Source organism: Megalobrama amblycephala, linkage group LG5 (assembly GCF_018812025.1).
Source record: "Megalobrama amblycephala isolate DHTTF-2021 linkage group LG5, ASM1881202v1, whole genome shotgun sequence".
NCBI lineage: Eukaryota > Metazoa > Chordata > Actinopteri > Cypriniformes > Xenocyprididae > Megalobrama > Megalobrama amblycephala.
Genome location: NC_063048.1, coordinates 23,745,873 through 23,867,768, shown reverse-complemented (window position 1 = coordinate 23,867,768; position 121,896 = coordinate 23,745,873). Strand labels below are relative to the sequence as shown.

At 37.0% G+C, this 121,896-nt stretch overlaps 2 protein-coding genes and 2 long non-coding RNA genes across 13 annotated transcripts; 3 read left to right on the top strand and 1 right to left on the bottom strand.

Annotated features, from left to right (window-relative positions):
• Positions 1-1,487: 1,487 nt before the first annotated feature.
• On the bottom strand, positions 1,488-13,273 carry sparcl2 (SPARC-like 2). Of its 5 annotated transcripts, none has more exons than XM_048191340.1 (9): positions 13,214-13,243; positions 9,292-9,376; positions 6,385-6,457; positions 6,163-6,274; positions 5,013-5,131; positions 4,767-4,921; positions 2,368-2,480; positions 1,860-1,954; positions 1,488-1,755 (listed from the first exon to the last, which is right to left on the bottom strand). In XM_048191340.1, the coding sequence occupies exons 2-9, from the start codon at positions 9,349-9,351 to the stop codon at positions 1,703-1,705; spliced, it is 780 nt and encodes a 259-aa protein (XP_048047297.1). In that variant the 5' UTR covers positions 9,352-9,376; positions 13,214-13,243; the 3' UTR covers positions 1,488-1,702. The 5 variants fall into 5 exon arrangements, with proteins under 5 accessions (XP_048047297.1, XP_048047296.1, XP_048047294.1 ...); XM_048191339.1 differs by lacking the exon at positions 13,214-13,243 and adding an exon at positions 10,204-10,338; XM_048191337.1 differs by lacking the exon at positions 13,214-13,243 and adding an exon at positions 9,991-10,108.
• Positions 13,274-13,473: 200 nt separating this feature from the next.
• On the top strand, positions 13,474-62,296 carry ccser2a (coiled-coil serine-rich protein 2a). 6 transcript variants are annotated; one of them, XM_048191333.1, is made up of 13 exons: positions 13,474-14,179; positions 28,536-29,676; positions 30,285-30,567; positions 30,689-30,897; positions 38,997-39,096; positions 42,254-42,359; positions 43,942-44,110; positions 44,372-44,437; positions 45,060-45,158; positions 48,522-48,632; positions 51,609-51,738; positions 54,359-54,398; positions 58,338-58,540. In XM_048191333.1, the coding sequence occupies exons 2-13, from the start codon at positions 28,576-28,578 to the stop codon at positions 58,396-58,398; spliced, it is 2,475 nt and encodes an 824-aa protein (XP_048047290.1). In that variant the 5' UTR covers positions 13,474-14,179; positions 28,536-28,575; the 3' UTR covers positions 58,399-58,540. The 6 variants fall into 6 exon arrangements, with proteins under 6 accessions (XP_048047290.1, XP_048047292.1, XP_048047291.1 ...); XM_048191335.1 differs by having other exon boundaries at positions 13,477-14,179; positions 51,657-51,738; XM_048191334.1 differs by lacking the exon at positions 54,359-54,398 and having other exon boundaries at positions 13,477-14,179; positions 58,338-58,580.
• Positions 62,297-67,794: 5,498 nt separating this feature from the next.
• LOC125268224 lies at positions 67,795-71,594 on the top strand. The gene is made up of 3 exons (XR_007184841.1): positions 67,795-67,952; positions 69,832-69,884; positions 69,969-71,594. It is a non-coding gene; the product is annotated as an uncharacterized LOC125268224 (long non-coding RNA).
• A 2,482-nt stretch (positions 71,595-74,076) lies between these two features.
• On the top strand, positions 74,077-75,826 carry LOC125268222. The gene is made up of 3 exons (XR_007184840.1): positions 74,077-74,430; positions 74,512-74,541; positions 75,302-75,826. It is a non-coding gene; the product is annotated as an uncharacterized LOC125268222 (long non-coding RNA).
• The last annotated feature ends 46,070 nt before the right edge of the window (positions 75,827-121,896 follow it).

Here is a 121,896-nt window from a genome sequence, read left to right as displayed (position 1 = left end):
TGCCTGCTGTCCCTCAAAAAGCAGTTTTTGTTGACTAGATTGCAGCATTGTGTCACAACACAGACAAATACATGCGCAAAGAAACAAAAATGTAACATGTTTAGACTTTTATTATGTTCCAGCTTCATCAGACTTTAAATATAAAGGGGTAAAGCAGCTATTATACCCATAAATATTTTTGCATGCATATATATGCACACTACCTTTCAAAAGTTCTGAAAAAAAAAAAAAAAATCCTCAAAATTATTTAATATTATTCATTAATATTCAACATTCATAATAATAATAAATGTTTCTTGGACACCAAATCAGCATATTAGAATGATTTCTGAAGGATCATGTGACACTGAAGACTGGAGTAATGGTGCTGAAAATTCAGCTTTGCATCACATGTATAAATTAAATTTTAAAATATATTCAAATAGAAAATTATTTATATTTTTACTGTATTTTTCACCAAATAAATGCAGCCTTGGAGAACATAAGAATGATAATAGATAGCTGTTCACAGATGAACGTTATGTCACCCAATTAATTAATATTCATGAGTCAATCTGATAAGGTATCCGTAATATGTTTCCCCATATAACATAAATGAGTACATTTGAATAATACTGTATTAAAGGTACCGTAGAACGTCTTTTTAAAAGATGTAATATAAGTCTAAGGTGTCCCCTGAATGTGTCTGTGAAGTTTCAGCTCAAAATACCCCATAGATTTTTTTTATTAATTTTTTTTAACTGCCTATTTTGGGGCATCATTAAATATGAGCCGATTTAGGCTGCGGCCCCTTTAAATGCTCATGTTCCCCGCCCACGAAACTCGCGCTTGCCTTTAACAGCATAAACAAAGTTCACACAGCTAATATAACCCTCAAAATTGTTCTTTACAAAGTGTTCGTCATGCAACATGTCTAATCGCGTAAGTATGGCATTTATTTGAATGTTTACATTTGATTCTGAATGAGTTTGATAATGCTCCGTGGCTAAAGCTAACATTACACACTGTTGGAGAGATTTATAAAGAATGAAGTTGTGTTTATGAATTATACAGACTGCAAGTGTTTAAAAAATGAAAATAACGACAGTCTTGTCTCCGTGAATACAGTAAGAAACGATGGTAACTGTAACCACATTTAACAGTACATTAGCAACATGCTAACGAAACATTTAGAAAGAATATCACTAAAAATATCATGATATCATGGATCATGTCAGTTATTATCACTCCATCTGCCATTTTTCGCTGTTGTTCTTGCTTGCTTACCTAGTCTGATGATTCAGCTCTGCACAGATCCAGACGTTAATACTGGCTGCCCTTGTCTAATGCTTGAACATGAGCTGGCATATGCAAATATTGGGGGCATACACCCCGACTGTTACGTAACATCAGTGTTATGTTGAGATTCGCCTATTCTTCGGAGGTCTTTTAAACAAATGAGATTTATATAAGAAGGAGGAAACAATGGAGTTTGAGACTCACTGTATGTCATTTCCATGTACTGAACACTTGTTATTTAACTATGCCAAGATAAATTCAATTTTTAATTCTAGGGCACCTTTAAGGATTTATAATAATTTATATATATATATATATATATATATAAACAGTTACAGATTTTGATAATCAATAATGGACCAGATCAGGATTCTGTTCCATCAGTACTTTAAAATACAATTCCACACAGATAAAACATCTAAATTTAAAGGTTGTTGTCTGGGACAGGACACAGCTTTGGTGACCCCATCTTCACGGCTGCAGTTGAGAGAGGAAGAACGGACACATTAATGTTTGTGTAAGTGTTCGCACATGCTTACACATGAGAATCTCATATTCAGATGAAACGAATATAGACTTACACATGAAATCCTGAAACCAGCGTTCTGACCGGTTAACCAGACAGGATGTCCACTCCCTCAGGGTCACCTTCTTATTCTTGTTCTTGTCACATGACCTGCACACACACATACCGTATTGTTGAATTCTACAAGTGGACCTTGTAGGTTTGCCTCTAGCTATCTCGTTTTTGATTTCTCCATCCCTCTACGTCTCTCTCCGCAGCTATCAGCCGTAAAGGACACCACTCACATTAGAACAGTAGGAAGGCAATAAGCATTCACAGCTCTGAATAAGAGAGAGACAGATCAAGTGGATGAGTGAGAGAAGAGAGAGATTGAAAGAGGATGGGAGAGAGAGGGGTGGGTGACATCCTGAAGGCATGTGTACTATAATCAGAGGAATGCTGGGGAGGGTTTGCAGTAATATTATGCAAATACAGAGAAGGTCAGACAGGAGAAAACACCACAAAATCACAGTGGAGAGATGATTGTCTATAGGCACTGGTGTCATTTTCTTTGTGTGTGTTACTGGAAGAATCTTTGAGCGCAGTGCTCCAGTGGCATCCGCTTATAGTGAAGCTTTCTCAGATCTCTCCTGCTTAACTTCCCATCCCTGTTACGATCCAACAGAACAAACCTCCTCTGAAAGAGAAAGGGAGAGAAGAAGAGAACATGTGAGACAAAAGAAAAAAGATCAGGACTTTATTCTTTTATCACAAATTCACAACTGAATTTAAAAGAAGGTCACCTATTCCACTGGCTGGGATTTTTTGTGCCTGATTACAAATAGTAGAAAATCACATTGAATTTTATTTATTCTCAATTAATATTTTATTTAAATCCTCATTTATTTACCTCATTATATTACTGAAGCTAAATAAGCATTAAGCCTTTGATTAGCAAGCTGGCTTAGAATAATGCTAAGTGGTTCAGAAAAGAGCTGCATCCCAAATGATGTACAGTAGGCTACTATAGACTGCTTACTAACACTAACACTGTGTGGAATTGTATTTGAAAGTACAGGGCTTCTCTATCGTTTGCTTGATTTCCAGGATATTGTGAATAATTTGCGGGTGTTAGGGAGCCGTGGAATTCCGGGAGAGCTGGAATGTCTGGTACTTTGTCATAAAGTGAACAGACTTCTCCCATGGCTAAGCATATCTATGGTGGCCTGAAAGAGCTTAAGGCTCCAACTGAAGAAAACATTGTAAGTATTTGCAGCACATAAGTTGTCAAACTGATAAAGATATTTTTGCTGGTGTTTCTTCTATTTGCATGTGTTTTCTTTAGTTGCAGCGCGTTGAGCTCTCTGGGCCACTGTACGTATGCCATCTTGCATCATGTTCAGAAACTCACATCTCATGCCCCGAAACCGGTAGATGTCGAGGAAAACATTCCACTGTAAATTAATATGACCAGTGGTTTGAGTATGGTGGTCTCAGCACTTTCAGATCGAGTGGTCCCGAGTCCGGTGGTCTTGAGTTTGGTGGTCTCAGTTTTTCCAAATCCGGTGGTCCCGGAGGTCCTACCACCATCGGCTGCACTTCCTCTAATGGCAGTCGCCATCTTATGTGTTTGGGCCACACATACCACTATCTGGCAACAGCCAAGGAAACTGTCTCTGAACTCTCAGCCTGCTCTAACACGGCCAAGGAGGCTGCCTTCAAATGCTCTACCTGCTCTGACCCGACCACCAAGGTAATCCCTGAACCCCCTGCCTACTCTGACACGACCTCAGAGGTCAACCATGAACTTTCTGTCTGCCCTTACACGACCACGGAGGTCGCGCATGAACTCTCTGTAATCTCTGACATGAACACAGAGGTCATCCCTGAACATTCTGTCTCGAGCATGGAAGTCATCTATGAACTCTCTGCTTGTCCTGTATTGGCCAAGGAGGTGCTCTAAGCACTCTGCCACAGCCACAGAGGCCGTTTGTAACCTCTCTGTGCTCTCTATTACATTTCCGCCTGCTCCATTGTGGTGGTTGTTTGATCCACCGTAGTGGTCTCTAGCTCCTCCTGATCCGCCGTAGTGGTCTTCTGCTCCACCGTGGGGATCTTCAGCCCCGCCTACTCTGCCGTGGTGGTCTTCTGCTCTACCATGGTGGTCTCTAGCTCTGCCTGATCTGCCGTGGTGGTCTTCTGCTCCACCGTGGGGATCTTCAGACCTGTCTGTTTTGCTGTGGTGGTCATTTGCTCCGGTGTGGGGATCTTCAGACCCTTCTACTCTGCTGTTGTGGTCTTTTGCTCTGCTCCGTTCGGCCACCCTGCTGGCTCCGCCCTGGCCATCTGCTTTGCGGCTACACCCAGGCTCTCTGACTCTCCTCAGTCTCCAGTTCCACCACACTGGCCTGGCCCTCCGTCACTCCCCCTGTTCCACCTTCATCTTTGCCTTCCTAGCCTGTGTCTGGATTTATCAGTTTTGCCTAGATTTTCATTTATGTTTGTTTGAATAAATATCTGCTGCATCTGGATCCTACTCTCATTCCTCTGAAACAGCCACCGTTATGTTTTCCATTTGAGGGGTTTTAAAGTCACATTATATGTTGCTGTTAGCTTTAGCATGATAAACCCCTCTCTTTCCACTGCTTAGGGAAACCTTGAATTGATCTTTCTTTTGGAACTCAATACAGCATAGTTTTAGGGTTCCCATTTAATCATTTAAAGATAATCAAAGAGCAAATGATCATTATTGTCTATTTATAGGAGTTCTTTCTATCATTAAAGCTATCAATTTTCAGTCTTTGTTTTCTCTGGAGACCTGCATAGATGGGGACGGTTAGTGCGGATCTACAAGAACCAAGACACTTTTGACTCTTGACACATTTTTAAAGCATCACACATACACACAATATTTACCACAACTGCAGCATTATTTGAGTAGTGTGTATGGTAAGCAAAAAGCATGCATTTTTGTGTGTGTAACCTGTGCGAGCTGGGTTCGCTCTGTGTGTGTGAGGCAGCTTTGCGAGGGTGCCGCTGGTGTGTATCTCTCGCCCATTCTGCTGAGGAGTAAGAACCAGTCCAGCAGACGGTACGGGAACTGACCGAACTCTTCTTGAGAACACTCTGCCCTGCTCACTGACAGAGAAACCACATCACGATTCATAAATGTGCATTTAAGTATAATGAAACTGAAATGAAAGAAGTTTTTGCGTGTGTGATTTTCTACCCAGACAAACTCCACTATGTGCCTTGCCAATGCGCCGTTTTTTGCGGCAGGCCTCCTTGTGAAGCAGACACTCGCTGCTGTACGTCTTCCCTAAAACGCTGCACACTGGTGCCCCCTGCCTGTAGCAAACAACACATAAAAACACAAGTGCCCAGCAAGTAACAATGTTAAATGCAAATAATAAAATGCTACTAACTAAAATTGTGCAAAAAAGCAGCTTATTTTGTAAAAGGAACGAGAAAGTGCTCTTCATATCTTTTTGTTGTTGACATCACAGGCTGTGCGTCATTTCAAACTGCAGTATTTTGGCATTACTTCATCTGTCACTTACATGAAGCAGCCAAATTAGACAGATGCCAACATGGACATGCTGTGTGTCATTAAAAAGTTGAATAAAACTACACAAGATAAAAGAAAATACAGACTGCATTAAATTCACTTGCATTGAGGATAAAAATAGTTTGTGCCTAGACTACCTCAATGTTTTTTTGAGCAGTGAATTACTGGCATGAAACCAAGAGACATTTAGAAACCAAAACTTGATTTTAGCATGTTAATAATTTTGGATTTTGCTGGAGTCATGCAATTCAAGGTACAGTAATATGAATTTCAACATTTGCATTTAAGGACATTTTGATTACTTTTGTATGATAACTAATTTTGTTATTTTGTTGGATTACCACTTGATATAGAAAGAAGTAAAGCTAGTTATAATCAATTTATCTTAAAACTGTTTATTTGGTTATTATAAGATGTTAATCAACTGTCTATCAACCTGTGAAAAACTATGTTTTAATATAATGTTATAATATTTTTTGAACTGCATCAGCATCTTTTTTAAGTTTAAAGCAATATTTGTGGTGTGTTACAGCCCTTAAGCACATCTTTTCTTTTTCTGCATGTGGCCTTTATCTGCATTATAGACTAAGTGCACAGAGTGAATATTCCAGTAGTTAAATGTCTGGGCTGCTGGTTTGATTCCAAGGAGTCTGTGAGCCGTAAGGAGTGTCTTACGTCATTATTCTGTTCTTAATCATGACACTCTGAGCCTCACTGTTCATGCCGCTGGCTCACTGTAAGTAGCTTGGCATTGAAATCAGCTCAGGTGTCTTGGAAAATTGTTATTAATTTGTCGGTGTGTGTGTCTTACCGTGGGCAGGTCTTTGGACACACACATTTAGGGGCGAGAACTCCCCCCTCCTTTACTACTTGGCACCAGGAACCAATAGGACTGTGACATTTCAACAACTGGCACAGTGATTCTGGGGAGAAAAAAAAGAGAGATGAAAAGAGAATGAGTTTAATAGTAAAAAAGAGGAAGCAATAATGAACAAAAACCAGTGCCAAGAGTGCCATTAAATTACTGTCTCACCCGGATCCACTCTGCCCAAATACGGCCTCAACTTTTCTTCAGCCTGCCTTTGTTTACGCTGAGCTCTTCCACCCTTACACACACACACAAATAAGGTCATTCACATGGGACGCGTTCTGTGATATTGTTACATTTCTAGTGTAAAAATGTGCTAGAAGGACATTTTTGATACACTAAACCATTTTCAATTTTTAAAAGAAGTCATGCTGCCAAGACTGCATGTATTTGATCAAAAATAAAGTAATATTGTGAAATATTACAACTATTATAGCTGTTTTCTATTTTAAAGGGATAGTTCACCCAAAAATGAAAATTTGATGTTTATCTGCTTACCCCCAGAGCATCCAAGATGTAGGTGAGTTTGTTTCTTCAGTAGAACACAAATGATGATTTTTAACTGCAACCGCTGCCGTCTGTCAGTGGTATAATGCAAGTCAGTGGGAACTTGGACTATAAGAGTAAATAAAACACGACAGACAAATCCAAATTAAACCCTGCGGCTCATGACGACACATTGATGTCCTAAGACACGAAAAGATCGGTTTGTGCGAGAAACCGAACAGTATTTATATAATTTTTTACCTCTAATACACCACTATGTCCAACTGGGTTCATCACTCGATTCGTTTGGTCTGATCGCGCTCTGACAGCGGCAGTGATGTCTCGCTCTCATTGAAGTATATGCGCAAGACATCACTGCCGCTGTCAGAACGCGATCAGACCAAACGAATCGAGTGATGAATGCAGTTGGACATAGTGGTTTATTAGAGGTAAAAAATTATATAAATACTGTTCGGTTTCTCGCACAAACCGATCGTTTCGTGTCTTAGGACATCAATGTGTCGTCACGAGCCGCAGGGTTTAATTTGGATTTGTCTGTCGTGTTTTATTTACTCTTATAGTCCAAGTTCCCGCTGACTTGCATTATACCACTGACAAAATCATCATTTGTGTTTTACTAAAGAAACAAAGACACCTACATCTTGGATGCTCTGGGGGTAAGCAGATAAACATCAAATTTTCATTTTTGGGTGAACTATTACTTTAATATATTTTAAAACATAATTTATTCCTGTGATGGCAAAGCTGAATTTTCAACATCATTACACCAGTCTTCAGTGTCGCATGATCATTCAGAAATCATTCTAATATTCTGATTTGCTGCTCAAGAATCATTCTTTTTTATTATCAATGTTGAAAACAGTTGTACTGCTTAATATTTTTGTGGAAACCTAAATACTTTTTTTTTCCAGAATTCTTTGATGAACAGAAAGTTCAAAAGACCAGCACTAATTGAAACAGATTTTATTGAATAAATTCAAAAGTCTTTATCAAACTTATAATCAATTTAAAGAGTATTGCTGACCTTAAACTTTTAAACGATATAGATGTATCTCGGTGTTAGCGTGTTACACTCTGAGCATTTTTAGGCCGCACATTTTAAGACTCTGTGTCAAGTTAAAAAAGTTCAATTTTTCAAACCTCCTCAAATCTTGAAAACATGTGAATGGCCCCTAAAGATATAAACTGTAAAACAATGAATGTCAACCACAAATAGTTACCCAATACAATACAATACCCCTCTACAGGGGGGCTGGACCACCCAATCATGGTCTTGGTCCAAAAAAAAAAAAAAAATCTATTACATTCACTGCCTTTGTAGTAAACAAAAATGAGCTGTAATTTATTTTTCAATTATGTTAAGTGCTTTTCTTGATCTTTGAGTTTCAAATATATGAGAGAATTACTGAGCATGTTTAGGACTCGGACTTGATGGATGAGTGTCATATTGCAAAAGCATGTGTGCAGAAATACTCTTTAAAGAGAGAGAGAGAGAGATGTAAAGAAGAACGAGAGAGGAAGAGTGGAACGTGTACATTTACAGCAGTCTGTTAACCATTACAGCACAGTAAGTGTGAAAGCTTTTAGATTTTTTACAGACTTAGGCTGCGCCGTTCACTCACTTTTAAACTCTATAGCCTACCTTTATCTCTTCCACATTTAACTCTTCAAACTTTAACTCTTTCAAAATTACCTCTTTTGTATACAGATAGTATCCTATAATAAACTTTATATAAACTTTCATAATAAAACAAATCCTAGAAAAATTAATACCTTTTGTTTGCTTGTTCCAGTGTTGGGGAAAGTTACTTTTAAAAGTAATGCATTACAATATTCCGTTACTCCCTAAAAAAGTAACAAATTGCATTAATATAGTTTAATATAGTTAATTATTACAAGTTTGTGTAAAATTCTGAGTTTGCATTTCACTGTTTTTACATTTTGAGGAATACTGAATGTTTTCGTGCAAGTGAGATGAGTAAATGCATGTTAATATATAGTCTAGAACTACAATAACCATCATGTTCACACAGCACACACAACACCTCTGCACTTTATTTCTGTCAACATGCATGACAGGAGAGCTGTCAGTCAATAAATGTGAAAATGTAACTTAAATATTTTGTTGTAAATTGAAAAAGTAATGTGTTACTTTACTAGTTACTTGAAAAAGTAATCTGATTACGTAACTCAAGTTACTAGTAATGCGTTACCCTCAACACTGCTTATATATACTAGTAGGTGATGACAATTGACTGTCTTTATGAGTGAATGATTGAATCATTCACAATAACGGCACTCTTTTTTGTGTGACACTGCACAACATATGTAGGACTACAATATAATTTTACATTAATTTGACAATTTGAACATAAAAATCTTAAGTGACTTTTTAAGTTGACTTCTACACCTACAAATGATGTTGTTAAATAGAACAATAAAATGATCATTTTAATAAATGTCAATTTTAAATCGCATTTCAAAAAATGCATTTGCCAGTTGCTTATCATATTTAAAATATGAGCGCATTAGCAACATGTTCCATATCAACTATAAACCACTTACCATGACAACACCAAGGTGAAAGGCCATTGTCAAGAACAACAGATGACAGAGCAGGTGCATGGCTCACAGAAGGATGTTTATGGATCTGAAACATGTGTTCAACAGGTAACTTTTAAAGTTCAAGATCTCAAAATCTCACCCAGAATGCACTCAGACGTATAAAGTGTGTTTCTCCGAACTAAAACTTCTCCGAATGAGTACAGGGGAATGAGGATTGTGTTTAAAAATTAATCATTCTCTCCCAGAGATTTGAATCTTCTTGAGGACATCCTGAGAGACATCATTTCATCAAGAAAACACAGGACTAATGAACACTGCACACAATACATACAGTAAAAACAATATCCACGTATAAAGATCTCTCCTATCAACCTGATATGTAAAAAAACAAAAAACAAAAGCAAGATCATACTTATAAATGTTGAGACAACAGTCCTCGAAGCACTACTCTTGATCAAAGCTTATTCCGTCTGATCGCTCTTCTCTTTAAACAACTCACAGTATTGTGTATAAGCCCCGGAGTGCTCATTAGAAGTGTGTGTGTGTGTGTGTGTAGAATGTAGTAGCCCCATCACTGGGAAGTCATTAGTGTATGTTACGGCTCAGAGCAGATAGAGTTACGCTAACAGAGCAGTCGTACTGACAGAATCACTGTTTCATTTCTTTACTATTTCTTTTAATTGGTGTTGAAATTCTTACCAGCCTCTCCTCTCTTATGATCTTTCTTTCAGTGCCTTTTTAATCTCTTTGCCTTCTTCCTCTTCTCTTCTCTCTCCATATTCCCTCTCACACTATCAAACAGACAAATACCTTTCTTTTCCCTCTGCCCCTCCTTCAGGTTGCCCCATCCCCCCCCCCCCCCCCATTTTCTCTCTTCATTTGATAATCTATTTCTATACCGTCTCATCTTACCTGGCCCTCCACTCCATTTCCTCTCCTGCTTTTTCTGGCTTCACCTGAGAAGTCCTTAATTAGCAATCCATTAGCAGCATGGATGCGCACACACAATCCCACTCACCTCCACTTACACATTGCCTGTGAAAAAACATCTAAAGACACCATGAAAACCTGAACTCTCTCTATTTTCTCTCCTCCTACTCTGTACTGCATTCTTCCATCTGTTTTTTTGGCCTGTAAATCTTTTTGTCTGTGGAGTAATGCCAAGCTCAATGAGAACCAGAGCTCTCTTACTCTCTCTTTATCTCTTTCTCTCTCTCACACACACACATGTAAACATACGAAATCGAGGGCATTGGGTCTAAAACTATGCTTTGATTTTTTTTTTTTTTAAATGGTTGTGTATGTACTGTCATAATAATCTACAAATCTTCACACTAAAACAAACTAAAGAGTCACAGAAAACTTCATATGATCATGTTTTTCCCTGCGTAAAGCTTTTGCAGGTGCTGATGTGTCTATTTCAAAGACGTTTGATTATAGTCACAGGCAAATACATAAATAATGTCCTCTGTGGTGTCCTGCAGCCTTAAATATCTGACCTCTGTGCCCTTTGACCTCAACATGAATCACTTCGGCAGGACAGTTTGTTTTCCATTCATCACTTTTGCTTTTGTTTTTGTCACATTGGTGAGAGATCTGCCACATGTTGATTCATATGTTATTCATTTAGCATAAACAGGAAACAAGCACACCCATTATGCACTGCACTAGAGCACAAGCAGTTGTTTGATGGCGCCATCTGGTGTTCACAGTATAAAGTGTTAGTAAAACTGAGACGTCAAGTCAAGTCACAGTTATTTATATAGCACTTTATACAATGCATATTATTTCAAAGCAATAAACAGGAAAATAACAGTGTTGATGTTTTTTCCCCTTGGAGAAACTAGTAATATTTTTTATATTTTGGTAATTTTTTGCAAATAATGTTTTGAATCAGTATATGCTGTGAATATAAAACTACAAAGGGCAGGGATTGAAATGACTTATGACATATTTAATATATAAAAGTATATTTAATATTCTAAAAAATATGAACATATTATATCAGTATGTTTCATAACCTTATCTGCAAATAGGTGCGCACTGCACAGGCATCCACCGAAGCTCGAGTGTAGGTTTTTGGCAGGACAAATGCTGTAGTGCTTTCTGTTGCTAAAGATGTTGGCAGCAATTCTCTTTTATACTTTCACAATCTCAGGCTGTTTGAAAGGCTGAAATCTCTAAGGTTTTTGAGCAGATTAAATTTTAATAGCTGGAGCTGAGAGTTTTTCCCAGTCTATCAAGGAGAAAGAAAAACGTGCTGAACCATGTGTGTAGTAGTGGAGACGAGAGTACCTTGTTGCAATATGCACAAGTACAATGGAGTTGTTAAACATGCTAATCCTTAGTGGCACAAAAATCACCAGACACCACTACCATACTGTGTACAAGCAGTATGGCAGACAGACAACATGATGCATGAAGTATTAAAGTGGTGATGTAACTGAAGTAGTGACATCTTTGCTTCGTATTGTGACTCCAAGTGAAACTTTATGGTGAGGACTTGGTTCTATCCATCAGTTGTTGATTAGATGGAGGCTGATTTGAATGAGAGCTTGTAGTTGATTGGGCCGGTGTTTATGCAGACTAATGGTATATTTACATTACAACAATGTACAAAAAATGGAAAAGTTTTTTTTTTTGTGCAGATGACAACATTGTCACACCGATCCCCATTCACACGGATCTGTGAAAACGACTAAAATCGCTGTATTATGCATGCCAGGCCAGTAGTTGGTGATGTCACTTTGTAAAGAAAGCATCTACGCACATCGGCCTATGCTTTATTTCACAGAGCACTCACACCAAAAGCACATGCCCATAGACTAAACGCATAAAGCGCATGTGTATAACGCCACCGTTTTCACAGATTCGCGTTTTTGTAGTTTACCACAGAAACAATGAAAATTGCACTTTGAAACCAGTTTTTAAAAGCTTGCATTTTCAGGCCCCTAAACGGTGTCGTGTAAACGGCCCCTAAGGGTACATTTACACGAGAATTATGTACTATAACAACGGAAAAGTTTTCCTTTGCATTTTTTGCCTTCAAACGACAGCGTTACCAAATGATCCAGTTCACACGGATCTGCGAAAACAATTAAAAACGCTGTATTATGCATGCCAGGCCAGTAGTTGGCGATGTCACTTTGTAAAGAAAAACTAAGTGCCTATTTCTAAGCGCCTAGACTGAATACATAATATGCGCATGACATCACCATTTTCAGAAATTCGTTTTTTTTTTTTGTCATTTACACATCAGTGACAATAATGGTATCATTTTCAGAAACTTGCACTTTGAAACCAGATTTCAAAAGATTGCGTTTTCATGCCCCAAAAATGAACGGCCAAAACGCATAAAAAGTTTTTCATTTTTAGCTAAAAATGGTGTCGTGTAAACGGCCCCTAAATGAGAAGTCTGGCATATGTCACCAGTTTCACCAGAAGATCCAGTTATGTTATTTTGATTAAGAATTTACGTGGTCAAATCATTTTTTTAAAATGAAACCATTTTTGGATGAATCGCTTAGGCTACAATAAAACCAATAACATGAATTTATAAAAATTTCCATTTCATGTTGACTTTGCATCTCTTTCTCTCTCTCTCTCTCTCTCTCTCTCTCTCTCTCTGAGTGAGTTAAAGAAATGGGATTTAGTTTGGGAAACATTGTCCCAGTACCTAATATTGGGCCCACAGGAGAGGCGGCACACCCTTAAACATGTTGACTCAGGCCCTATGAATTTTATCTACTATCTGCTTAACTACTATGATTTCTGTTTTAATAGTTGTGTGTGTGTGTCTGTGTTTGTGCTGTAAATATAGCCTAGTATATACATTATGGTACTTTGTCAAAAAAAAACAACATCACAGAAATCTACCCAAAAAACAAAACAAAACAACAACAACAACAAAACAGGGCCATACCTGCAATACCTGACTGGGTTGCTTACTTGTTTTTAAATATAACATTCAGGAAATTGTTGCGGTCCCCTAGCAGAGGTGGGCCCCTCAAACCTACATTTTGCCCTTCTAGCCATAGGCTAGCCAACAGATATATCACACACGTTTGTAATTATACGTAAACTGCAGATCATGTCTTTAGTATACATAAAAAGATCCCCATGTCACATGTAAACGTCGCCATTCAACAGTCTCGCGCGCGTTCCCGGCCACAGAGCCAGCGTGCAGCTCGTGCCGTTCCGAGCTCGTGCACTGTGAATCACGTCCTACGTCAGAGTCACACTTGCAACGCGCGTGAGAGTACGCTCGGTGGGGTTGAGAGGTTGTTTGTAGCTGAGCGCACGCTTTTTCAATACATCAGCTCAAGGTAGAGGAAGACCGCCAAGCTTGCTTTAGCGTTATAATCAAACTGCGCTTTGACATCGTACGCGACGCGTTTAATTCGGAAGTTCAAGTAAATCGCTGTAAGCAAGGTGCAGATGAAGAGGATGCTGGGATGAATGACGAAACATCACGATGGACTCTCACTTCAGTACAGCATCACTGTTAACGTTACTCCGTTTAGCGCTGACACCGTTTACACTGTTCAGCGCTTAAAACCGCGCCAAAGGCCATTTATAATTCTGGATATCGATCCTGAAACAGGAATACGAGCATTTGTGTTTGTTGTAGGCTAAACCGTTTTAATCGATGGTCTGGAAAAAGCGCGCTGGTTAAGAGGAAGCTTTTTGATTATTTAAGTAACGTTGTTGCTTTGTAGGAGTATAACTTCGCTGTTTTATTGTGTAATTGGCTATATGATGTAATATACATTATAATAAACAGCTGAGTACCCAATACTGAGCTGTGTTAGGAGTTTAAAGTTGACCATGAACTCTTGAACATTGACTTTGACATCATGGATAGACGCGGATGATTTTCATCGAACAGGTGAGTCACATCTAACTCTAATCTGATATTTATCTGCGTACATACGGTGATGAGAATCGATTCTGATTCTGATTCGTATTCATTAACGATTCATTTTGAGCAAGAACATTTGGAAAATATTGCATTTACTGTTACCAAATTTAGTATAAATTAAGTATAACATATTGCATTTAACCAAATTTAGTATAACATTATTAAAAACCTTAAACAAACAAACAAACAAAAAGTGTAATTCATTCAGTGAGTCAGTGACTGCTGTCTGACTAAATTGTGACTAAAAAGTCACTGAAAGGAACCTTATGAGTCATTTGTTCAGCTTAAGGCATGGTTTGGCCATACTTAACATGTATTTAAAATGAAAAGAAAAAAAAAAAACCCCTGCACTATCAACAAGTAATTATACCACAAAAATACAATAAAGAACAAATAACCAATTCATTTAAAATTGTGAATATTGGCAAAAAAAAATCGTCAACCTGATTATAGTGTTCTGTCCACACCTGCCAAAGAAATCATGTTACATAAAAGTTTGGTATTGTTTAAAATGTCCCCATGACTTTTGCTATTTGTTGTATTGGTATCTGATATAGTTTGCTTCCCAACCCTTACACAAACTATATTTACAGATCTGACTTGTTAGAGCATATTTGTTCAAAGACTGTTTTAAATGCAGAATATTAGAACAAATGGTAATATCTGTTGTTATGCTTATTTCTGTGCATTAATTTAGTTTGATGGATATAGAACCTTGTACAGTGTATGACTACATAATGTGCTGTGCATAACCATTAAATGTTCTTAATGGTTCCTAAAGTTTATATGATTGAAAAGCCTAGCTCAGTTTGTATGGTTTTCCACGTTCACTCAGTTCAGACATTGTTCATGCTAATATTGAACACGACTGCTATTTTCAGAACAGATGAACTTTGCCCCCCAGACTGCAACTGCTCTTTCCACTTGAGTCCATCCAAGCAGCAGACAGAACATGCTTTACACACAACATTGCCTTTAGGATAGTGTATAACCTAATAGATTTTCACATTCACTGAACCATATCAAATATGTGTATTCAGAGCTACTTATGTAATTCATAAAAAACACTATCGAGTTATGTAGTACATCACAAACGCACGTTGCATTCATGTTAACTGAACAGTGCATTTACTATGACTGTCTGGATCTGGTATTTTAAAGGAAAAATTCATGGTGTTTCTAGACTTAAGAGAATTTTCACTTCTTGAAAGGCAATTGTGTGTGTTTTGCTTTCATTTTCTAGAAGTGTGTTATTTATTATTCCACACATGCTCATTATCGATTTCAGCAAACACATGACCCTGTCACCTGCTTATTTCTAGTTCCATGTGATGAAATATATAGGGCATCATGGGAAAATGTACTGTGGGTGAGGCCTAGAAAGACTTTGATCTCTGACATAATGACTTCCACTGTGGTCTTGTCTTTCAGTAACCAGCCCTGGAAACAACCAGAGATTATAGTAATGCTTTCAGAAGTAACATCACCCTTCTTAATTAGACATGCCTATTAGATGTCTACTTGGGTTAAGCCTTTATTAAAAATGCTTTACTGTATATTTCAATGCATGCTAGCATACTAATCTAGAAACAATATAATGAATATGGCTTAATTTGCACATTTGAATCATGTTAGTAAAAAACATGTACCTGTCATCTTGTCATTTGGCACCAGGGTGGGGACACACACCACCCACTACACTTGTCATTCTTTCTGTTTATAAAGATTGCATAGCTGTCAGTCTGTGCTGATGTTAATGGCCATGAACTGTCAGAGATGCAGACGAGACGGTGTTAAGCCAAAGCATCAACACGCCCCCTCCCAAAATTAAAACTCCTCACTTAGCACTTGTGTTGACAGGCTATGTGTGTGTCCTTGACAGGTGCAAGGATCTTTTGTTTATTGCTCTGGTTTGCATGTGTGTTGAATGTCCCAGCAGCTGTCAGGCATGTGTCTGTTTGTGTGTGTGTGTCTGTTCACCAGTTGAATGCCTCTATCAAACTAGTACCTGATAAAATTCTTCCCATAGCTGCTTTGTCCTCGTGACTATCCTAGCGTCAAATATCTCTGAGGGGTGTTTATTAACAGCAGTGGCTGTTAGGTGATCATACTGAGGCCTGTCAGGGAGCTCTGTGCCATGAGCTAGATTCCCGTATTGCGTTACAGTCAGTGTAATGCAGTATAATTTGAAGTATCCAGGCAGCTAAATGTCTGTCCTCAGCGCCAGACAGCTGTTCTGCATGGTAACTAGCTGTGTTGAGTTCAGCTTGAATTGCTGTACAATTACATCATTAATATGGGATATTAACATTCAGACCTGATAAGCCGATAATTATTTTCATGTTATGGCTTATATTTCTTAGGTGGCAGATATAAAAATTCTATAGCCTACTATTTTGTCAAAAAAATAAATAAATAAATAAAACACTAAGTGAATTTGGGCATCACAGCATTATAATGTACAGTATGAAAATGGATATAAATTTTGAGATTTGATAAATATTATAATTAATGCTGTTATTCAATTATTATTGTTTTTAAAGAATAACTTTACCAGAGCGTCAGACGACAGTTAATGAAATCTAAATTTAATAGGAAAGTTATTTAACAATTTAATTATACTTATTAATCAATTAATCCAATACTGACAAATGCAATAAATTAAAAATTGGTATGGTACCAATGTGATGTTTGTTTTTTTTAGCCTTGATACAATTTATACCTTTATTCAGCAAGGATACATTAAATTGATCAAAAGACAGTAAAGATATTTCTAATGTTACAAATGATATCTATTTCAAACAAATGCTATTCTTTTGAACTTTTTATCCAAAGATACTTAAGACGTTTTCACTAAAATATTACACCGATAAATAAGAAATGTTTTTTGAGCACCAAATCAAAAATCAAAACAGATCATAGGCATGTTAAATTGTTAATATTTCACAATATTACTGTTTTTACTGTATATTTGATTAAATAAACGCACAGCCTTGTTGAGCATAAGGGACTTCCTTTAAAAAAAAATAAAAAGAAAAAATCTTTCCAACCCCAAACCTTTAAATGGTAGTGTATGCTTAGTACATTTGTTCATTGGTGGCTGTTATGAGAGCAGTTTTGCCACCCATAGTCTCATTACATCGTAGACACTCTTATCAATATCAGCTTTCTTCTGTATTGTCTGTGTATGTCTGGCCTTCCTGTAAAGCTCATTCATATCTTTCACTTCTTTTTTTTTTGGGAGGGGTGTCAGTGGAGTGTCAGCCCATCATGTTTATTTTGTGTCTTACTGACCCCCATACCATACATATTGTTTGTGTGTTTGCATTATATTTTTGCGGCTGTGTCCATCTGTGTAAACACATGCGTCTCTCTCTGAAGTGCATCTAGCATACACCTCTCTAAATGAACAAGACTATCTGTGAACAAACATTATCATTTCATGCTCCTGTGTCCTGGATCCTCCAAATGCCGGATGAGTATAATAATCACTCACAATATAATAAACTGATAACGGAGAACTTCACTTAGTGCCTGCTGTTAACATTAACTGGCATTAGACTCATTATAGAGTTCCCGTATAAAACGGAAATGAGCCTGTGATGATTCGACTCGTTTTAATGTGCTGTCTCTATTTGCTATATTTGCTTGTGTGACATCCTGGTTGGAGAGGCATATTAAAATTTAATTCACCATGAAGCCAAAGTCAACACAGACAGGAAGTCACAGTAGCTCTGAAAAGCTTGTAGTTTTTGTTCGTTACTATCACAATCTAAGTATTAGAACTTTGTGTGTGTTTTTATGTGTGTCAAGACAGAGAAAGTGACAGAAAGCTCTCTAAGGATTTTGAGAAAGATGCTTAAAGTGTCAAACAGTCATAGTGAGCTAGCTGCTAGCAGGATAGCGGCTAATCACAGCAGCTTTACATGTGTATGTGTTTGGATTTTAAAAATCTGTTTCTGTTTTTTTTTTTTTTTTTTTTTAAAGCTGTGGATGAGTAATGCTTATTTGGGCTCTCTGTTATACAATAACTACATCAGCGCAGCCTCTGTTCTTTTGTTTAGTCAAGGGTGATGTCATGTTCACCCTGCCTGAAATTCAAATGGACTGTTTGCATATTAGGTTTGGCCGTCTGGCGTTTCCACACAAAACAAACTGAAAGACCTTCACAGAAGAGAAATTACTATTGTTTGAAACAAAATTGTTCACTCACTGATCCTAGACACCACCTGACATGATTTAGTTTATCATAATCTTAATACATTAAGTTTGATCACACAGCCATAAGTTGTCACTAACACTTGTGAATTTATAGGAAATCACATTCATTATTATTATTATTATTATTATTAGTTTTTTTTTTTTTTTTTTTTTTGTGTAGAGTTGAGTCATTGAACATGGCTGCCATGAATAATGTACTTCTCTCTGTCATTATTGTGTGTCTTTTTAAGCAGCTCCTTGTCCCTATGGACCAGGTCATGGGGACTAAAACACAGAACTTCCTGTGAATATTGAATGGCTTGGAAAGAAAAAGACCTGCCAAGTCATCTGACTGAAAACGCTTTATTTTGTTGCTTGCGTTAACAGAAAGGACATTTTGCATTACCGTAAGTGGATTAGGTTTGTTAGGCTGAAAGATGAGATTGAGAAACAATAAAAGGAGGTTCAGTTCAGAATTGTTCCATGAGAGGTTGTAGATCTGTTTTCACAAAGCCTTGTATTTAGTCTCTTTTGTCTCTCTTATTCTCCTCTAAATCTTTTCTGTGTGCATTAAAGTGCATTATAAATCTTGTAGGTTCAAGCTGATCAAATGGCTTTACTAAGCAGGATAAGGTTTTGCTGCTGAACGTTTTTTTTTTTTTGCTAGTAATCACAGTTAATCACAACGTGCTCATTGTAATAGCTCGTGTTACTGTCATTCTTTTCAGGGATCAGCTGTCTGATCCTTTTCTTTGTTGTGTTTAATAAGAAGGTTGAGACTAGAGTCTATTATAGTTTTGTCTGCTTATTTCTGATCTGATACTATGATGTCAGATTTTGGGGGTAAATCTTGTTGGATGAAGGTTATTTGAGGTTGAAAGTTTTGAGGTGCTGTTTTGGAAAACTCAGAATTGCATATTTTCCAATCTACCTTCAAAATCCATCGTCATTAAAGCAGTTTCTCATGTTTCATAACTGTTTACCCTGGCCAGTATATTGCTAAGAGCTCCGTGTCATTTCATGTACCATCAGGCTTATGATCACTGTCAATCAGTTTTCTATATGTGGGGTGTTAGCGCTGCTAACCCCAGGCTTAATGCAGCTGTAGTCTGTTGTAGGGCTGCACGATATATCGCATGAGATTGTCATGCGCATTTCGTCAGTAAAGCCGGTTCCCTGATTACCGCTAAATCGCCATCACCTGCTTTCAAATGGAGCGGCATTTAATAGACAGAACCGTAGATCACTGAAAAGCCACGCAATATCGCGTTCATATCGCAGATGAATCGCCTTCGATAATGAACGCGATATTGCGTGGCTTTTCAGTGATCTACGGCTCCGTCTATTAAATGCCGCTCCATTTGAAAGCAGGTGATGGCGATTTAGCGGTAATCAGGGAACCGGCTTTACTGACGAAATGCGCGTGACAATCTCATGCGATATATGCGAATCTCATGTGATTTCTTGTTAACTGCCTGTTCAAAAACAACATTGATTTATATGAAGAACATTGCTGAAGGCCACTGCAACTAGCATCACCATATTCTCTATTAAGAGAGTCTGGTTAAAGAGTTGCTAGCACACATTAAACTAGAAGATGTGAGGTGGAGTGCTAATAAACTAACAAACCTTTACTGTATGGAGAAAGACCATTTTATATGCAATTCCGGGCAGTCAGCAGACTCTTCAAAGATTAACCCCTTTTGCACTTGAGTAAACTTTCCTGGTCTTATTGTGAATGATTTATCAGTTCATTATAGTCCAAAGAAAAAAATAGTTTGTCTTCGTGATCTTTAATCAAATGCAATATCAGATTTCCAGTGTGAACAGATCATGGTTTTGAACTGACCTGCATGCGCAAAAGAATGATACAAATGGGTTGCCAGGTTTTTAACACAAAATCTACTCAATTGCTTCTCAAAACTAGCCCAATTGTCTTCAGTAGGGTATCCCGGTAAAAATCGTTAAATATCACATTAGTACGGTTGCTTCAACCCATGGAATTGCAAAACAAACCGCGGCAGTGGACAGTGAAAAAGTAACCCAATTCTGAGGGAAAATCGCGGACTTGGCAACACACACAGCGCGTTGTCATACGGAAGTAAACATGGAGGGCATTAAAGTCAGTGATTACACATTTATTTATAGTGTGATCTGCCATATAAGTCAGCAAAATATTTTTTTTAATGATACGAACCCTGTGTCATGTTTTGCTTGTATTATGGAGCAATCTCTGTAATACTTACGAGTACTGACACATCACTGTCCTTCTACTGACTACCTTTCACAACTGTCTTGATGATGGTAGGTATGTAAAATCTTTGAATAGACTCCCATGAGTGCAGAATCTCAAGTGACGTAAAAATCACTGCGGTTGCATTATAAAACATCTGACTTGTATCAGAATTAGTACCACATATGGAAGTGGCACAGATCAGAATTGAAAAGATCAGATTCCTTGTGGTTTGTACTGTTCACACTGTCATGGGGAAAACGGATATGAGTAAAAAACAAAACAAAACAAAACAAAAAAACACTTATAACTGCAGTGTGAACATAGACTTAGGCTGTCTGGACTATTGAATAATGTTAACCAAAAGCCAAATGTATCTTATTTATGAGTTGCTTTAGCAAACTGTAATTTGGTCTGGATAAATTCCTGAATCTATACTTTTACTTTTTTTTTTTTTTTTTTTTATATTTTGTTTTAAATTGACATTTTTAGGAGTACATTAACTTTGGCCTCAAAGCTAACAGACATTGAAGATACAAAACTCCAATTTGGTGTCATGGTGTCTTTAATGTCGGCAGGCCCTGTTTGTTGTGGTAGAAATGTATTTCATGTTCACATTTGTTTTGTGAGTTTGTGGTGGATGGGGGTTTTCCTAATTAGTTTAGTTCCTTAGTGCCGTATAAATGAGAAACATGCTTCCGTTTTATTCCATTTTACTAGTGCCAACTTTAAAATGAAACAATCTTCTTCTGTAGATCACTCTGGCTTGAAGAATAAACACAGGCCTGGTAAAATTTGAGATATTTCCTTCGACATAAAAATCTAATAGATGGTTATATATGTATGATAAAGATCCTGACTGTGATTCTGTTTTAGATCTTTTACTTTGGTCCCATCTTCCGCCTTCATTTTGCATCTATCAATTATTAACAGACTCTGAGAGCCCTCTACTCTTCTCCAGACATATAACTGTGTGCATTTTTCTATGTGTCTGGCCTGAATATGTCTGGGTCTGGAATAAATGCTTAGTGTGTAGGAGAAAATTGGCTTTATTCTGTTTTGATGTTGCAGTTACCCAATAGAAAAGAAATACTGCTGAGAAATAATGTCAAATAGAGAACGCACTTGGACACACCACAAAGACTGTTATCGGTGTTAAAGTGGACTGTAATGCATTTAATCCAGCCCTCAAGCAGATCTGCCTTATTCCAGTAAGCTGCTCTTTGTGACAAATCTCTACCTGTGCACACCTGAGGCCAGCTCAGCTGAAGATAGAAACGAACCAATGTCAAACACCAGCTTACATAATACAATGTGTTGGAGGACTTTTTGCATAACCTCCCCATCAGTAAGTGCAAGCAGATTCAGAACGGAGCCATAGTCAGACACAACAATGACCGTGTCTAATTGATTTTAGTGTCGCTCCGTCACATGTTGTAAACACATTATGTTGGCTCTCTAGCCGACTAGGATATATCAGAAAAGTGGTTAGAAGTTGTCTCTTGCCCCAATAAACACACATATACACTGAAAACAAATCAGGTGTAAACAATTCACACTCAGAAATTACAAATAAGTTTCACAATTAATTAAAAAGAAACAGAACAGCAAGTAACACATTGAATTAAACATGAAGTTTAGCATAAAGACTGAAATAGTATTTTTTTTGTAAAACCACACTCCAGTAATCTTTGTATTTTTGATTTTAAAAGATATTTAAGATATTTTTTACAGTGTAATCTAGTGTGTAAGTTTGGACTGCAACAGACACAAACAATGTCCTCTTGATCTTGCTGGCATTGGTGGTGGAAATGTGATTAAAGGCAATAGTTTATCTGCTGAGACCTGAGGTCCATTTAAAATCACATTTAGACATCACATCACATTCTGCTGTGTTTGATCTGAAGTGACTCGCCTTGTTTCCTTGGTTCTAGTTACCCATAATTCTCATCTGAATGTCTTTTGGAGTCAGAATGATGTTTGCTGGTGTGTGTATATATGTGTGGGTGGTAGAGCTGCACGATTAATCATATCGCAATCGCAATCGCGATGTCAAGCTTGTGCGATTATATGACGCAAAATGCTGCGATTTTATGAAATAAAATAATAATAAGTTAATAAATAAATAAAAAAATACATGTGTGGACACAACAACCCATTATCTGAGAGCTGTTTGCCCATTTTATACACCACTAATAAAAAGAAGACCAGTCAGTTTCAGTTTAGGCAGTGGCATGTGTGGCGCGCATGGTCATGACTTTTCCGGTGTGCAGCGCAGAGAACGGGTAAAGATGGAAGCGCAGCAAACGGTCACTGAACTGGTGGCAAGAAAAAACGCTACCTCTGTTATATGGCGATATTTTGGCTATAAGATTATAAACCCAGATTAGTAGTGGTTGAAGAGGAAAGAGGATTTAATTCGGTATCACTCGCAGCGCTGTTATCGGTGCGCAAATGACGCACATACATACAAGGCTCGCGCGCACAGAGAGAGAGAGAAGCGCGTTATAGCTCGCGAACTCCAAATTGATTTCTCTTTCGCGTCCTCAGTGCACTTGGATGGTCACATACACGCATTATGTCAGTCAAAATACCCCTCTCAGCAAGTATTCATGTAAACACATTCAGTTATGTCTTAACTGAACGAGGTGAGAATTCGGATGTATATCTGTCCGATGTGTGCGTGCATGTCTTACTCTTAAAGTGACAGCAACCTATAAATACCTGCTGTTGTCTGTCATGTAAATCAAACAACAAAACACAGCTTTAACAAAGATTAATCTATATTAAATGTATACAATGAACAGTGTCATTTTACATTTAATTATTACATTTCTGTGCATGAAAATTAATACTACAGTTAGACCTTATACTTTATTTGTAACTTTATGTAGTATTTATCTATGCTTGTTGTAATTGGTGTACAGTATTTGTTCTTTTTACAGTCTGTTCACTTGCCTTTAATAATGTATTATTTAGGCTAGCAGTTTATGCTATGGTATCAGAATAGTTTAAGTGGGCTAAGTAATAAATGCAAAGTTAAGTTACCCCCATCCAATTTTTTTTTTTTTTTTTTGTGCTGATCTGAAAAATGATCCGATCTGTGACGTCATAACCATGATGTGATCCGAACCGTGAGTTTTGTGATCCGTTGAACCACTACAGATTAGTAAAGAAACAAATATCTTAAATGGGATTATAACAAGTTTGCAGTAATGCAAAGATGTTATTTAATTTCATAAAAATATTTTAATTTGAAAACGCTGTGCATTTGTTTGCTGTTGTTGCTAGTTTGAGTTGAGAAATACACATTTCAGCATTATCAGTAATCTGTGTGTGTATTTTCATTGAGAACCAAGCAAGATGACTCATGATACTATTTGTTTATTATATCGCTATCGCAAATCGCAATCGCAATATTGACCTCAATAATCGCAATATGACATTTTCCCCAAATCGTGCAGCCCTAGTGGGTGGGTTTGCATGTGTTTTGAGATGCAGGTATCCTCACTGTCATTTCAAGGACTGTTTTAGAGTCTTATTTGCTCTAGTTGAGTGAGTTTTGTGTGGGAAGGAGCCAGTTGACAGATGGTCTAAAGTGTTGCCATAGTAACCCCATCTATGACATCATCTGACCCCAGGCTTCAGTGATTACCCTTTTTTCCCCTCTAGATGTGTGCTATATGTTTATGCAGATTTATGCAGTTGTTTATTTAGTACAGTAGCTGATCCCTGACAAGGTCTTTCAGTAAAGAGTTCAAAGCCTTGAACCAAAACAGCCAGCTCTGAAATGACTCACAACATTGCATTTTTTATTTTTTTAAGTAAGGAAATGTTTAAAAATGTATAAAAAGAGAAAAGTATTAGACTGTGTACTCACAGGAAGCATTGCAGTTGATGTTAAGAAATAACAGAACATCATAACACTATACACATTGAAGTTAAAGGGATAGTTCACCCAAAAATGAAAATTTTATATTTATTTAATGTCTAGCACTCATTGAAGTATAAGCGTGAGACATCATTGCCGTTGTCAGAGCGTGATCAGACCTCACTAAACGAGCGCTGAACGCAGTTGGAAATAGTGGTGTATTAGAGGTAAAAAATGATATAAATACTGTTCGGTTTCTCGCACAAACCGATCGTTTCGTGTCTTAGGACATCAATGTGTCGTCATGAGCCGCAGGGTTTAATTTGGATTTGTCTAAGCAAGTTTTATTTACTCTTATAAAAGAAGTTCCCATTGACCCACATTATACGGTTGACAGACCGCAACGGTTGGAGTTAAAAATCATCATTTGTGTTCTACTGAAGAAACAAAGTCACCTACATCTTGGATGAGCTGGGGGTAAGCAGATAAACATCAAATTTTCATTTCTGGGTGAACTATCCCTTTAAGTCATTAAATTTAAGCATAAAATATCAATATTTTAACATTCTACAATATTCAGACATAGACTGCCATTCAAATGTCTTGGTCGGTAAGTTTTTTTTGTTTTTGAAAAACAGCAATATTGTAAATTACAGAAATATATATTTTTACATTTTAAAATGACTTTTTTTATTCCTGTGATGACAAAGCTGAATTTTCAGCAGCCATTAAACCAGTCCTCAGTTTCACATTCAAAAATCATCTACATGTTGTGTTGCATAATATTTTAGTGGAAACACTTTTTTCATGATGAATGCCATTTCACTTCTGAACATGAATGCCATTTCACTTCTGAACAAGAAAGATCTGGAATCTGTGTATTTTGACAGTTGAAAACCTGAAATGTAGCGGCCTCACTAGTGGTGTTGTTGGGTACTAAAGAGGCTTTGGCAGGATGTGTTGTGGATGACCTGGTTTGGTAGAATGAAGAGGATTATAAAGCCTGGCAATCTCTCTCTCTCTCTCTGTCCATTCGTTTGTGTCGTGTGACTGCTAGTATAATCTCTCATCACAGAATGTGGGTCAGTGTGTGAATAAAGGTCACTGTATTCACCCCCTTTTTTTATCCCTTGCTTTCACGCACACTTCCCGTTATATTGTCATAAACTCGTAAACCAAAAACTTGATCCGCAGATACTCAAATATGGATTGGTGCTATGATGGACCAAAATATGATGTTGTGTATGAATTACTGTTTTATCTATATACTTAATAAATTATCTTTTAGAATTGTACTTGTGTGAAACTATGAATGTTTTGTGAATAAAACTGGATTAGCATAAACTGAAGTTAGACATTATAGACTAGGGGCTCCATTCATCTGGCTATAGGTTTTGGCTTTTAGCCCAGAACCTCTCTCTCACTCTTGAATGTAATTGTTTTGGTTTGCTTTGAGCCTTTGACATAATTTTCTGAAAAAGAAATCAATATGGAGGAGTGACAAGTATACACTTTTACAGTTCCATATTTAATAAATACTTTTACTTTTTTAACCAGTCATGAAACTGTATTTCTCAACTTATTTATTAAAAAAAATTAAATTAGATTGAGTAGATATTTAAGGTTGTGTTAGGTAATTTAATTTAAACCATACATTTGTTGCCGTTCCTAAAAAAAGAAAAAGCAGCCAACTGCAAGTAACAATAAGGCACTTAATAAAGGTAATATTGTTCCCTGCTTCTCAGTCTGCACTCTGCAGAGCAGACGTATGAATTATGAACTTCAGTCTCCAAACATGCTTTGAAACATCCAGTGTGATTTCTGCAGTATCATCACATGCCGTCTATTACGCACACACGCGCACATAAGCTCCAGCACCAGGAGGACAGTGTACATTGTTTTATGAGCTTCAGTTCTGCTCATCCCTTTAAACAGATCCTGTATCCTCACCCTGATTTAACTGTGCTGTCACGTGCCTTGAAACTTTCCAGCCAGATCACTTAATGATGATTAAAAAACTGTAGACGTGGTTTATTCCATTCAGAAGTTTCAAAAAAACCCTGCCACCTATTTTAATGCCCTAAGTGTTGTAAAACAGGAAGTGGGTTTTGATGTACATTCAAATGTGTTTCATGCCTATTTTGTATAAGATTTAAAGGAGGGGTTATAATATAGGAAATAAAACACTGTAAGAAAAAAAAAGAAAAGAGAAGGTACTGGAATTTTTTTTTTGCCAGGACATTATCCGTTAAGTTTACAGACATTTCCTTTAACCATAAAACAGAAACCCAATGCACTGTGTAATTCCAAATACGAGTAAGAAAGTGAAGGAAAATTCCTTCATTTTAACACTGGGCCCTATTTTTACAGACTTTTCTTAGAGTTGGTTACTAAGATGCTGACTACAAAAAAATAAATAAATAAAAAAAAATAAAAATAAAAATTTCATAGACAATACTTATATACAGTGCCCTCCATAAGTATTGGGGCAGTAAAGACAAAATTGGTCTGTTTGCTGTGGAGTCAAGAAATCTGTAAATATGAAATATGATAAAAAGATGAATATGAGATATGTTCAGACATTAAAAGCAGGGAATGTGTCATCCATTATGTTCATTGTTTCTGCATTCTGAGTCTTGTTTGGTGATGACACACACAAGCCAGGATGAAGATGAGGGAGGTGACTTTGAGAGAAAACCAAGCAAATTGGATGCTAAAAGAAAAGAGGAACTCTATTAGAGATATGGCTCAAACATTGGGCATAACCACATCAGCAGTTTGGAATGTTCTGAAAAAGAAAGAAACCACCAGTGACTTCAGCAACCAACAATGACAGACAAATCATAAAAGCTGTAAAAAAGGACCCTGAAATAAGTGTCAGTAAAATAACTAACAACCTCCAGAAAGCTGAGGTGATGGTCTCACAATCTACTGTTCGCAGGAGACAGCAGAATTACAGAGGCTACACAGCAAAGTGCAAACCTCTGATCAGCATGATAAATAGAAATGTCAGATTAGAGTTTGCAAAAAAGCACAGAGATGAGCCAGTTGAGTTATGGAACAAAGTTTTATGGAGAGATGAGACAAAGAATAATCAAAGTGATGCAAAAACAAAAGTGTGGAGGACGAAAAGGAACTGCTGTTGATTCTAAGCATACAACCTCATCTGGAAAGCATGGTGGAGGTAGTGTCATGGCATGGACATGAATGGCTGCTTCTGGAACAAGCTTACTCATCTTTATTGATGACTTAATGTATGATGGCAGCAGCAGAATGAATTTGGAAGTGTACAAAACCATATTGGCTACCAATGTTCAAGAAAATGCCACCAGACTCTTGATATTGCAACAGGACAGTGACCCATAACACACTGCCAGCTCAAACATGGAGTTTATCAGGGGAATGAAATGGAAAGTCTTAGATTGGCCAAGTCAATCTCCAGATTTAAATCCTATTGCACAAGCAGTTCATCCGCTGAAGAGGAGACTAAAGACAGAAACTCCCCAAAACCTGCAACCATTGGAAATGGCTGCATTAAAGGCTTGGAAAAGCATTTCAAAAGATGAAACCAAGAGTTTGGTCATGTCCATGGGTCGCAGACTCACTGCTGTGATTGCATGCAAGGGATTTGAAGCTAAATACGAGCTTTTAAACTTGTACATTTGCTTTAATTTAAATTGTCCCAAGATAGAGGGATGAAATTGTAAAAGTTCTGTTGGTCTTAGTTGGTAAAACATTTATATGTTGAAACAGCTGATTATAAAACGGTACTTTCTGTATTTTTGTCTCATATTCATCTTTAATCATATTTCCAGATTTCTGGACTCCACAGCAAGGAGAGCAATTTTGTCTTTACTGTCCCAATACTTATGGAGGGCACTGTATATATGTCACACCACAGGACAAAAGGATCTAAGTTAGTGTGTTAATAGATATTTTGGGTTAAGTAAGGACAGGTGTAGCTGATTACCAATTTTCACTAAAGATTTGTTCTTCTCTGTTTGTCCCTCTCTCTTTAGGTGTCTCTTTCATGTTCATCCATGACTCTGCTGTTTGCTGATGGAACAGAAGGTCCTCAGTAAGTCCTCCATGGTTTCCAGACTGCCTAAATTTGGTGCCCGTCCTGTCAATGGTACCAGCTCACCCCTTCCCAATGGTACCCAGACTACGCTCACCCAAGAGAGCAAAAATCCTCCTGCTAGGCCAAATGGAGTGGTCAGAGCCTCCTCCTTTTCCATGAAATGGAGGAAGGACAGTGGTGGGTTAGTGGACCCTTCAAACCCAGTCGAGGGCGGTATACCAGAGGAGAAGAAAGAAGTTCGCTCCCAACATTCTCCAGGAAATAGGGAGTTAAAAAGCCCTTCTACTTCTGCAACTAAAGTGCGCAGGTCTGCCTCCTCATTGTCCACTGGAAGCCCCAAACCTGTAGCCAAATCCCCTAAATCCATCCCGAGTCCTAAACCAAAGCCCCAAAACACTCAGATCACGACGACTTCCAAAAGTCAGGACATATCCCAAAAAGGCTCAAGCTCCAAGCCAACTCAAAATGGAACGTCATCTCTGGGGCCTTCAACAGGCCAAGCAGCCTTTTTGGGGCTACAGCGACCAAGGGCGAACTCTAGCTCTACTCGAAGCACCTCTAAAGACAGCTTGTCCCAGTCCAACGACAGCCTCTCACGACAGTCGGTCGTGCCTGACTACATGGTGCGTTCTCAGAGCTTCACCCACTTTAAGCAACTGCCCTCACCAACATCTTCACCCATGACCCGGTCCTTTTCTTTCAACAAGGCTGTGGAGCTAGCCAAACCGCTAGCTAATACACAGTTGCGTCCTCCGCGAACACTTGGACTCAAATCTCCCCTGACCCTCAGCAAGGGCCGGCTAGTGCTTGGTTTGGGGGGCCTGGGGTTTGGAAAGGGGTCAACAGATAGATTACCTGCTGGGACTCCACCTTCAGAGAGCTTAACGCCTCCTAATTCCATAAAAAGGCCACTTCTGCTTAATTCAGTGCTGACAAAGCACTCGTTACAGGCCTACAGGCTAAATCGACCAACTGCTGCCAAACCACAGTGCCCTCTAGTGGTTGGGAGGAGCCCTGTGGAGAGTGACGGTATAACCCCACCTCTCACTCCAGAGCTGCCCCACTGTGCCACAAAGAGTGTGAGTGTCTGACTCTATAATTTTTTATTAACATGCATCATTTAATATTTTTGATTACAGTCTTGGTATTTCTTTTTGGATGGTTCAAGAAATGGTTCCCTTATGACTTTTCCTTTTGTGAAACAGTTCAAGAGACGATTAGCAATGTTTCTAATTTCTTTTCTAATATTTCAATCTTTAAATTTGTAAACAAATTTAGCCTTTCTGTATTAAATACTTAACCTGTATTTATTTATTTATTTATTTTTCAAAATTTTGTTAGTGTTATTTAATTTTGGCACCAACTATATGCATTATAAATGCATTATATATGCATATATATAATATTATACAGCAATATTTAAAACATTTATATAATAGTTATTATAGTTATTAATGCTGTCATCTTTATAATGCGTTTAGTTTTTATTATCTAGTGATTTATTAGTTATTGAGTTTCAAACTTCAATCTTATTATTTTGTAGTCAGTTAATGTTCCTGTTCCAATTGTAATGATATTTGCATAACTATTAGTAGTTTTACTGGAGCAAAAAGGGTTTTATTGCATATTGGTGCCACAGGCTTTCGAAACATGGCTGAATTTTCCTATTTTGTGTCTGTAAAAAAAGACATCAGCTTCCATAGATTCCCCAGAGGAGCCTGTGACAGAGCCGGGGTCGGATGGGAACCTCCGTTACACTGGGGATGGAACAGAGGACATGTCTCTCTCCTCTGCATCTTCTCTTGAGAGAAATGACACCAGTGAGGAGTTCCTAGATGACTTTGATAACCTAGGGGACCAATCGCAGAATGGCATCCTGCATAACAAAAATCCTTTGGCCATACCCACCCAGATGCGCATGCAGAGCTTCTTGAATGAGACCATGGACTGGACTGGGATTGGGCTGGCAGGTAAAGCTGAATGTTATGCCTGGAATTCTTGCATTTATGTGACAAACAATACAGGGCTGATAATTTTGTCCTAGTTGTGGCAAGCCTGCACTTCATGCTATTGTATCATGTCTGCTCTCAGTTGGCAAGGCAGATTTAAGGGGTGGTGTGCTCCGTGGGCCGCCGCTCATGTCCCCTGATGTGGATCGTCATGCGACCTCCTCTCTGGAGCTCTCTCCCTCTAACAGCTCTGGAGGAACGTACATGTGGGATGAGGAGGGCATGGAGCCACTGGGACAAAATACTCACATACACCGTTGCAGCAGTTATGAGTCAGACCTCAACAGTATAGTGAGTACTCACATATCCTCCCAAAATGAGTTTGTGCTCCCCTTAGAGTGCATGTCGAAGTCTTGGATTTATTTGTCAAATATGCATCAACATAGCAAAGAGCAGTGATATAAAAATAAATAATATAACGAATTAGTATATAAAGAATAAGTACAGTTGTTAGTATTTTTTTTGTTACTCATAATGATGATTATAATTTATAAATTTTTGTTTCTGATAATACATTTATTTTTGTTGTTGCTTATAATAATAAAAATAAAATTAATTTTAATTATTGCTGATAATTTGTTGTTTCTATTATTATTATTATTATTATTATTATTATTATTATAAAATAATATTTTATACCATGTTTTTGGGCCTTTTATTTATTAGACATACATGGATTGCATTTTTGTGATTTGGATCTACAATTTTTGCATTGCTAGCCCAAAAATTTAACCACACCCATTCTCGCAACTGTAATGCCTTTGTATTAAGGGGGTTGTTGATTATGATTTCACTTTTTTAACTTTAGCTAGTGTGTAATGTTGCTATTAGAACATAAACAACATCTGCAAAGATGCTCAAAGTTCAATGCAAATGGAGATATTTTCTTTTAAAGAATTCGCTGTTTAAGGACTACAACAAAAGGCTGGTAGGGACTACAATGAGCTTCTTTCCGGGGTTAGTGGTCCTCTTTGTTGTCCAGTTTGAACAATGTAAGGCTGAAAACTGTTACTGCCAATCATCATTTTGGCTGCGTGAGATTGTCCAACTTTGTTGTTGTTGAGCGACCGAATCGCAAGCTGTTAAAGCTCCGCCCCATTTTGGAAAGCAGGCCAGGAGCAGTAGCTCATTTGCATTTAAAGGGACACACAAAATAGCATGTTTTTGCTCACACCAAGGCAAATTTGACAAGCTATATTGTGTGTGATTGTGTGTGACAGGATCTCTCTGTCCCTATCCTGCTAATTATCTCCTTGCTAATTAGGGATTAGCCTGTGTGTCTCTTACTCGTGACTCTGCAGGAGTCTGACTCCGGGTCCCGCTGTTCTGAACAGAGTTCCTGTTCTATCTTAGCTGTTTTTCAAAGCCCATGATTGAGTGGGAATGCGGAACGGTGCCGCTTAACATTCCAGCTTTTGATCCCATTGAAGCAGGCTGTGACATCGTTCTTAATTTTCTTATTTTTTTGTGTTCTGATTCACTCTGTCAGATTGGCTCTGTGGAATACAGAACGAGTTAGTCTGGATTTAAAACAGTAATCAGATGTAAAATACCAGCCTTTCCCTGTATTATATACACAAATGCACCCCCACACACAGACATGCTGACTTGACTGTGACTTCAGACATTATGTAATAGCAGCATGTATACATTTGAGCACGACTGAGTCATTGTTCATCGTACTTGAGTGGGTTGTTCTGATGTAGTTATATGGAGAGGAGGAGGAGTTCAGTTCAGTGACTGTGCTTCAGGTTGAGCTGGGCTTTGAGTGACATCTGGTGGTCTACTGTAGGTACTGAATATTTTGCCTGTCTTTGCAATGCTTGCTACAAGCAGCATCATAGTTATTGCTCATACTTAGGGTGAAGGATTTTATCAAACCCCTTATCCGAAATATTCTAGTTCAGTTATTTCCCCGGATCTTAATGGAAGTGTTTTTGCTAAACCCAGTTTTATCCTGTTACATGTAAATCATTGGCTTACCTCCCACATGCACAGTAATTGAATGATTAACTCCGACTCCTGACGGCCATGAATCTCCTCTAGATCCCTGTATTGTTTCTATCTTTAGTTTAAGACTCCTGTGCTCTCAAGGATAATGAAATAGAGGCTGGGCTTTATTTAAATATCATCTGATCTTACCTTCAGTGAGTGATGTAACGCCAACCTTTATTTGAAGCTTGAAATGTATAGACACGAGGTCAAACAAGATTTTGCAAAACTGTAATTACAAAAAAAAAAAAATGTTTAAATTCAATTTAATGCTCTGTGTTGTTATCATTAAGGGTTAGTATACCCAAAAATGAAAGTTGACCCAAAAATGTCATCATTTACTCACCTTCATGTCCTTCTAAACACATAAGACTTTCGTTCATCACAAATATATCTTATATTGGTTGTACTTTATTTTACACTGTGTGCACTTACATGTAATTACAGTGTATTTACCTAAGAAAGTTCCCAGTTGTATAAGGTAACTACATTAATGTTAATGTTACATTTAGGGGTAGGTTCAGGCTGAGTACTTATTTTTTAACCAGTTAAAAATAATTATAATGAGTACATAGTATATACATGTGGAACAGGACTGTAAAAAAAAAAGTGCTGCTTATACTTTTAATGAAAACTAAGAGATTTCTGTCCCTCCATTGACAGTCCACGCAGCTACCAATTTAACACTTCAAAAAGTTCATAAAGAGATTGTTAAACCAATCCATATGAATTGAGCAGATTAGTCTAAATTTTCTGAAAAGACACAATTGCTTTACATGATGAGCTGATTGAATTTAGGCTTTTATTCACTTAAACATTGATCAGCGGACATAAACAGAAGTTCAACCGAACCTGCTTGCTGCACAATATCAAACTTCATTGGTTATTGCTGAATCTCTGAAACGTCAAAAGTAGTAGTTGCATAGACTTTCAATGGAGGGACGGATATCTCTCAGATTTCATTAAAAATATCTTAATTTGTGTTCCAAAGATGAATGAAAGTATTACAGGTTTGGAACGACATGAGGGCAATGAGGACAGTACATTTTGGCATTTTTAAAACGCGTACTGTACTTAAGACCACAAGGGGGCAGTATGGATTCAAGAGACAAAAGAAATGTCTTCAATATATCCCCTTCACTCTTTCCTTACATTGTATACTTGTGTGTTTAATCCCTCGGATGACTTCTGCAATTCCCTGTTAGGCTCGTTTAAGAGTTGTTTATTTGTTCTAAATATAGTCTGTCTTGCAGGAGGCATTTACAGGCCAATTCATTAGCTGTTAAATGATCTAGGTGCATAAGCCTTTGTTTTCAACACAGTAAGTGATTCTGAGACATGCTTTTATCTGCTGCTGTTTCAGTATTAATTAGCTGTGCGTTATAGAGCATTGTTTATGCTTTATCATTTGCTGACATTACTAAGACTGTAAACAGGATTTGTATAATTTTTTATAAATATTTAAACTCTCTAAACAGTTCTCAATTTATTAAGCTAACTGGTTTATTGACTCTTTCTTATTTTGCTTAATCTCTTTGAGACCTACAATTCCTAATGGCATTCGAGAGCCTTTTCACACGTACACAACCACACACAGTCTCAGAGCGCTTGGCAGAGCTCTGTGTGACACTAGTATGTGAAATTGAATCTAAAGCACATATTCAGGGTGACTGGAACACAAACTGAAAGATGAAAAGCTGGTTACTATATGATGATAACATACTTGCTAAATAAAAGTGTTTACTTTTTTCCAAAAAATAGTGTATATGTGTATATGTGTACATGTCTGACAAATGGAGCAGCATTTAATAGCCAGAGCCGTAGATCACTGAAAAGCCACGCAATATCGTGTTCATTATCGCAGATGAATCGCCTTCGATTGAAGGCGATTCTATTAAATCTACGGCTCTGGCTATTAAATGCTGCTCCATTTGAAAGCAGGTGATGCTGATTTAGCGGTAATCAGGGAACCGGCTTTACTGACGAAATGCGCGTGACAATAGCATGCGATATATTGCCCAGCCCTACACAGCACCCCATATTGACAGAAAAACATATCACATGATCATAAGTATTCAGATCCTTTCCTCCGTATTTAGTAGAAGCACCCTTCTGATCTAATACAGCCATGAGTCTTTTTGGGAAAGATGCAACAAGTTTTAAACACCTGATTTGGGGATCTTCTGCCATTCCTCCTTGCAGATCCTCTCCAGTTCTGTCAGGTTGGATGGTAAACATTGGTGGACAGCCATTTTTAGGTCTCTCCAGAGATGCTCAATTGGGTTTAAGTCAGGGCTCTGGCTGGGCCTTTCAAGAACAGTCACGGAGTTGTTGTGAAGCCACTCCTTCGTTATTTTAGCTGTGTGCTTAGGGTCATTGTCTTGTTGGAAGGTAAAACTTCGGCCCAGTCTGAGGTCCTGAGCACTCTGGAGAAGGTTTTCATCCATGATATCCCTGTACTTGGCCGCATTCATCTTTCCCTCGATTGCAACCAGTCGTCCTGTCCCTGCAGCTGAAAAACACCCCCACAGCATGATGCTGCCACCACCATGCTTCACTGTTGGGACTGTATTGGACAGGTGATGAGCAGTGCCTGGTTTTCTCCACACATACTGCTTAGAATTAAGGCCAAAAAGTTCTATCTTGATCTCATCAGACCAGAGAATCTTATTTCTCACCATCTTGGAGTCCTTGAGGTGTTTTTTTTTAGCAAACTCCATGTGGGCTTTCATGTGTCTTGCACTGAGGAGAGGCTTCCGTCGGGCCACTCTGCCATAAAGCCCCGATTGGTGGAGGGCTGCAGTGATGGTTGACTTTCTGCAACTTTCTCCCATCTCCCGACTGCATCTCTGGAGCTCAGCCACTGTGATCTTTGGGTTCTTCTTTACCTCTCTCACCAAGGCTCTTCTCCCCCGATAGCTCAGTTTGGCCGGACGGCCAGCTCTAGGAAGGGTTCTGGTCGTCCCAAACATCTTCCATTTAAGGATTATGGAGGCCACTGTGCTCTTAGGAACCTTAAGTGCAGCAGAATTTTTTTTGTAATCTTGGCCAGATCTGTGCCTTGCCACAATTCTGTCTCTGAGCTCTTCAGGCAGTTCCTTTGACCTCATGATTCTCATTTGCTCTGACATGCACTGTGAGCTGTAAGGTCTTATATAGACAGGTGTGTGGCTTTCCTAATCAAGTCCAATCAGTATAATCAAACACAGCTGGACTCACATGAAGGTGTAGAACCATCTCAAGGATGATCAGAAGAAATGGACAGCACCTGAGTTAAATATATGAGTGTCACAGCAAAGGGTCTGAATACTTAGGATATGTGATATTTCAGTTTTTCTTTTTTAATAAATCTGCAAAAATGTCCACAATTGTGTGTTTTTCTGTCAATAATGGGGTGCTGTGTGCACATTAATGAGGGAAAAAAAATGAACTTAAATGATTTTAGCAAATGGCTGCAATATAACAAAGAGTGAAACATTTAAGGGGTCTGAATACTTTCCGTACCCACTGTGTGTGTGTGTGTGTGTGTGTATGTGTATATATATATATATATATATATATATATATATATATATATATATATATATATATATATATATATATATATATATATATATATATATATATATATATATATATATATATATATATATATATATATATATATATACATTCACTAAAGTTTACTAATACTTTTAGAATTACAGAATCAAAATATTTGAACTCAATGCATATTGGCCTCTTTTCTAATTCACCATTGCAAGTTTGGCTCTGTTCAAAGTATATCTGTAGGTGTCTGAGTAATTTTGTCCTGGATGTAATGTGATTCAGGAATTCAAACACATTCCTTTTGATCCCACAAATATGATGTTTCACTCCTGAGCGCACCGCTCCGATTGTGTGAAATGTGATCAGGATTCTGGGCTTGTCCGATAGGACCTTTCTTAAATGTTATCTGAGGTCTTGTCTGTATCGGTCCGGCTCTGAAGGGACCTTTAATCCGATCTTCCCGGCTGATTCGCGCAGGCCTATGTGAAATGGGCTGCGTTATTCCAGCTCTTTCAGCGCAGGAGGAGAGTGCTGATGGGGCTTGGGCTGCGTGTCTAAGCTGCCGCCCGGCGCAGTGAAATGTCATTTCCTCTGAAGCAACCTGCCGTGACTAAGCCCCTTTATACATGGAGAGAGTTGGAGAGAGTCAGTGAGAGAGGAACCTGAGCGACTGTGTGTGTACTAGGTGAAGTGTATAAACTCTACCTGCTTTGAATAGACTTTGTATACACTTGTAAGACAAAGCTATGGTGTGTATGTGTAGTAATGTCCAGGAGAGGGGCCTGTCTCTGTTAAGTGCATATTTATGTGATGGATGGGATTGGAGAAATTTTGTTAGCTTCAATGGCTTGAAGAGATGTTTTTGTTCTGTGAATATATCAGTTGCATGATTGATAATGTTTTCTAAAGTATGCTGAGAGCATATTTGTACTGTGGTTCTTTCCCCAGCTCCCTGCTGTATATGAAACATTGAACATTATGCAGAAACGTTCATATTGTACTGTTATTTTTGCAAGAACATCCCCCATTTAGAAAAGCCAATGTATTTAACATAGCTTTAAGGGAGAGCTATTTAACATAGCTTTAAATGAAAATTCTGTCATCATTTACTCCAAACATCATTTCTTCCGTGGATCTAAAGCAATAAGGAAAATTAATGATGACATAAAAATACCCCCCCCTCCCAAAAAAAGCAGTACATTCAAGGTCTACCTGTAATAAACAGGCAGAAATGTAAGTTTTACTACACTAAAAAAATTATTTTTCGAAGAAAATACTATTTCAGTTTTTCTACTTCAGAATTTCATGTTTAATTCAATGTTACTTGCTCTTTCTTTGTAATTGTTTGTGAATTTTACCATTCTCTAGGCTCTAGTCTACACAGAGTGTTCACCTACTCAATTGCTTGCTCATGGCACAAAGCAACACAGCTATAAGTATTCCTAATATGTTGGACCTTTTATTGAAAGTAGCCTACTTTGACCTGTTGAGACATGCTGAATTTATTTAATAAAAAATTCAGTAGTATACACTATAAAAATGTCAACGCAATGTAACATACTTGCTCTGGCATTAGTTTTGAATGAAGAGATGTGCTTATTGTTGTCTTTTGTTGTCGTTGTAAAAGCAGAATGTGAAGGATAGTAGATAGGGTATTTGTCCCACCCGTCCTCCATTTTGATTTTATCCAAAGTTGAACATTATTCAACTCTCGGCGACTAATAAAAAAAGTCTCGTCCCGCTGCTGTCGTTTTAAAACAATTAAAAAAAGAATATGCTAGCCTTAGGAAAAAACGCTTTTGTGGACAAGTGATATTTTAGAATTTTTTATTATGAAAGTTGAAAAAGTGGATTTAAATATGACATAATGGTTAATCGCTGGGCTGGCAACCCAAAGGGCACAGGTTTGAACCAAAGTGGGGCATGAACCGTTTAACTGAAGTGTTTCAGAGATTCATTACCAGAATTGTGCCCTTGAATGAGACACTTAAACCCGTATTGGTTTATAGTAAATGTCCCTGCAATTAATGCAACGTTAAGCATTTGTTGAAAAGAGTTGTTTTTAAGATGTCCTTCTTCCAGAAGAGTAAGTTTAATTTATGTAAGTTTATCATTCTCCATGTACACAAGTGATTAAATGACCATAGACAAATGCCAGTAATATGCAGTATTAAGTAGTATGCTTTGGAAATGATGATTGATAAATTAAATAAGTGAAATATCCCTTCAATTGGTTCTATTGCTGTAAGACTCACCCATGCTCCCAAATTTTGTTCTCAACCTTGAAATCAATTCAGCCCCCCTAACCTTCTTGAGTCACATCAGAGTAATTTCTTTGCTTGGAACAAATCAAGGCTAAGCCGTAAGGCCTTGTTTTCTGGTATTTCTTGCCAATATTTTAACACGCACATAGAAATGTGGAGAATATTTTTCTTCAAAGAGCTTATTTTCTTTTGAACTTTTCTTGCCAGACTCAATGTTCAGAATCGCTTTAAAATGCATTAAAAAGCACCCCAATAGCTGATAACTGCCCCTTGTGCGCCTGCCACACAGCTTGAAACGCCCTCTTTCATTTTCTGTCCGAGGACAAATTGAGGTGTCTCGATTTTCACCTTGGCATTCTTTTGCATTTTCAAATAATCAGGTGGCCGTTCTTCATGTTACTCGAAAAAAAAAAAACTAAAAAAAAAAAAAAAAAAGAGTTTTCTGTTCATGTTGCTTCCTGTGACTGTGTATCCCCTCAACTTTATGTGGTCGTCCTTACATAAACAGTGTGAATGAATTACCACAAAAAATGTAATGTAGTTTTCCATCTCTCTTTCTCTCTATTGGTCTTTTCTCATGCACAGGACGTTCTGAACCACTTGGATAACACTGGCTCATGTGACCTGGAAGATGATGACCTAATGCTTGATGTTGATCTGCCAGAGGACGGGGCCTTACACAATGGTTAGCGGGCACACACACTCATAATGTAATTGAGCACTGTAGCATGACCAGCTATCATTCACTAAGCCAAAATTGCCTTCTATTTGATGTCTAAAGTGATTACAGAAATAAAAAAGAGTTTAATAGAATCACGTCTGCATTCACTGTTCTCAAAATTTGTAGATCTGGCTAATGAATGACCAAATAAATGAAAGTCTCTCTCATTGTTTTCAACCCCAAGGAATGAAATAACCAACATCTATTTACCTTTATAACCTCTGTAGTCATTTTGAATTGTATTTGTAATATGTGCCTTGGATTTCTCTTTGATCTATTAATTCATCTAATATTTGCATAGATAATGATAGCTGATCAGATGTAATCATTGTGATGATTGATCACAGCCAAGTGCAAGTGATAGTCACTACTTTGAATGTGAATTACTTTTATAAGAATGAGTTTTCTGCAGCTCATTGTTTTTTTTTTTTATCAATTCAAATTGATGAAGGGATTCTTGAGGGTTGAATAATATTGTATTTTAATTATTTGTTTTGTAGTATGTAAATTGTTATAGTGATCTGACAACAGGACTTATTTTTCAGCAGCTTGTATTTCTTTTTCTTTTTTAAGACAGTGAGGAAAGGGTTTTTTCTGAATTATTTATTACACAACTGCTAGCTGTTGTTTGGAGCTTTCTACATGTTTTTTTGTATGTTTGTTAGATGAATTATCAGTTAAAGCTTTAGTAAATATGGTTACTTTCCCCCCAACAAATCCTTAGGTTAAAATAACCTATACTAAAAGGTTAATATAACAATTTCATATAAATGTTCAAGTATTTTAAGTGTTTCTCCATTTTTATTCACCTTTTGTGCAATTGGTTTAATAGTGCCGTGCTGTGACATGAATTTTTAAATGTATAAATATTTCATGTAGTCTCTCAATTAATTTGAGGTCATAAAATGCATGTATAACAATTATCAAAACTAGAAAATGTTAAAAATGTCTAAAATAGTTTTTCACTGAAGGACATTGCTGTCACTGCTTGACTAGTCATTTCAACTGCCAAACAGAGTCAAAATAAAGAATTTATTACATTTGCTAAATAGTTATTAGTGCAACATATTTTTAAATGCTGAATGCTTTAATTCATCAAGGATATGGGCATTAAATTGTTCACAAGTGACACTAAAGACATTTATAAAGTTACAAAAGATTAAGAAATAATTTAATATTAAAAAATATAAAGCAGCACAACTGTTTACAGCATTGGTAATAATAAATGTTTCTTGAGCACCAAATCAGCAAATTAGAATAATTCCTGTAATATCATGTGACACTAAAGACTGAAGTAATGACTGCTGAAAATTCAGCTTTGCCATCACAAAAATACATTACATTTTCAAATATTTTGAAACAGAAAATAGTTATTTTAAATTGTAATAATATTACTGTTGAGCTTTTTTTTATTTTAATTTTTTAAATTTTTATAGTGTATATAACTTTAAATACTTGTATATTACATAGCCTATCATGAATTAGCTAGCTATTATTAGCTATTGAAGACAACCCCTGCCAAAAATACTGAATGAATGTTATCTCAATCATCCGAGTAACTCTCAGATAAACTTAGTTTTGGAAGAGAACGTACTTTTGTTGAGCTCACTTCCTGTTTTCTTCAGTCTCAGAGTGTGATTTAAGTGTGTTAGTGAAGTCACAGGGTGGTTACGGGTTCTGCAGATTCCAGTCTTGTGTACGTAGACAAATTCCACACTAGAAGAGGTGGCAAACAAAAGACTTCATACATACACTTTACAAATGACAATTTAATTGCATCCTCTGTGTACAGGAATGACATGCAGAAGCCCTTCCTGTACAGCACCATTTTGTCAGCTGTTTGTCTCATGTTAAAAAGATATTTCTTTTGAGTATCTGTGTGTTTTTACTTGTTTTTGTGTGTGTGTGTTTTGTCAGGTTTACATTCAGTATTTTGACCTCCGCCATCAGCAGGAATCAGTCAGTTTTACGCCGCTGTGAATGTGTGTGGTATGTGTGTGTGTTGTATTTATAGCCTCGGGCATCATGCCCTGCAGTCATGTGAGTGGGGTTACAGATCCAGAGGAGGGAATAGATGACTTCAGGCCCCCTCCCCCTTTCTCTGCCCTCCCCGTCGGTCTGTCTCTTCCCTCCTTCATTCCTTCCATGGTTGATCTGTCCGCTTGGCAGGCAGGAAGGCCTGCTGTTTTGACGCTGGTTCCCTTGACCAGATCCCTCTGGCCGAGTGCTGTGTCGACCCAGCTGACAGCAGTTCCTCTTCTCTTCAGAAAGCCCCGTGGCTCCGGGAATTACAGTTGTGTGTCTCTGTGTGCGTCTGGTTCTGGTCAAAGCTCCAGGGAGTTCCCAGAACTCACAAACTCATATACACAACCTAGTTCCAACAGGGCGGAAAAGTTATTGGATTTGCAGATGCTCGGGTGGTCAGTGAGAAAGTCTTAGGAAGTTTGACAAAAGTTTTCTACATATTCTAGTTTTCTACAGTATTACACTGACAACTTTTGGATTTTTTTAACCTTGGGATTTTTGTCCAACTCTATTTCAACCTTTTTTTTCTTCTTTTGGACGTGTCAGTCAAAACAGACTCTCTGTGCTCTTAGTTCTAAGGTTATTTGTATTCGTGTGAGTGAGTTTTGGACTTTTTTGAGTCTGTTTTTGAGGCTCTGGCAGTGAACCGGACAGCAAGGACAAGAGGAATGTAGCAGGTCTGTTTTGGAGCTTAGTTTACTGTCTGCCCTGCTTGCTGTCTTACTCTGTGCTGTGTGAGATGTGTATAGAAAGATTGACTTGTGTGTGTGTGTGTGTGTGTGTGTGTGTGTGTGTGAGAGACAGAGAGATTTCATATGCCTCGGAGTGTTTTAGTGTGAGTTTGCCCTGATATCTCGCCTCAGGCGCTGTGAGTGCTGTGTATCGAAACTCTAAGACCTCTGCGTTTGAAAGGACCCTGCTCAACCTCCCAAAGAAAGGCGACCTTCTCTTTCCATGAAGTGTCTGTTTGTTTCTGAGCATGTCTAGGAGTGTTACCGAGTACTGAATGTGTAAAAGTGTGTTTTAAAAGTGAGTTGGGTTTGTTCAATGCGTTTGTTTGTTTGTCATTGACTGCTATTGACCCCTCTGCATGCAGATGGGATGGCCCACTTTGAGCGCTCTGACAGGGGGGGGCGGCCGACTCAATGGAGGAGGAGACAACAAAGATGGAGTGGAATGGATCATGCTCATAATGACAATAGGTGAGTGCCTCAGAACACACATTTCCTAATTAAACGTAATATTCAACTACAAAATGTAGGGCAGGAGTTGATTGGATTATGCATAGTGGGTGTTACATACCAGAATGAAGAGCAGGTGTTTCACCTCAGTGGCTGTTATACAAATATATGCTCTATAAAGGTATTATTATTATCTATTATTATATAATTTTGTTATAAATTATATTTTAGCATAGCTGGAATAATTTATTCAGCATCAAGGAATAGAACTATAAATTTTAAAATACGGGGGTTTAATTTTTTTTGTTTTTTTGTTTCTGCCTTGAGGTCCATAATATAGTTTATTTTCGCCCAGAAAAATCATTATTCAGTTAATGTAATTCATTTAATTTTTTCATGATCATTTTTCACTTTCTCTCTGAGCCTTAGAATGAAATTATCTTTTTATTATTTTCAGTATTTTTTTGCTGCCATGCCTTTATATCTGTGTATACTGTGCTGCTTATTTTTGTTGAAATTCGAGAGGTTTTTTTTATCCTCCATAGAAAGCAACCTAATTACCACATTCAAGGTCCAGAAAAGTGGTAAAGTACTGTATATGTAATACTGAGTTGGCATTCTGATGTAGAACATGGAACCCTGCATGAAATTGTTGAATAAAGTTGTTATTTTTGTTTTGTTTTTGGTCACAAAAAGTATTCCCATCGCTTCATAACATTAAGGTTGAACCACTGTAGTCACATGGACTATTTTAACAATATCTTAACTACTGTTCTGGACCTGGAATGTGGTAATTATGTTGCTTTCTATGGGGATAAAAGAACCTAAACAAAAAAACGTGTGAACTTGCACCTCTACTTTTGTCATTTATAATGTGATATGACTTTAGTTTTATGTCATCATCTTTGATATTATTTTTAGTCACTGTCACTATGGTTACAGTTGATACTGTAGATCCCGTTGCACTTTCATACAGACAGTATTCAATACGTTACTGTAAGCGGTGGTGTGAACATCATATATCCACTCATATTCTCAAATCATTCTTAAAACTGGCCCTTGTAAAAATAAATAAATAAACAAATAAATGTCTATCGAGAGTGTTGTTCACTAAAAATTGAATTTAAATGATGTTATCAAGAACTTTTCAGTTAGAAAAAAACAAGGAAAAAAAGTTTCTAAAGTTATGCCAGTTGAATTTATACATGAGCACAAATCGAAAGGTCTAAATATTGATTAATGCCTAGTAACATTTTTATTTGATGTAGGGATCCTACTGTAATCCTGTAGCCCAGGAACCTCTGGTTATCTAAAGGAGCCCCTGAATATAGGTGGTCAAGTAGTCAGTGTACATTGGTTAATAGTATAATGGTAGTATAATAATATAATGGTAATATTGGTAGAAGCTGTTTTTTTTTTTTTTTGCATTCTTTTTGGACTGGGGAAAAAGTTTTGACTTAAAGGTGCCATCAGTTTTCATCACTTTCGATTTCAAAGATCAAGAGAAATATGATTTTTTTTTTTCTTTATATAACTGCTTTAATACTGATGTTGTGTTTCTTTCTATAAATTATATTAAATCTGAACTCTCTCTTTCTTTTAGGCTAGCCGGTTTTCATTACGATGCCTGTCGTACAGGCCATCGGCCTCTCCAACCCACAGTTCAGCACGACAGTCACACGGTGGTGCTAGATGAGCTCACTCTCAAACACGTGGCAGAAGACTGCTCATCTGTGAAATCACAGCTGCTCAAACTCAAGAGTCTGCTGCAGGTACCACACACACACACACACACACACACACACACACACACACACACACACACACACACACACACACACACACACACACACACACACACACACACACACACACAGCTGGATGAGTCAAATTTGCACTTACATATGCAAACTGTTAGCCTCTGAGTAGCTTTTAGTATGTGTGTAGGTGTAAAACAAAGAAAAAGGGATGAGTTGTAAACATGAGAGACGTATCCTCTGAATAAATTTATAAAATAAATCATTTTTATGTAGATGGATGATGGTGAGATTACTCCAGAGGGTTTGGATTCCAGCGAAGATGACAGCAGAGCCAAGCAGGTCCGTTACTTACCATAAACACCCACCTGAATAGAGCTGTTCAACTTGCAATCCTAAAACCTGAAAAAGAAAATTAGCATTTTCAAGTCATGGGGCTCCCTCAGGAATTTCTAATGTGTTTTTAGAAAAGTGTTTTTCAAATGCTAAATGCTTATTCTGGAAGAGACTTTTGTGGTTTGTTCTACTGCATAAATAATACAGTCATGTCTTAAAATATGTTGTTTGAAGCCGTTGTTAAGCAAGTTGTTACATAAAGACTAAAATTTCAAGGTACATGAGAATCCTCATATAGCAGCTTGTGTTTTTAAAACGCACAACAGTTTAAAAAAATCACATTTAAGCTGTTATGTAGTAGAATGAAACATTAATATATTTCAAGGAATGTTTACCACAGAACTTATTATTATACTCATAAACTCCACACTGCTATTCTAAAAAGCCATTAGTAATTCCTAAGGGAACATGTGGTGAATTAATCTTCTGCTTTGGTCTACAAATTGACGTCAACAGCTCTATGCCCCCTTTTTCCATTTCATACACATGTATTATTTATGCGTAGACAATATAGTTTCATTTTATTTGTGTATAAATTTAATATTTGTTTTGTATTTGTGTGCGTCAGATGGAGGAACTGATGAAGGAGGTGGCACATCTCAGGGAAGAGCTGAAAAATAAAGATAAAATCATCACACGGCTCACTCATCAGCAGCATCAAGAATCTGTGAGCCATCAACATTCCTGACACCTTCACACTCACGCTCATTTTGAACATTTTGTATTGATTGAATATACATAATACATGAGTGGCCAATCAGAGCCTGCAGCGTCTGCTGGAAGATGCTGTACTAAAGCCATTCTAACTCCATGTCTGCGTGAATGAGATGAAATCAGAACAGGATGTTCTCAGAACAAACCCACATCTCATACTGTTCATTAACTTTACTACTCCAAGCAACAACAAAAAAAAACAAACACACAGATAATGCTGCATCAACACATGCACTTTAACCTTTAATCCCAATTACTATCACCTTTGCTGAGCAATTATATCATAGCGCAATTATATAGCACTAATAAACTCACTCACCTCTTTTGCATTACACTGTTTGCAAAACAAAGATGAAAGCAAATGAGATTTCTTTACATTAGAACAAGAGTATGTTATTAGTGGTGCTTAAGGCAAGCTTCAGTATTACTTATTGGTTAGGGAATTCAGTAAACTCTTCCTCACTTCTTATGCTACTGGCATGAATGATACCTCGAATTGTGAGGGTTGTTGAAAAGAGGTGCTGTTACTAGCAACGTGATTTTTCACATAGTGAGCAATAAAACAGTCAATCAATCTTGATAATCAAAATATCATACAGCCTTGAGGGTGGACTCTTTTTTTCAGAGTTTTAAATGTTTTTAAAGGTGCCCTTGAATGAAAAATTGAATTTATCTAGGCATAGTTAAATAACAAGAGTTCAGTACATGGAAATGACATACAGTGAGTCTCAAACTCCATTGTTTCCTCCTCCTTATATAAATCTCATTTGTTTAAAAGACCTCCGAAGAACAGGCGAATCTCAACATAACACCGACTCTTACGTAACAGTCGGGGTATGCGCCCCCAATATTTGCATATGCCAGCCCACGTTCCCAACATTATCATTATGAAAGGGATTAGACAAGGGCAGAACGTCTGGATGTGCATAGCTGAATCAACAGACTAGGTAAGCAAGCAAGGACAATAGCGAAAAATTGCAGATGAAGCAATAATAACTGACATGATCCATGATAACATGATATTTTTAGTGATATTTGTAAACTGTCTTTCTAAATGTTTCGTTAGCATGTTGCTAATGTACTGTTAAATGTGGTTAAAGTTACCATTGTTTTTTACTGTATTCACGGAGACAAGAGCCGTCGCTATTTTCATTTTTAAACACTTGCAGTCTGTATAATGCATAAAATCAACTTCATTCTTTAAATCTCTCCAACAGTGTGTAATGTTAGCTTTAGCCACGCAGCATAGCCTCAAACTCATTAAGAATCAATGTAAACAATATAACAGTATACAATACTCACATAATCCGACGCATGCATGCCGCATGCATGACGAACATCTTGTAAAGATCCATTTTGAGGGTTATATTAGCTGTGTAAACTTTGTTAAGGCACTGTTCAAGGCAAGCACGAGCTCCGTGGGTGGAGACCACGGGATTTAAAGGGGCCACAGCATAAATCGGCGCGTTTATAATGATGCCCCAAAATAGGCAGTAAAAAAAAAAAAAAAAAAAAAAAAATCTATGGGGTATTTTGAGCTGAAACTTCAGACACATTCAGGGGACTTATATTACATCTTTTAAAAACATGTTCTAGGGCACCTTTAAAATGGTTCTAGAAAATCAGTTCTACAAAAAATTTGATTACAAAACTACTTGGCATAAATGTAACAAAGATAATAATTTTGTATGTATAATGTATTAAATAATAATAATAATAATTATTATTATTATTATTATTATCATTAACAATTTGGAATATTTATTGGTCATAAATATTTTTGATCTCCTAGCAGTGCCCTTGAAAATACAACATTCTAGCTTTGGAAGTTTTCTTTTTAAATGTTTTTTAAAATGGTTATCGGTTCTAAGAAAATTTAGATTGCATAAATATGACATAAAATCATTTTTAAAAATAAAACAATAATCATCAGTTCGTAATATTGGTTATCCGAACACTAATGGCTTGTTTCAACAGAGCGGCATGGTACAGTACAGTATGGTACGCAAATATTTCTGTTTCATTGTCAGAAGTTGTGAATGGTACCATACTGATCGGAACCACTTTTTTGGGACCCTTCCATTGGGGTACCTAGCACAGTAGTCCGGTGTGGTGAGAAATGAGTCCCCCCAGGAATCGGATCTCCTTTAGGACCCCGAGTGATCCCATTGGTTCAACTGACTTTTAAAGGGTAGTATTTTTAGCGTCTGATTACATTTCCTGCAAAATCACGTATGATTTATATTGTTTAAAATGTGTTATAATGACCATTAATATCTTTTAAATTACATGGTTCATATACTAGTATATAACTGAAGCAATAGGTTAACTGTGAAATCAAGCATTTCTGTTTCTTACTGTTTTTTTTGTTTTTGTTTTTTTTTAGTTAGCTTATGTACTAGCATAGCATACATCTACCCTATTAGCCTGCTAGCTTAGCTTATATTATATTAGGTATGTTTTTTTGCTTCCAATATAATTCCCAATTTCGTTTCAATTTAATGATGTTTGTGTGTACTTAGGATGACAATTAATTTATTAAAAATGTATTCTATTATTATTATATACTATACCACATTGCTATTATTGTGTAAAATGACCTATAAATTACTTTTGCAGACCATAGTATGTTCCAACAATCCTTATACTAAAAAAGTACATTTTTAGGCATGGTTGTGTTTCCAGTTTGTTTTATTTTATGCAATACATAGACATTCATTTCATATTTCAAGCATGTTGATTGTGCACAATGTAATAAACATCATACAAATAGGTTACAATTAGTCAAAACATCACAATAACGACTTTTGATCAGTCATTACTGCCTGGGTCCTAAAGGAGACCTTATTCCTGGAGGGGGACTCCATTTCGCATGACACCGGTACCTAAAGGGTGCGTCGCAACACAATGTCAGCACGCAGCAAACAAACAACCACATGCAGCGGGTCGCTTTCTTTTTTGTGTGAGAATTACGCCGATCGCTATTTTCCGGCAAACACCAAACCTATCAAGTAAGGGTACTGTTGGTGGTGGAAACGCAGGCCAGATCAGGGTTTACCATCCTGAATCATACTGTACTGTACTGCTTGGTGGAAACGAGCCATTAAAATATGAGCTAACATAATTTGGTATAGTTGTTGGTCATTACAAAACAGTAATTATCAATTTCTCTCTACTAGCAAGGCCCTGGAAACTACTCACACCACTTTAGCATTGTGGGAGCAAGTTTTGAATGGCCAAGACACTCAAACTACTCATATTTTCTTTAGAAAGTGTACAGATTTTGTTATTATTGCTTTAATTCTCTCTCTTTCAGCCGGTGAGATGTCAGTGTCATCAGCTGAAGTCAGGGGCCAAAGGTGAGAGAAGAACGCATCACGATAAATCCACTCAGACGGTGTGGCGACCGCCCCATCATCACCCCGCTGTGAGTCATTTCTCACTCTCTGGCTAGCAACATGCATGGCGACATGATCGCATCATTGAGACACCCCAAACTCTCCAAAATGTCAGTGTGGTGTGACTGGTGTATCTGTGTGTGTCCTTGGTGAGCCATCTGCCTTGTTTTTATTTCCTGTTTCCCCTTAAAACTCTCTAGGCTTTGTAGGTGGCTAGTTGTTTACAAAAAGGGGAAGCAAATGTGTTGTCAGGGTGAAAAATCAGACAACATTCGTTCTGTTCTTTTCCTCTCCTCCATCCTTTCCTCCCTCGCGTTTGTTTTTCGTGGTGAAATAGCCAGACATTCTCACGGGATGCCCTGAGCTGAGGCTCGTTTGCTGAGGTGCCGATTTGGCCAATTTGCAGCTGCTAGGGGAAAACGGGCATCTACTACAGAGTGCAGAATGATTGTCATCTCCTATTTAAGTGAAGCCGTGCAGCACCCACTCCAGTGGTTTAGCTTTCACAGCCCAGCCAGGGACGTTCACCAGGGGACGTTTTGTTATTGAAGACCGGCACACAATCAGTAAAGCTAACGGAACACTGCGAAAGACTGGAGTCAGGAGAGATTAGAGGGAGGAGAGGGAGATGAGGGAGGTAACAAGAGATGGATGAGAATTTGAAAGTAGAAATTAGGAAGCGAGAGAAACATAGTTATTTGGGATCGAGAACAATTGGACCGGTGTTCAGTTTGCATATATGTTAGTGTTTGAAAAATAAAGGGATACTTTGTTTTCCTTACCTGTATGAATTCCTATGATATTTAGCAGAATGTCCTGCTGCTCTTTTCCATATAATGAAAGTGAATAGTGACCACTGCTTTCAATCAAGATTATCCATCATTAACAGTTGAAATTTCAGTCTGTTCCTCACACTGAGCAGTCATGTTGCTTTAGAAGACCTGGTATGTAGTGCATGAGTCACTATTTATTGTCATTATGTGAACCTTCAGCTTAGACATTCTGAAAGTTATACTGGTTTGGAATGAGATGAGGGTGAATAAATGATGACACAATTTTCATTTTTAGGCTAACCATCCCTGTAAGGTTTATAACTGGATGTTAAAAGTTAAACTTTGCATGACTTCATCATAAAAGAAGTTATCAGTGATCAGTTAATAATAATGTCACAAAGCTGCAAACAATGTAAAGAAATCCAAAGCATGTTTATCTTAACACTTAAATATTTGTTCTGTTTAAAGGATTGTTTCACTTTCAAATGAAAATTACCCCAAGCTTTACTCACCCTCAAGCCATCCTAGGTTTATGACTTTCTTCTTTCTGATGAACACAATCGGATATTTTAATAAATATCCTGACGCATAATGGCAGTGAGCGATACCAATGAGTATGAGTGCTTCCATCCACATCCATCCATCATAAACGTGTACTCCACACAGCTCCGTGGGGTTAATAAAGGACTTCTGAAGCAAAGCGATGTGTTTGCGTAAAAGAAAATATCCATATTTAACAAGTTATGAAGTAAAATATCTAGCTTCCACCAGACCAGAACGCCTTCCGTATTCAACTTGCGAATAAACTCATACTCGTTGGTCCCGTTCACTGCCATTATAAAGTTCAGATGTGTCAGGATATTTATTAAAATATCTCCGATTGTGTCATCTACACCTAGGATGGCTTGAGGGTGAGTAAAGCTTGGGGTAATTTTCATTTGAAAGTAAAATAATCCTTTAACACAAGTGTGATATGTTCTTGGATGAACTTTCCTTGTTGTTCTTGGAACAACATTCCTCTTATCCAATCATAGACCTAACTCTTAACCTAATGCTAAACAGATACTTAAAATTAGCAGGCAATGACTGGTTCCTGTACCAGGAACGGCAAAGCAGGGTGAATCTGAAATCAATCATACTGGAATAAATTGTAAATTCAAATAATGTCAGTTTATATGAATGGTTCTATCAGTCCAAAAGTACAAATAATTTCATAACATACAGACATAAGTAAATAAACATCCCATTTAACTTGCTGCTAAAATCGTCAAACCCGTATGGTTCCATCAGGTTTTTGCGATGTCAGACTAACAGACCTAATGCGAATATACATGTGGCTTGATTTTGGCTTGCATGCCATGTACAGTACTCTACAGCTAAGATTTGTTAATATTTGTTGTTTTTTAATTTTCTGTTTCATTATATTTTAAAATGCAGTTTATTCCCTTGATGGCAAAGCTGATTTACTAACCCCAAACCTTTGAACGGTAGTTTCCATATTAATTGGACTGCAATTGGTCTTAGTGTTTGTGCACTTACTTCAATATGATCCTTCATATATTATGCATTTTCGTAGCTCGACAAGGCGGGAAAAAAAGAGAGAAATAGCTGTAGCTCGATTATAACTGTGCACGTAAATGCACTCGCTGAGTAATAAAAGTAAATAAACAAGTCTTGTTTCTGTCCATAATAAAATACTGAGAGACTTAGTCTTAGATTTTCTATATACTGTATGTAATATCACAGGGCAGTAAGACCATGCTTACTTTCTGGGCATCAGGTTTGTGTTATACAGCAATGATTTGTTTTGTTTGCCTTTACAGTATATCTTAAATTCCCTTAAAGGTGCCTTTAAATGGTATGAAATCAATTTTCAAGATAAGGTTTGTATGTTAACGAACATTGCGGATGAGCGCGACAAAATATTAGAGGTAAAGATACATATCTGTTTAAAAACAGATCTGATTTCCTTATCTCAGAAATGTACCCAGTGCATGTGCAGTTCAGACAGAAATATAAAATATGACCTGTGACATTCATATGCGTTTGCTAGGAATATTGCATGCATGAATTATGTTGTGGCTCTTGCATTCAAGGCTTGTTCCTCGCTGGTATTTTAGTCCGATGTTCAGATATTGATGGTAGTTTGTCTTCTCAGAGGAAATGTGCACCAGTTTTCCTTTCTAAACTGTGCGTTTGTCCTGATTCACTGGGGTTTGTCTCTCTCCGCAGCTGTGCGGGTGTCGTGTGTGCGTCACAGTTTTTCTGTGTGTGTTGCAGGCTGTACCCACTCCTCTCCTCTCTCCCTGGCAGTGCCAGTACCAGGCTGCACCTCGTGCCAGCATGCCTCAACGCCGACAAAGTGAGTCATTAACCCCTGACCCCTGACCCAGTTCCTTTTGCCAGTATTTTCAGCTTTCTTTCCACCCCCTGACTCATTTCTCTGCTTTTTCCTTTCTTTCTCTTTCATATGCTGTCTCCCTGTTGGATTCTAAATATAAATACACAGTATAGTTACATCAGGGAGTGAGTCAGGGATGTGTAAGTAGGATATCAGTTTGATATGAGAGAGAAGGTGGAGAAGTGATGTGAGAGAGATGAAAGTGAAAGCGGTTTAAGAGGTTAGACAAAGGCAGCAGTTCCCCGCTGGGCAGTTTTGAAGTGTCTCTGTCAGGTCTAGGTGGGTCACTGCTTTTTTGGTTTGACCACATTGGCTGTTTCACTCTGTGTTTTTTATGTAGATGGCCATGCCTTCAAGTGTTTTTGTGCACAAATTTTGGAATTTTTTGAAATTTTTACACTTTGGCAAAATAACATTTTCTGAATATTGTTCTAAATATAATTAATAATGAACAAACGTGTAGCCCTGCCACAATCTCATCCCATTGACTGAGTTAGAAGATAACATGTTAGACTAAACAAACAGCTGCAAAAACCAGAGGAAATCAACCTTTTTAGGGAGTGTCAACCTACAAATGGCATTCTTTATAGTTGTCTCTGCGCATTAACCTGGGATGGGCATGGAAGCCTGTTTTAGTCTTGAAGTAAACAATAAAATGGGTAATTGTGAGTAGGGATGTCCCGATCAGGTTTTTTTGCCCTCGAGTCCGAGTCCGAGTCATTTGATTTTGAGTATCTGCCGATACCGAGTCCCGATCCGATACTTCTATAATACATCAAAAAAAGAATAAAGAAGAGCGAAAAAAAAAAAACAGATCCAGGACGTTCCTTATTTTTTATTTAATTACAAACAGAGCTTGAACAATCAAGTAATAAATAACATAAATTGTTCACTTCACTTCACTTTAGTGCAACAGTAAATATAAAAAAGGCTAATATAAAAACAAATATATTTGGTTTGATTTGGGTATGCTGCAGTCTGTGTAATAACTAAAATAATGTTTATATATATCATATTTTCTGGCTAGTTTACTTTAGTTTTTTATAATACACCATACTTTAACCCAAACTGAATAATAAAAAACAAGTTTAAATGGGTAAATCTTCTATTATTATTTTTGATTCTTAATTTTCTTTTCTGTCATACTCAAATTCTTGTTAAAACACATTAGACATGTGTATTGTGTGCATTTTGAACACTTTTTGTGTGAAATTATATTTATTTTGTCCATCAAAAGTGTGCTTTCACTTTAATTACGCGTCAGCAGCGCAGCGTGTGTCTCAATCAGATCCCTAGTTCAGTAGTAATTGTGAGATTAAATTTTAAAATAAGATAATAAAATAATAAATCGGATGTTGTGAGAAATTAAATTAATTTCTGACAATGTCAAAATAATCAAATAAATATAAGATATATACTCCTGTTCAAAAGTTTTTTAAAAGAAATGAATACTTTTAAATTACGCATTAAATTGATCAAAAGTGACGGTAAAGACATTTACAATGTTAGAAAATATTTCTAATAACAAATGCATGCTTCAAAGAATCTTGAAAAATTCATCATGGTTTCTAAAAAATATTAAGCAGCACAACTGCTTTAAACATTGATAATAATTGGAAATGTTTTTTGAACAGCAAATCAGCATATTTCAATGATTTCTGAAGGATCATGTGACACTGAAGACTGGAGTAATGATGCTGAAAATTCAGCTTTGCCATCACAGGAATATATTACATTTTAAAATGGTACATTATATATTACAAAATATTTTTCAAATTGTAATAATATTTCACAATATTACTGTTTTTACTGTATTTTCGATCAAATAAATGCAGCCTTGGTGGGCTTCTTACCCAAACTTTTGAAAAGTTGTGCAAATAAAAATACAGTTTTGAATTTCAGTAAAATTCAATTTGCTGTTGTAACATCAGACAGGTAGGAGGGCAGGCAGTAATCAGTGGCTCGAAATGCAAGAGGTTCTGATAAATAAAAAGAACAAAACAAGAAATCAAAAAAACTCAAAAGGCAAACAGAAACACAGGATACATCCAAACAGAGTTTCATGAAATGTAATAATCAGATAGTATAAAAAATATGCGTATTTTGTATGCTGTCTGAGGGGAGAGCTCTGAGCTCGGAATTTTGGCCCGAACCCAGAGTACCCCCTCCGTAACTCTGGTCAGGATAGCAACCAGGCGAGTGTGAGGAGACGGGGTGGTGGAGGGATGCAGAAAACTGTTGAGGAACGCAGATGAGTCGGCTAAATGAGGACACTTAATTTTGAGGTCATTTAATTTTGTGAGAATAGAGCTGTGATCATTTGAGAGAATGTGTTTTCCATTGTAAACATGTCTGCAGTTATAGAGCAGATGTTAGATTGTGTCCAGTCTTTTCCTCAACAAACATGACCCTCTTAATTTCTTCTCTTCTGGTTTTACTCCACTGCTTTGTCTGTCTTCTTTTCTCCATGTGCTCCTTCTGACGGTTCCCTTTCTCTTTCCTCTTCCTGTTTCCTGATTGGATGAATTTGTGCTCTTTGTTATTTCTCCCCCTCTGCCTACCCCATAATACCCTTGGAAAGGGGTGGAGCATCTTGTACATTACTTCCGTGACACAGCGTGGTACAGTAACCTCTACTAAAAGCTTCACCCTTTGCACGGTTACGTGACGTGAACGACCAATGCATGCTTGTTTGAGTTTCATTTTTAAAGCACTGATCAAATTTTTTCACACATATACAGTACATGAGACTTGGCATGAGACTTTTTATTCCGACTCTTTTTTTTGTCCTAATGTTTCTGCTCATCTATTCCTCTGTGGGCTGTGATTGCTGTGGTTGTGTTAGATCTGTCTTTGCACCGATGGAGCTACAGTATTTACTGGTGTGTTCTGGGAGACCCTCCACTTCTCTCAGCCTGCTCCCAGAGACTTTATCCAAACAGACATCAGTCTGCACAGGTGGAGCAGGGTTTAAACATCTCAAACACACACACACACACACAAGCAGCAAATTTGCCCATGGTGCATTTGGCCTTGTGACTGCACAGGGAGCGCTGAATAGTTTTAGAGGACAATTAAAATAAAATGATCCGATAACTCCTTCGGGATTCACATTTATAACCTCCACTTCTACAAACCCAGGATATTAAAAACCTTCTCTATTATCAAAATGGCCACATTTCATCAGCCAAATCTTATAGTAAGATGAATGACTGAATTAGAGCCAGACTTTATTACAGCTTTTGCTGTTGTAATATCTAGCAATCGTGTTACGAAGGTTATCTTGTGAAATGTTTCAGGCAGTTGATTCTCCCTGCTCTTCTTTAAAATCTAGGTGCTTTTAATAAGGATTTTTTTTCTTCTAGGCTAAAAGTTCAGGGTTTTTTTTTTTTTTTGTGCCCCACCACAAAAGATTATACATTTTTCTTTAAAATCCTTTTTAGTTAATAAAAATATTTCCCCATGTTTCTTTTAAATTAGTAAAGTTTTATTTACAAGAAAAAGCTATTATTGCAATAATAGCTGGAAATTATGCAACTATAATGAATTCCATAACAAAATCTATAAATTCACATTCTTTTTCTAGAAAACAGTGGCATACAGTGCAAAGCATTACTCATTTATCATAGTCATAAAAGCATTCTAAAGACCATTTTTACAGTTTTGACTTTATTTACGGATTAACAATAAGGATTTTTTTCTAGGTCTGTAGGGCAACGAGTTAATGCACCACACACACTAAAAAAAAGCATTTTACTTGCCTCAATACATTTATATTTTTCATTCCATTTAACAATTTAAATATATTATATACATTTACTGTTTAATAATTTATTAGGATTTATGATAGCATCCTACAATTTTGCAATTTTGACACATCATCTGTAGCGGTGTTATAAAACCCCTTTAAAAGTTGTAGATTTCACAAAGATTTTGAATCCATCCACAGTGACAGAGCAGCATAGAATCTGTTCGTTTTCATTTTACTGTCTTGTTGCTGTTGTTTGTTTAGTGTTGCATGCCCCTTTGTTTTCATGATGTTAATATTGTATTGGAAAACAGATATTTTCAACTCTAAATTGTAATTAGATAAGCCTTGTTCAAAGCCGATAAAAACACAAATGTGTTCAATTCTGTATTAATTTCTATGTTGCCTGGCAACCCCAAAACTGCCTAGAGTCAGTATAATGAACTATATCACTTGGCAGAAGAATTGTTTACCGTGTGCAAATTGTTTATTGAACATTGGTGTCATTTATCATAGTGCTGTTGCTGCGGTTTAATAAAAGCAAAAAGGCTGTGAGACTGTACATTACAGTAATTTTACCACAGTTAAGGAGGCTTTAGGTTACTCATCTTTGCATGAGTCTGCTTAAGAACATGCCTTAATCATAGTAAAATGACTGTAAATGTGGCCCTGGGGGGCTTATTACTTTTATAACATTGCAGAAACCGCATTGACATCACTGTAAGATAACAATACACCACTGTTCAATAAATATTTTATACACTATAAAGAATTAATCTGCCAAGTAATATTGTTATTTTTTTATGGGAGAGTCATCCTCTGGAACTGGGGGTGTCAACATTAAAGCAAGACATTAAAATTAATTGGATGTGTAACTGTTGACTGAGACAAATCAATTATTATTATAAACAGCTCAATAATATCTGTTTTTAATCATTTAATTCCTTTCTGAAAGCATGAAAGAGTAATGGAGTTATCAGTCGTGTCAAGTCGTGTGGTTTTCTCTCTCTCACGTAGGGGGTGCTCTTTGCATCTGCTCTCATTCTTTAGCTCCTTTCACACTGGCAGCGTCCAAAGTTACTGGATGTCATTTTCAATGAGAGTTACTGATTTCTGGTGACTGGGCGCAATTCGGCCAACAACTGGACAAAATTGAGAATGAGCAGGGATGTGATGTGACAATTACCAAAAGGAGTGAAGACTGTGAAGCTCTCTTGTCTGTAAAATTTCGGTGTGAACAGGGCTTTATGTCGTCTCAGGGTTTAAAAGTTTACAGTCTCTGAGACTCGTCTGTTCTCACTAAGAGACAGAGATTAATGTATTATGGATGTTATCTGCAGGTGTCCGCAGACGTCTCTCCACCCCAGAGATTTTGTGACGTCACGTAGAGGATGTGACTGTCTGTACTGTCTCACGCTACTGAATTCACTGACGACTCTCCTGCACACATACACAAACCCTCTCACGCTCTTTTACTCCCTTGTTCCTACACTGCACTCTTGTTCTGTATTCTTAAAGTGAGGAATGATCATTTTGTTGTTTTTCAGCTGTTGTTTTTTTTGCAATCTCCTGTGGTGTTTTAAATTGTAATGCTTTACCTCTCTTCATTCTGACATTTTCTCAACCTCTTGTGGTCGAGTATGCGATAAAATTGTTTTGTGATGGTATCTGGAGATAATACACACCTTACAAATGGTCTCTGGCTGAACAGAAATGTGGCAGGCTGCATGAAACCACAGTTCGCCAGTAGAAGGTGCTGTGGTTTCAGTAGAGCTGTGCTTTTCAGCAAAAACAGGCCATGAGGGACAAACACAGTGAATGCGAAGGAAACAAGGACTTATGCCTCTGTCACGGTGCACAGTTGCGTTTACTGAAACTCACCTGCGTACATGCTCATTCATTCAAATCCACCCTATTACAGTTGCACTCGGTTTGGAACTGAACAGCTGACAGCACAGCCACTCGCATCTTATCAAAACCTGGCAATGTTCACAGAGCAACAGAATACAGTTGTCAGTGCTTTTTTCACATTACACAGTTTTGTTCACACCAGGCTTGTGCAGATTTCAGAATTAAAGAATCTGCCACACCCCACAGGAAGTTGATTACAGGAAGAGGAATTTACTGAATTGTGATAAAGTGCAATAATCGGGATCCGCAAGTAAAAATCTCATTCACTTTCTCCATATGAGAATATTTTTGGGAATTAATGATTTGTTGAAGCCGCCAGCCTGCATTATTTCAATGTTTAACATTTGAATTCCTGGTGGATGAGCTACATTACCCATTATTCTGCAAAGAAATCTACACTAATCAGAGAATCGCTACAAGTAAACTATGCCAAAAGAACTCTCAGCGACTGCTCACTCCTGTGAAGCACTGCGAATGATGTAAAGTCAGTCTCCCTACGCTCTTTAACAAGAGCTAGGGAGACTCTTAGACTGGCAACCAAGAGTGAATTTGACGTATTTTTGCTGTGTGAATGAAACTAGTTGAACATCAGTATCTGTCAGTTAAAAATAAAACAGTGATACCGCTGTCGGTTAATTAAGATGTGGAGTTTTCTCATCTCAAATTTGTGAACACTTTCTGATGTTATGGAATTCACTGTCTTTGACATTTACTTTAGTCACTTTGGTTATTCACAGCTATTATATTAATTATCCCTTCATACAAAATTGCTCTAACTGCTCTCATAAGCTGTTTTATGAATGGGACAATTTGAGAGTCACGCCTGTTTTCAATCTCAAACACAATGTGTTTTTTGTTCTGGTGTATTGTGTTAAATACTGTTCTATTTTGTCTTCCGCAGCCTCGAATACTTCAGCCCATCAGTCACTTCCCCAACGAGCCCCTCATGCAGGGAAAACTAGCAAGAACAGTCCCCACCGGGGGCCACAATGATGCCTGCACGGAAGGGGAACAGACTCCTACGTCTTGTCCTCCAGTCCCCTGCACCGATCCAATTCTTCCTCCTTTTGGAGACCCACATGTGGAGTCGAAATCTCTTCCTGACCCAGAGGAGCTGAGTTGGTTGCTCAGCACTCATCTTCGCATACAAGACAACGAGAGTAACTCACAAGAGGCTGGGGAACAGATTGCGAGACCAACCCCAGAAAGCCGTCAAAAGAAACTCCTGCAAACACCTCACACCCTGTCCTTCAGCCCACGTTTCCTGCAGCCTCCACGTCTACACAAACGGGTAACTCTCCCTGCTCTGCATATAGGGGGCAGTAGTGGGTCAAACCCAAAACCAGGACCCTCAGTGAACCACATGTCCCATCAGCTTCTTCCTCCTCCGTCCAGAGGTTTACCATGCTATAGTGCAGGGAACCACGTCGTGACTCGCGGCCGGCTATCCCAGCCTTGGCCAGCAGTGGTCAGGAGAGAGGCTGACCCAGAACACAACGCTTCGGTACCGCTCGGTATCTCCACAAGACTTGCAAAGCCAAAGAACCACTGAGCGTCAGCTGCAGCCATAGACACTGATAAGGCTACCTCCCTGAACGCATGATCACATGCGCCTTGCACTAGATGGTGTTGTTAGTGGCTAGAAAACCTTTTAAGCTAAATAAAGCAGCTAAGCTATCGCATCTAACTATGCAACAAAAAAGTAGTGTCACAATCAGCGCTTCTGTCGCACAAATCCGCTCGTTTGGTTCGGACTAAAAGTCATTGATCGTCATTCCAAAGCCACTGAGAAACATTTACCACTCACTATTATATTATCCATAAATAACCATATTAATCTGGAGAAAAGGATGACTGACAGAAATTCAGACTGAAAGAGAGCGAAACAAGCATTGGAATGCACTAGAGAGCTTTTTTTTTTTTTTTTACCATTACTCGAACGTCAAAGACGACATGAGTGCGGTGCCATAGACTGCCTGCGGGGCTTTTTCAAAGCCCTCAGTCTCTGGATATTTTCCCATGTGGCGTGCCCTCTGGATGCCCACTCATTTAGTGGGCGAATCTGACATTTACATCACCAACCTCCCGAGGCTTAACTGCGAAAACGCATATTATTCTCTACGCAACCTCCCAGAGCTTGTCGTAAAGACAGAGAGAAGTCAGTATGTCACGTGACCCAAGTCTCATCTTCAGTTTCCACAGGAAAACCTGTCAGTCTGCTGTGATTTGATCTGTTTGTATATTACTTCATGCCTCATTTCACATCCTTGTCTGTATTCACCACATAGACATGAGGAAAACCGGTCCAAGCTACAAAATTTCTTTCTTTCTTTTTTCTTTTTTTTTTTTTCATCATTCTTGTTCCTATGTCTTGTTTTTCAGTGCTAAAGAGTTGCTTTGACATACAGACACAGTGTTTTGGCAGGAGGGCGCTCATGCCGCTGTCAGTGCTTCCTTTATTTTCACCTTGACTTAAGTCATGATCAGCAGTTTTTCATTTTAATTAGGCTCATGCCTCCTGTATTAACAAGGCTCTTTTTCTTGATTATGGATTATGGCATGCTCAAAGCATAAACTTGCCTTTTCACCCCATTAGTTGCACACAAAATTGTTATCATGCTTTTTAATTATTTATACATTATAAAGATGTTTACAGTTAAAATGCCTTTATTAAGCTGTTCAGTCAGCTCCAGTGCTGCGGGAATAACATTTTTTGCCTTATCTTTGGCACACAAATTCTATTGCAGAGATTTGAGAGAGTTGTTAACTTTTGGAAAAGATTTTCATCTTGATTTTGCACTAACTTATTTTTGGCTTTGCAAGCAATGTTAAAAACAAAACAAAGTACCATTTATGGTAAAATGGTGAAGACAGAGATAAATCGGTTTTTCTAGTGCTGTAAGTTGCTTTTGACCACAGTAGGTGTTTTGTAGGACATTCAGGATGTTTTTTTTTCCCTTAAAGAAAGGTTTTCTGTTCTTAAGATGGTGTTTTCTGTTCTTAAGATTACATAAGTGTGTCTTAGAAGGTTGATAAGATTTAGTAATTTGAGTTTTTGTGCTTTTGGCATGCCTTGATGCATAATACACACTGTAATACACAAATATACAGTAAGATCCATTGCATGAAAGCACATGGACTTATCTGTACCATAATTTTAACACACCTCTGTGTGTTTATGTGCAATATATGTAGAGTGTATCCTTACTAGTATATACAGATACTTTACCCTAAACTTTTTCAGTGGATGTTTAATCCAATGCAAAAAAAAATATTTTATTGCCATTTTCCTAGAATACGAGGGGCTTTGAGTGTTACAACATGCTCTCTTGTGGGCTGCATACTTCTAGAGTCTAGACACACCCTAAGCAGTGATAGGCAGCCATGTCTAAAACCAACTAAAGAAAATCAATAGGAGGATATTTGTGTGTATGCGTTTCTCTCTCACCCAACTCTGTGGTTATACTAAGCAGAAAATCAATAGAGAGCTTGTTTTGTAATGCTCTGGAGACACTTTGTTTGTATTTCTTTCTCTCTTTCTGTCTCTTGTTGTGTCTGTATACGTGTACAGGAGGAGAGGTCCCGCTTTAGTCTTGATAATGCAAAGTCACAAGAGAAATTTGATTCAGTCTGCTGTGGTCAGAGGTGAATTGCTTGTGTCAGTGAGGTGCCTGTTTATAGCTAGGAGGATCTTGCCTGTTAACAAGGCAAACAATTATGATCCATATTTAAAGGGACAGTTCAATCAAAATGACAAATTTTGTCATTTGTTCACCCTCATGTTGTTCCAAAGAATGAGTTCCTTTTTTTCTGTGGAACTTAAAAGATATTTTGCTGAATGTCTTAGTCCGTACATTTAAAGTCAATGGGGTCCAAAAAGTCTTCTCAAAAGTTCAACAACGTGTCTTGGACCATTTTTCACAGAATGGACAAAAACAGTTTCTTTTGTGTTCCAGAGAAGAAAAAGTCAGGTTTGGAGTGACAAGGGGTGACAACATTTCCATTTTTGGATGAACTATGCCTTTAAACTGAGATAAAGCAGTAAAGCAGCAAAAAGTTTTGTTTGAGAATTATTATAAACCATGCATCCTGGCATTTCTTGAACATAATAGTATAATGGATGCTTTAAATGTGAGGCTTTCTACATCTCTGTTCATGCAGTAAAACACTCTCAGCCCACTTTATGAGTATCTAAAAAAACTCAAAGATGCTGTTTCCTTTAACAAATCACCATTGAGGTGCTGCATTGATTAAAAAAAAAAAGATCAGTTAAATACACAGTTAAAACACTAGTTTTTAGATTTCCAAATTCCTAAAAAAAAAAAAAAAATGCACTCAAACAAAGACCTCTTACTGTTGTGTAAAATGCATTTATGACTTGCTGCCCATGTGTGTATGCTGCCTTCTGGGCTTTTTTTCACCTGGATGATACTTTGATAGCATGAAATGTCTGAATCGATAAACACTTGCCATGAATTCCTTTTCAAAAAATCTTCAATTTTTCCTTCCATATATAGTTCATGTCTTAACATGTTTTTCACCTGTTGTGACCCAAGAGTATGTGGCATTGTCAGAACGCTATACCATCGCTCCATTATAGCTTCATGAAAACAACAGCTGCCAACCTGTTGGTCTGGACAGAAGAGATGTTTACTAACAGGAATGAATTCAAGCACTTTAAATGATCCGTTTCAACCTCCACGATGGAGAGACTGTGGTCTTTTTGACCTGATCTGTTTGATTTGCTGTCATTTTATTGTGTGCAACTTCTTTTATTTGGCTGTTGTGTTTTGATGTTCTGCCCCTGTATGCCCTGTTCCAGTGGAAGGTGTGAGACTTCAATAAAGTGAAGGAATAAGATTCACTCTCTTTGTTGCATTTTCTCTGTGTCGGAGGCATTCATTCATATAGCTTGCTGCAGCTGTTCCTAGCAATATTTTACACTCCGCAGTGTTGCACTGCAGATCCTAGTGCATCATGTTCATTATCCACACATTCTGGAAGAATTGTCTGGTATTCTCAGTCTACCTCCAAAAACACTGTGTATAAACAGCACTGACAATGTGAAGATGAAGAACTGAACTTTAGTACTTTCTAAAGAAAAGTTTTAGTTTTTTTTTTTTCTTTATTTTTCCCAAACATTAGGTGTACTGTATACATAGAAATGAAATGATATTCCTCCAGGTCCATGGTGCAATTGCATACAAGACACTGAAAACAGTCTAATTAATATTTGGATGGATGGATTGGTACAGTATATAGTAAATAATACATGCTATAGATAGATGCTACAGGTAGATAAGATTTGACAGAAAGACATGATACATGTAGATAGAGGTAGGTAATATACAGTAAATATAAAAGCATTAAAAATGCAATTATATTGAATTAAAGGTTTAATTTTGAAGTAGTAAGACTGAAATAGTTTTGTCTTGTAAACCATAGTCAAATAATCTTTCTTTTATTTACAACTTTGAGATAGATAGATGGATAGATTAGATAGCATTTTTACATTTATTCCCAAATAGGCTAACTAAAGGCAGTAACAATTTAAACAATATTATTTGTGAACTAATGTTCATCTTTTCTTTTTAATAGTCAATTTATTTTCAGCAGTCATCAAGCTTGTTCACACTGGACACAGACACGAAGATGTACCTTTAATTTCCCCAAGTTGATTGCTCAATAAAACCCCCGCAGTCATCATGTTTCTGCCATTTCAAGTTTGACGTGACACAATGCGGTAAGGGGGTGAGTTGTTCACTTACTTTTTAATTACTCTTCCCATTAACGCCATCATTGTCTTCATTCAGGCCACTTTTTAATGTCAAATATTTTAATATTTGCATTGTTTTATTTTTGTAATCGCGATTATTTTCTTATCCAGTTTTTTTTTGAGGAGGCACTGCCTCCCTTGCATCATCAGAGGAAACGCCTCTGATAGATAGATAGATAGATAGATAGATAGATAGATAGATAGATAGATAGATAGATAGATAGATAGATAGATAGATAGATAGATAGATAGATAGATAGAAGACATCTGCGTCTGTCTTTCTCAAATGTCTTGTTGTTGTCAGCCTATATCCTATCTCAGGGTGTTGATGATTTTGTGAAGATTGGTTGAAGGGCAGAGATCCAGGGACACCACGCTGCTGCCAATGAGTCATTCTCGTTTCTCAGTGCACTGAACTGAAGATGCTGTGTCCTCCAGTTCCCTGCAGCAGTTCAGGGCTCAATGCAAGTGGTTTTGACGTACAGCCTAAATGAGTGTTTTGCAGGGAACTGACTCTGCATTCCCTGCTTAGAAAGTTAGAGGCTTTTATTTTATTTATTTTTTATTTTTTGTCTTTTTTTTTCAGTTACTTTTTCACAGAGTCAAGTTTTTTTCTTTTGATCTACTGGGAAGTGTCAGAGGGGACTGCTCAGGTGAGATTGAGCTGCTCAGTCAGCCAATAGGTGCGTGTATATGTGCGTTTGAAGTGTATGTGTCTTTGAAGTGTAGGAGTGTTAACTCCAACCAGAACAGTGATTGCACAAAGAGAGAATTGAATGTATGCCTTATCTGGACTCTTGCTAACCAAAGTGTTGACCTTCTGACCACATCTGCTCCACCACTCATGTTTTCAAACTGTAATCTGGAGGTCAAAAAAGTAGATGGGTACCTTTGCAGTCAGTGCTGAGTGTGTCTAATGGCCTCTTGACTGGGTAAATTGTGTGTGTGAGAGAGGAAGACAAAGAAAGAGATTGGAGAATGCAGTGTGAAAGAAATTAATTACATAATTGTTGTCTGATTATTCAGACCTCCAGAGCGTGTTTGTTTTTCTGCTCTTCATTTGTTTATTTCAGTCCCAAACAAAGGCACTGACAGTATTTTATTCTTCTGTAATAAAACTCGACAGAAAGGGTGGCTTGGAAAATGGAGTAGAGAAAAGAAAAAGAAACTTAATAATGACTTAACATCTCATAATAACGAGAAACTTTCTCGTAATAATGACTTAGTTTCTCACAATAATGAGAAACTTTCTCGTAATAATGACTTAGTATCTCATAATAATGAAATGCTTTCTTGTAATAAAGACTTAGTATCTCATAATAATGAAAAACTTTATCGTAATAATGACTTAGTAGTTCTCATAATAACGAGAAACTTTCTCTTAATAACTAAACGAGAAACGTACGCATGCGCAGAGCAGCGGAGCAGAAGGGCGTGGCACGCTAGCGACATCTGCTGGTCAAAGTCTCATAAATGCGAGAACAGCAAACATGGCACGTTCTGCATTCATGCACTTGTTTTCTTTAAATTCAGTGTAATATACAAAGTGCAGTCTATAGTATCATCAAATAACATCAGTTATAAATTATCAGTATATCTTCAATACTTTTCCACGCGCACGAACGCAAAGTGGTTTCCGTGGTAACGGTGGAAACTGCTGCATGAATGCGACGGCTTACAAAACTATCAGATTAACGAAGGAATATGACATTTATTCGTTAAGTTTAAGTGTAACGTCTTCATAAAATGTGTGGGTTTATGCGTTAACTTTAACACGTAACGTATTTTCGCGGATGAGTCTAGGCTATTTGATGTGCAGGTTTGCCTAGACATAGCGCTGGAAAGCTTTTCTAATATAAACCCGGTCCTAAAGCACTTGCCCAGTCATAAACCTTCATTACAGCGATATTCCTACAGGAAACATCTTTTAAGATATTTATGACTCATAGAATGTACGCAAAAGACAGATTTCCAGGTGAAGCGTTCTTTAACAGAGTTGGATATGTAGGTGTGTGCTCAGTGGTGTAGTCTAGTTTTTTGTAGTGAGTATACTGTGATTTTTCCCTCACAGCCTCACACCCGTCCCAGATCGACACCCCATAAGCACTGCCACACTCTCTAATGAATATAGTATTGAATTTAGAGCATTCTGAAAGACTTAAATCTGGGCAAAACAAGACTTTAACATCCAATGACATTTACAGCTGAAGAGACCTGATGATTTTCTACTGTTTAGTGTCAGTCACCATCTAACTCAGCCAGTTGAGATAGCCTTCGATGTTATATGAATATGATCCCTGGATCATAGGTTTTATCAGCTGGCAAGTTTAAAAGCACATTTAAGAGTGCAAATTGCAACTATTATTACAAAATGCTGGGTTAAAAACAACCCAAGTTGGATTGAAAATGGACAAACCCAGCAATTGGGTTGTTTTAACCCAACTATTGTGTAAAAATTGCTGTATTGCTTGCTTAAAATGAACCCCAAATAGGTTGGAAATTTACATTTATGAATATTAAATATAATAATTGAACAATAAACACTTAAATAGTTTATTAATAAATGATCACCTTTTGATTATTATTGTTGCCTCTATAATTGTGTCTGATTTTTAATTTCCAATCTATTTTGGGTTCATTTCAAGCCAGCCATATAGTAATTTTTAAACAATAGCTGAGTTAAATAAAACTACCCAGCAAGTTGGGCAAACATTTAACCCAACTGCTGGGTTAAAACAACCCAATCCATTTTCAACCCAACTTTGGTTGTTTTTAACCCAGCATTCTTTCCATTATTGTAACAATAATGGAAAGATGAGGCTTATCAGCATGTCACAATATAACCCCGTTTGGACTTTATTTTCTGTTTTTCTGTAGTTTTTCTGTGATTTCCTGCCAATCTGTCATTATATTTATGCATTTAAATCACTAACTTGAAATTCGATTCAATATCAGTTATTTTGGATATAGCTACATAACAAATTTGCTCAAGGAAAAAAAAAAAAAAAACTCAACTAATGCTGTAAATGGGAATCATTTGGTACTACATTAATATTGAAGGTTAAAATGAAGTGATTTGTATACAAATTTAAACTACACTTGAGGAAATTTTTTTGTAAAAATAAAGTAGGCCTACTAACTTTAAAATTATCCAATTCGTTTTTTGAAATATAAATGGTGGCTGTCAACTTGATGGATTTTATTCAAACATTCATTAGGCTATTGAAGAACATTAAAAATTATAATTAGGCCTAATATGTAATGTGCATATATTTAGCTGAATGCTCCTCTCTAGAGTTCACTTTTCTAGCTGATTAATGAGTTTATGGTCACTGAATATGTTTGTTCTGAGGTAAATGTGACGTTACGTGACATTGTTTACAAGCTGTTATAATGTCTTTCCGCGGTTAAAACACTGATTACGCGAATACACGAGACATGATATAGATTTAGTTAAGTTGTTCTGTATATTTTAACATAACGTTACCTTCGGAGGTTCATTCATGTTTATTTCGCGCTGTAACTGGTATTAAAGCAGAGAAGAGGATCAGTTCACGGGCGCTTCATGCTGCCGCTTCTCTTGAACTGAAGAGGTGCTACAGCGGTCACGACACATTGAAGAGCGCCAAAACGGTATTTGTGTTTTTTTATTTCGTAGTAAAATGGCCAGAATTTGAAATATGATACTATGTTTCATGTCAAAAGCAACAAACCACAAATCTTATTGTGATTTATTGGATGGTTACGTATCCTCGCGCTTTTTAAGTGGGTATACGGAAATCCTTGACCTTTCCTAGTGGGTATACGGCGTATACCTGCGTATCACGTAGACTACACCACTGTGTGTGCTGTCTTATCATTCCTCTATCTGTTTGAAATCCATGGATCACCACTCTGTGTTTCTGCTTGTTCATACACAAAAATACAAATGAATGTTACAAATGAATAAACGACTATATCCCGTCTCATATAGGCTACTGACAATTTATCAATAATGTCATTATTACGATTATTACAAGAAACCTTCTCATTATTTTGAGATGTTAAGTCATTATTGCGAGAATTTTTCTCATTATTATGAGATACTAAGTCATTATTACGAGAAAATAAGTCATAATTACGAGAAATTTTCTCATTATTCTGACATACTAAGTCATTATTATGAGAAACTTTCTCAATATAATGAGATACTAAGTCATAATTATGAGAAAGTCTCATTATTATGACTTACAGAATTATATTTTTTACTCAACTGTGGCGGAAACGGGCTTCCATACTTTAGTACCGCTCTATGGTAGAAAATGAAGTTGTGCTTCTGATTAAATGAGGCACTGGTTTTTCATGTTTGATACTGTAAAGCTGCTTGTTTTTAAAGGGGTCATATAATGCCACTTTTACAAGATGTAAAATAAGTCTCTGATATCCCCAGAGTGTGTATTTGAAGTTTTAGCTCAAAATACCCCACAGATAATTTTTTAGAGCATGTTAAATTTGTCACTTTTTGAGGGTGAGCAAAACCGCTCCGATTTCGTGTGTCCCTTTAAATGCAAATGAGCTGCTGCTTCGAAGAAGAGGGCGGAGTTTCAGGAGCTCATGTTAGCAGCACCGATTATCTCACGCAGACTCACTGAAAATGTAAGAAACTATTCAGCCTTTTATGTTCAAAACGGATTCGGACAATGATGGAGAGACTCAAGAAGAAGTGACAACATGTAGAATGCAACAGGACGTTTCTGAATGGTTAGTTGATGAATTTATGTAACTGATGTGAAGTTAACTATCTTAATGTCATTGATTAGCATGTTCTGTCATGATAATCTATAAATCGCTCATGTGGGAACTGTTGTAAGATGCCTACAGATAGAACAGGTAACGTTAGAGTTTAGTTTAATTACGGTTATAACTTGTCATGTTGGCATCTTGCTTTTATGACATGCTATTGCATTTGTGTTATATACTGTATTGCAATAGAGTGCCTCAGGGATGACGCATTTTTGTAGGCAAAATCCGGAAGCGAGTTAGCATTTTAGGACTTCCGGTTCCAACGCCGTCAAGTCTATGGGTTTTTTGAATGGGTTTTTGCTAAATCGCCTGAAATAAGGTCTGTGGTTAACAAAGCCTCTAAATACTTTCACGTTTTGATCTATGACATAAAACACACCAGTTATAACCCACTTGTGATTTTTTAAAAAAATTTTACTGTCTTAAAATCGGCGGTTGCTAACAAATTGCTAAAAGGGACTACTTCCTTTGGCGGGGACTTTAGACGTCATCATTAAAAATGGGACATTTGGACAGCATTTCTCATGAAAAATTTGGATAAGTATTAATAACAGCGCAGATCATAATCAGCGAGCATGTTTTTAAATAAAGTTGTTTTCTAAATAAAGTTTGAGGAAGCTTGGTGGTGACGACGTTGATCCGCGACCATGGTGTGCTGTAGTCCGTTTATAGCCTACTGTTAGCCTTTTATATCTGACGACTTTATTTAGGCTTCAGAATTTATAAATGTTGTGTTAACTTGTAAAGATTATCTTGATAGACAAAACGTATAAGTGTCATAACCCTTTGTTAAACACAGAGCTTATTTTCTGCGATTTTCCAAAAGTCTATGGGAAAAATGCATAGGCTTTCAACCGAGGGAACCCGTGCGCCGCTAACTTCTGGGTTGGCCTACAAAAACGCATCATCCCCGGGGCACTCTATCACATGGCCTCACCCCTTTGTTGCGTGTTCTCGGGGGCAGGGTTCATGTAAACTTTAGGGTTAGTGATGCCACCAACCCAGGAAGAAGCTTGTTGTAGTCCCTACCAGTCGTTTGTTGTAGTCCTTAAACAGAGAATTCTTTAAAAGAAAATATCTCCCTTTGCATTGAACTTGAGCATCCTAAATTTGCAGATGTTGTTTGTGCTCTAACAGCAACATTACACACAAACTAAAGTTAAAAAAGTGAAATCATAATCAACCACCACTTTAAGCAATCTACTGAAGTAAATGCCATATAACGTGACTTTACTGTAGTGCTAATTTGGAGTGCTACTGGAGCTCATGTTATGATCAGATGCTTTTCTTATGCTTTCAAAAAAAAAAAAAATGCTTTCTGTTTTCTCATTGTTGTAGCAGTGAGGGTGGCGTCAGATGTTCGATAACACTAACAGTATATCGCTGCTCATGTATTTCGAACTTCATTTTACCCCTAAACCCCTGAACCCCTTCGCCATGAGTATATCGGGGCCTTAACCCTCTGGGGTTGACGAACGCGTTCACATTTTTTCTAAATAACAGTGGAAAGAACTTAAAAGTACTCCATTGTTTTTGGTCATACAGATAAAAACTTGCATCTACAGTACAAGCAGCATTTGAAAAACTAACTGAAGTAAAATAATAATTAACAAAAATAAATATTTTATTTATTTGCATCCAGCAAAATCACATAGATGAATAATCTGACCTGTGGGGAAGACATCCCACTTGCAGATGGTGTGTGATAAAACAAATAAAATTGCAATGACTATTCAGTAACATTAAGCTGACTGCTTTGGGCCCCTGGCTGACTGCGGCCCTGGAGCATGTAACCTGTCCTGCCCTGCTTGAATTCATTGTCACTCATTGTCCACAGAAGCTGCAGAGCTGTTCACAGGGATGCAAAAATGAAAAGTTGTTTGTGTCAGGGTAATGTAATTTGCTTTCTCTGGGTTTTTAAGATGAAGCAAGTTAATCTTTACCTGAATGCAGATGTTTTTTTTTCCCCAGCAGTGATAAATGTACAACTTGTATCAGCTTGGTTGAATAGGCTATCCTGTCTTGGAGAAGAGGAAAGAAAGAACAGTATCAAGCACTCATACATGCCCCACTTGAACTTTTGCTCTTCATCACCACGCAATCAGTAAGCACTTAAACCCATGTAAATAGCAAAATTTGTTGGCTGTTATTAAATAAATTGCTCACTGCAGTATCCTAGATATCACAGCTCTAATGCTGTCTGCATGAAAGCACAACACAAGCCTTCTGTAGCAGGTACAACACAGTGCTACAGATGCAAGATGTGTGAAACAGGCCAAACTGGACACTACTGGTACATATAAAACCAGTGTTCATCTCTGAGATCACTAACAATCCTATTATAACATTTTGTTTATCCAAATACACTGTTCAACTAAGAGATTCCCTGTATGGATCAGACTAAATAAGCAATCCTATGTTTACAAGTCATGAGCTTTAACAAATAGTTAAAGTCCAAATCTGTCTCTTTGATCCCACCTCTAAACCTGCTGTATGTATTCAGTGAAGTGCAATGCCATCCTTTAAGCAGTACATACACACTGTCTGTATTTCTTACAGGATGGCAGTTTGCCAGATGCCTTTGTTTTGTAGATTAGTAACCTGTGAAATTCTAGACAGACCAGCATACTTGATGTCATACAGAGAACACTGAGTGCTTTTGTTCATTATGAATGCAGTGTTTTTAGGAATTCATGACTGCTGAATTTTTCAATAGTTCTCAACGGGTGGGTCGCAACCCAAAAAATGGGACACAAGAAAAAAACACAAATATGCAAATGCAAATGATAATATTCCAATTATTTCTAACCAAGGAATCATGCATAGGAAGGCAAAATAAATAACGGAAAAAAATAAGATTCAAATGAAATATGTGTAGTTAAATAAAATATGTGTTTTGAGCAGTTCGTTTTTGGTAGCCAAGAGCATGAATCCATCAAAACAATTTAGAAATGAAAGTTCGGCTTTTCAGTTATGTCATGTTAATTGTTTGGTATGTTGTAAGTTTTGGCTCCTTTGTTGAGCCACTTGATGTTCAGTGTAAAACCTGTCTTGAAGCAAAAACAGTTGAGAAATACTTATCTAGAACACTGAACAGTCAGAAATCTGCTAGCCATAGACCATCCAACTTCACTTACGCTTGAAAAATACATATTTGAATGAGTTAAACATTTATATAGCAAATTAATGTTTGAAATAGACACAAACAGCCTCCTCTGCCATATCTCATACTTTATTGATAATTCATTATTAATGATTATCTCTGTATTTCTATCGCATGATCAATTTTTAATGGCTGTTTTGTCAGATTAATCCTTGATGAATCATTCGTCATTGTTAAAGCATATGTTTGCATCAGTGTTTGATGAAAGATTAATGCGCTTTTGTCCATCAGTAACCACTGAATAAATATTTTAGTGGTTGTAAGCTCAAATCAAAATTTTGGATGAATAATAATGATTGATGATTGTCTGTTACACACTTTTTTCCTATACAAAGACTTGTTTGGGATTTATTTTTTCATAAATAAACTAGCTTCTCTATCAGATGGGATGTGTAATATCCACTAGGAATGCATATATAAATAATATTTAAGTCTGATCAGGGTGTTTTTTTGTTTGTTTGTTTGTTTGTTTGTTTTTTTTAAACAAAGTGTTCTATGAAAACCTTTAAGACAAACAGTTTTGCACAATACAATATCAGTCATGCACAGCTTGTCCAATCAGACAGGCTTTCAACCTCTCTGCACGAAAAACAGGTTTTCCCTTCAAAAAGAATATGGTGTAATATTTATACTGCTCCAGGCATTGGTTGGGTTTAAAATGACCTGCAGAAATCTAGTGAGAGGTGAAATGATACAAGCACAACTGCGCAACCATAACAAATAAATTTAAGAATAGATCAATCTGATTCAGTGACACCATAATAACATACACAAAGGTTATGTGAGACATAATTTACCATTCATCACCTAAACGCATAGTTATAAAGAAGAAAAAGAGGATAATCTTATTATTCTTGCTGGAATGAGATTATTGGCTCCACAGATGAAGTTTATCCGTGCTCCCTTCGATTGAGGGCTCTGTCACTTTAAGAGACAGACAGTCTCCCTCCGGCAGTTTGCTAGGGGACGGATTCTGCTGTAGGCAAAATGAATTAAAGAAAAAATAAAATCAGAAAGCCACCAAGCACGGGTATAATCCACTACCTCGACAGACCTGAATTGGTTTCATTCAGTAACCGAGCAAGTGGAGAAAATGGTATATTGTAAAAGAGTCGTTTTAATCAATTTTGACACCTATGTTTCTTTACAACCTCCTGAAATTCATTCATGGTAAATACAACAACAACAAAAAAATGAAGGGGAGTGGAAACAGGACGATGAAACCTATTCGGAAGCTGGGTTAAAAGAAAAGAAAAAGAAAACATAACATCAACCAAACTCCTCAGTGTACATTTTGTATTGAAATGTACTTGAAATTAGACCGTTTGTCTTCTACTTGACAGTCAGTAAGTCACAGATCATTTGAGGTGCGAAGGGGTATCAACATCTGAAATGAAGAGAGGGACATGAGCCAAATCAACAGCATTCAGATGGCATCTGTAAAGTTACATTTACAGTATTTAACTATAGGAGCTGAGTAACTTATTTTACTGTGAATGAAAAATGGGCTGTTTTCCTCTGCAGAAAACCTCATGAAATTAGTTTCAACTGAAGAGATTTTTATTAAATTGGTGGCTGCATGGTATATAAATATTTGTTGGAGTGGGTTATTTATTTAAAATCCCTGTTGCCGGAAGCCTCTGGGGATTTGCAACGGTGTAAACATTTATAAAGGTCTTATTTATACACTGTCCAGTTCAAAACTTTGTCATTTTCTTACTACATATTTTTTGGAAAAAAATGGAACCCCCCCCTGCAAACATTAAATCAAGTACATGCAGCATTTCACTTTTGCTTATTTCTTCCACAAAACATTAAAGGGTGAAGGCAATGAATGGGGACTGGGACTAAGCTTATCACAAAAGTGATCATTTTGTTGTATTGCAAATTCTCTGAAGTCATGTGATAGCTTTGTGTGAGAAACAGATTAAAATTTAAAGGTGCCCTAGAACTTCTTTTTAAAAGATGTAATATAAGTCTAAGGTGTCCCCTGAATGTGTCTGTGAAGTTTCAGCTCAAAATACCCCATAGATTTTTTTAATTCATTTTTTTAACTATTTTGGGGCATCATTAACTATGCACCGATATATAGGTTGCGGCCCCTTTAAATCTCCCGCTCCCCCCTCCCCAGGAGCTTGCGCTTGCCTTGAACAGCATAAACACAGTTTACACAGCTAATATAACCCTCAAAATGGATCTTTACAAGATGTTCGTCATGCATGCTGCTTGCATACATCGGATCATGTAAGTATAGTATTTATTTGGATGTATTACATTTGATTCTGAATGAGTTTGATGGTGCTCCGTGGCTAAAGCTAACATTACACACTGTTGGAGAGATTTATAAAGAATGAAGTTGTGTTTATGAATTATACAGACTGCAAGTGTTTAAAAATGAAAATAGCGACGGCTCTTGTCTCCGTGAATACAGTAATAAACGATGGTAACTTTAACCACATTTAACAGTACATTAGCAACATGCTAACGAAACATTTAGAAAGACAATTCACAATATCACTAAAAATATCATGTTATCATGGATCATGTCAGTTATTATCGCTCCATCTGCCATTTTTCGCTATTGTTCTTGCTTGCTTACCTAGTCTGTTGATTCAGCTGTGCACATCCAGATGTTCTGCCCTTGTCTAATGGCTTGATCATGGGCTGGCATATGCAAATATTGGGGGCGTACACCCCGACTGTTACGTAACAGTCGGTGTTGTGTTGAGATTCGCCTGTTCTTCAGAGGTCTTTTAAACAAATGAGATTTATATAAGAAGGAGGAAACAATGGAGTTTGAGACTCACTGTATGTCTTTTCCATGTACTGAACTCTTGTTATTTAACTATGCCAATATAAATTCAATATTGAATTCTAGGGCACCTTTAAGTGATTACTGAATGAAAGTCTTGACAGCCACCCTCGTTCTCCTCGGCATATTCATGAGAGAAGTAGCAGTGTCTGATTAATGAATAAATCTTTTTTTTTTTTTTTCAGTCAGACCTTTTCAATAAATTGGTTGATTCGGTTCACAAAAAGGTCTGAATGATTGATTCAGAAATCTGAAAGTTTAACTCACTTGTCGCAGTAGTTAACAGCTCACCGAAGGGAAGATTATGAGGTCATATGGAGCACTTTTTATATTTTTTGAGCTTTTGTATCCTATTTTGAAGTTTGGAAGCCTCAGTCTCTATTCAAGTTGAAGCACAGCATTCAGACTTGCTCATTTTGTGTCCTACAGAAGAAAAAATGCTGTACAATTTTTGGAAGAAGGTGAGTAAAATAATGACAGAATAGTATTTTTGGGTGAATTTATTATTATTATTATTAATTTGGCTCTATATTCTGTTTTAGGACTACATAATATTTTGGAGACCTGTGAAGGTATGATATGAATATGATCCACTTACATGAAAGATCGGGATATTTGAGTCTCTACCTCTTAAATGTTTGTTCTATCCTTAGGAGCTCTTTCTTTACCATAGTTTACAAAAGCTATTCTTTACTTATAATTGGTTTCCACTCTCTTTATTTTCTTTTCTTTCTGTGCTCAGTGAGCTTCTGTTTAATCACAGTTTCCCTGCACTTGCCAAAGGCAGATTACAAAGCCTGTGGCAAAAGCCCCTACAGACTAAACTTTTGCCTATTTATGTTTCAATTTTTCTTTAACATGTAGTCCTTTTCCTTCCAAAGCACCTAAAAACAAATAATCATTCACTGTTTTTATATGAAAGATGTTTTTTTTTTTTAAAAAAGAGCTGCAGGCTGCTTTGATGGCTTCATACAATGAGGTCTGTAATACCTGGAGAGAGCCATCCATTAGCATTTAAAGTTAAAATAAGTGGCTTAAAATTGAAACTCAAAGTTTTTAAGATCCATCAATAATGTTTTTATATCAGGTTGGTCAGGTATGGATTGTAGATTTGCTTACTAGTTTTATCCGATTATAGGTTTTTGGATAATCAATGGTAGTAACCAGTAACCAGGTTCCTCTTGGGCACACTTGGCTCATGTTTCAGAACTGGTCAATAAACGCTCTGCTGCATTTGAGTCTATAGTCCAATAATTGCAAGTTATACTTTTCATTGTGGGTCGTACGAAATGCTGATTCAGTGCTGATGGTTTTATTTTGTTTGCTTCTAAGGTGCTGTACTCTTTCTTTATGGAGATTTATGTGCATTTTAGACGTTTAACCCCATCCATCCAGAGATGCTGCAGTGTGAACAACAATAAACACAGGCTCTTTGTGCAAGCTGTGCTTCTCATGTTGGTTACAAGTTCATCAATAAGTTCAAAATTTCAGCATAAATTATGTAAATTATGAATCTGCCCCATAGGTAAAAAAATTAAATACTCATAGATATAGAATACAAATAAAACTACTGGGTCTTAAAATTGTGGAGAACACGATCTTATTGATTTTATTTTATTTGATGTAATTTTAATTTTAATCTACAGTATAGTGCATATGATTGACTACTTTTATGATGCTTTATTTTTAATTTAGGATTAAATTACTGTGATTAGTCTTTTTTTCTTGATCAGTGGTTAGGGGTAGGCTTTGGGTATAAAAATTATGCACATGAAATTATAATATAATTATACTACTATATTTACAGTGGCATGAAAAAGTATGTGAACCCCTTGCAGAATCTGTGAAAATGAGAATTATTTTAATAAAATAAGAGAGATAATAAAAAAATGCATGCCAGTTTTGTTTAGTACTGTCCTGAGTAAGATATTTTACATAAAAGATGTTTGCATTTAGTTCACAAGACAAAACAATAGCTGAATTTATTAAAATAACCCCATTCATAAGTATGTGAACCATTGATTCTCAATACTGTGTGTGGTTACCTGATGATCTACGACTGTTTTTTTGTTTTGTGATGGTTGTTCATGAGTCTCTTGTTTGTCCTGAGCAGTTAAACTGAGCTCTGTTCTTCAGAAAAATCCTCCAGGTCCTGCAGATTCATCAGTTTTCAAGCATTTTTGCATATTTGAACCCTTTCCAACAGTGGATAAAAATATAATTGTAAACATACTGCAGTTGAATCCACTTCTGTGTTTTGTATCATTTAACCACATTATGAGATCAAAATATTGAGGCTTTGGCAGGCTTACAGAGATGTTTTCGAAACGACTTGCTTTAAATGACTGTTGCAGGCAACTTGAAAAAAGAAATGGCTGTATAGTGGTCAGTAGATGAAGTGCAGACTCGTTGGTAGACGAGGAGTGGATCCACGGCAGAAGAGGTGGCGCACCTATGACGATCAGTCTATCCCACCCACTTTGAAGCGGTACTAACTGCAATGGAAAAGCAAACCGAAAGTAAAGCCAGCCAAGTCTTGCCGTACCGTGCCGAGTCAAGCCGAGTACTACCATGCAGTGGAAAAGCATCATATGGTAAGTCTATTATAAGTATTTATATTTTAGACCTGACAGGATGTTTTTCGCAGGAATTTCGTACACTTGTCACTTGCCCTTGTATTTCTCGTCATATCCCTAAACAGAGAAAAGTTGCTCTGGCTATTTAGATGCATGGATGGTTGTTATAGAGCAGTGGACCCCTAGTGGTCCTTATACCATAATGCCAGGGGGTCCTTATAAAATATCTGAATATGAATTTTTGTATATTTTGACATTTAATGACATGTTCCCATAAAAGAAGAAGATAATTTATGTATAATATAACTGATGATATGACTAAATATAGGACAAATCAACCAACGTAGTAGTAAATTTAAACTTTATTGCATTTGGTCGTCACAAAGTCATTAATGATACCAATGAGCCAATTTTATTCTGGGGTCCTTGAGGATGATTCCAAATACGGGGGTCCATTCCTCAAAAAAGGTTGAGAATCACTGTTATAGAGCTCTCTAAATCACGAACCACCAGAGAATCACCCGTTTAAAAAAAAAGGTAGAACAGAGGAGAATCTGCTAGCAAAAAGAGAACACGACAGAGCTCATAATAAAACGGGAATCAACTGAGAAATTTGAAATGTTGTAAAAGTGATGCGTTTTTATTACTCAGTGGGTAAGGTATTTTATTGAACAAAAAAATGATGTAGTTCTGTAACGTAGTTTATTGTAGAGCATTATCTATTTTGAAGGGTCATTTCATTATGGGTTGTTGTAGCACTGTACTGGAGTTTATTTTCAAGGAACCATGTCTATTAATGGGTATAGCTACCCAACTTCTTCAGCTAGTCAGCTTGAGATCCTTTTCATCCAGTGAATTTTTTGTGAACAGTAGGATAATCTCTCTTTTTTTAGTTATGAGAAAGAATATTCATCCGCACAGCCATGCTGAGCCAAAGCACAACCAAAACAATGTTCTTCTACAAATGCCTGCAGTTTTGTTTTTTAAACCTAGAGGGCCAAGAATTATAGTGTACCTTTTAAATACTGCTATTAAAGGTGCAATATGTTTCTGTCCGCTAGAGGTCGCTAGGGGCCTATTCAAAACAAAGGCGTAGCTTGAGGATGCCAAGTTTGAGCATGGAATCTTGGGATATGTGGTCTTCACCTCACAGCCAGTGGAAAATAATCAGGATAGGATTTGGGAAGAAATCATGTTCATGGATGCGATTATTAGAATATCATGTTAAATGCTGGATGGCTTGTGTTGATAAATGACATGCAATTATTTTTAAAACGTATTGTATGATGGAGAAAATGCTGTATTACTGTTACTAAAAATAAAGCTGCATCTGATTATGCTATGTTAGCTACTTCACATAATAGTGTTTCTCTGAGGCATGGTACAAGAAAATTAGATTTAAGCAATAAGACTTAACGTGTTGAGCTATATAACAATAATTATTTTTCTGTCTATAAATGTATCAAAACAGTTGAACAAAATATATAACACTGGCCTAGTGGTTTTTGGATATTTTACTGCAAAAATCTTACATATTACACCTTTAATTTGACATTTAAATTACATTTTTATTTGTTTGTTTATTATTATTATTAATTAATTCATTCATTATTTGTTACATTTTAAAACTATTTCCTATTATTAATATTTTGCTGTGTTTAGAAGTGAAATTTGATTAGCTCTAAAATGTGATGAGTGAGCAAAGAGCGGAAATTAATTCATTTTTTTTGGTTCATGACCGTCACAATCCTCTTTTTGATGAATTGCCAGTGTTTGGCTGAGTGAGTTTGGCTCTATTAAAGATATACAGTAGATTTCCTCCTCCTCACAGAGGCTGTGATAAATGCATATGTTTTACCATTTCAAAGGCTCCTAGTCTGTAGAATTTATAGCTTCTCTTGACCTGAAGAAGTGGATGCAGCTTAAGGGCATATTCAGGGGAAATCTTCAAACAGCATGTGCCTTCAGTGAACTGAGAAAGCCAGACAAACACCATCACCCAGGAAATACAACTGCTATGTTTCTCCATAAGAATAAGACCTCCATCATTTTTATAAAGAGCTAAACCACAAAGCCAACAGAAGCTAAGCCAACAAAGTGAACAGAAGTAACAGAGATAGAGACAATGATATCCTCCAAACACACAGTTCTCTTCTGAGCCCTCTATAATCGAACGATTGGCCCCCAATTAGCAGCTTCAGCTGGAGGATTCAAAGCGAGAGATCAAACAGGCAGGGCATTCTGAAGTGCGACAGTAATGGGTCCCAGCCGCTGAAAAAGTCTGTGTCCCTGAGCGCTTCTGAAGAGATCAATAAGAGTTTATATAAGACTTTACACACATCCAGGGTGTGTGATAATGACAAGCTACTGAAACTATTTTATATCACTGCTGTAAAGCTTTGCTCTGTACAAGTGTGCAGTCAATACACATCACAGGAATATCCCCTCACTTAGTGGTGGATTGAGGTTCCTTTGTGTGTGTTACTATTTACAGTTTTTCTCAGTCGCTTTGGTGCATTTCTCACATCACTATTTACATTTGCACAACAGTTAGTTCAACCTCCACAACATTTAGCCATTTGTGCACATCATAGTAGCAGTTTCTCATTCCTTCGAACAAATTGCAAATGCTTTTGGACATGCATCAATTGCTTTCATACAACTCTCTGCTGTTTTATAACATTATCATTTGCTTATGTCATGTCCGTCAAAATTAACTATACTTGTGAATGCTGAATAGTCATTCCATATAAAACTAATAGTCCTCATTTCATTGCTTGAGTCATTACATACAAAAATGTTGAACTAGTTGTCAAAATCTGTCAAGCAAATTTTACACATTTTTTAAAATCTTTTTTTCCTGTAAACGTCTCCTTAATTGAACAATTTGTCTCAAGTGAATCTCAACTTTCACTGATGAGAAGGGGTGTGTGAAGCATTAGTTGCAACCAATGATAAGCCACTTCTCTACAATCACTGTCAGAGCTGAATCCCATAAACCCCCACTTTACAAGCATATACGAACCAAGCAGGTGTGCCATTTCTACAATACTGTGACACAGAAATGGAAGGTCAGCCTTGTGGAAGAGGGGTAAGAAGGGGAAGGGGACAAAACATGGGAAGAGGAAGAGGAAGAGGAAGAGGAAGAAGAGGCCAAGTACATAGGCAGATCCCTGATGAAATCAGGGCTACAATTGTGGATCATGTTGTCAATCACGGCCTCACAATGGCTGAGGCTGGTCGAAGGGTGCAGCCAAATGTTGGGAGAACCAATGTAAATTCAATTATTCAAACATTTCGTCGGGAGAACAGGTGTGTATAAATGGACAGTAATTCAGCACTAAACAATCTGCACTGCACTACTGTCATTGTGTCATACATGAAGCTTGCAGTGGGACAAGAACTTGTCACTGTACAGTTTACATTTAGACGTACAGCTTTACTGCATCACACATTTTGTGTATTGTAGTGTACAGTAGTGTTACAGTAAAGATTTGCCATATGTACTGCAATATTGTTTACAGTTGTGCACAGCTCTACCCAAAGGGAGTTTATGTTTGTTGCAAATAAGGGTGTAATTTTTCTTTTGCACAATGCTGTGAACAAATTAGAATTGCAAAGAGCATATGCAGTAAAAATGTGAAACATACATATTCAATACAGTAATGTGTAACTAGTGCTGTCTTAAGCATTTTCAGGTAGTGTCACCAAGATCTGACTTTTTTGCATTGAAAACATTGACAGAGTAAACTGTCATAATGAAAACATGACAAAGCCATTTGACTATCTTGTTCATAAACAATGGTGTCAGGACTTTTCATCTTGATGACACTGACACTTTCATTGACACAAATACTTGCTTTTGAGGAATGACCTATCCATTTTGAGCAAGTGACACGCTTTTGCAGGTTATCAACTAGGTTTTGCAGTTTGTACTAATTGTTTTGAGAACTGCATTAACTGTTGTGCCAATGTAAATAGTGATGTGAGAAATGCACCAAAGCGACTGAGAAAAACTGTAATGTGATGTCAGGAAAAATTGCTGAAAGCAGCAATGTTGGAAAACATTCACTACGTTTGGAAGTAAAGTGTATTAATTTCTGTTCATACAGTCGAAATAGTCATTTCATACTTTTCATAGTTATACTGTCTCTACATATCTCAGCATACCTTGCATACCATGCTGGTGACCAAACAAGAACAAGCCCATAATAAATAAATCCAAACCAAACCCAACCAACCGCAGCCAACCAACCAACTAACTCTATCTATCTATCTATCTATCTATCTATCTATCTATCTATCTATCTATCTATCTATCTATCTATCTATCTATCTATCTATCTATCTATCTATCTATCTATCTATCTATCTATCTATCTATCTATCTATCTATCTATCTATCTATCTATCTATCTATCTATCTATCTATCTATCCTCATAAACTCTATCTATCTATCTATCTATCTATCTATCTATCTATCTATCTATCTATCTATCTATCTATCTATCTATCTATCTATCTATCTATCTATCTATCTATCTATCTATCTATCTATCTATCTATCTATCTATCTATCTATCTATCTATCTATCTATCTATCTATCTATCTATCTATCTATCTATCTATCTATCTATCTATCTATCTATCTATCACCCCACTGAAAAATCTCTCTTTCTGTCCCTTTCAGATACATATTTTTTATTTTGCTGATGCAGAGAACTTGGGGAATTCAACAGCTAGCCTCAGAATATGACATGTAGTGCGTCCAGCTCTTTCCACATATCTGAAATATCTTTCTCTCAGAGGGTGTTCGTGGCAGAGTTATATGAGCCAGCGAGAGACAGACAGCACAGCTGCTCTCAGGCTCCCTGTGAAGTGATTCAGCCTTCTGATAAACACCAGAAATAACCAACCGCTGAGCACCTCTCCTCTCTGATCATTTAACACACCCCAAACCTGTGACAGACTGTGAACTCTCCGGTGAGACTGAGCCCTGTCGCGCATTTATGTGTCAGAGTCCCTGATCCCATGCGCTGTGATGGAGAAACATCCACTTCCTCCAGCCCTCAGGACCTAGAAAAGCTCAGGTGTTAACTGAACCCCCATGACAGAATTTCCTTTTGGGCATGGCTGAGCGTAAGCAGACAGCTGCAGAGACGTTTCTCGTATACCCCACACTAAGACATGACTAATCGATATTTCACTCTGCATGCGGCTGTTCCTGCCTCCTCTAATGGGTGTTTATAGGTGATGGGACCCATCGCTAAATCCAGATGGCCTCCGGAGCAGACTGACTGACAGTACACAGCCTGCACAGTAAATGTGACCCTAATGGTGTGGCTTTATGCTGCTGTGGTGGTCATATTTAAAAATGAGAGCTGGAACTGACAGAAAAAAGGAAAAACTGTCATGGCTCAGTCTCATTATAAAGAAAATCTCACTGCAAGTGAAATTATAGCAGGTTAAATTACAGTAGATGAACTCTTCTCTATCAGTTTATCAGATCTTTGTCCTTGCTGATATTTTTTCTTTATAGATTTCTGTCATTTAGAAACTGTATGTCTGGGTTATAGGAAGTCAACAGCCTTTTGAATTTAATCACTCCTTATGTATTTGAACATGTCAATTGTCCTTCTAGATTTTAGTTCCAAACACTTTTCTTTGCATGGAAGAACTTGGACAGCCTAGAGTACTTAAAAGATATATACACTATACTACTGCATTTTTGTGTACCTTTCTCATAGTTCCTGCCCTCTTTAGAGAGGGCTTCAGTGATTTGTTTTTGGCACAAAATATGCAGAAATTTTAAACTTGAGGGTTTTTTTCCACAGAGAGAAACTGAATGGCCTTACTGGAATCTTTCAGTATAGTTCAGTCCATCCTGCATAATTTTAGAGACTATACACTCTATATACAAAACAATGCTGTGTTAAAAACAACCCAAGTTGGGTTGAAAATGGACAAACCCAGCGGTTGGGTTAAATGTTTGCCCAATGTGCTGGGCAGTTTTATTTAACCCAACTATTGTTTAAAAATTACTATATGGCTGGCTTAAAATGAATCCAAAATAGGTTGGAAATTAAAAATCAGACACATAATTACTAGAGTCAACAATAATACTCAAAATGTGAACATTTATTAATAAGCAAATAAATAAATGTTTATTGTTTAATTATCATTCATTAAACTTAATAAATGTTAATTACCAACATACTTTGGGTTCATTTAAAGCAAGCAACACAGTAATTTTTAAACAATAGTTCAGATACAGTTTTTTTTCAATTGCTAACAAGCGTTTACTAATACTTAAAGTACTTTTTCTAAACTCTTAAAACAGCAACACACATACAGTACATCACACAATTTTCTGCCCAAAACCATATTTTGTTACAGTTTTTCTTAATTGTTTACACACATTTTCTGAAAGCATGCCTCATACTCTCAAAACACACACACAATGGTCAAAACCCCTCAATTCTCATGCAAAATGAAACTTTACATTCAAAACAATGTTCTTTCTTCTCAAAATGGTATTTTGTTTTCAAATGACACACACAAACCATCATATAAATAGACATTTATAAGAACCAGTTAAACACTGATGTGCTCTATGTAAAACACTATGATGAATGGAAAACACTTCTCCATTCATCATAATGACTCTGGTCTTTATTTGGTCTTTATACAGTGTACATCCCAACCAACGCAAAGTTGCACATACAGTGGTCTACATACAAAACAACAGAAGAATTTACTGTATACAGTTACAGTAAAAAAAAAAAAAAAAACTATGCTGCATCCTCTCTTCTGTTTCGGTCTGGCCACAGCACCTCATCCACATCACAAGCAATGTTTTCCCTGGCCAAGCAGCGGAGGACATATCGCCTAGCATGGCGAGTCCAGCCATGAAAAGCATCAACTGCTATATCTCCACATGCGTCTTCCATAGCTTGGAGAAGGGGTATACGCGTTTGTGGATTTTGGTCATACACTTTCCATCTCCAGGCAGAAAAAAATTCCTCAATAGGATTGAGGAATGGGGAATATGGAGGGAGATAAACAACTAAAAAGCGTGGGTGGGCAGTGAAGCAGTTACGAACCAGAGCAGCCCGGTGGAAACTTACGTTGTCCCAAATGACAACGTACCTGAGCTGCTCTGGGCCGTCTATCTGATCTGGGGAAATGAGTGTGTTGTGTAGAGTGTCCAGGAATGTGATCAGTTGGGCAGTGTTGTAGGGGCCAAGGGTAGCATGGTGATGGATGACGCCGTGGTGGGTAATCGCTGCACACATTGTGATGTTCCCTCCGCGCTGGCCAGGGACTTCAACAATGGCACGCTGGCTGATGATATTCCTTCCCCTCTTTCGTCTTTTTGTGAGGTTGAATCCAACCTCATCAATGAAGATGAACTGGTGCTCCACTGCAGCCACCTCTAGCTCAAGGACTCTCTGAAACACACATCAGAAATAGACATGGAGTGGTCACTATTGTGAAGCACAATCATTATGATTACAATACTGAAATATGTATAATTTACACAGTGTTGATCAATTGTGGGATTGTATAGGACTCACTTGCACATAGGTATATCGCAATTCTTTGACTCTTTCTGAATTGCGTTCAAATGGCACCCTGTAGACCTGCTTCATCCTCAGATTATTTCTGCGCAAGACACGGTCCAGTGTTGATAAGCTTACCCTATCAATATTTGGAAATATCTCATTGTTTTCTATTATTTTTCTTTGTATTTGCCGCAATGTTATGGCGTTATTTTCTAAGACCATGTTCGTGACTGCAGTTTCCTGTTCAGGAGACAGAACACGTTCCCGACCACCTTGTGTAGGTAATCTTTCAGTTCTGCCAAACAAATAGTAAAATACTGTAAATATTGTGTAGGAATACAAAGTAGGAATACATTTCCCAAATACTTGAAACAAACTTTATTTTTACAGTCCTACAGAACAGTCCACAAGCAATTCTGTACTACTGTACTCATTGAGAACTGTATTAATTTGCAGTAATGCAATTTTCTAGTGTGAGTAGATTGCTTGTAGTTTAGCAGAATTGGTTCAGGGGGTTGGTGCATGAGTTACATGTTGTGGTCATTGTGTCTCAAGTACAACACGATCACATGAAAATGCGTATAAATAGTACGAGTGTGTAATCTCGTAGAATATATACGCCAGAATGAGTTTTGGCGTGCTTATGGTACGCAGTCTTTCGCGTGCATATGATACGCACTTTATGGCGTGTATATGATACGCTCTTGGGTAGGATGGGGGTGGGGTTTGCGTACATATAATACGCCATAAAGTGCGTATCATATGCACGCGAAAGACTGCGTACCATAAGCACGCCAAAACTCATTCTGGCGTATATATTCTACGAGATTACACACTCATACTATTTATACGCATTTTCGTGTGATCGGGCACCTCAAGTACCAATATTTGTGTGTAAACAATTGAGAAAAACTGTAAATAAACACAAACTCTACATTTCAAAATGCTAAAAACCTTTTTCAACGCATACTAACTCTATCAAAACACAGCAAACTCAAAATTGAGTCGTTCTGTCAAACACTAGCACTATTTTTCTATCCAACATGAACATATAGTCAATCAAAGCGCAATGACTGTCAAATACTAACAGTTGATGGCATTATTAAAACTGCATTACTTGTCATGTTTCAGTTTTACCAACAGAAAGTATGAAATCCATAGCTTATAAAATACTGCAGTAAAAGTAGAATGCTCACATGTAAGCTTTTCTTCATTTTTGGTTGAGGGTTGAGTGTGTGCATTCTTGGCAACATAGCAACTAGTCATTACATTATAGAATGTACAGTAGAAAAAAAAGAAGAAGAAAGTAACAGAATTGTTCAAGGCAGCCACTGGTCAAATGGGTCCCCTATGCAGAACTTCAGTTGGCCCCTCTGTTGAAATCTCTTTCTGGAGGTGGGTGTGTGGTGGTGCCCCCATAGAGGGTGGGATGGTGTCCCCTTGTTAGTTGGTGCCCTACGCAGACCACACATTCTGCATATATGGAACAGTGGTAGTGGAATCGTTGTAGTGAAAGATTTACATGAAGCTTTTACTGAAACGAAAACATGTTCAATGTTCAATGTTCAATTTATTTATATAGCACATTTAAAAACAATCGTAATTGACCAAAGTGCTTCACAAGATCCAACAGAAAAAAAAAACTGATTATTATACAGACAATAATTTTACACAAAGTGCAAACAAAATAACCAACAGGTCAAGATATCAAAGCTCAACTAGAATTGAAAGCCAGAGCATAGTAATGCGTCTTAAGCAAGGACTTGAAATTTTCAATAGTCTGAGCTTTTCTTACATAAATTGGTAGACTATTCTATATATTAGGAGCAGCCACTGCAAATGCTCTGTCACCTTTGTTTTTTAGCCTAGATCTCGGCACATCGAGGAGCATCTGGTCAGAAGACCTCAGTACCTTGGCAGGTGTGTGGACATGTAGAAGCTCCATCAAATATGAAGGCGACAACACACTCAAACTTTTAAAAACAATTAATGCAATTTTAAATTTAATTCTAAAACAAACAGGAAGCCAGTGAAGTGAGGCCAATACCGGTGTAATATGTTCACGTTTTTTGGTGCTGGTTAGAAGTCGAGCTGCTGCGTTCTGTACTAACTGTAGCCGTCGGAGTGATGACTGATCCAAACCGGCATACAAAGTGTTACAGTAGTCTAATCGCGACGTAATAAAAGCATGTATGACTCTTTCAAAGTCTTTACGTAGCATGTATTTCTTGACCTTAGCCAGAAGTCTCAAGTGGAAGAAGCTAGTTTTAACAACTGAACTAATCTGTTTATCAAATTTAAAAGCACTATCAAAAATTACACCCAGATTCCTGGTAAAAGGTCGAATATGGGAACATAGAGTACCAAGAGCATCTGCACAATCACTTACATGTCCCGCACGACCAAACACAACAATTTCAGTCTTTTTGTCATTAAGACATAAAAAATTCTGATCCAACCAAATTTTGAGATCACTCAAACAGTCTAACAAAGGTTGGATATTGTTCTTCTCATTGGTTTTTACAGGCAAATAGATTTGTACATCATCTGCAAAACAGTGGAAAGAAACGTTATGTTTTTTAAAAATGGACCCTAAGGGCAGCATGTACAGGGAAAGAGCATTGGTCCCAGAATGGAACCTTGGGGAACCCCACAAGAAAGAGGTGCAGCAGATGAAAAGCAATTCCCAAGGTGGACAGCAAAACTCCTATCTGTCAAATATGATTTAAACCATTTCAGGGCCGTACCCATAACGCCAACACTTTGTTCGAGTCGGGATAAGAGGATAGAGTGGTTTACAGTGTCGAAGGCAGATGAAATTGCTGCCATTGATCAACAACAAATCCAACATACATCCAACATACATGGCCTTTGGTTTCTATGGAACCACAGAATGAAAAAGCATAAAAGGTCATTGTAACTTTTTATCTCACAATTCTATTTTTTTATTTTTTATTTTGCAACTGTGAGTTACATCTCATAATTGACTTTTTTTCTTAGAATCATGATATATAAACTATAGGAATTGAGAGAAAAAAAATATAATTGTGAGATAAAAAGACACAATTAACTTTTTTAGTTTTTATTCATGGCAGAAATAAGCTTTCATAGGTTCCACATGTGTAAGGGGGAAAAACCATAGAGATGCACAATCCAGCACACATTCTTCCTCCTCTCCCATACCTCTTCTTCTCCCTTGTCCTGATCCAACTTCTCCTCTCCTCCTTCATCTATTCTTCTCTGTTACCCAGATATTATTTTCTCTCTGCTCCTCTGTGTTGTTTGTTATCCACACTGAACAAATCCTATTTTACTGTGTATGTCCATGTAATAAAAATAAATTCAACACCTGACTATGCTTCCATCTGAGACTGGAATCTGCTATTTCTCTATATTTCAGTGATCTTCTAATGTAAAATGCTTATCAATTGTTTCAGTATTTGTTTTATATTTTTTTTTTCAGTACTTTTAGAGTACTGCTGTTGTTGCAAAAGTATAGGTTTTATCCTATATTTAATGATTGGAACATTGGGTCTTCATTTCTGACTTGCTGTGTTTAAGCATTTGCAATTAAGATGAGAAAGATCCATGATTTTGGTATGAGGTAAACTTATATGAAAAGAAAATGTAAGCATTTTAAAAATGTGTTAATTGACTGCATTTTGTGTGAAAGCAACATGAATTGTGTTAATAGTACAAAAACCCCTTCACATTCTCAATATATTTGTTATAGTACTAAGTTATGTTTGTTATGGTTACTAAAAACCTGCTTTTATAGAATTTTTGTCTTCTCTTGTCAATCCATCTTTCAGTATTGCTTCATAAAACAAATATTATGAAGGAATGGAAGGATGGATGGAGGGGTGAAAGAAAAGAAGGAAGGAAGGAAGGAAGGAAGGATGGAAGGAAAGGTTAGGAAGAAAAGAAACAACAAGAAATAAAGCAAACACAGTTACAGCTCACATTTGCAATGCTCTGGCTGATTTTGTGTGTAATTTCCAGTACTTGTGCGTCTAACAACTGTTCCTTTAAGTATTTTAATCTTTAATGATTTTAAATGCTCCTCGAAAGTGGATAACACCCTTTAATGCAGCAAATGTTCAGCATGGCCAGCTCTAAATACTTATTTCAATAAAGAGACTGTCCAGCAGGAACGTTCACTCACCACAGTGTCTCTGATAGGCCCGTGAATTCATTGCCATCCCAGGCACAAACACCCCCATATGCCCCAATCCCAGCGGGATGGATGAGAGTAAATGAATGTGGTCTGAGGTTTGTCTGTCAGATATGAATAAGCGCAGTCCTCCCAGGTGTCATCTCCTCCATCATCACAGCAGAGGGCTCCCCTATCTGGGGCAGTACTGCTCCAGGACTTGCCCACCCCTAGGTAAGACTGAGAGGATGTGGGGAGATCCCCTGCTGTGCTACGCTGGCGCTCTGACAGTATTCGGGTGAAATCCTCTCAGACAAATCCAACTCACTGAGGAGGAGTACTGAAGAGTAGGACACATTAAATAGATACGCTTTGACTCTAACATTGTTTTTCACTACTTATTTTTAATGATATTTTTCCACATATTCTTAGACAACACCTTTGCAATGTGGATCTGATCATGTATTTGAAGCATATGTGGTTATTGACTTTTTCATTTTATTTTAGTTTATGTCTACAATAAGTGTCTAAGCATTCAGTGAAAAAACAAAGGGCAAAAGGATAATATTTTCAATTCGTGTGTATTTTTATTTTGGAAATGGGAAATGGGCAAATCTTACAGCAAAACAAGTTATGGGAGGTTAGTAGGACTGTAGTTATAAATATGCATGCAGTTACCAAGTGATGAATATGCATATTTGCAAGCATTATATTGATGAATATGCATATTTTAGACCTCTCAGTCACTCTTGCTGAAAGCAGTGGATGCTTTTTCAGAAGAACAGGTGCTCCTGGGGTGAGTCTGATAGGAAAGCTGAGTGAGCTTCTGCCACCCATGGAGATGAAGAGCTCGATAAAATCTCTCTAACCTTGGTTTACAGCAACAGGCTTCTCCACTCTCTGTGCCTCTCTTTTTTTTAACTAGCTTTGCTTACAAAAAAATAAGTATTTTTCAAGTTCATTTTATTACATTTGCATTTAATCATTTAGCAGACGCTTTTATCCAAAGCGACTTACAAATGAGGAGAACAATAGAAGCAATCAAACCAACAACAGGACAATGCAATTGCTGTGACAATTCCCAGTTAGTCTAGCACAATACACACACAGTATTTGTAGCAAGTATTTTTTTTTTTTTAATAAATAAAAAATAAATAGATATACAGAATAGAATAGTAGGTGTTAGTATTAATGGGTCATGTATTAATGAAAAAGACCTTTAGCCGTTTCTCGAAAATGGCTAAAGACTCATCAGCTCGGGTTGAGTTAGGCAGGTTTATTCCACCAGCAGGGAACAGTCAAGGTAAAGGTCTGTGAAAGTGATTTTGTGCCTCTTTAGGATCACCACAAGGCATCGTTCACTTGCAGAATGCAAGCTTCTGGAAAGCACATAAGTATGAGCTAGTGAGTTTAGGTATAGGGTGCAGAGCCAGTGGTTGTTCTGTAGGCAAACATCAGTGCCTTATATACTTAAGTAAAGTTCATTTAGCCTATGGGCTCTATCATACACCCAAACACGCAAGTGTTTTTTGCTTGTTTTAGCCCGATGCAGTTATGGTTTTCACATCCATCGCCACGTTGTTTAAATAGCAAAAGCATCTGTTCGCCCAGGGGCGTGCTGGTCTGAAAAAACGAGGTGTGTTCAGGTGCATTGTTGGCGCATTGCTGTTTTGAGGCAACTGAAAATGACTAAGTAGTATTTTTTTGTTATTTAAATTTAACCAAAAAAAAAGTTAGTTAGTAATACGTGCCTATAGGAGGGTGCATAACGCGCGTTCACTCTGCTTGTTACACACACAGGGATGCGCAACAGCACACAAACATTTTTAAATATTAAAAATAAAATGATTTCTCTCTGGAGAAGCATTCAGTCTTTCCTCTTGCAAATTCTGCCATGTAAATAGTGAATCCACCAAGCACAACTGGCTTTTAAAGGGAATGGGAGATTGATTGGTTTATTGCACGTTACACCCAAAACACACCCATGACTCATTAATAGACTAGGTACAACCCTTTTGGACCATGCGCCTGGTGCGATGACCATTTTTTCCATTGTTAAACTAGCAAACGTGGATTTGGACATGCCCTAAGTGCACCTGAGCCATGTGCGTCAGACCATGTGCTTGGATCGTTAAAATAGGGCCCGTTAACTGTTTTTCATTTGTACTGTAACTGTACAAGTGCACTTTTAGGTATACTGATAGTTTACTAGTTAAATGCATGTAGCACATTTTTTAGTTTATGAAAGTATACTCTCAGTAAACTATTAGTTTTGACGTTTTATACTGCAAGTATACTTGTAAGTTTTCTTTAAGTGAACTTAAAATCATACTTATAGTTTACTATATTATTTTTGCTCTTTAAGGGGCGGTTTCCCGGACAGGGTTTAAATTTAGCCAGGATAGGCCTTAATCCAGAATAGTTAATCGTGGCTTTCTGAAATACAGATTAAGTTTAGATTACTAAAACCTGGACTATGGAGTCTTGAATTAAAATAAACTAGATTAATTTAAATCCAACTGTGCTAATCTGAATTAGCATGAGAGAGGTTGCCTGTAAAACATGGAATGAACCAAGAGAAGCTTAAAATTGCATGGAACTGAGAAGCAAATCCAAGGAAAACAATGGCAGCAAAAAAAGACTCCAATATAAAAACTTGACTAAACAAGAGACATTTATTTTAAAGCAATCAAAATACATCAGCTGTCAAAAAAAGCTGTCAATAATCTTATGATTATTAATGCTTTTGTTTTGTCCTTTACATAGCAACAAACTAAACATAACTATTTACACATGTGATAATCAGTGTTGGTAATCTAGAAATTAAACAGGTTTGATCCAAAGCACTATCATAATGGTTGTTTCATATTATTTATATATATTTACAAAAAAAACAAAAAAAAACAAAACAATCCTTAGGAGGTCCTCAACCCAAGCACAAGCTCTACACTTCACCACAACGGTAATCACCAAAAAAACATTAACATAACAAAAAAATTTACATTTAACAGCAAGAAGTCTCTCCATATTCTCATCTTTCTAAAAAATGCATAAAATAACACTTTTTCAACATTTACTCTCCCAATTCAGCCCAGTGCAAAGCATGATGGGAAGTGAAAGTCCTGTTTGATTGGGTTACTTGACTGAAACGTTATTTCAAAATGAAAACATCAAGTGAGTTCTAGTAACCATTTCAAGTCAATTTAACATAAAGCAATCACATTTGAACCAAAAACAATGGTGTTAAATCAAAATAAATTATGAAATAAAAAGTGAACAGCACCAAAAAAAAAAAAAAAAAAAATCTATCTATCTATATGTATATACACATACAGTGTATATCAATATCGATATATATCCAAGTAATACATGAGTCTTCTTTGAAACACAATGTTAATCTGAAGTTAAACCTGCCTCCTGGTAGGTTTAATTTAAGCCTCAATTTAGTCCTGGAATAGCTCTAGTCTTCCTCCAGGAAATCAGCTTTTTAAACTCTGGACTAGACTAAGTCTAGGACTATTTTAAACCATGACAGAGAAAGCAAATTTCTGTTATTCTGGTTTAAAGGGCCATTTTATTCTAGGACTAGGCTTAATCTCTGTCCGGGAAACCGCTCCTAAGTTTACTACTATATTCCTATTTGGGTATTAATTTGTATAATTGAAACATACCTTTAACTGAACTTCAGATCTTTCTCTGCCAGTGGTTTTTTAAAAGTTTGTTGCCAGCCAGTGTTAGCATTTTTTATCATTTTCACAAAAATTTCAAGGCCCCTATGTTGTTGAATATAACCTTCTGAATTAAAAGCTTTGAAAATTGCCTTTTTGTTAAAGACTAAGTCCGGATGGGATTCAGAATGATGTTCAAAACATAGATGGAGTAGATTGCGACCATCAACATCCCCAAAGCTTCACAGTCGTTCCTCTTCCTGGGTCTACATTTCATTTGGTAACGTTTGTCAGTTATGATGCTGTTTAATGTCTGATGATCCCGTTAGATTACATGCACGCAAGCAATGCTTTTGTCGATTATTTTTGCTTCTTTGGCTGTGTTATGAACCATATAACACTGTCAATGGTGGGGAAAGAGTTAAGAAGATTTGTGAATTCCTATGAACAATACCAGTGGACTACACAAAAATTCATATACTCAGAATCAGGAACATGTTTTCTTTATAAATCATTATTTTCAAACAAATCTATTGTATTGGATGCCAGAACATGTAAGTTTATAAAACAGTATGTAAAACTATATGTGAAAAAAGTATTTAATAGGCGACTCAATCAAAATAGTAAACACAACTACAAGCCAAGTATACTTAAGTATAATTAAGTATATCTTCATCAAATATCGAGTATAAGTATAGGCCAAATATACTTAGACATTTCTGTCAGTATAAGTCAAGTATACTTTTTTTTAAAGACTTTAAAGTATACAACTATACTCTTTAAACTCAGCAACAAGGTACCCCACTAGAAATTTTATGTTCCCAGAACATTCTCAGAACATCCCCACTGGTTTTAAAGATGTTGCCTAATAACGTTCCCAGTACATTCAGAGACGGTCACAGTGTGGAGTTCTTTTAAGGTTTGGGGGATGTTATTTGGCGGACCTTCATAGAACATTCAGGATGTTCTCAGAATGTTTAGGGAACCATATTTTATTTGGAAATATTCTCAGAATGTCCCTGCTGCCCTTGTCAAAATTAGAGCTAAATTGACTAACAAAAGTGGCTGTTCAAACAAAAGCTAATTTTATTTAAATGTCTTACAAAAAAACTCTTTACAGGTATTTATTGGATTATTATTATTATGAAACCTTTTTTTTTTAAATGCAAATCTCTTGTATTATTGTGTCATTAGCTGACAACAGCACATGCATGAGCTAATGTAACTACTGTATTGCTGCTGCATCAGCAACTACACAGTTACTGTCTTTAAATAAAGCAACTTGCAGCAAAACGTCAGTGTTTTTGGCTCATCATTGACTAAAACACAGGCTCTAATCTTCAGCATAATGGTGACCTCACAAACTCAGATAACAGAAACAGAACATTAAACACTAACAGATCTCTAGATCTCAGCATCTTCACTTATTACAAACCACTCTGACTTCTTAATGAGGTGTTGATGTTTTCTCAGAATAAATAAATGTCACCGTTACAGAGGTAAGCACTTGCTTTAGTTGGGCTCCAGACCCTTGACATTTTAACTTTAATTTTTCTCCAATTATTGTAACTGTGTGTTTCTAAAACACATTTGTTACAAAAACAATTGTAAGGCACAAACATTTGATCAACTGGATTTAGTTGCTTATTGTTGATGATTTCATCATAGTTATTCACTGATTTCAGTATATTGTATTGTTTTTGTATGATAACGCATAAAATACTGTTTTGCTTTGATATTTTGAAAGTTTTTATCATTATGCAGAAGTAATTCAGACAGGATCATGTAGAAACACAGACATGAATCAACGTATGATCCTCAACAATGGTGACAAAATTTTCAGATAAACAGATTAACTCCGAACATCACAAAAAAGATTCTTGTTTATTGTCACCATTGTTCATATTCATACTCTTCATTCAAGATGTCTGTGTGAGTCTAAAGGGCACTGCTCAAAGCTTTGTCTGCATAATGAATAAAAAAAACATAAAAAAAGAAAAAAACCCGGTTAATTAATGCAAAACTAACAGTTAATACACTCAGAGTTTAATCTTCAGAGAGGATCAGGACACTCCATGAGGATTGAATCACCATAATTAAACAACCAAATTCATCTGTTCAGAAGTTCTTTTTTCTTTTTTTGCGGTAACAAGTATGTTTTAGAAACACAGTTAAAACAGCCAGAGAAAATCTAAAATTAAAATATCAAGAATCAAGAGCCCATCTAAAGCAAACGCTCACCTCCATAACTGTGACTTCAAACTTTATTATTTTCTATAAAACACCCATGTATTAGGCGATGTTCTCGTGACCTTGCACAACGTTGTCATATGAGGAACCTTGAACTGCAGCACTTTCATTACCAAAAGAAGAAATTTTAGGAACGTCCCTAATGTTCTGTAAAGGCTCAGAATTTTCGTCACCTTTAGAGAACTTTTAGGGAACGTTGCGCAAGGTCCTGAGAACGTCGCATTCTATGTGGGTAGCATTTTAGCACTTGGTTTCTTTTAATGGGTTTTTGGATGTTGAAAGTTCTGTGGTTAACACAAGCTAAAGATATTTTCATGTTTTTTTCTACAACATGAAATACATCAGTAATACTCCCTTGAGATTTTTTAAAAGCTTTTACTTGTCTTGAAAAAGACTAACAAATGGCGAAATGGGACTACAGAGGATGTCAGGACATTAAACGGCATCACACCAATTAGGAAATGTACTGGTCTACTTTCACAGCCTAGTTATGTTTATAATCACGCTGTTGCAATGTATTCGTACCCAAAACTTGATTGTATTTAGGCTTCAAGATTCAAGAGTTTTTTTGTTTTTTTTAATTTGTGAAGTTTATCATAATGAAAAAAAAACATGTAAGAAATCATAAACTTTTGCTGGTCCCAGAACTCATTTTTTGCAGTAATCCAAATGCCAGTGGAGCCAATGTTTTGTCGAGAGAACCAAGGGAACTTCCTGGTTGAATTATAAAAATACATCATCACTGCAGCATTTACTGTGCTGGCAATCTGCAGTCTTTACTCATGGTTTCTCTGGGTGCTCAGTATGCCATCGGGTTGTTTTGAGGTTCTTGCCAATCACCTCAACAAAAAACGCAATATTCTGTAACTAATTTACACAAACATAGACATAGAAATTACTGACTGATTGACTGTTACCACAATAACTCACAAGTAAACTTTAAAAAGAGTTAAAGGATTAGTTCACTTTCAAATGAAAATTACACCAAGCTTTACTCACCCTGAAGCCATCCTATGTGTATATGACTTTCTTCTATATGACTTTCTTCTTACTTCTTGCTCTTCAAAAAGCTTACGCTATGTCCTATGCCTTCCCTATTCAACTTATGGAAAAAGCTTAACTAACGCAACACCAGTTGTTTTTTTCATAATTTGAATATGGAAGGCAGTCTGGCAGAAGCTAGATATTTTACTTCATAACTTGTTAAGTATGGATATTTTTTTACACAAACACATCGCTTCGCTTCATAAAGCCTTTATTAACCCACCAGAGCCGTGTGGAATATGTTTATGATGGATGGATGTGGATGGAGACACTTTCTTCAGCTCATACTCATTGGTATCGCTCACTGCCATTATAAAGTTCGGATGCGTCAGGATATTTATTAAAATATCTCTGATTGTGTTCATCAGAAAGAAGAAAGTGAATTGATCCTTTAAAGGTTAAAGATAATACAGTAAAATACTCCATGATTCTTAAAAAATACACCGCATTCCAAATTATTATGCAAGTGACATATCAGTAAGATTTCAGTATAATAAACATTCAGATTTTAGTTTTTCTAAGAAAATGTTTGTTTGTTTATTTATCCATTTCTTTTTAGATAACTGGTATCAATCTCAGACAAAATAATTTGCCAGGTCTATGGAAACCCTACTTAGAGGTTGTTCCACATTAATAAGCAAGTCACAGTTCTCATGCAATATGGGGAGGAAGAAAGATCGAACGTTCCCTAAAAGTTCTCTAAAGGTGACAAAAATTCCGAACCTTTACAGAACATTCGGGATGTTCCTAAAACGTCCTCTTTTGGTAATGAAAGTGCTGCAGTTCAAGGTTCCTCATATGACTTTAGGGGGACGTTCCATTTTGGTTATTTTATGGTCAAAAAGAATGTTACAAAGAGGACATTTGGGACATTAACAGAACGTTCCTACATGGTCCTCAGTTGGTCATTTAATAACGTTCCCGATATGAGTTTAGGGGGACGTTCTATTTTGTTTATTTTATGGTCGTGCAAGAACGTTACAAAGAGGACATTTGGGAAGTTAACAGAATGTCTTATAGTAATAGTCCCCTAAATATTCCCAGAATGTCCTGAATGTTCCCTGAAGGTACACCAAATAACGTTCCCCAAACCTTAAAAGAACTCCACATCGTGACCGTCTCTAAACGTTCTGGGAACGTTACTAGACAACGTCCTTAACACCAGTGGAGACGTTCTGAGAATGTTCTGGAAACGTAAAATTTCTAGCATGGTAACCTGTCACTTAGTAACGTTTCCAGAACGTTCAGAGACGGTCACGATGTGGAGTTCTTTCAAGGTTGGAATATCGGGAACGTTATTAAATGACCAACAGAGGACCATGTGGGAACGTTCTGTTAATGTCCCCCTGGGTGGGTGTTTTATAGAAAATAATAAATGTCACCGTTACGGAGGTGAGCGTTTGCTTTAGATGGGCTCTTGATTCTTGAAATTTTAATGCTAGATTTTTTTCTGGCTGCTTTAACTGTGTTTCTAAAACACCAGTGATGGGCAAATGAAGTCTCATGAAGCACTGAGGTTTTTCCTTTGTTATTTCGGGAAAAATTCAAGGCTTTGTGAGGGTTGAAAACAGCACCATCTGGTGTTTAGCAAAAAAAGAAGCAGGTAGAGTGTTGTGAAAGAAGTTTCGCTCCTATGCTACACACAGTTTCATGTTACGCGCTCAAATAAAAGCTTAATAGTGCGCGCACGTGTGTGTTGAATTTATCTCAATGATAAATTAATGTACCAATTAAACTATGGAATTTAATGCCAGAATGATTATCAATATGATGTAACAGTGGAATAAATTTACACATATGAATTGCATATGGCAAATATTTTATTTTAATAATAATTAAAATAATTTAATAAGAATAATTTGTATTCTTCATATTACTTGTAGCCTATAACTGGGTATCTAAAAATTTAATTGGATTTGTCTGAATGAAAACCTACTCATAAAGTAGGATCTGGGGGTTCGAGCATTCCGATACGCAAAGTGAATCGCGCACGTGATTGGACAGAAAGTGAAAGTGAGGCTTTGTTTGTCATTGGTCACGTGATTTCTACGTTACCAACACCTGACCGACACAAGCCTCTAATCGAGGCTTCATCTGGCACGCCTATTTATGTTCGACACAAGCTCCGAAGCCTCGGCTCAAATGTCACATCACTACAAAACACGCTTGTTATAGCAAAAATTGCAAGAGAACGTCTGATCAGATGAATTCTTTAGTGATCATGAGTGTATAAGGGTTAATTTTGCTTTAATCAGTTCGTTTTTTTTCTTTTCATTATACAGACAAGAGTTTTGAGCGTATGAACCTCAACAATGGTGACAATAAACAAAAATCTTTTTTATGACTTTAGTAGCTTATTTTGTGATGCTCAGAGTTGATCTGTTTATCTGAAAATTTTGTCACCATTGTTGATGTCTGTATGAGTCTACATGCTTCTGTTTGAATAATTTTTTGCACAATGATAAAAACTTTCAAAATATCAAAGCAGGACTGGATTTTACAACAACTACATGAAAGACACACAAAATTCAGAGAAAACCACTGCTTTATGATAAATTCATCAACAACAAACAACCAAATCCACTTGTATATTTTTTTCTCACAATTTTTTTTTTCTAAAAAGCACAAATGTGCTTTAGAAACACACCATTAGAATAACTGGAGAAAAATTAAAGATAAAATGTCAAGGGTCAGGAGTCCAACTAAAGCAAGCGCTTACCTCCGTAACGGTGACATTTATACATTTTGAGAAAACATCAACACCTCATTAAGAAGATTTGTATGAAAGAAATAAAGTCAGAGTGGTTTGTAATAAGTGAAGATGCTGAGATCTAGAGAGATGTTAGAGTTTAATGTTTCTGTTATGAGTTTTGTGAGGTCACCATTGTGATGGAGAGTAGATCCTGTGCTTCAGTCAGCGATGATCCAGAAGCACTGATGTTTTGCTGCATGTTGCTTTATTTAAAAGCCGCAGTAACTGTGTAGCTGCTGATGTAGTGATACAGTAGTTACATTAGCTCATGCATTTTAAAGAAAAGATTTCATAATATTAATCCAGGAATTATCTGTAAAGAGCTTTTTTTTGTAAGACTTTTAAGAAAAAATAGTTTTTGTTTGAACAGCCACTTTTGTAGTCAATTTAGCTCTAATTTTCAATTAAATTTTTTGACAAGGGCAGCAGGGACATTCTGACAACATTTCCAAATAAAATATGGTTCCCTAAACGTTCAGAGAACGTCTTGAATGTTCTATGAAGGTCCGCCAAATAACATCCCCCAAACCTTAAAAGAACTCCACATCGTGACCGCCTCTGAACGTGCTGGGAACGTTACTAGGCAACGTCTTTAAAACCAGTGGGGATGTTCTGAGAATGTTCTGGGAACGTAAAATTTCTAGCGGGCAACACGTGTAGTACAATACAGAGAAATTTCATGTCGTGAGCAAGAGCGGATCATGAGTCACGAGTCGGATCAAGAATAATTTATTTTTAGACTTATATTTAATATTAGGGGCATCCAAGTTATTTGACATATTTTCTTTTTTTTTTTTTTTTTTTTAAAGTAAAGCAATAGTTACTTTTCCTGGTAATTATTTACTTTTATAATGATGTAACTCAGTTACTAACTCCATTACTATTTGTGAGAAATAACTAGTAACCAGTGTTGGGCAGTAACGCGTTACTGTAACACATTTACTTTTGACAGTAACTAATACTGTAGAATTACTTTTCAAATAAATTAACTCTGTTACCGTTACCATATGGTGCGTTGTACGTTACTTTTTTAAATTAATTAATTTTGGCTGAAGTGTAGCCTACAGCCTAACCTGTTTACAGCAGCGACGCATTGTAGGATTGGTGGATGCAACCACTGTAAACACGAAGACGCATGTGGGCGTGTTTCCGTTTATTCAAGTATGTGCGGCAGTCGGCGAGTCAAGGCGAGAGCAAGACGAGTATCTCAAAGTGGAAATATGCTCATTATTTCACTTTAGTTGAGCATAAAGACAAAAACCTTTTAGTCAAATGTAAGCTGTGTCTTTCTGGTTCGAAGGTCCTATCTACTGCGATAAACATGTGACATGCTGGATCGAAAATATGTGAAATAAGTTTTTCTAGTCAACTAGTAGTTGTTCATTTAAGCCATTAGTTGACTAATCACATTTATATTAATTTAATTTCTTAAATACTGGAGAGAATAATCTAATAATGAGCGTTTATGTAATATAGGCTATGCACTCAAGCGCACGCATAACGCTTGCCATAAAGAACTGGCAAAAGTAATGATTGTGAATATGACAAAAAAACAGCAAGGAGACATTTTAATTGTTTATTAATAAAGTAATGTTTTCTGAATCAGTGTCGGCTGCAAAGATGAAGTTGACATTGCTGACTCTCATCATCTCCGCTGGACGCACCTAGAGAGAAAATGCACATTTCATTCGAATACATAATCAGAGTAGACTCTTTTCGTTTTTAATTATTTCGTTTTAAAGTAGATATTTCAAGCTTTCTATAGATATATTTCTCATGTCTGTGAGGCAAGCAGCCTATACACTGAGTTTCGGTTCATTTAGCCTCTAAGTCGCGCTCCAGTTCATGCGCAAGTGATCGCGCCTGCGCATTCATGATTATATTGTCTGCTATATTTGCTTCTTATTTATTAAACCCAGGCAATTGGTTGATGAAACATTGATTAAAATTAAGATACAATTTTTACAAAATGAAATTCACTTTAAAGAGAGGCTTTCTATAAAACAAAACTTAATGAAGTGGTCAAAATCATGTCTGACCCACTCCATGACTCCCGATATATTGTGCATTTTATGATGCATCTTACTCATGGTGTTCACTTTTCATAATCAAGTAGGCTAAATGAATTTAAAACATAACATAGGACTATTTAAACATATATATGAAACTACATTTTCTTTAATGACAGTACAGATAAATTTCATAAGCAAGAGCGGATCGAGTCTCGAGTCAGATCAAGAATTATTTATTTTTAGACTTATATTTAATAAATGGGGGCATTCAGGTTATTTGACATATTTAAAAAATTTTTTAAAGTAACGCAATAGTTACTTTCCCTGATAATTAGTTATTTTTATAATGATGTAACTCAGTTACTAACTCCGTTACTATTTGTGAGAAGTAACTAGTAACTATAACTAATTACTTTTTTAAAGTAACGTGCCCAGCACTAGTAACTATAACGAATGACTTTTTTGAAGTAATGTGCCCAACACTGGTGATGACACATTCTATCCAGCCTTCATGTGGAATAAATAGAAACATTTAGCTTCCCATCATTTTGCTGCTTCCCACACACCAGAAGATGTGTCAAGATCTTTTGTCCTCACATTAAATTCCTGGAGCTATATGATAGAGCGACTGTGTTTGTATAGTCTATATCTCTGTGCCTCTGCAGTGTAATGACTTGTACAGTATTGTCAAGTATTCAGTCATGTCTGCAGTGTCCAGCTCGTATTGATTGGCTGCTATTACCACAGGCACTAAAGGAACAAGATCCATACAGCCACAAAGACTTGCCAAAATTTCACAAAGCAACACACTTTTGATCTTTTTTTGAAGTATTGTTATAGTATTTTTTCAATTCTCTTTTTAACCCTACCAAGTCATATGGAAGGCTCTATATGTTTCCTATATTATTCATGCCTCACCCAAAAATGTCATTTCTGTCATCATTTACTCCCCCTTAAGTTGTTCCAAACCTGTATAAATTTCTTTGTTCTGCTGAACACAAAGGAAGATATTTGGAAGAATGTTTGTAACCAAGCAGATCTCCCCCCCCCCATTGACTACCACAGTAGGAAAAAAATAGTATGGTAGTTAATGGGGGGCGAGATCTTCTTGGTTACAAACATTCTTCTAAATATCTTCCTTTGTGTTCAGCAGAACAAAGAAATTTATACAGGTTTGGATCAACTTGAGGGTAAATGATGGGTGAACTATCCCTTTAAGATATTTAAAAAGAACATAGTTGCATTCAGCACATTTTGATATAAAAATGTCATCGAACCTTTCCTGCACCTACAGCTAAGGACAATTCTGTAGTCCCTACAAATTCTACACCCTTGCCTTTGGTCATAGAGCTTTTTAGATGGATGCCGAGGCTTTTTAGGTCAGGTATAATCTGTGATCTCTGACCCAGTACGCTGTGTTTTCTGCCAACTGGCAACCCGGAGTGTCGAAATGCTATTCAGTAAATTGGCAGTGGGCAGGATCACATAAACCAAAACAAAAACAGACATTTGAAAGCCAAGAGCCAAGAAGGCCTTGTTTGGCCTATCCTCAGTGGTCATTTTTCTTTCACTTGTTTATTTTCCCAGAAGGTATCTCTTATCTTTCGAATTTAATTAATAACGCTGACCAGAAAGTTGCACAGTGTTTGAAAGAATAAGTATTCTAGTCCGCAAGGGGAGTCAAGGCTACCCCACAGTGAAGCAATAGATCAGGAGGAGCGACAGCGACAGATTTGATGCTGGTGATCAGCTTCCTCGGCGGCTCCAGCTCAGTCCAATTAGAGCACTTGGTAAAGGTGTTATCCTTCAATCCCGCTTTCATCTTGCTGAATGAGGTGATGAAGAAGGGACGGAGAAAAAGGCACAATGTGATAAAGGTTGATGGAAGTTTAATGAGACAGAAAGTTCACATTCAGTAAAGAAATAAAAAGCAAGAAACTCTGAATGCAGAGACATGGCAATTTTAAAGGGAAGGGGTATTGTTACATGAAAATGTGTTTTCACTGTATTCAAAAGAAGATGAATTGATTTTTGTGAGACCATCTTTTAACCATCTTAGAGGAAAAACTGTTTATTACATAGGATATGCTCCATTACAGACTACTGCACCTAGCCTGCCTGAATTATGATTGACACAGCTATGAAATTGTATATTTTCAGCCCACCATTCAGAGCAAGGCAATACATTCAGTTAATTAAGTAAAGGCCAAAGGTTAATTTCACAATTATCTGCTCTCTTTCTTTGCACTCTGGTGCTTTAAGCAGATATAATGTCTTTACAACATTGCCAGCTGGCTCAAATATAGCTCTCATGGTTCCCATGGTGGCATCTCCTGGCCAATGGCTAAACTGGAAAATTTCTAACCACACACTGAAGTCAGTCCAGACTAAAAAAAATCTAACAATTTTTGTTTATTTTATTTTATTTTATTTTATAAATTGCATAGTGCAAAAAGTACAAAGTGCATGTGAATTAAAAGCTAGAAAAGCACGAGCAGACGTTTCAGCACATTGCTTTCTTCAGTGCTCACATTACAATATTCAACCTTTTTTTGTGGATTACCAATTAGGGACAATTAGCTGAATTCAATTAGCAAGAGTAGAAAGAGAGCATGGCAGTCAACGTGTGGCGCAGAATATTACAGATATACAACTATAGCAAATAAAGTATGCAAATAATACAAATATTACAAACATTACAAATAAACCCCATGTTTTTTAAAAAACAGGAGTGTGTTCTTATTCTGCATACAATTATAATGATAATTAAAGCTGCAAGCAGCGATGAAAGGGCCCTCGCACCTGGGCTCACCGCCACCCGTTGGCCTCAGGAAAACAGCGAACAGCGGGCGACATGCATGTGAGCGAGTAAATACAGGAGAATTATGGCAAAATCATGTAAAAGTGCCACACTTCCTGCTGCCAACAGGTGGCGCTATAGCTAACTGAATATTGTCATATAGATGTCTTTAGGCCAGGACTTTTATCACTCATGTGAAGTTTGGAGCAGATCAGACATACAGTTACAACAGCTTCCTCTTTCATGGCGAAACATCAGACTTTGTCAGGCCGCCACGGACACGCCCTTCAACGAAAACTCAAGACCTTTGATATTTAACATCTCACAGGCCTTAAGATTAGACTGGTCATATATGATGTGCTTCTGGTTTAATCTCTATGAGGAGTTAATCACAGTGTAAAACGTCATTTCCTGTTGCCCCCAGGTGGCGCTATGATTGTAACTGAATATTGTCATATAGATGTCTTCAGGTCAGTACTCTAATAAAACATGTGAAGTTTGGGGCAGATCAGACATTGTATGCCCGAGTTACAACAACTTCCTGTTTCATGGTGAAACATCGAACTTTGCCAGGCTGCCACGGACACGCCCTTCAGCGAAAACTCTAGATCTTCGCAATTTAACGTCTCAAAGGCCTTTAGATTAGACTGACCAAATATGATGTTGATCTGATTAAAGCTCTAGGAGGAGTTCATTAAAGTAGAACGTCTGGAAATGGCAAAAACTGCACAAATTTTGCAAAGAAAATTTTTTGTAGGTATTGGGCTGTTAGATGTGTGTACCAAATTTCATACCTGTACGTGAAACGTAGTGTCAGGGGCACTTCGTTGAAATTTTTTAGGTGGCGCTATCGAGCCATTTTGCCACACTTAATTCTGAAACCAATATCAGACGTAAATTTTCACCACTTCTGATGCATCTGCAAAGTTTCATGAGTTTTTGAGAACGTTTAGGCCCTCAAAAATGCGATTCATTTTGGAGAAGAGGAATAATTGGCTGAGCAATTCCAATAGGGTCCTCACACCATCGGTGCTCGGGCCCTAATAATAATAATAAAATTTACAAAAAAGAGGAAAGTATTCTTCTTATTTCTTTTATTTGTAATCGAGTTGCTTTCCTCCTGCATAAGCACAGCCGCACAACTGCAGTGTTGAGCCACTTATTGGGATATCCTTGTGACTTGAAATCTGCATAAATGTCTGGGCTTTAGCCTCAAAATCCTCTTTCTTAGAACAAATACGACGGAGTCTAAAAAACTGGCTATAAGGTAACTCGCATTTTTAGGGAGTTGGATGAGCACTCTTAGCATGAAAATAACTCTTTTCTGTATCTTTTCTATAAAGAGAAAAGACAATTTGTAAATCAATAACTGAAATGTTTCCAAGTTTCCAAAAAGTTGGCATTAGTGTTACCCACATGATATGTACATTTAATGGAAGGTTTTGGACAGTTCATCTATAGAGCAAATGCTTCAAAATCCCTTTTAGAGCCTTTGTAAATAACAAAACAGTCACCAATCCTATGTCTCAAAACAGTAATCAATCCTATATCTCTTAAACAAAATAATGTTATCAGAAAAAGGATTATTATTCAAAACATATCTGTCCTCTAATGCCAATGGCTAATTGGGGACAGATGTTTCTGTGGGGACACAAGTTCTGGTGGAGACTTCAGTGTCTTTAATATATATATATATATATATTATAAGTTTTGGGGCATCTGCCTTTTCATGCACATGAACTTTAATGACATCCCATTCTTAAGACATACAGGGTTTAATATGGAGTTGGCCCACCATTTATAACAGCTTCAACTCTTCTGGGAAGGCTTTCCACAATGTTTAGGAGTGTGTTTATGGGAATTTTTGACCATTCTTTTAGAAGTGCATTTGTGAGGTCAGGCACTGATGTTGGCCTGGCTCACAGTCTCCACTCTAATTCATCCCAAAGGTGTTATATTGGGTTGAGCTGAGGACTCTGTGCAGGTCAGTCAAGTTCCTCCACACCAAACTCGCTCATCCATGTCTTTATGGACCTTGCTTTGTGCACTGGTCCGCAGTCATGTTGGAACAGGAAGGGGCCATCCTCAAACTGTTCCTACAAAGTTGGGAGCATGAAATTGTCCAAAACGTCTTGGTATGCCTAAGCATTAAGAGTTCCTTTCACTGGAACTAAGGGGCCAAGCCCAATCCCTGAAAAACAACCCCACACCATAATCCCCCCTCCACCAAACTTTACAGTTGGCACAAAGCAGTCAAGCAAACCCAGACATGTCCATCGGATTGCCAGACAGAGAAGCGTGATTCGTCACTCCAGCGTGAACACGTCTCCACTGCTCTAGAGTCCAGTGGCGGCGTGCTTTACACCACTGCATCCGACGCTTTGCATTGGGGCTGGATGATTATGGCCTAAAATCAAAACCTCGATTAATTGAACATTTTACCTCGATTACAATTAATGAACGATTATTTTGTTTCTGTTTTTTTTTTTTTGCCCTCAGTTCACTTACAAGGTTTGTACAGTAAATGTGCTTGACTATTGTGGGATTTTTTTTTTCCTATTGAAAGAGTGATCTGACATAACAGCTCACTTTCAGCAGTTATTTTAACATTTCTTACAGATTTCTGCTTGTTGTAAATCAGTGTAACGAATCTTTAGCGATATTGCCAGTATTTAATCAATTCATGGGTGAAATATATAAATATAATAAATCATAAAGCCTTATGATTAATTATGATACATATATCGACCCAAGAGGGAATTATGCACATATATTGTGAATTAATTACAATGAATTATAATCAATTACATATATGATTAGTTTTACTTTAATAGTTGTTTAGAGAAACTATCCTAGTTTGTCCAGCAAACCATTAAGTTTCTCATAAACTATTGTAAAAAGAATGTTATTCTCTGGCCACGAGAATAAATTCCAATTATCCACCTGTTTCCGTGGGGCGCTACTGAAAAGAAAACGTGGGTACAACTTCCGGTGAGGCGGCGGAAGTAGCATAACAATGGTATTTAGTGTGATAATTAGCGAAGGGGCTAAGTGTTTTTTGGATCATTGTTTACTTTGCAAAGTTGCAAATCTTTATGAGAGATGTCGTTACGGCGCTCACTGACAACATCTCAGTTTAGTACATTTATTAGTTAATAATATCACAATACAATAAACAGTTTTCGTGCCATTAATTGCTCTTTACTTTACTGACCTTCCACAAAAGTGCTGCTGCATGACTAGAGCATCCTGACCCTGCAATACATGAACAACCCGCTGTCTGTACTTCACCTGTCACTGATGCTAGCACCAAAGCCTTATGATGTTATATTGACTCCTAACGAGTCGTGCGTGCGTTTCCACTGTCATATATGCGATGCTAAAGGCTACTTATGTTAACCATTGCGATAAGTACACACGTTTATGGAAAATATCAGAGACTGCTTGAGGAACGAAGACAATTCTTATATGATTATAATCGAGTATTTATTTGGTTTAATGTTTTATCTGTCTCTTCCCTGTGCCTGTTGATTCCTCACAAATGCATATCTTTCATAGATTCACACACTCCGGTTAACTCGTATAACTCATCTGTTGTCTTCTCATGAGCTCCCTCTGTTGCTCTGGCTGAAAGGATCAGGATAGATAGACGGAGAGATCGCGCAAACGTCCTCGGATTGCAATCATCGCATAATGTAGAGGAAAATCAATAGAAAGGCTCAGAAAAGTGACGTAAACATAGGGTATGTTATCAATATATTTTTAAATGTTTAAGCCTTTGGATTTAAAAGCCTTAGTGGAGTTGTTTTGTGCATTCTCGTGATCGTAAATAAATGGAAGCAGGCACAATTGAATAGGCATGTGTTTTCTTTTTATGTTAATAATATATTATTGATGTGCACCCCGACATAAATGTATAAATTACTATTACTTTAACATTTTTAATTGTAAAACATTGTTCAAATATTTATGCTGGAATCTTAAATCTTTAAGTAAAAAACAAACGTTCGCAAGTTTGGATCGTTAAATCTTGAATGACTGTCAACTGTTGAATGAATGAGTGTCACGTCCAGCTTGTTTATTTCGAACCGGAAGACACTCCCACGTTTGACGCAAAGCCTCATGGTTTTTCTGAATGAGCAGCAGAACAATCGAGCATGAATATAATGTATTTAATATATGAAATTGATAATACAAAGGTTATACGGCTAAATATACACAGAGGATATACAGAAGCGAAAGTAAAGGCAGGAAAAGAGAGGTGATCAAAGATTGGCAAATTACAAACAGTTAACCTTTGAGAGCCAGCAAGGAAACACAAATCTTAAAGAAGTTAATACTTGCATATAGGTTCGAGTGCTGTAGTTTTAGAGTTTCAGAGCGCTCGGTTTGGTAATTGGTAGGGGTGTGACGAGACAGTATCTCACGAGACGAGACTCGAGATTGAGTTCACGAGACGAGACAAGACAAGATTTTTACACACTATTTTTAATAAATCTTCAATTGTGAAATATATAACTAGAAAAAATATTCTGCAGGTGTATTTGAAATGTTTTAACTAATCATCTTGTAATGAATGTCATTTCAGTTCTACTTAATAAAAACAGTATAAATAAAAATGTTAACACTTTAAAATAAGGTCTCATTTAATGTATTAACCAACATCAACTAACAATGAGCAATATATGTGCTACAGTATTTATTAATCTTTGTTTATGTTAGTTAATAAAAATAGTCATTCATTGTTAGTTCATGATAGTTCACAGTGCATTAACTAATGTTAACATATGAAACCTTGTTGTTTGTGCTTTAATAAAATTAAGAGAAAACTGTTATTCGTTTTCATGGTAACACTTTACATTAAGTGCAACCATAATCGCACTCTCTCAATATTCAAAGTGCAAATAAGACCAAATTTTTCTTTGATACAGAGCTGAGACCCAGACAGCAACACGATGTGGCCTAGATCCGGCACATCTGGTACATGTGGATTACACTCGGACCAGATGTGGGCCGGATCTGGGCCAACACTATGTTGCTGTCAGGGGAGATGGTTACAACTACACTGCCCAGCCTAAAATAGCTTTCATATTGAGAGATATCTGTATTCATCAGGGAGCCGCTTACAAAATGCGAGATATTGAAATCGCGTTTGAATGCGCCCTTGCGTTTACTTTCACTTTCAGCGATCGCTCGTAACTCTGTAAATATGGAGCGGCGGCGACCGTTATCTAACTGAATTAAATGTTTTTTTATTTAAATACAAAGCAAAACGACAGTGGAGGAGTAATGTAAACGTAGCGGTGGCATATTCTTTCCTAGTCATCCTAACACTCTGTCATGGCAACATCACGAGACTACTTTTCGCCTCGACGAGAAATCTCGTCACACTTTAGTCTCGCGAGATCTCGTGACACGAGATCTCGTCACACCCCTAGTAATTGGTCCTTCTTCAGGAGGGTGTCTTCCGGCGGGTTTTTCAAATGAGGTTTAAACTGAAGACTAAAATAACCGGAAAATAAAGAAAAGTATCCGTCTCCTAGGTGATGGAGGATGGCGAAGGCTTGACGACAGGAAAACTTGTGCAACGAGGAGACGCATGTCAATGTGTTTTAAGGACAACAACCAGAACGCCTCCTTGGGACCATCTGCCAATGATACAGGTTAATGTTTGGCGGGCAAAACTTTTCTTTGTCTAAAATATATGCTATAATAAGTTTTGAGTTTCTAAGCTACTTTAGTCATAAATCACAGGACAGCACTGACAACGAGTTTCTGCTCCTCTCAGTGCACGCAATCTTCACATTTTGTGCAGCTACTGTTTGTATGAGTGTTTGTGCCACAATGCAGCAGCGCGATCACAGTAGCTTGATATAATACACATCCGATCGTCTAAAATCGCTTGAATGTCCAAACTGCCAAACCTTAAAAGACATACAACTGAACAAAGTTTAGTGAAGACGCAAAGTTCACTGTTCGCGCACTGTCTCTGTGTGTTGACTCTGCATTCACCTCTGTGTTGCTTCCATGCCATTGACTAGACGGAGCAGAATCACGTGGCTACACACGCGGTATTATGTTTTTAAGGGGGAAGGCCACACAAAGTTTGGAGGTTTGTAGATTTGTAGGAGGTTTGTACTCTTCAGAAATTTGGCGACTTCTGTGTACCTTAGCATGCGCTAACCCCACCCCACATTTTACATGGCCATGCCGACTGAGTTGCTGTTGTTCCCAATTGCCACTAACAGTTGACCGTGGAATATATATATATATCACATTTGACTTTTTTAAATGTGCCTTTAAGTAGAAAATAAAGAGGAGAGGTTTATGAAGGGGAATGCTGTTACCTCTAGAGAGAGAGAGGTGGTGTGGTTTTTATATAAATTAATCAAGGTTGGTACAGCCTAAATTTAAAAAGATCAAAGCTATTAAAAACCACAGTATGTGAAAGGGGTTGTCTGGATCACGGAATACATGAAATGCATATCTAAATCAAAGAAGGAGCATTTCATGGCGGAAATGCATTTCGTGACATGCTAAATCAGGACATGTAATGCACAAAAATGCATTCAAAATACATTTTGTGATCTAGACTGCCCCTTTGGTGGAAATAAAAAGTACATAAGTGGAACAGCATTTTGTCATGAAGAGCTGCATTTTGTGTCCCATTTTCATTCAATTCCAAGAAATTAGTCTGGTTACACTTAGCACCCCATAATTTTAATTACAGGTTTATTATAATCAGAAATATCTGGCCCTTTCAAACTGAGAGAACATTTGTAAGTAGATTTTAATTGCAAAATATTTCATTTGTGTCTTTGAAAATTAAGTTTTAATGGTGCACTTTAGACATTCTACTGACTATAAGTAACTCTGCAACATATTCTACTAACCTGAACCCTAACACCTAACCCTAACCTAAAAGTCTACTACAGTCTACTAATACACCAATGAGAGCTAGTTACTTACTATTACTTATTTTTAACAAAACTGTCACTGATACCTCGTAACCGAACAAAACCGACCATCACAGAAATCTCGTAACTGAAGAAAACCAGCAGTTTGAATCGTTTCGAACTTAACTGTCATTGAAAAAAATGCCATAATTGAAATCTCATAGAGGAACAAAACCGACCGTCATTGAAACCTCATAACTGAATAAAACCAACCATCACTGAGATCCCATACCCGAACAAAACCAACTGCTATTAAAATCTTGTAAAAGAACAAAACATACTGTATTGAGATTTCGTAACTGAACAAAACTGACTGATAATGAAAACCGACTGTCATTGAAATCTCGTAAAGGAACAAAACTGTCTGTCATTGAAATCTCGAAGCGGAACAGAACCAACCGTCATTGAAATCACATAACAAAACAAAACCATAAACCATTCAGATCTCGTAAAAGAACAAAATTGATTGTCGTTGAGATTTAGTAAAGGACCAAAATTAACCATCAATGAAATTTCTTAAAGAAACAAAACCGTCTGTCTTTGAAATCTCATAAAGGAACAAAGGAACAAAACCTACTGTCGCTGAGGTCTCGTAAAGAAAAAAAAAAACATCCATCATTGAACCTTTGTAACGAAACAAAACTGACTTGTCTTTGAAATCTGATAATGAGAAAAAAAGAAAGATCTCAGATAAAACAAAATTGACCATCATTGAAATCTCATAAAAGAACAAATCCGACTGTCATTTGAATCTCGTAATATGACAAAACAGACAACCTTTGAAAACTCATAAAGAAACAAAACTGACCGTCAATGAAATCTCGTAATGAAATGAAACCAGCCATTATTGAAATATTGTAATGGAACAAAACAGGCCATCACTGAAATATTGTAAAGTCAGTTTTGTTCCTTTATGAGATCTCAATGACTGTCAGTTTTTGTTTAGAACCGAGAGTCATTGAGATCTCATAAAAAAACAAAACCGACCATAATTGAACTCTTATAACGAAACAAAACTGACTGTCATTGAAATCTCATAAAGTAACAAAACCAACCAACCGTCATTAAAATCTCATAAAGGAACAAAACTGTCACTGAGATCTCATAACGAAACAAAACTGACTGTCTTTGAAATCTGGTAACATAAGAAAACCGACAGTCATTGATTACTGACAGTGATTGAAATCTCATTACCGAACAAATCCGACTGTCAATAAAATCTTGTAAAGGAACAAAACCGACTGTCATTGAAATCCTGTTAAGGAACAAAACTGACTGTTATTGAGATCCTGTAAAGCAGCGTTTCTCAAAGTGTGGGGTGCGCCCCACTGGTGGGGAATAGAGACATGACAAGGGGGGCGCAAGAAGCAGGAGAAAATGTGGTCATTTTTGTGTACGGTACGGTCCCACATATGGGATTTTTATTTCTGTGCCCCTGAGAGTATGGTCCCACATATGGGATTTAGAATGTTCAGAGACGTTCAGAGTCACTTAACTGCCAGATTGAAACATTATGACTCAGTATTTGCACGTTCAACTTGTAAACAACGACTCGGTACTTCCGCCTATGTCAAGCGTGACCTTTTCAACGTAATTGCGTATTACGTGATGTCACAAATGTGCATCGCAGAACAAGACCCTTATTAAGACCCTTATTCATCTTCTGGTATCGTCTGGTATCGTTTAAAGCCCTTTGAAGCTGCGCTGAAACTGTAATTTGGACCTTGAACTGTTTGGTGCCCATTGAAGTCCATTATATGGAGAAAAATCCTGGAATGTTTTCATCAAAAACTTAATTTCTTTTCGACTGAAGAAAGAAAGACATGGACATCTTGGATGACATGGGGGTGAGTAAATTATCAGCAAAAGTTTATTTAAAAGTGAAATAATCCTTTAACACCAGGGGGGACATTCTGAGAATGTTCTGGGAACGTAAAATTTCTAGCTGGGTTTGGCTTGAATCAGAGCTCTGGTGAGACTGTGTGCAGTGCATTACATTACTGATTGGTCAATCACTGTTATAGTTTGTTAATAATCATACAGAGAATTTTCAAATTTTGTTTACATGATAAGATTTACATAATACATAACACTGTTAATCTAAAGGGGATGGTAAAGTGGGATGGTGGCTTTACAGAGGGGATGCTTTTTGTCAGTTTTTTCAAAAGCATAACATCAACAGCAATGCATCATGTATTATAAGATCATTATGTTTGTAGCGTGATCCATTAAAACGTGCAATATAGCCTATTTCAATTCAGACCTAGATACTATTATTACTAGGCTATTACTCCACTAGGACTAAAATATATTGTTCGCTGCAAACATGATGATCTTAAATTTATTAATTATCAATTTACTATTCATAAATGTGTAAAGTTGCATAAAATGGAAATACTCAATAAAGTAGGCTAACTATGTTACCTCAGATAAATGAATGGTTGGATTCCACAACTGGTAAAATAAAACATATATAAGACAATACAACATTTCCTGTAGGAGCCATACAATTTACTGGTGACTTAATTTAAAAAACTGTTCTATTGCGCTTCTGATTTGGCAGTGAAATTTGACAATTTTGGGTGCGTAAGATGTGAAGGATTCTATGGTCCAGTTAGTATTTTCACCCCATAATGGCAGCCGCGCTACGGAGCGCCATCTAGTGGCTGATACCCAAAAAGTATCAAAGTGTCGCCTCTTGGGTTCTATACTCTTTGCCTTAAAGGGTTAGTTCACACAAAATTTTAAAAAATGTCATTTATTACTCACCCTCATGCCGTTCCATACCCGTAAGACCTTCGCTAATCTTCGGAACACAAATTAAGATATTTTTGCTGAAATCCGATGGCTCAGTGAGGCCTCCATAGCCAGCAATGACATTTCCTCTCTCAAGATCCATTAATGTTCTAAAAACATATTTAAATCAGTTCATGTGAGTACAGTGGTTCAATATTAATATTATAACGCAACAAGAATATTTTTGGTGCGGCAAAAAAACAAAATAACAACTTATTTTTTCATGGCTGATTTCAAAACACTGCTTCAGGAAGCCTCGGAGCGTTATGATTCTTTTGTGTCGAATCATGATTCGGATCGTGTGTCAAACCGCCAAAAGCCGCTGATTCAACACGCTGATTCATTATGCTCCAAAGCTTCCTGAAGCAGTGTTTTGAAATCGGCCATCACTATATAAGTTGTTATTTTGTTTTTTATGGCGCACCAAAAATATTCTCGTCGCTTTATAATATTAATATTGAACCACTGTACTCACATGAACTGATTTAGAAATGTACTAAACCTTTATGGATCTTGAGAGAGGAATTGTCATTGCTCCCTATGCAGGCCTCACAGAGCCCTCGGATTTAAACAAAAACACCTTAATTCCGAAGATTAACGAAGGTCTTACAGGTATGGAACGGCATGAGAATGAGTAATAAATGACAGAATTTTCATTTTTGGGTGAACTAACCCTTTAATGCCGATATCCACCTTATTTTTCAACACGGAAGTAATGTGAAGAACAAATCATCATCCCTCTGTTTATCTTTGCTGTGAAGTATATTGTGGATACGTGTATATATTTTTGGAGTTTGTTTTCTTTTGTGTTGGTTGTAGTTACTTTATTTATTTAATTTTTTGTTCCTTCCTTCAGCACTGTTTCACGCTACTTCACTGTTAATAAAGACCACCATAGTGCTTCTGCAAGTTGGAGGGTTTTTTTTATTTTTTGTTTTTTTTTACAACATCTCGGTCAGTTCCGTGTCCAGAAAGTGGATCATTGAAATAAAGTGTAACCAAAGATGTTATTAGAAATATTATTATCACTATATTATCACTAGACTATTCTGTCTTACAATTATTTAAGGAACCATTAAACATTTAAAAGTAAAGGCTATTGCTGGTGTCTCCTCAAAAAGTCTGATAAGCAAGAATTGACATGAACAGTTGTGTTCAGCCAATGATCGAGCAGCTGTCCATTAAAACCTTCTTAAAAATGATTTATGCTAATAATTGTTTTGGCAAAGCCAAGTTAATTTCAACTAAATCCTCATGTGGTGTAACTGCAGAAATCCTGATTAGTGTGTACAGGATTTGACACAGGAAATGAGTATGAACAGCACAGGCTGCAGATCCTGGAAATCTCCCCGGCTGTTTGTTGTATTCTGAATGAAACAGAATGGCAAACGTTTATACTTCATATCCAGCAAGGCCCATCATTCCCAGTGGAGCTAGAGTGTCACTAATGGAATATCTCACAGCCTGACGCACTTCTGACGAGCCAGGCTCAGCTGAGAGAATAACTGATGGGGTAAGGCCAGTCCCCCTGCTCGTCCTGCTCACTGACAGCTAACGCACTGCACTGTGCTCGCTCGCTTTGTTTTCCTCCACCGGGAGATGAATGTTTTGTGATGGCGAGAGGAAAGAATCTGTGTGCTGAATATTACAACACTGCATGTTCCAGAAATGTGGACAGTGAAGAAAAGATAGCAACAATATGTGAACATGGAAAGATTTCAATGTTTAATTTCATGATGAAAATAAAAAAAATCTCTTCATTTGCCATATTGTTATGGCTAATAACCAATAAATGGCAATTCTGTCAGGACCACTATCGTCAAATATGATAGATAATGCATAGAGTTTGTATTGGCGGTATGGTTCTGTTCTGGGCAAGAACTCCCTGCGCATCCATGCAGCCTAGCATGGATAAGAGCAGGGAGAGCAGCAATAAACCCCCCAGGGTAAACAGAACAGGGCCAACATGCAGATATCATTAAATGTCATGATTTAACGTACACATATTTCGAGAATTAGTCTGATTCAGGGGAAATAATAAGCCAATCCTGACTGAAGAGAGGAGAAGCTGGGGATGGAGGAGGGTAATTTGCTCCTGAGAAATGCAATAGCTGCTGATAATACTGAGGAGCTTATATATAGATGCCGTAATAGGCGTCATATTCCTATAGGTAGACGCAAGTCACCTGGGAGTCAGCTGATGCAGCTTGACTGACGTGACCTGCCAGAACTGACGCTACGCTAGATAGTAAATTATAATAATAAAAATGGCTAAAATCTGTAATTTTACAAGCAATTTTGGGCATTACAACATTATAATGTGCAGTATAAAATGCATATTTGTTTTGAGATTTGTTAATGATTATATATAAAAGTGTAAGTGTTTTTACAGATTAACTTTGTGATTGTTAAATGACAGCAAAGATTATCTAAATGTAAAAATAAGAGAAAAAAAAGATTCTCTGCTGGAGTGTTTCTGAAGTCTAGGGGCCAAGATATCTAAAAGAGCAGCTGCCCATCGAGGACAGCAAAACATTTGGTACTGTCCGTAAATTAGCTCCAGAGGACCATGGCATGTCTCCATTGGAGTTCTGTGGTGTAAGGCTGGGACAAGATTTAAAAGTTATCATTAATATTTTATTCTGCATGCAGTATATAAAGCATTAAAGCTGATGATGATTGGAAGCAAGAGCAAATGTTTTAGTGTGTGCGAGTACTCCGAGTTTTAAGTACTTTGAAATAATTGAAGCATGTAGTGAATGAGAATTCAATTACAGGAGTCTCAAAGTGAATCTCAAAATTATTCTCTGATGCTGAGAGACAGAGCCTAACAATATTATGCTTTATCTCTCTGTCATTAGTCTTAACCTCAAATGCTGCACTCACAGACCATCCGCCGTCTGCTCACTGACCCTCTGATGCATATTTTACTCAAAACTGGCAAGCACTATCTGCAACCTGGCGCTTATAATCTGATTGGCTGACTTCAATGCAATTTCCGGTAGACTGGGTGCACCAGTCCACCTGGAAACGAAGTTGTGTTTACAAGAGCTTGTTACAACAAGCTCTTATGAGGAACAACTAATTACAAGATGTGACAAAATTAGCCAGATCTGGTATTAAATCTTTGACTTTTGATCATTCATATGAAATTGTATGCTGTGAATCATAAGAAAGCATAAGCGTAATTGGGGCATAAGCAGATCAAATGAGAATTTTTACAAATTAGCCACCAGTTTGCCTAAACGTAAAATAGTTATTGCCATGATATTAGTGTTGGAGTTTTGATTTGAAACAGCTAGCAAAATAAAGTAGATATCCATAAGCATAACCAGCAACCTATTACTTCTTGAACAGAATACATTTTCTCTCATTTCCATGTCCTCTGTCAGGTCTGTCTCATCATTAGTCTTTTTCTTTCAGACTGGTCAGGAATTCAAAGTCAAGTTGAACTGCATTAGCAACCCTGCAGCATTAGGAGATGGGTGACATTTTCATATAAATGTGGTTTGTTCATGCTGTTCAGAATTTAAAGTTGGCATGAAAGTTGGCATTAAGTGAAATTTACCCTGTATGTTTTCAAAATCGCTTTCAGATCTGTGTTTATCCAATCAAAAACCAATGGATAAAACCAAGTCCTTTTTTCACTAATCGAGTTACTAATTAAGATCTAGTCTATTTAGAAACTGAGTTTGAATTGCAAATTATATATATATATATATATATATATATATATATATATATACAATTCTATTATTTAGAAGTCAATATATAGTTTGTTCAATTTCCATTTAAGTGAACATAAGCCTGTCACTGGCCTCTAGTCCACAACAATACATTTTGCAACAGTATTTGTTAATAAGTGCAACAGCTCTACTATTGAGATTTGAAACCATTCCATATTTTATGTACCTGTATGGATGTTATTTCTTTCTGTAATGATTAGCTGTCTACATGATATCGCTAGAACTACTGACCTTTTATATCATCGGCCTCTTGATTAAACATACAATAACTCAGCACCACCTTTTCTTTTTTTCCCACCATATCTCGTAAGATATTTCTCTCACACACCTCACCATTTCATAGCAGCTCTTCAGTGAAGGCTAGATCAGGACCTGACATTGAGGCACGGCTGTGGTGAGGGCAGGAAGCTCTGTCAGATTGCAGAGACCAAAATGCACCAAAGGAGTGAACATGAAATATTCATTATTCTAACCCTGTGCCAAAGCTGGTCTACTCTTCCATCCTCTTTAACAGCACTTTCTTTTTAATACTCAGCACAGTGAGTATTAAAAAGAAAAGCACCATCTTTAACCCTCTTTAATATTTATAAAACTGGCCAGCTATAGTTATTCTCAGGAGATCTGTGGTTGGTCTGGCGGGGAGAATAATTAAAAAAATTGCTGTCAAAAAAAATAGTTCCTCATATATTTCTATATATCTATTGACTAGCTAATGGACAGCAAGACTTAATTTTCCTCCTTTTTTGCCGTTTTTCATCTTTTAAAATATATTTCTGTATCCCTCCCTTTGCTCTGTCTGTCTCTCTCGCTTTCTTTCTCTCTTTGGTCTTCGTTAATGATGTTTTTGTCTGGCTCTTGTCTGTCTTCTCTTTAAAGGGTCCTCATTGGAACTGTGACTCTTTTCTTGTGCTAGCCTCTATTCTCCCGGTCATTGTGGTTGGAAACAGTTGACACAGATAGACAGTGTGACTAGATGTCCCTGTTTTCTGGAGAAAACAAGTGAAGAGTTAGCGGATTTAAAGCAAAAGTATATGATGAACGTACTATGTGCGGAGAGCTTTCACTTTATATCATTATCTTATTTTTGAGGGAGGTGGCGTTTAGCGTCTTATGCATCTGAACTCTTCAATTTTTCTCACCTTTTATGTTTATTCCAAAATAATAACTATAAGAATGCATAAAAAAATTGGGTAACACTTGCTAATGCTGTTCCATCAATTAATAACTACACAGGAACAAATGTGTAACACACTATTAACATTCTAGTTACTTCTATTAACTAACAGGAAACTCAGATTAGTTGAATTCTATAGGATGTACGGGAAAAGTGTGTCGCGTTCTTTAACCGCCTGCCTGAAAAATGAAGATGCCGTGAAGCCAAACCCCCTCATGGAAGAAGAACACTGTTGTGTTTACAACAAGAAGTATGTTAGGTTCATGACATAGACTCTTTACAATAAGTCCAAGAGTTTTACACACCGGTCTGTTATTGTATGGACACCGGCATTACATTTTCACAACCCCAAACATGACACGGAACAAAACAAACTGTTATTGCTTGCTTTACATGTCAGTCAGACAGCCTCTGGCTGGTTCTTGGCCAATGAAAGTTGCTATGGAGAAATGCCCTATTGATTTGGGGGTGGTTTATGATTTTATGACATTATCTATTTCATGTAGGTGTGTGCATTACATTAGCAATATTTCAGGGAGCTAACTGTATTAGTTTGAGGGGAACAAGAGTGCAGTAAGCTCTTTGAACTGCCTTTACAGAACAATAAGTGTGCATTGATGAGTAAATATGATTTAGAGATGTATGCTAGTTTGTCACAATACTGCATTCAGCATTTTTCAGTATTGTCCCTCTTTCATAATGTATAGATGTTAATGATATAGTGACAGGTGAACTGAAATGATCTTCGGTTTTCATTGCAGAAATCTGCTTCAGTTTATTCAGAGATTAACATGGAAGTATTTTCTGGTTTTACTTTATTTGTCTTCAGTACACAGAAACAGAGATCACCTGTTGATCAGATTCAGTGTGAAGAGAATTGCTGTACCATTGCAGTGGGCTGCAGGGGGTCTCTTTGTACGATGTTTTTTGTTTACTGCTTCATAGAATTTTTTTTCTTACACACACACACACACACACAGACTCACACACTCTCTCTCTCTTTTCAGACACACACGTACACAGTGATTGCTGAGGTGTATTCAAGCTTGGCGGAGAATAGGTTTTGTAACTCACTTGAATTGGGACAGAAGGAACAGTGCTCTATGAGTGTTGGGGGAAGCAGTCAGTCTGCTTTTCCCTCTGTGGGGTCACACTATGCTGACAGAATGACCTACAAAACAGCATGTTTCTGTACAACCACTTCCTGTGTCGTTTATACACCACTGAAACCCATCAGTCTGGATCGAGGAAGAGCTGCTTCTGTTTTACACATCAGCGTTTCTGGTTCTCCTGTCCTACAGCTACAAGATTCCCAGGGGTGCTTAAACAGCTTCCACAGGCCATTAGACAGATTTTAATTTTGCTCTGTTAAACATTTACAAAATAAATGTTGACACCAAACGTATCTATCTAGAGATGTCAAAAGATGAAAATAAAAGCTAATTTATATTTTGTTGCATTTAATAAGTTTGGTTCCTTTTTAGAGAAAAGAATATTATATAATATTAATAGAGTAATATATATCTATAAATAATGTCTCACACTTCTCATTTTCAGTTTTAAAGCAGCAATACATACAAAAAAGCAGTGACAAAAATGAAAAAGAAAAATATATAAAAGCAAAATAATAAACATAACATTAATAAAAAAAAAGAAGTAAAAAATAAATAAATAACTGCAATAAATACTTTCTTTTTCCACCAAAACTTGTAAAAGACAAATAAATTAAACGGAAAGCCACTCAGTAAGTCTGGTTTTCCCCCACAGAGTTAACTGTTTTTCATCAAAAGTACATAATTGTAATACAGGCCACTTTATATTAATGATAATGCTAACTTTAGCCAGTATAATATGAGTTAGAAAGAACTCGTTTCTGGTTTTGTGTTGATGAATGGGTACTTGAGCCTTGCTGATGGGGCCGTAGGGGTACCTAAGGTAAGAAAGGTTGCAAATCACTGCTACACTGTAAAACCCAATAAGTTCAGAATACTCAAAACATTTAAGTAAACTAACTCATTTTTTTTAAAGTTGGTAGAACTTTGGGGCGGGGCTGAGAGCCATGGAAGCGGACCCTACAAAACTAACATAACAGAACCCCCCTGAATTCCAACATAACACAACATTAAACATTCACTTATATCTCCATATGTTAATCTTGTGCAAAAACACACAAAATAACACTTAATTTCAACAGTTATTTATATGGTCTGACGCAAAGCATGCTGGGAATTAGAAATCTGCTGCAGCTCAACTCAATCATATTAAGTTCAGCTTACTACAATGAAATTTTGAGTTCATGCAACTTTTCCTATTAAGTACAATGAACTTTCATTATTATTTGAGTGAAACAAACTCATTTTATTTTATTAAATTTCACTGTTTGGTTTTACAGTGTATATTTCACAAATCTACGATTTTAAATATTCTTGTAGAGCTAGCAAGTTGAAAATGGTTAGTGAAGATAAATACAAGTTTATACAGTATCTGACCACAAATGAGTCTTATTAAAAAAAAAAAAAAAAAAAAAAAAAAGTAAAAGAGGTAAAAGTTTATTCTTTTCTATAAAATCTATTTATAGGCATTTTATTGGTAAGAAATATTATATATTATACACATCATACTGTGTAAAGGATGTAAAATCAGGAGTGAGTTTTTCAAAATATCCTGGCATTCATCCGAGGAGGTTAGCACTTATTCTCTAAGTGGATTGAACTGAAAACTGAATCATATGATCACATATATCACACGATGGTGACATAATTACCTCTGCTGGATTTTCTGCTCCTGATTCTGTGAATGGGAAGTTGCTAGAGGTCAGTGTTACTTGATTGTTTTTCTGTGAAAAATGAATGACAGGTCAGAGCACTGTTTGTGCCATTGCTCTCAGGTCACAAAAGATTGTGTTTATTCAAATCTGAGAAATTCTGTGATTGCTTGAGTATTTTAACAGCATTGTTTGGTGGCTTCACACAGTCTTTTCTTAAAAGATTTTTAAACTCGGAGCGAGTTTCATGAGGCATCAGAAAGGCACAGTTTCTCTGTACAGAAAATTTGCACCCAAGGTTTTAAGCAGGAACAAAACACAATCAGCCCTTCCACAGATGGACAGTACAGCGGTTCATGATGATAAATGGCTTTACTGTCAGACTGAATAACTGAAGTTACTGCCTTTAGCCCAGTCACTTGTTGCATCCCAATTCAGAGGCTGCATCTATCAAAGAACTCGAAGTTCGGACCGAATTTTGTTAAACGGGACAGTCTAGCCTATGGTCTACATTTCTCTCGTTGTGACAGCTGCCATTGATGAGTGACAGTAACGTTTGTAGTTATATTCAACTGTCTGAAAACAAAACAGGGTTCACAACTTGGTCTAAATATTTTCACCTTGGTCTAATTTTGTACATAATAAAAAGTATAAACTAAAATCATCTCTTGGTAAGATATGTCAACATTTGAACTTTTTTCACGAGTTTGTTTTCCCATATAATCTTTAAACTAATAAGGTTAAGCGTATTTGGCTTGCTGTCCGCAGTGGAGGGGCTCGAGGATATACCCCCGAGTCGGACTACTAGTGTTTGGAAGAGGAGTATGGTAAACAAGATGCCTAAATTATGTTGGTGGAGTTAGGGAGGGGGAGGGATGCCAAAACAACTGATGCCTGAGCGAGATGTATGGCTGTTTATATGCTCTGGCAGTCAATTGAAAGAGTATGGGTTCACAAAGTTTATTTTAATTTTACATTTGTTTCATTAGATATATTCGCATTGAAACTAGGCCACGAAGGATCCATCTGTTCTATCCTTCATTGGAGCATTTGGAGGCCGCATCTGAAAGAGACTTTGTATTGGGACATCCTTCATCATGCCGCTGTGATATAATCGGCCTTCAAAGGATGCAGCCAAAGCCACTCAAAGGCAAGCCTGCAAGGTTAGCAAAAAAACTATAAATAAAAAGCGTAACGCCTGCTAACTCTGTCGTATGCAGGGAAGGAGACCCAGATGCCCTTTTTAATGAATTGGCAGCTAATTGGCTAATCTTCAACATGTTTGCTCTTAAACATTCATTTTGGATTTATCTGTTTTATTGTTTTGTCACTGTGGATTTATCTATTTTCACTGTTTGTATTCGCAAACACTTATTGACTGTAGCACAACTCTGAAACAAAATTCAATGACGTCAAGGCACACATGATACAAGTTAGCCGTTACACTTTCTCCATTGGTGGAGCCATGGACCTTCATATCTTCTATAAGATCATCTGGTGCAGCTACTGTCATCAATGGAACTATCATGGCCGTCACACTCTAATAATGGAAACCTGCAAGAATCAGTCACTATTCTAATGTCTGAAAACAAACAGAGTATTTTAGTCACAATGGCTTCATAGCTTTTACAAGTGTAATGAAAGTTTGGAGAATTTTTATACAGGGTAT

What these genes read in the sequence shown, in the direction of transcription:
- sparcl2 (XM_048191340.1), bottom strand. Translation starts at nt 9,351, where the DNA reads ATGCACCTGCTCTGTCATCTGTTGTTCTTGACAATGGCCTTTCACCTT. An exon ending in TTTGGGCAGAGTGGATCCGG is followed by an intron (nt 6,275 to 6,384) that starts GTGAGACAGTAA and finishes TTTTCTCCCCAG; the next exon opens with AATCACTGTGCCAGTTGTTG. An exon ending in TGTCCAAAGACCTGCCCACG is followed by an intron (nt 5,132 to 6,162) that starts GTAAGACACACA and finishes TGTTTGCTACAG; the next exon opens with GCAGGGGGCACCAGTGTGCA.
- ccser2a (XM_048191331.1), top strand. Translation starts at nt 28,576, where the DNA reads ATGGAACAGAAGGTCCTCAGTAAGTCCTCCATGGTTTCCAGACTGCCT. An exon ending in AACTCAAGAGTCTGCTGCAG is followed by an intron (nt 44,111 to 44,371) that starts GTACCACACACA and finishes ATTTTTATGTAG; the next exon opens with ATGGATGATGGTGAGATTAC. An exon ending in ATCAGCAGCATCAAGAATCT is followed by an intron (nt 45,159 to 48,521) that starts GTGAGCCATCAA and finishes TCTCTCTTTCAG; the next exon opens with CCGGTGAGATGTCAGTGTCA.